General features: G+C 32.3%; 12 protein-coding genes, 1 long non-coding RNA gene and 1 pseudogene across 15 annotated transcripts; 9 read left to right on the top strand and 5 right to left on the bottom strand.

The window, feature by feature from the left end:
• Window positions 1–35286: 35286 nt before the first annotated feature.
• Window positions 35287–35730, top strand: LOC148563210 (uncharacterized). The gene has a single exon (XM_088486481.1). It carries the CDS (start codon window positions 35287–35289, stop codon window positions 35728–35730), a length of 444 nt encoding a protein of 147 aa, XP_088342607.1.
• A 3434-nt stretch (window positions 35731–39164) lies between these two features.
• Window positions 39165–40914, bottom strand: LOC148563209 (uncharacterized). Its single transcript, XM_088486115.1, has 2 exons — window positions 40589–40914; window positions 39165–40446 (listed from the first exon to the last, which is right to left on the bottom strand). Exons 1-2 carry the CDS (start codon window positions 40912–40914, stop codon window positions 39165–39167), a joined length of 1608 nt encoding a protein of 535 aa, XP_088342241.1.
• Window positions 40915–53839: 12925 nt separating this feature from the next.
• On the bottom strand, window positions 53840–56053 carry LOC107642449 (uncharacterized). Its single transcript, XM_016345807.3, has 5 exons — window positions 55653–56053; window positions 55482–55559; window positions 55325–55406; window positions 55100–55242; window positions 53840–54278 (listed from the first exon to the last, which is right to left on the bottom strand). The coding sequence occupies exons 1-5, from the start codon at window positions 55899–55901 to the stop codon at window positions 54069–54071; spliced, it is 762 nt and encodes a 253-aa protein (XP_016201293.1). The 5' UTR covers window positions 55902–56053; the 3' UTR covers window positions 53840–54068.
• A 1105-nt stretch (window positions 56054–57158) lies between these two features.
• LOC107639950 (late embryogenesis abundant protein) lies at window positions 57159–58064 on the top strand. Its single transcript, XM_016343508.3, has one exon. The coding sequence runs from the start codon at window positions 57288–57290 to the stop codon at window positions 57999–58001; it is 714 nt and encodes a 237-aa protein (XP_016198994.1). The 5' UTR covers window positions 57159–57287; the 3' UTR covers window positions 58002–58064.
• Window positions 58065–60455: 2391 nt separating this feature from the next.
• Window positions 60456–62805, top strand: LOC107641620 (coiled-coil protein). The gene is made up of 4 exons (XM_016345101.3): window positions 60456–60577; window positions 61338–61649; window positions 61823–62002; window positions 62195–62805. Exons 2-4 carry the CDS (start codon window positions 61407–61409, stop codon window positions 62732–62734), a joined length of 963 nt encoding a protein of 320 aa, XP_016200587.1. The 5' UTR covers window positions 60456–60577; window positions 61338–61406; the 3' UTR covers window positions 62735–62805.
• A 14544-nt stretch (window positions 62806–77349) lies between these two features.
• On the top strand, window positions 77350–81999 carry LOC148563208 (uncharacterized). The gene is made up of 5 exons (XM_088486113.1): window positions 77350–78210; window positions 78249–79656; window positions 79782–81004; window positions 81239–81315; window positions 81405–81999. Exons 1-5 carry the CDS (start codon window positions 77350–77352, stop codon window positions 81997–81999), a joined length of 4164 nt encoding a protein of 1387 aa, XP_088342239.1.
• Window positions 82000–104666: 22667 nt separating this feature from the next.
• Window positions 104667–111857, top strand: ROPGEF14 (RHO guanyl-nucleotide exchange factor 14). Its single transcript, XM_016345805.3, has 8 exons — window positions 104667–104894; window positions 105641–105827; window positions 109054–109440; window positions 109750–109904; window positions 109998–110072; window positions 110172–110441; window positions 110535–110882; window positions 111233–111857. The coding sequence occupies exons 2-8, from the start codon at window positions 105731–105733 to the stop codon at window positions 111611–111613; spliced, it is 1713 nt and encodes a 570-aa protein (XP_016201291.1). The 5' UTR covers window positions 104667–104894; window positions 105641–105730; the 3' UTR covers window positions 111614–111857.
• Window positions 111858–112137: 280 nt separating this feature from the next.
• On the bottom strand, window positions 112138–112839 carry LOC110262720 (putative LRR receptor-like serine/threonine-protein kinase At3g47570). The gene is made up of 2 exons (XM_021103450.2): window positions 112700–112839; window positions 112138–112608 (listed from the first exon to the last, which is right to left on the bottom strand). Exons 1-2 carry the CDS (start codon window positions 112812–112814, stop codon window positions 112292–112294), a joined length of 432 nt encoding a protein of 143 aa, XP_020959109.1. The 5' UTR covers window positions 112815–112839; the 3' UTR covers window positions 112138–112291.
• A 2548-nt stretch (window positions 112840–115387) lies between these two features.
• On the top strand, window positions 115388–118272 carry LOC107642443 (RNA-binding (RRM/RBD/RNP motifs) family protein). Of its 2 annotated transcripts, none has more exons than XM_016345803.3 (8): window positions 115388–115574; window positions 115867–116183; window positions 116294–116395; window positions 116527–116613; window positions 116848–116973; window positions 117125–117415; window positions 117553–117618; window positions 118069–118272. In XM_016345803.3, exons 2-8 carry the CDS (start codon window positions 115884–115886, stop codon window positions 118123–118125), a joined length of 1029 nt encoding a protein of 342 aa, XP_016201289.1. In that variant the 5' UTR covers window positions 115388–115574; window positions 115867–115883; the 3' UTR covers window positions 118126–118272. The 2 variants fall into 2 exon arrangements, with proteins under 2 accessions (XP_016201289.1, XP_020978472.1); XM_021122813.2 differs by having other exon boundaries at window positions 115392–115574; window positions 116848–116878; window positions 117216–117415.
• An 899-nt stretch (window positions 118273–119171) lies between these two features.
• Window positions 119172–120107, top strand: LOC148563207 (uncharacterized). Its single transcript, XR_015883443.1, has 2 exons — window positions 119172–119425; window positions 119852–120107. It is a non-coding gene; the product is annotated as an uncharacterized LOC148563207 (long non-coding RNA).
• Window positions 120108–120299: 192 nt separating this feature from the next.
• On the bottom strand, window positions 120300–125130 carry BMY2 (beta-amylase 2). Its single transcript, XM_016345802.3, has 10 exons — window positions 124580–125130; window positions 124100–124324; window positions 123815–123895; window positions 123436–123639; window positions 122796–122990; window positions 122379–122543; window positions 122000–122260; window positions 121201–121413; window positions 120780–120996; window positions 120300–120702 (listed from the first exon to the last, which is right to left on the bottom strand). The coding sequence occupies exons 1-10, from the start codon at window positions 124943–124945 to the stop codon at window positions 120680–120682; spliced, it is 1950 nt and encodes a 649-aa protein (XP_016201288.1). The 5' UTR covers window positions 124946–125130; the 3' UTR covers window positions 120300–120679.
• A 999-nt stretch (window positions 125131–126129) lies between these two features.
• On the top strand, window positions 126130–129977 carry LOC107639949 (LRR receptor-like serine/threonine-protein kinase EFR pseudogene; annotated as a pseudogene).
• Window positions 129978–130464: 487 nt separating this feature from the next.
• LOC107642444 (prohibitin-3, mitochondrial) lies at window positions 130465–132788 on the top strand. The gene is made up of 2 exons (XM_016345804.3): window positions 130465–131402; window positions 132525–132788. Exon 1 carries the CDS (start codon window positions 130559–130561, stop codon window positions 131396–131398), a length of 840 nt encoding a protein of 279 aa, XP_016201290.1. The 5' UTR covers window positions 130465–130558; the 3' UTR covers window positions 131399–131402; window positions 132525–132788.
• A 4440-nt stretch (window positions 132789–137228) lies between these two features.
• On the bottom strand, window positions 137229–142128 carry LOC107642441 (RING/U-box superfamily protein). Of its 2 annotated transcripts, none has more exons than XM_016345800.3 (6): window positions 141542–142128; window positions 139606–140607; window positions 139113–139307; window positions 138877–139028; window positions 138615–138725; window positions 137229–138204 (listed from the first exon to the last, which is right to left on the bottom strand). In XM_016345800.3, exons 1-6 carry the CDS (start codon window positions 141698–141700, stop codon window positions 138144–138146), a joined length of 1680 nt encoding a protein of 559 aa, XP_016201286.1. In that variant the 5' UTR covers window positions 141701–142128; the 3' UTR covers window positions 137229–138143. The 2 variants fall into 2 exon arrangements, with proteins under 2 accessions (XP_016201286.1, XP_016201287.1); XM_016345801.3 differs by having other exon boundaries at window positions 138877–139007.
• Between the last annotated feature and the right edge of the window lie 2051 nt (window positions 142129–144179).

The following is a 144179-nucleotide window of genomic DNA, read 5'->3' as shown; positions in this document are numbered from 1 at the left end:
GTGTCGTATAGTTACGTACTATTTTTAATCACTATAAATTAATATTTTTTTCTTTCAACACACTACTCACACTACTACTACCAACACACTGCTAACACTAACACTCTCTTTTTCTTTTTCAGTGAGATTATTTTTTCACACTCTTTTCTTTTTCTTCTGCTAACACTAACACAGAAGCAGCATCACTATCATGCATGAAAATGGGCCACAAGGCAGCTCAATTTATAGAGCTTGCTTCGTCGTTGGTTATCGGAGTGGGGTTATCCCCTGCATACAGACCGTCTGCAACACGACCTTCCATGTTGTTACAGTCTTCTTTGAAAACGTGCAAAAACCTGCAATGCTTCACAGACTTCAGGGCAACACGTCCCTGACGTGTTGGCAAGGCATTGCCACCCGTCACTGTTCGCCACATCACCACGCCCTCGCGTGTTATCAAGAAACTGCCATACCTTTAACAGATTTTGTCACCACGTCTTCTGTGTGTTGAATCTGTCACCCACATTGCGGCTAAATACTTCCCTCTTTAATATTGAACAAAAACACCAATATGTAGTTCATATGAAATATAATTTCTGTTTTTTTTTTTTCGGGTCTGGGTGAGATTTTAAATATACATTTGTTACCTTTATTAGGTTATTTTCTTGGCCTGCCAAAAAGACTAACTTGCGTGCCGAAGACCTAAGTTTTCTTGGGAAGACAAAAAATTTTGAGTGAATACCCTATCCGGCTCCTAACAATTATCTCGAAAGGACAACGAGTCTCTCAAGAAAAAAAACACCAAATTCGGCTCCTGATCTTTTTTTTGGGATCTGATTAGTCCCTGTGCCAAAAAAACAACATTGACTTTTTTTTAGCACAGGGGCCTCGTTGTCCTTTCGAGGTAATTGTCAGGGGACAGGTTAGATTTTTTTTTTGTCAAAGGTCTCGTTGTCTTTCGAGATAATTGTTAGGGGCTGTTTTGGGTTTTTCTCAAAAAATTTTTACATGTATTTCATTGTCTTGTGAGTAAAATAACTTACATACAACGACTTGAGAAGTAGGATAGTAGGATCAATAAAATAATAATACACGTATATTACTGAAAATTTGAACTTAGAAATAGATTAGAAAATATTATTTTTTTATTAAAAAAAGAAAGAAAACTAACACTACTTGATATAGTATATAAATAATTTTATTGAAAAGATAAGAAGTTAACATTTTTAATATATCTATTTATTAGAAAAGAAATTGAAAATTTCTGTTTATTGTAATTTTTTTGTTTACGATATCTTTTAGTTTGACAAGTTAATTAAAGATTAATTCGTTGCATATTTAAACTCTATTAAGAATATATATCAATAGATTTATATATGCACAAAATAAAATTTAAATTTCTGATATTTATTTAAACAAACTAATAAACTAATTATGTGATGAACTCAAATTCATTTCGTTCATTGTAACTTATTAATGAGTAAAAAAGAGCAGCGTAGTAATTGATGGCATGACCATGGCCATGGAGTCCAGAGACTGAATAGATCCCAGTGGTGATTAGTAATTAATTAGCAATATTGTTGGCAGTTGAACAAATATTTTGTGCAGTACAATAAATGTCCTAGCTTTAATTATTAACTAGTTTTAATAATTTCCAAGTGGAGCCAAATCTCACTCTTCCTTAGGAGTTCATCAAATTCATCCACGTTTGTTTTCCCAAATTCTAAAGTAAACTCACCTCAACACCCCGTCTTACATTTGAGTACTCTCTCTATCTTCATCTCTTCAATTTACTACTCTTATCTTTGCATTTATTGAGCCCTCAAAATCACAGTATCCAGCACCAGAGGTTTAGGTAACAAAATTTCATCCCTCTTTAAATTTTATTAGAGTAAGTCATGGAAAATATTCTTAAGTTATTAAATTACTGATATATATTTTTTTAATTTGTTAATAACAAAAATATTTTTAAAATATTTAATAAGCAATAATGAGTCATGTTAAAAGAACCCACCAATTTAACAAATTAAATCGAAACTGAATCAAATCATTTTAAATAAACCATTTTTTTCAAACGGATAGACATAGGAAGCATAGGAAGGGGCAACAAGATATTAAGAAATAAGTCTCTTTCTTTTATTAAGCTATTCCTTATTCATGTTGCTAGGGATGAACACATGTCGGTTTGGTTTGGATTTATGGTAAAATTATAACCGAATCGATTAGAATATAATTAGTTTGGTTTGGTTTGAATTTGTATTTTTTTGTATATGTATCCGAACCAAACCAAACCGATTAAGAACAGATTAGTTCGGTTCGGGTAATTGGGTACCCAATGACTTTGAAATTCATAAAAAAAACCAAATTTTTATCTTAAAAATTCAACAAGTACAATAAACATGTAACATCAATAGAAATAATCCAAACATGTTAAACACCAAATACATTAAAAACTAAACTCATTAAAATCCAAACATATTAATAATAAATAATCATTGTCTAATGAAAAAGCCATATATATATTTTTATTTTTTTATTTAATTAATATATGATCGGTTTGCGGGTTGGTTCGGGTTCTGCACTCCCAAAACCGATATCCGAACCAATTACTAATAGAAGCAATCGGTTTGGTTTGGATTGGACCCGATTATCTGCTGATTTTAGAACCAATTTAATTGGTTCGATTCGGATTCGGACAGGTAATCGAGTACCCCCTATCCGTGCTCACCCCTACATGTTGCTTATTTTGTTTTGTTTTCCACCCTATCTTCTAGGTCGGTATGTTAAAGAGTAATCTGCCGCTAATATAGATAATATTTTTTGGTATTTTTGTGAGTTTTTTTTTTCTTGGACTGATCGTATTATTGTGAGTATGTGGGGCTACCATTCGTACGAATTGTTTGGGGTGTGTGTTTCTTTTGGACTTAGTTCTAGCCTCCTGGGTGTGTTTGGTTATGAGTTAGTAATTAGCTATCTCTGTCCAAATGGAAAATCCATGATTAATACCTAAAAGTAAGGATTAAAGGCCCAAAATAAGATTCTAAGGCCCATCTTCCCTTCTACTCTCTCTAGTCAACCACAAACCCAATAAAAAAAAACGCAAAACCCAAGGACCAAATAAGAAAAAATATGACAAAACGGCAAAAGCCAACACTTTGCAATATCTTATCATTTTTCTTTTATTTTTTTCCAAGTAAATATTATCATCATCCTTTAATTTTAACAATTAAAATAAAGATTTAATTTGCGCGCCCCACTACCAACCAAGTACTTGAGTTTAATTGGTTGAAATTTTAAAATAGTTTTATATTGTGAATAGATAACAATAATAATTTTATGAGTACTTATCTATTTTGGTTTCCAAGAAATTTTGAACAAAACACTTTAGTCTCGAACTAAAATTAATTACTCGATTAGTTTTTAACAATTAATTCTATTAGTCACTTAGGTTCTTTACTCCGTCAACTCTAACAGAGAACAAAATGATCCATAACAATTCTAACAGGGGATAAAATGGTCCCTGGCCACCTCTGTTCGGAAACGATACCATTCTTCTCCAATTTTCATCGTATCTCGTATAACTGTAACATTCATACTCTCCTTTTTCACTTTTATAGTATTCTTCTCCATTTTCTCCTTCCTTCTCTTTAGTTCCAAGATCAAGTCATGGTGTAACTATCATGTGTGTCACACCTACCTCAACATGTCATGGATCACACATTTTATAAATTTCTGTGACTGGTATACCCACCTCTTTCGCACTTTGTCCACCAGAAGCATCCACCTCTAACCCCGACAACGTCCACCACATCCTCAAGATCAAGTTCTACAACTATTCCAATAGCACATCTTTCTACACTCTTCAGCAAGCAATATAGATTGTTGGACATTAGCACATCACGAGAAGATTCTCCTTAGACATCATATGAAAAATCTCATTTAGAAAATGGACCCCGAGTGCTTCATTCCTTCTCTCCCGGAGTCCAAGCTAGCAGACAGTTTTGACCTCGCATCCAAACTATCAGTGTAACACCCTAATATTCAAATTCTTATGCTCGAGTTATAAGTTAATAATAATAAGGTGGTACGACTCTCAAGGTGGATTTTTAATACATAATTATAAGTATAGTTGAAAGGAAGTATTTATCGAGAAGTTTGAAAAGAGTGAAGATAAAATCGCGACGTCGTAACTCTCACATATCGACAAATAGAAGATAAAGCGTGAAAATGAAAGCAACATAAAGATAAAGTCATACAGAAGAGTAAGAATAAGACAAAGTATAGATATATAACATAAGTAAATAGCCACTAGTCACGACCCGCAAAGTTTAGGCCGACTAGGGTACAGTATAAAAGTAATTGACAACAATATATCATAATCTCTCCCAAAAGATACATAAGGGTCTCTATAGGCAAGTTCCAAAAGAGATTAATACATAATATAAGTTTTTCAAAATAAAGGTGGAGAGGTTCTAAACAAAATATAAGTCAGAGAATACAAGAATCTTCGCCATCTCTCAGATGAACCACAGCTCACTGCTGATCACCTAAACTTGCATCTGAAAAACAAGAGATGCGGAATGAGAACCCCCGACCCATGAGTTCCCAGTACGGTAAAAGTACCAAATAAATATAATGCGCTAAACTCACTAAGCATCCTAAACTTTCTTTCATCAATTATTCATCCTAGGGGATACTAAGTCTAGTTAACTCTTCACCTTTTTCCAACTCTCCAAACCTCCCAACATTCAATTCAGAATAAGACCATAACCAGCTAATTCGGACTCAGTACTTCAATATCAGTTACCTCATTCTCTACCTGGAGCAAGTGAAATCACTTCACTGCGTCTACCCAGGGAGCTCAATTTATCTAATAATCATCATTACTATTCAATCATATCATCAATTCATCTCAACAAGAACGACCCTCAACATCAATCGACACCAGCATGATGGACCTCTCGGTTGTGCAAACACAAGCAATACAGACAAGTAATACGTACAAGTAGAGCAAGTAGCATATAATCAGGTAACATAGCATATATAATTTAGCAATCCAAAACAAATAGGCAAACCCAAACAAGTCAATCATATGCAAATGATGAATGCATGTCCTATGACCGATGATATCATCTGTCAGTTACATAGCCAACCCGACATGTTCTGGTAGCGAACCATTGGACAGTCCCTGCAAGCGCGCATCCCCAAACTCGAAATCATAATTATTCAAAATAAAAATATCCATAGGGGAGAGCTCATTCGGAAAGGTCTAAGTGTCTCACCACACTTACGACACAGGGTCAACAGAATCTCGGATCTCAACTTGAAGCAAGTGGAACCGACCCACTGCATCTACCCAAGGAAATCCGAAACTCAAATAATTTCACAAATCTCAAATCATGCTCGACTAGGAGCAAGTGGGGGCCAACCACTGCATCTACCACAGGAGTATCAAACCAAACCTGGAGCAAGCGGAATCACTCCACTGGAAAGATCATTAAATAAACTTTCATAAAAATCTAGTTTTGAATAATTTCCAACTCCGAAGACTAAGTTACAAACCGCCGAAGTTGGCCAAAAATCTGTTTTTAACCACCAATTATGCACTATTACTCTAATCTGATCCAAACTCTCAAATACCACCGCATATCATATACGCATATCAAATTCATCCAAATACATAATTCAAACATAATCCTAGGGGCATTTAACGTAGGAATTCTCATCACACCATACGTGTACTTAAATGAAACTTAAATCGTACCTCTTGGAAGTCAAATTTAAGCTCTCAACTTGTGAAATCTCACCAAGTCTCAGCTCCAAGCTCTACCCAACCATTCCTCAAGCAAATTCCAAGTTCCAGAAGCATACCCAATACTCTAATACACACATTACATACATACATCAACTTAGATCTCACAAAATCTCATAAATTACAAGGATTATAGGGTTCCTTACCTTAACCCACGAAATTAGTTGATGGAACTCACCAATGGCTCATACTAGAGCACCCCTAAACAACCAAAACTACAATATTTTCTCAAAACCCACAACCAAATTCGAATTTATAGAGAAAATAAAAATTGGACAGAGGATAGAAAAATACTCACAAAAAAAACTTAGATAGGATTGTAGATGATGAGAAGAGCGACGTGTGATCGCAAACGCCTCGTCAATCGGAGCACCGGAGAGAAAGTTATGGTGGTTTGAAGTTGTGTGGAGTTAGGGTTTTGCTCTCCTTTCTCTCTTCTCTCTAGAAATCCGTGGCTCACTCAAATGGGGGACTATGTTGCTGAACTTTGCTAAGTTATGAGGCTTATTTGTGTGTGGGCTTGGGCCACTTGGGCTCAGCTCAATCGATTTAGCCCGTTGGCCCAATTTTGAGTCAAAACCTTTAAGATTAGAGTTTTAAAGCGTATTTTAAATATTTCTATCTTTCTAAATTATAAATTCTAATTTCTTAACCTTAGTCACTTCTAATTAATTTCCTCAGCCGATACTGCCGGTCAAATTTTCAGTGCGTGTTTTTACGCAGAAAACTAAGTTTTCCGACTCAAAAAAATCCACTAAGTCCAAATATCATATTTAAATTATCGAATTCCGATTGCTAAATTTTCTAATCATATTCACTCATATTTAATTTATTATTTAATTAATTACGGTTTGACCGAATTTTACAATAAGTACAATGAGCAATATCACCGTCACCGCTCATATGAAAACTGAAGTGATTACTGAACATTGATTTAGAGAAGAAGATGAAGGAAGCGATTGGAGTAGTGGACAATGCGACTAAGGAGATGATAGAGCAGAGGAGGATGGAGATGGCGACGACAACGGGTCTTAACAAATCGGACTTGCTCTCTAAATTAATGGGATCCATTGAAGATGACAAGTACTTGAGAGATATAGTCATTAGTTTTCTGAGTATGAATTGGTTGAGAACAAGTTGAGGATTTTTTTTTCTTGTGGACATTGAAGTTGCAGTATGTACATGTAGCTTGAAGTTGCAGTATTAAACTGTTAGGGTTATGCGAGATATGATAGAAATTGGGGAAAAACAGTGTTGTTTTTGAACAGAGGGGTCAGGGACCATTTTGTCCCCTATTGGAATTGTCAGGAACTATTTTGTCCTCCGTTAGAGTTGACGGAGCAAAGGACATAAGTGACTAACATAGTTAATTGTTAGGACCAATTGAGTAATTAATTTTAGTTGGGGACTAAAATGTCTGGTCCAAAATTCTTTGGAGACCAAAATGGGTAAATACTCTAATTTTATCTTGGTGAATACTATGATGCTTAAAAAGTAGTGTCTATTTAAAAAAAAAAAGTTAAAAATTAATATTTAATTTAAAAATATAAAAATAAATAATTTTAAAATAAAAATTTATTACAAAAAAAAAATTAGACAAAGTTTAAGCAACAATTCATAGGTACCATAGAATTGAACTTTTTATCTTCTAATACAAATAAGTGATCAAATTGGTCTTTGAAAGAATATTCGTTCTTCAAATTAGTTCTCTAAAATTTTTTTAATCAAATTTGTCCTTCAAATACTTTAACTTAGTCATGTTAGTTCTTTCACCACTTTCTTTGCTAATAGCATCAAAGTTTGCTAATGTAACACTACAACACACACTTAATAGTCTTAGTTGACGGCTAACATGATAAGTTTGTGAAATTATATTAAATCAATCATAAATTAAAATATTCCAATACTTTAAAGTCTTCCTTTAATTAAATTTTGATTCGATTTAATTTCATAAATTTATTATATTAACAGTCAATTAAAATTCTTAAAATATGTGTTATGATGTCATTTAATGTGTCACATTAGTAAATTTTAATTCTGTCAATAAAAGAGATGATAAAAAAACCGACGTAATTAATTTAAAATCTTTAAAAAATGAATTAAATTAAAAAAATTGAGAACTAATTTAAAAAATAAATGATCTTTCAAAAACGAATTTAAAAAAAATTCGTATTAATATTATTTACCGCTAATTCCATCTAATATATATATTTGAGTCAATGAGTTATTTTGATTAACAAAAGCAGATAAGATTGTCCTTTTATTCAAAGGATAAAATCAATTCGTATTAATTGTCTTTTGACAAAATTTATTGCATTCTTTTTAATACTGAATTGAAATACATTATATATATTTTTATCATGAATTCATATTAAAATAAGAATATAATATTTTTCTGTCTCTTAAATTCTATTTTTAAAGATTTAATTTGAATTAATTTTGAAAAAAGGATTTTTTATATTTTTTAAAAATATTTTTTATTAATGAACATAAGCTATATATATATATATATATATATATATATATATATATAGATTTTTTTAAAATATTTTTTAAATATTAAAAATTCTTTTGTTTTTATTTTTTAAAAAATAAGATATTATTGATTTTTTAAAAAAATAAATAATTTACTTTTTTTGATAAAAATATTTTTAAAAAATTATTCAAACATATTTAAAACTTAATAAAAATATTTTTTTATAAAAATACCTTTTCACTCAAATAAATCAATTTAATCTAATAATAAACTATTTATCAGTTCAAATAAATATATAAATAAGTACTTATATATCTTTTAATTTATATTTTTTTGACGATACAGCACATCAGAAAAAATTTTTTAATTATTTTAAAAGATAATCACTTGAATATTGAAAAATATTTTTTACTGACTTGGATTTAGATTATATTTACGAACCTACTACTTTTTTGGGATATTTATTCTTTATGGATCAAATTTCAAGTAATAAGGCTTGTTGAATAATTGATAAACTTCAAAATATTAAGCAAAAAGGATTTATGTGTTGCCTTGTCTCAATTATATGCGTATTCTTAATCAATTTGGATTGGTTTAATAATTAATTAATTTATTAATTTATTTAAGATTTAATTATTTTGTTGGTTCTTATAGTTTCGTAAAATTTTTAATTAGATTTTTATTTTTTTTTCTTTTAATTAGATTCATGTACCAATTTTTTTTCAATTAGATCCTTTTTAACAGTAATTAGTTTAATTGTACAGAGACTCAATTAAAAAAATTGGTATAAAGATCCAAATAAAAAAAAAAGTATAAAAATTCAATTAAAAAAATTAGTACAGAAATTAAATTAAAAGAAAATATAAGAACTTAATTAAAAATTTTGTAAAATTATAAAGAATAAAAGAATAATTAAACTTTTATTTAAATAAATATTAAAATTTAAATATCATTTTAGATATGTAATAACTTATTAATAAAAAATAAATTTTTAAATAAAACTTTAAATAAATTTTTAAATAAAACTTAAATGCGTGACAGATTAATTTTTGTCCGCCGAATATAAAAAATACCGTCAGAAAAAAATGCGTGTTCCTTTAAAAACTAAGGCTCTTTTAATTAATTAAAGAAAGTCAAATTCAACACTAGAAAAAAAAAAAAGGAAAATCATAATTACAATATTATTTGCATATTGACAATTGAGTCCTACCAACTCCCTCAAAGCAATCATAATAATCAGAGTCTTGAGTTTTGTTCTTCTAAGATGGACACCGTTGAGGCCTCCCTTAAACACCTTAAAATTTCTTCTAATGACACTAAACCTCCTACAACGCCCGACGTTGCTACCACCGCCGCCGCTACGCCTACTCAACATTTTCATGGTGATGTGGCCAACCATGAAAAGTTGCCCAAAATCGCGGTGGAGTGCCCAGCTGAGTTGGACATGGACGAGGATGATGAGGGTTACAAGACACCAACGTCGGAGGAGAGCAAGATTCCGGCGACGCGACGCTGCCCTCCGCCACCCGGGCCTAGATCATCTTCTAGCAAAAAGATACGTGTGCAGAAGATTTTGGATTTAAAGTTTGATGATGAATAGTTTTAATTAATTTGGCTATGATGAATAGTTTTAATTAAGCTTTTATATTTACATAACAAGATTATTATTGTTACATTGACATGCTTTTTTTTTATTGTATTGGAAATTGGTGAATCTTATTAACAAATTTGAAATTTCATGCATTGCAATTGCTGGAGTTCAATTATCTAATATTAGTCCTAGTTTTTTTTTTTTTGGTTAAACTAAAGATAAATTATTTTCAGCGGTTATTTATTTATTTTTTAATAATAATAATAATTATTATTAATATATTTATTGATAATTAATAAATATTAGTCGTCCTATATTTGATTGTTAAAAAATTTTAGCGACAATTATATAATTATCTGTAAAGATATTTTTAATAACTATGAAAAATATATAATTATCGAAAATATATAAATTAAATAAAATATACATTGACCGTATTGATTTTTGTTGTAGCGTTTTTAGGGCTAAGACATATTGAATCTTGATTGTGGCTTTAATTCCTTTATTAACGTTTTTATCGAAGAAAATATATTTGTTAGATTTGTATATTGGTTTTCGTATATGTGGAGGGTGGATATGTTTCATGTGGTTACATTCAGGGACCATACAAAGGGAGGCGAAGAGCAGCTCAACTTCCTTAAAATTAAATATATATACGAAAATAAAAATATTATATAACATATGTATTATTTTTATTAGTGATAAATTTATATTTCAATTATTTAATTTTCTATTTTCACTTCACTAATCTAATATCGTATATTCAAGTTTTTTTATTTTTAAATTAATTTTTATATACTCATCTCTATATCTATTTAAAAAAAAATTTGTTCTTTTAATATTAACATATTTAATATTTATATTATTATATAGAATATTGATAATAATTTATATAATTATGTTTTAGTAATTATATTGTATATCTTAGATTTTTTTTCTTGTAAAAAAACATTCACTTTTTTTTTTAATTTATGTTGTTAAAAAAAAATATTTTACCTTATCTTTTTATTATAATTTATTTTAATTATTGTTTTATTTTGATATTTGTATCTATAAAAATATTATGCATTTTAAATAATTAATAGTTTATAATTTATTTTTCAGATTTTTAAAATTTTGAAAGAACTAATTTTAACTAATAAGATATAAGATAAATTCTTAACTAAAAACGCTATATGTTATTGGTATTTTATAACTTTGTAACGTATTATTGATATTGCTGTGTCTCATTTATATATGTAACTGTCATATCAAAAATAAAATTACAAAAAAATTTTATAAGATTATTTTTTTTATATATTAATAAATCCTTTGATAATTCAACTCTATAATTACATATTATGCCTAAATTATTTTTATATAATGAAAAAATATAATAAAAAAATAATTAAAAAATTCATTTAAAATTCAGCTTCTCCATATTAAAATTTATGGATCCATCCCTACTTACTTTGTCGTTTTATATTAAAAAAGGATAAATTATTAAAATAATATTTAAAAGTTTATACAGCAGACAAAAATAATCCTTAAATATATATGCGACAAATAAGTCTATGAATGATTTGAAAATTGACAAAAATAATCAACAAATATTTTATGTTTTATAAGTGACAAAAAAAGTTTGTATTTAGCAAATGACTTATGTTTTTTATCTGAATTTTTGTAGTGACATTTGAATAACTATTTAAAAGGTATTAAAAAAAATCGGAACAAAATTTGATCTCTATTTTTTATTTTATTTTTTATAAATATTTAGTCATTTACAAGAATTTTATTTTAAAAAATTACTTGATATAAAATTATCAAATTTTAAGAATGAATTTTTTTTAATAATATTTATAAAAAATCAGATCAAAATCTTATCTTTAAAATTTTGTTAAGAATGTATTTTTAATATTTAATTATATTTATAGTTTTAAATTTTTCCAAAATTTATTTATAGTTCGTATCTTTTGGATTTATTTTTGTTAGTATTACGAATTTTCAATTCCCATGTTAATAATTTACAAAAAATTATTAAATTTGTCGATTACAAAATTAGTGTAAGATCCAGAAATTTTAAAAAAATCTTATTAAGAACTAATTTTGATTTATTTATTCATTACATACCTTAACCTCAGAAATTATTTTATTAAGAATAATTAAAGCAAATTTTGATTAATTGAGTTTAAAGTAATTTAAGGTTTTATTTGATTTTATAATTATCGAATTATTTTCTATATTTAAATAATAAAGTTTAGCAAATTGATAGTTAAATGATACTTTTAAGTAATTTTAAGGGATTAAATTGGATTTCAAATTAATACGATATACTCTAATTTTATTAAAATTATCATCAAATTCCAATTTAATCCCAAATTCTCAAATCAAACTCTAACTAAACAAAATTCTAATTTTTCTACCTTAATAAGATAACGGATACCAAAATTGTTTTCTTTTATATATTTATATAAATTTTAACTAAATAAATATCTAATATAAATATTATATGCTATGTGTATTAAACAAAAAGACTACTAACCTTTAAACTGTTAAAGAGAAAATAAAGATTAATAAACTATTAAACCATGATTCACTATGCATGCTTCTTTTGAATACCAATTCTCTTCTTTGACCTCATCATTAATTTTCTTTCTTTTCCTTGCTTATTGTTACCAGCCGCCACTAACCCCTTTTTCCCAAAACTCAATTACTATCAGCTTCAGAAAAAAAAATTAATTAAAGAAAGAAAAAAAAAAGAGGAAAGAAAGGGAAGAGAGGGGAAGGGAGATGCAGGAAAGGGAGAAGGGGGAAGGAGAGGAAGGCGGCGTGGTGGGTGTATCACCGCCACCGCCGCCGCCGCTATTGGCAAGGGAGAAGGAGATCTGAGAGGAAGAGGGTGCCGGGATGAGGGAGCTGTAACAGAAAGAGAGATCCGCGAGAAGAGGAGGAAGAAGACCACACCTAACCACGTTCAGTCCGCCGACGCGCCGCCACTGCACAGCGTTGCCGCCATACCTTTGTTGCTATCGAACACCGTCAAGGACGAAGGGAGCCAGACACCGCGGGGAATAAGTTGCTCGTCGCGTCATAGTCACCGTCGCTGGGGTTGTGAATCGCCGCTGTGAACTGCGCGAGAGCCAGTGGAGGAGGGAGCCTCTGCTGCGTCACCGCCGAGCTTCCATCAGCGCCGAACCGCCATGCTGTCGCCGCTATCGTTCAGACTGTCGGAGACCGTTATCGAACTCCTCGTTGCTGGGAGTTACCGTCGGAGCGTCACCGGAGCTGCGGCTGCCCCACCGCCGCCTCTGCTGCCGAAAACCACCGCTTCTCTGAATCCTCTATTGGTAAGCTCTAACCTTGCCTCAGCTTCTTTATTCGTTAAATTCTCCATTCCCATGAGAGTTATTGCTGAGGCTGTTTGTAGGGACCGCCGTTCTTACCACCGCTGATGAAGCCCATCGGAGTTGCTCGAAGGTTATTGCCACTCTATTTGGTTCTATTGGAAGATGCACTGTTGCGGGCGTGGTTGCCAAAAACTGCCGCCAGAACCGGTGCCTTCTTGGTAAACTCTAGCCCTGTTCTGGTTTTCCTTCATTGCCGGTCAAAATCCTGGTTACTATAAGAGTTGTTGCCGAAGTTGTTTATGCCAGGGATTGTTTATCGCGAGTTGCTCTGTTGTATGTCGCCGTCGGAGCCACCATTCCACTGCTGCCGTCTTTGCTCGGAGCAGTTTGTTGTAGCAAGTATTGTTGTCGTTGCGGCTGCTCGGTTAGTCGCTCCTCTTTAGTACGGTAAGCTATTCCTTATTTCAATTTCGAACTTTGTCAGTCGTTGTTCCACTATATATTAAGATTCTGCGACGTTAATGTTTTAGGATCGAGATCCGGTTGCTGTACGTTGGTGAATTTAAGTTACTGCTGTGGGTGCGGATACCATGGAGCTGCGGTTGCGGCTGTTACCAATGTCGGGCCGAGAGGAAAAGAGTTCCGGTGACGTGTTTAGTTTATAGTCTCAGCTAATTGAGGTAGGGGTTTTTCTTAAATTCTATTTTATATTACGAAGTTGTTATAAATAGATATTGACGCAGAGAGATATACTTTTGTGATTATATTTGTCTTGTGAATGTGATGGTTTGTTAGACTGAATTATTGGTTGCTTGATTGCTTGAGTGAAGTACGGTTGTTGACAAGAAATGGGTTTGAAAAGTTATTTACTTAATTATTAAGAAAAATGGTTTTTTCTTGGTTTGGAGTTAAAGCGGTTTGGTTTTGAGTCGGTTTGATTTTATAAATGATTTAATACTTGAGCTGGTTTGATTTTAAAAGGAGTTTTATTATTGGAATTGGTCTGATTTGAGAATAATTTGATATTGGAGCTGGTTCAACTCTGGAAAATGTTTGGAATTTGAAAATGGTTGAGAAAAAGTTTGAGAAATGTTTGGGTGGGACCCGAAAAGGGTGGCAGTGTCCGAGTTTTAGAGGAGATGCTGCCGAAATTTTATAAAATTGAAAGCTTTGCCTGAAGTGATGATTTAAAAAGATTTAGTTTTTGAACGTTATATGTTTTAAGATTGATTTATTTAGAAAAGAAAGAATTATATTTTGAATTGAGATTGTTGATTAACGGAAAGAAGGATGATGAGGATTGATTTGAAATATGATTTTTGAATGAATTTGGAAATGGGATATAGATTGACGAATGATGATGATATTGAGAATGGCTTAGATGTTGATGAATGATGATGATATTGAGAATATGGCTTATGAATTTGAAATATCTGAGATACGAGGTTCCCTGGATTAAGTGCCGTGGCTTGCCACCACGTGTACCAGGTTGAAAACTCGATACTCTGTTGACCCTACGACGTAAGTGTGACCGGGCACTATATAAATTCCCGGGAATGATACCCCCATTGAGTAATATTGATTATTTGAGAAAAAGCTATGCATAGACTCTTGGGGATGCACGTCGGGGGACGGTCTAAGGACAATTCAGACTTGTCGGGTTGGCTGGATAACCGACAGATGAGCCTCATCAGCCATAGGACAGGCATGCATCATATGCATTTGTATGCTTTGCTTGGGTTTGAACTTGTTTTGGTTTGCCTAATTGCTAAATTGTTCTTAACTGCTACTTGAACTATTTGCTGTAACTGCTACCTACTTGTGCTTTCCTTGTCTGTCTTGCCTGTGTTTGTTCTGGCGTGCTACATTTGAGAATGAACTTGGATGCTGAATTAATGATTGTGTTGTTTGATTGCATGGTTGATTTCTGATTGAGATTTTCTTATAAGAAAGGAAAGATTTTGGATTTCTGAAAGATTAAACATTGTTTCTTTGAAAAGGGTTTTGAACGATTTCCTATTGGATTTAAAAGACTCATAAGGCAATGATAATCACTGAGCTTGAAAACAATTTCTTATTAAATATCTTCTTATAACAACTTTGAAACTCCGTAGTGAGACCGTGTGGTTAGGTTCTCACCCCCCTACAGCTTTACCTTTTCAGGAACCGGATGAAGAAGCATTAAGAAGTGATATACTGCGTTTGGTTTATAAGATGTTGTATTAATTAGATTATTTTCTTCCCTCGCCTTTGTTATTACGAGTTTATAAGAGGGATAGGAATTGTATGTTTTATATGTATATTATATTATGAGTTATTATGTAAGGAGTCTTGTATATGAATCTATGCCTGTTTGTATTTTTCTTAAGATAAAGTGTTTAATTTCGGTTTTTCTAAGAAATCAGCGATACAGTGTTCAGTCACAGGCTCCTATTTTAGTATTTAGTATGTAAAGTAGTCGTAATACTTCTTGCTATCAGAGTAGCGCAGCCGGAAGCGTGACTTCTGATAGTGAAGGTGTTACATTATGGTATCAGAGCGGTCTTTCCTGTAGAGCCTTGGTAATGGACTGATTATGCTTCAATTGCATACTCTGAGAGTCTGTCATGTAGTAGGTCTTGTTTGAATAACGAGAATTAGAGTTTATGCACATGACGGTCTATTGATTAATGCCATTAGTCTTGCATTGCATTATTCCTGGTATTAAGTTTGGCCGGCTTAACACTAGTGAATTATGTATATGTAAGCACTAATGGGTTATCATAGATGATATGCGAGTCATAGATAACGCGAGTCGCGGGTTTTGGGAACGTTAGAAACTAAGTTCTAGAGATTAGTTCTGTTTCGACATATAATCTTTGCTCGTGCTTGATGTTATTTTCTTTATCAATTGTATTGGAATCTCTAGTTCTTGATTTTTTTTTTGGAATGTGTTTTGGATATGTTTCTACCATGTCTTGTCGTTCATATATATATCCTTGTTTGATTATGTTCCTAATTGTTGCTCGAATCTTTAAGGAACATTTAACCTTAACACTATTCATAAATTTGGTATTTGTTGATTTGATCTCGAATTAGTTTTGCTGCAACGTATAATCCTTGATTCTTAAATCATTAGAAATCCTAAGAGTCGCAATTCGTAGTAAACTAATTATGCGATTTAGTTCTCCTGTTTCGTGTTTTGCAACTATTGTGTATCCTGCTCGGATTACAATCTTTGGTTTTGTGTTTCTTCGTAAAAATGATAAAAACTTACCTTGTTTTAATAAAATGTATCAATTCTAATAGTTTTCTTCTACAACTCTTACCTTGGAATCTCTTTTGAAAATAGTTCCATTTTGGTTCTTTTTCTGTTTGATTCTGATTGTAACCATTATTTGAATTTTGAATACGACAACCTTTGATTTTATAAGTATTTTCCTATAAAGAATAAATAATTTCCTTATATAGTTACCACATGCTTTTATCTAAAAGTACTACTTAGTCTTTATTTATCTTTACAAGAATACTTTACCTTAGATTTTTTCATTTGAACATAATTTGATTCTTTTGCAACATTATTCAAATTTTTATGCATATACATATATATTTACTTAATTATGTATCTACGAATTCTTCAAATTTTCTAAAGCAAGATTTCTATTTTCATTTCAGTTAATTTTCATTTAATAAACTTCACACAAATCATTTTAATTTGAATTTGATATAGTATAATATAATATTTACCTTTGTTTAGTTTTTTTTGAAAAATATTGTATTTATATACTTTCCTTAAAAAAAAAAAAAAAAGAGATGAACCAATTTCCTTAGGTTCAATTTGAAGTTGTTCTAAATTGTTGTACTCTCTTTCCTATTATTGCCCATGTCGAAGCTCTTTGATTCAGAATTCCTTCTTAAACTTTCGAATTAACTCCCTTTATACTACACTTCATTGCTTATATATATACTTGCCTGTTGATAATCTCACATATTCTTTCAAATCCTTGCGAAGTACCATCCTTGTTCAACTGTGAACCTGAGTATTCTCCCGATTTCTTGCAAATACCATTTATGTCTTTTGTAATCTTCTCAAGTTTAGTATTTCTTATATGTTAGTTTTTAGGGACGCGATTTGTGCGCGCAGAAAGCGAATTTGGTAAGTGTACAAGATTATAAGGAGTCGCGGAATTTCGAGATAATTCAAACATCTATACTTTGTTCAGTTCCCTCCATTGTTTATTTCATATCTTCTCTTTTTCCTAGATAAGATGATCTTCCTCTTAAGTTTATCTATTCCTTGTGGACCTTTCATTTAATTGCGTTCCTACATATTCCTTTGGATTTTGTAAATGACGTCTTTGACTCTGGTCACTTCCTTGTGAATTTTGTACTTTGATTTAGCTTGAATTCAATTATAACGAATGCACCATTCTCTTCTCATCGTCTCCATTAAAGTTCTTTAATCTCTCCATACGTTCGTCTCTTATTTGTAAACTGCTATTTGAATCTTTAAGAACATCTATCCTTGTCATTATACTTCTCTTTATGAATTTTGTACTCTTTGACAAGATATTGGAATTATTTTGGGTACGATGCTGACCCTTAAATCTTTGAAAATGTAAAGTACCCCTTTTTATTATATTGTATTAGCTTATGTGTTCTAAATTGTGCCACTCAATTTGATGTATCGTTTCTCCTTCTCTTTTCTTGAAATGTAATTTAAATTCCCTTGCTTCGCATTTGTACCTTATGCATATTTTGACTGGTTACACTTCTGACTATGTTAAACCTTTTGCAACACGGCTATTGATTTCATATTTCTCCACGAACTATGAAACCCCTGTGATTATTTGAAGTTGTTTCGCAATAATGCGTCACCATAGTCTTTAATTATTCCTTTTCTATGAAATCTCATACTTCTTCAACTCAGCTTTGATGTGTTTTAAACTAATGCGCTGATTTTCTTCTTATTGATCCTGTTGAATTTTTTTTTATCCAAAGGCTATCCTTGAAGTTGTTAATTGATTTCTTTCTGGCAAACTTCATTGCTTGAAATCTTTGTTTACCTGCAATTTCATTCATTCTTCCAAATTCTCGCGAACGCGGTCCTTGTCGCTTTTCTTTCTTTTCTATGGTCTATTATCCTTCTGAGTATACTCGAGACTAGTTTTGGTATCTTGTGCGACCGATAGACTTAGTAAACGACACATTAGTCCTTTAGGACACATTTGGTGAACGCAAAAGGGTGAAACTTGTAAGTGTACGACGTCACAAGGAGTTGTGAAACCTTGTTTTACGTGAAAGAGTTCTGTTGATGTGGGACTTATGATCAGTAGTAAGGATTGCAAAGTGTTTGACAAAATTGAAAACCTTTGGATGACTTGTTCAATGAAGTACGGTTGAGAATGGTGGAGATAAGTTATGCTGAAATTTAAATAGTTAAGACTTTGAAGTTGGTATGAGATTAGTATGCGGACGTTAAGCACATCGTTTTAACCCCAGCTTGTTTTATAACCTTTTGCCGCCTTGCTTTACCATCACATGTTTGGAACATATCACCTTGTACATCAAGCCTATCTTGTAACTTCTGTTTCGCATAACACTTATATCCTTTATACCTTTATGCCATATGAAAATCCTGATATTTGAAACTATATGTATATATATATAGAGAGAGGACTTTTGCATTTTCTTTAAAGGAGTTCAAGAGCGAAATGATATGAAATCTCTTTTATTTTGTATCAATTTTCGAGGACGAAAATTTTTTATAAGGTGGGTAGGATGTAAGATCCAGAAATTTTAAAAAAATCTTATTAAGAACTAATTTTGATTTATTTATTCATTACATACCTTAACCTCAGAAATTATTTTATTAAGAATAATTAAAGCAAATTTTGATTAATTGAGTTTAAAGTAATTTAAGGTTTTATTTGATTTTATAATTATTGAATTATTTTCTATATTTAAATAATAAAGTTTAGCAAATTGATAGTTAAATGATACTTTTAAGTAATTTTAAGGGATTAAATTGGATTTCAAATTAATACGATATACTCTAATTTTATTAAAATTATCATCAAATTCCAATTTAATCCCAAATTCTCAAATCAAACTCTAACTAAACAAAATTCTAATTTTTCTACCTTAATAAGATAACGGATACCAAAATTGTTTTCTTTTATATATTTATATAAATTTTAACTAAATAAATATCTAATATAAATATTATATGCTATGTGTATTAAACAAAAAGACTACTAACCTTTAAACTGTTAAAGAGAAAATAAAGATTAATAAACTATTAAACCATGATTCACTATGCATGCTTCTTTTGAATACCAATTCTCTTCTTTGACCTCATCATTAATTTTCTTTCTTTTCCTTGCTTATTGTTACCAGCCGCCACTAACCCCTTTTTCCCAAAACTCAATTACTATCAGCTTCAGAAAAAAAAATTAATTAAAGAAAGAAAAAAAAAAGAGGAAAGAAAGGGAAGAGAGGGGAAGGGAGATGCAGGAAAGGGAGAAGGGGGAAGGAGATCTGAGAGGAAGAGGGTGCCGGGATGAGGGAGCTGTAACAGAAAGAGAGATCCGCGAGAAGAGGAGGAAGAAGACCACACCTAACCACGTTCAGTCCGCCGACGCGCCGCCACTGCACAGCGTTGCCGCCATACCTTTGTTGCTATCGAACGCCGTCAAGGACGAAGGGAGCCAGACACCGCGGGGAAGAAGTTGCTCGTCGCGTCATAGTCACCGTTGCTGGGGTTGTGAATCGCCGCTGTGAACTGCGCGAGAGCCAGTGGAGGAGGGAGCCTCTGCTGCGTCACCGCCGAGCTTCCATCAGCGCCGAACCGCCATGCTGTCGCCGCTATCGTTCAGACTGTCGGAGACCGTTATCGAACTCCTCGTTGCTGGGAGTTACCGTCGGAGCGTCACCGGAGCTGCGGCTGCCCCACCGCCGCCTCTGCTGCCGAAAACCACCGCTTCTCTGAATCCTCTATTGGTAAGCTCTAACCTTGCCTCAGCTTCTTTATTCGTTAAATTCTCCATTCCCATGAGAGTTATTGCTGAGGCTGTTTGTAGGGACCGCCGTTCTTACCACCGCTGATGAAGCCCATCGGAGTTGCTCGAAGGTTATTGCCACTCTATTTGGTTCTATTGGAAGATGCACTGTTGCGGGCGTGGTTGCCAAAAACTGCCGCCAGAACCGGTGCCTTCTTGGTAAACTCTAGCCCTGTTCTGGTTTTCCTTCATTGCCGGTCAAAATCCTGGTTACTATAAGAGTTGTTGCCGAAGTTGTTTATGCCAGGGATTGTTTATCGCGAGTTGCTCTGTTGTATGTCGCCGTCGGAGCCACCATTCCACTGCTGCCGTCTTTGCTCGGAGCAGTTTGTTGTAGCAAGTATTGTTGTCGTTGCGGCTGCTCGGTTAGTCGCTCCTCTTTAGTACGGTAAGCTATTCCTTATTTCAATTTCGAACTTTGTCAGTCGTTGTTCCACTATATATTAAGATTCTGCGACGTTAATGTTTTAGGATCGAGATCCGGTTGCTGTACGTTGGTGAATTTAAGTTACTGCTGTGGGTGCGGATACCATGGAGCTGCGGTTGCGGCTGTTACCAATGTCGGGCCGAGAGGAAAAGAGTTCCGGTGACGTGTTTAGTTTATAGTCTCAGCTAATTGAGGTAGGGGTTTTTCTTAAATTCTATTTTATATTACGAAGTTGTTATAAATAGATATTGACGCAGAGAGATATACTTTTGTGATTATATTTGTCTTGTGAATGTGATGGTTTGTTAGACTGAATTATTGGTTGCTTGATTGCTTGAGTGAAGTACGGTTGTTGACAAGAAATGGGTTTGAAAAGTTATTTACTTAATTATTAAGAAAAATGGTTTTTTCTTGGTTTGGAGTTAAAGCGGTTTGGTTTTGAGTCGGTTTGATTTTATAAATGATTTAATACTTGAGCTGGTTTGATTTTAAAAGGAGTTTTATTATTGGAATTGGTCTGATTTGAGAATAATTTGATATTGGAGCTGGTTCAACTCTGGAAAATGTTTGGAATTTGAAAATGGTTGAGAAAAAGTTTGAGAAATGTTTGGGTGGGACCCGAAAAGGGTGGCAGTGTCCGAGTTTTAGAGGAGATGCTGCCGAAATTTTATAAAATTGAAAGCTTTGCCTGAAGTGATGATTTAAAAAGATTTAGTTTTTGAACGTTATATGTTTTAAGATTGATTTATTTAGAAAAGAAAGAATTATATTTTGAATTGAGATTGTTGATTAACGGAAAGAAGGATGATGAGGATTGATTTGAAATATGATTTTTGAATGAATTTGGAAATGGGATATAGATTGACGAATGATGATGATATTGAGAATGGCTTAGATGTTGATGAATGATGATGATATTGAGAATATGGCTTATGAATTTGAAATATCTGAGATACGAGGTTCCCTGGATTAAGTGCCGTGGCTTGCCACCACGTGTACCAGGTTGAAAACTCGATACTCTGTTGACCCTACGACGTAAGTGTGACCGGGCACTATATAAATTCCCGGGAATGATACCCCCATTGAGTAATATTGATTATTTGAGAAAAAGCTATGCATAGACTCTTGGGGATGCACGTCGGGGGACGGTCTAAGGACAATTCAGACTTGTCGGGTTGGCTGGATAACCGACAGATGAGCCTCATCAGCCATAGGACAGGCATGCATCATATGCATTTGTATGCTTTGCTTGGGTTTGAACTTGTTTTGGTTTGCCTAATTGCTAAATTGTTCTTAACTGCTACTTGAACTATTTGCTGTAACTGCTACCTACTTGTGCTTTCCTTGTCTGTCTTGCCTGTGTTTGTTCTGGCGTGCTACATTTGAGAATGAACTTGGATGCTGAATTAATGATTGTGTTGTTTGATTGCATGGTTGATTTCTGATTGAGATTTTCTTATAAGAAAGGAAAGATTTTGGATTTCTGAAAGATTAAACATTGTTTCTTTGAAAAGGGTTTTGAACGATTTCCTATTGGATTTAAAAGACTCATAAGGCAATGATAATCACTGAGCTTGAAAACAATTTCTTATTAAATATCTTCTTATAACAACTTTGAAACTCCGTAGTGAGACCGTGTGGTTAGGTTCTCACCCCCCTACAGCTTTACCTTTTCAGGAACCGGATGAAGAAGCATTAAGAAGTGATATACTGCGTTTGGTTTATAAGATGTTGTATTAATTAGATTATTTTCTTCCCTCGCCTTTGTTATTACGAGTTTATAAGAGGGATAGGAATTGTATGTTTTATATGTATATTATATTATGAGTTATTATGTAAGGAGTCTTGTATATGAATCTATGCCTGTTTGTATTTTTCTTAAGATAAAGTGTTTAATTTCGGTTTTTCTAAGAAATCAGCGATACAGTGTTCAGTCACAGGCTCCTATTTTAGTATTTAGTATGTAAAGTAGTCGTAATACTTCTTGCTATCAGAGTAGCGCAGCCGGAAGCGTGACTTCTGATAGTGAAGGTGTTACAATTAGAGCAAAGCCAAATTATGATTTATAATGTATAATAAAAATCGAGTTATAGCATAACGAATCATATATATATATTGTTGGATTCTCGTATTTGTCACTTTAATTTTATCAAATATAATTTTAAGTACATCTAATCCAACATGAAGTCATACTAAAAAAAACACTACATGTGTTTTAGTAAAATTAATTATTAATTAGAGAAAATAATATTCTTATTTTTTAGAGATATTTAAATTACTCTTTTTCTCTTTATTTATAAAATATATACTCATTTTTTCATGAAAAAATAAAAGAACTGATGTAAACTTCGCGAAATTAATAAATAATTAGTTAATAAATTAATTATTATTCAAAGAAATGAGGAGAATCAATTTTTATAATTTAGAAGAGTAGAAATATTAAAAATGCGAATTTTGACACTAATTTTAAAAATTTTGACTCAAAATCAGACCAACAAACCGAACTAATTAGACCGAATCCGAACCAGACCCAAGGCACATATATAAGGACCAATATTTAGCCATCTTAATTTCATTTATCATCTTTTAACCGTATGAGAGAACGAAGAGCGTCGAATTGGGAAGGAAAACTTTGAACCCTCGTTGAACATTTCAATTCCACGTAACTTTTAATTTGGAGCTCCAATTGACGAGCCATCAGTGGTCACGTGTTTGTCTCGGACTTCTCTACAATTCTATTCGAATGAAGCGGTAAAAAATTTTCATTTCTCACCCAGTTTTCTCCCTTCTCAATTTCGTAACTTTAGAGTTTTGGTATTGAGGAATTGAATGATTTTGATGGTTTATGTGAACTCTAGTAGCAGATAATCACTGGGTTTTGTCCAATCGATCCGTGGGTAAGGTAAGAAACTGTTGAACCCTTGTGAATTATTGAATTAGTGAACCCTATGATGATTATAGTGGTATTGTGTGAATTAGATTATGTTCTTATTGATTTAGAGTTCAATTGGGCGGTTTGGAACGAAATCCGGGTCATTAAGCTTGAGGAATTGACGTTTGGAAGATTAAAGCTTGTGAAAGGAGAGGTTTTTGAGGTGTTTGAAACTTAGGGAGAAATCGACCAAGGTATGGTTTTGGTTTCTCATAGTTAATGTTTAATATCACATGAAAATTTAGGCTAAAAGACTTTAAGATAGGAATGAGCTGAATGAATTATTGATGGATTGTGTATATGGTATGTGATGTGTGATTCAATTTTGTAAACAGTTTGCTATTAGAGTTGGTTGATTTTTGAAAAAGATTTAACATTGGAATTAGTTTAATTTTGAAATAATTTGATACTGGAAATGATTTGAATGATCGAGAGGTGTTTGGTTCGGTGGTTGGGACCCTTGAGGGGTGGTAAAAGTCTGAGTTTTAGAGGAGATGTTGCCGAAATTTTTATGAAAATTACAGGTTTCGTTTGAAGTGGTTATTTAGAAAGATTTGTGTTTAAGGATTTTATGATTTGATTTTGAGTTATTAAGAAAACGATTACGTTTTTAAGTTTGATTTATTTAGAAAAGAATGAATTAAGCTTTGAGCTTGGAGTTTGACTCCATGGATATTTTTTTTGAACTTGGAGATGCGCACAGAGGGACTGTCCAATGGTTAGCTACCAAGACATGTCAGGTTGGCTATATAACCGATAGATGAGACTCATCAGCCATAGGATAAGCATACATCACGTGCATTCGTATATTTTGCTTGGGTGTGCATTATTTTGGTTTGTTTAATTGCTTAACTCTACTTATTTGCTACTTGTTCTATTTGCTATAATTGTACTTATGTCTGTGTTTTCCTTGCTTGAATTGTATGTGTATGTTTTCTAAGAAATCCTTCTTGGCGAAGATATGAGGGGGGTTGTTTTGTCGGTGATTCGGAGGGTTGGAGGAGACAAAAAGTAAAGTGTTAGGTTAAAGTTAGATTTAGAACTTGAATACCTTAGATAACTTATTTAATTTCTGGTTTAGTTGAACCTTTAAGTTGAAATCTGAGTGTCGGAGTTCTAAGAATGCCTCTGACTTTTTCAAGACCTCTTATATTAACTATGCGGGCACCTTTACCATACTGAGAACCCCCGATTCTCATTCCATACATATTTCTGTTGTTTTTCAAATGCAGGTCGAGAGGCACCTCGCGAGCGTCTGGAGTTTCCTGTGCAAGCGAAGTTTGGTTATTTTGGGATGTTGTAATTTGTATTTACACTATGTATATATGTATATAGATTCTTCTTTGTATATATTTTATGTTTGTCTCTCCTAAATGTTGACTTGGAGAAATAGGTGTTTATTTTGTAGTTTGAGTTTTATTTTGGGTATATATATATATATATATATATATATATACTCTGACCAGCCTTAGCTTCGCAAGTCGAGTCTGGAGCTTGATATCTGTGTTTTGGAATTTTGATCTGTGTATTATATTTTTAGCCTTCTTTTGATTTTACCTATCCGCTTTACGATTATCCATGCGAGTGTGAAACGATTTTCTGTTTTCGCTTTTGCTTAGCTTCTTATTCAAAGCTCCTAAATATGAATTCTTTCAACTATATTTATATAAGTCTTTTCTTTTAGAGGTCGTAATACCTCGTCACCTCTACTTTATGACTTAAACGTAAGGTTCTGTGTGGTAGGGTGTTACAATTGGCATAAAATATAAACTCATCATATATACATATATGTTAGTGATAATTATTTATTAGTTAATTCAATAATAATAATAATAATAATAATAATAATAATAATTTATTTATTTTAAATATTTCAACTTATTAAGAAAATATTTAATTTTATTTTTTATATATTTCATGATTTATGATAAAATAGTGAAAATAAATAAACAACATTAAATAATAATAAATATATTTTATATTATTATTACTATTATTTTTAATATTTTATTATTAATAATGAAATATATAAAAAATTTTAAATTGAATATTTTTGAACAAGTCAAAATACAAATATTATGTAATAATAGTCATAATAATATAAAACATGTATTTATTGTTAATGTAATTAATTTTATTTACTTTTAATATTTTATTATTAATTATGAAATATATAAAAAAATTAATTTTAAATATTTTTACAACAAGTTAAAATATTTTATGTTAAGTGATAAAATATGAAAAATAAATAAAATTTATTAAAATAGTAATAAATATATTATTATTTTTTAATTTTTGAATTAATCAAATAATTGTAACTAATTTATATATAATTATAATAATTATTAAAAGATATTATTGTAAAATATTTTAAGTGTATATATTTTAATTTGTTTTAATTTTACAGAGAATTTATATTTTATAAATAGAAAGAAGAGAGTGACATTTAAATATTCTATATAAGAAAATAAAAGGTCAGTTTTTTTTATATTAAATATTATACTTTTATAATTCAATTCATATTTTTATAATATATAATGTCATTTGTTGTAAAATAAATAAGGTAGATGTACTAGATATAAAATAAAATATGTAAATAAATAATAATAATATTCACCACATCAATATCTCACACTAATAAAATGTATTAATATTATACACTAGCACCCACTAGAAAAGAGAAGAAAATAGACTTTATAACAATATATGAAAAAAGAGAGAGGTAGGAATATTTGTTATTGCTGTGTATAATATTAACGGAGGCTTCTCCTTTTATAGGCATAATGAAGGAAAAATTTCAACTTTCATTAATGTACATTTTTTTTGGTAAAATGAGAATTGAGTCATCCAGCCATGATATTAATAGGCATCCATATCTATTGTGTTTATCACAACTATCATTTTCATTTTAAAAGTATTTATGTTAATATACATATTCTACAAATCAGATGGACCTACCCAACGGATGTACACACCTAATTAGCACCTGGCTGCAAACTCATCTGGAATCTATTAATTAATATACGAAAAGTAATGGAGATATCTGTGAGAAGAGGGATGCACATGAAACATGCAAAATCATCCCAGGAAGACGAATATTGATATATTTTAATTTAGTTTTTGAAGACTAAGATGACTTGCTAAGATAAAATTCTTGCTGATATAAGAAAATCTTATAAATGATTAATGGTATACTTTTTTTTAAGAGTAGGTACTCAATGTTTTTTCTTTATATTTATTTTGTATTTAAATTAATGTTAATTAATTTTCAAACTTTTTTATCTCTTAAATTTTTTTAGATAAAGTAAAATCTTGAGTTAGATTAATTTTATATCATCAAATTCTATAATATTAAAGATGTAACTATTTATATGCTTTTACTAATCGTTTATATTGTTAGGGTAAATAATTTCATATAACCATATTATGTGTATATTAAAATACAACATATGCATAAAAATAAATTAAACATTATATATATTTATACATAATATATATAATAATTAATTTAATAATTGATTATTTACGTATATATAATATTTTCAAATTTCATAATATATAAAACAAAATAATAACAATAATAAAAAGTATTAAAATAACAATTAAAAGAATAAACACAAACAAAGATATCACTATTAGGTAGAGTTAATTATCAATTTAATATTTGACAGATTCAGAATATTAACAAAAAAAATCTTAAAAAATATTATCAATAATTTTTTTTTAAAATAATTTTAAAATTTTACAAATGTGTTCATCATTTTGTCAGAATCTATTTTAGATTAGCATAATACTAAAGTAGTTATTAAAATTTGATAATCCGACTAACACTTAAAATAAATTACTAATCTAGCATTTTGAATTAATTTAATTAATGTCTAATTTCGTAGTTGGACTAATAATTTATTTTTAGAATTAGTCAAATCATCTAATTTTAGTGGTTATTTTAGCATTATGTCATCATAATAAATTCTGACAGAATGATAAATATATATGTCAAATTTTAAAATTATTTAAAAAAATTTTAATTGATAATATTTTTTACAATTTTTTGTCTGTGTCTAAATTTTTTAAATATTGAATTAATAGTTAATTCCTATGGTGTATTATAACCACCTGATGATGCTATATTATCGGGACAAATTTACTAAAATCCAATGAGTAACACCGTTATCCTCAAATGAGTCACCTTTTGTTTCATGCGTACATACCAAACACCAAAATATTAAAATAGAATAGTAAAAATTTTAAGTGTATTAGAAATATCGGTGTTCTAATTATTTTAACCATTAATTTAATTAATATATTATATATATTTTTTATAATTTAAATTAATAGTTAAAATAACTTAATACACTTCAAACTCTTCTGATAGAATAATCTATTATTATCAAGCTAAGTGATTGACAATGCCTGTGGCTTTTCTCTCTATCATGTTTAATTTGAGTTGTTAATTTACTTGTCATAGATTTATCTATGTCTAGCATTTTCTTTAAAAGTAGGACTTTTTTTTTTAGATAGTGATCTATTGAGATTTATAATACAGTATTTTTCTTTTAAGAGATGTGATCGCTTGTTTTCAAATATTAGTTTTTCTTCTTTTTTAGTTTTATTCTAATTTTTTTTTAAAACTAATAATAAAAATCGATTCTAAATATTTAGGCCATAATTTGTTTTATATATTATAAATTATTTATTTAATAAACAAATCAATAAAAAATATATCTAAATAATTATATTTTTAATATAAAAAATATAGTAGTATAATTAATTACAGAATCTTTTGAAAAAAACTATCATCACACAATCTAACTATTATAACGTGAAAACTCAATTTCATAAAGTGATAAAACTCCTTTTTCAAATAGTGAATGCTATAATGTTTATGATATTGAGTTTAATTTACTGAAGAAAGTAAATAAATAATATTTAATAAATTTTAATTATTTTATTTTTATTTTATATATTTTATTTTTTATTTATAAAAATAAATTAAATAATTTAAACAACATAATAAAAGACACTATAAAATTCACCTATTTAAATATGGACTCCGATGTTTATTAGATCATAATCATTATGGCAGCAACTCCCACGCCTTAAAAAAATTAAAATATCTTCATTGACATGTTGTCATCAATGTTTCTTTTACTTCTTCTATGTAGTCAACCCTACCAGTACCAGGGCACCTATATAAATTATAAATAATATAACCTAGCTTCGACCCCAAGTCCAATAATTTAAAATTGGATATATATATATATATATATATATATATATATATAGCTTTTAATATTTTTAAAATTATTTCTAATATTTAATTTAATTTTATCTTAACATTTGAAATGAATTGAAAAGTGTTGACTAATAATCAATTCTCAAAAATTAACAAAAAGATAAAATTAAATTTATGTTTCTTATAATATTTTAAAAAAATTAAAAATTTTTAAAAATAAAAATATATTTTATCTATATCTATATATATATATATATATATATATATTATTTCATTCATTCGCGTACTGCGCCTTTAACTTCATCATCATAGATAGAAAAAGTAGCAGCGATCCAAATTATCATCATCATTCACTACTAATGAGAAATGGTTTATTCTCTTCAAAAATGTTTGGTAACAAAAAAAAATTAGCCAAAAACAACTATAACTTGTCTTATTTAGTATTCATTAATTGTTGCGACAATTAATGAATGCTAAATAAGACAAGTTTTAACTGTTTTTTTGGTCTCCCTAGCATTACCCCATTCTCTTTTAATAGATTATCCTTAAACATCTTTAACTTTAATTATTGTGACATTACTCTTCAAAAAAGGAAATATTAAACCGGTGGCTCATAGATACTATATTTAGTTGTAAATATGTAAAAATAATATATAAATTTTAATTTTTTGTATTTAGTTGCATTTCTATATTAAAAAAAAATTGAACACTAACACTAACTCTCTTATTCTCATTATATATAGTCAATTATATATAATAAATATAATAAATTAAAGAGGAATTATTATTGTCTTTTAAAACATTAATTATATGTAACTTTTTACTACATTAATATTAAAATTTAGAAGAATATATATATATATATATATATATATATATATATATATATATATATAATTCGTTTGCACCATAATAAAATTGTGAAAGAATAAAAAAAGAAAGATGAAGAATATTGTACTTTATATTTTTTATTGAAAAATTATAAAGGTAAAGTTAAATATATATAAAGCATTATCTATAAAAAATAAGAATAAGTAAAGCTAAGATAAGAACAAAAAAAAAACAATAAAAACTAAAATTATAGTATACATTTTTATCTATTCTGATGAGTTGAATTTATAGGCCGGTGTGAGATTTTTTTGTTGTTATCATGGGTTAATATAAAAGAGTGATTTAATACACTTTCGTAAATTGATGGATGGAAAATGTTAATAATTCACAGCTTGGATAAGCTTCGATAAAATGGTTGAGAAAGACGCGTGTAGCGCGGTGACGCAGAGGAAGACGCGTGTAGTACGGTGATGAGAGAGGCACGGCGGAACTAGGGTTGCCAGTGGCAGAATAGAGAAGGAGACGTTGAGCTTGAGAGAGAGAACAAACAATAATCTTCAGAAAGTGCATGGAAGTGTGTGCAACGGAGAAGATAAGGAAAGAGAAAAATGTGGCGAAATTAGGGCTGCTAGCGGCGAGCAAAAAAAAGGAGAGAGAATGAAAGAGAAAAAGAAGAAAGGGAATGACGGAAATGCCACGACGGTGTATGGTGGCCAGTAGTAAGTTGAAAGATGTTATAAATAAGGCTAAAAAAGGTAAACAATACATTGTAGTTTTAACAATAAAGATGAAGTTGAGGGTAAAAAGTAGTAGCACTTTAAGTGGTGCATGAGAGCATGTGTAGCAGCAATTTTAGGTTCATTAAACTTAAAAAGACAAGAAGAAGAAGATGGGTCAATCGGTGATGTGAGAGAACGTGAAGCAAAAGAAAAGGAGAAAATACATAAAAAAAAAAAGTACTTATTAAAAAAACAAGGTGTTCTCACTGGAATACCATGAAACAGAATACCACCATGACTCTGATATATTTTGTATTTTTTAATTAAAAAATTATAAAAATAAAACTAAATATATATATAATATTGTCTATTAAAAAAAATAAATAAAAACAATAAAAATTAAAATTATAACATAATTTATGTGTTATATATGTTTGATTAAATTTATAAATGAGTATGAAATTTTTTTATTGTTGTCATAAATTAATGTAAAAAAGTGGTTTAATACATCAAACTTTCTCTCAAATGCCATAATCTCCCCATACTCAAATCAAGAGGTTACGAATTCAAGTCTCCTATCTTTAATAAAAAAAAAAAAGTTACTCCTTATTTGTTACGGTGTGTTATTAGTTCATATAATTATTTTGTAAATAAAATTTAAGCATGACTCTTTTTATGGGTGGAGCCTCTCACAAAGAAAAGGAGGCAATGGTTTTCAAATTTTAATTTTTTTTATAAATTATATGTAAATTTTAATTTAATTTTTTTTAAAATATTTATTTTACTCACATTTTTATTATAAAATTAAATTGTGGTCCTTTCTTAAAATTTAGCCTAATTTCCTTCCTTATTTTATATTAAGAAATTAAATTTAAAATTAATTAAGAAAATATGATTATTATGGTATCACTCTATTACTATAACTAGAATTCTTATCAATATTTAGGTTAATTAATTTAATGTAATTTAAATTTTAATTCAAGATGAATTGTCTTTATTTAGATTAGCATATGATGTAATTTAAATTTTAGTTTACGTTTAATTGTCGTCAATATTTATATACGTGCTTTATTTATTTTCTTATTTTTGAATTAGTACATAGCGCGCAGTAACGAAACTAAAATTTGCTATTAGGTTATGAGCACTCCTATATTGATTAGACATGGGAGAGCATATTGCAGAAATACTTCAGCAAATGGTATAAAATATAGGGTTTGACTAATAGGAAAGTTTTTAAATTAATCAAGAACGTAACATCGTGGTATAATTCAGTAATTTTAACGTTGATTTTAATTAATATATATTGGGTATATTTAATTTTTTTAATTAATATATTTTAAAGATATATAATAAATTTATTATTAATAAAAAATTTTAAATATTTTTAATACTTTTTTTAGTTTTATATTCTTAACATATATATAAGATAGATAAATTTTAAAATATATCATGTCTTTATGTGGGGATAAATATTGAACCTAATTGAATTTTTATTTATATAGTGTATTTTATTTTAATTTTTTTAAGAAATAATAATTAAAATTAATTTACATTAAAAAAAAATTTCAATAAATGATGGCGGCTATTATTGTTACTTTGTGCACATTTTGTCTGATAGTATTGAATGTTTAATTTGTTTGTATACTACAACTATACTAATTCAGCGGTGGACCGCCACCCACTAGCTATGACATGTCACAGTATATTGTCACTACTAAGACACTAATTAAGTTGAATAATAAATAATTATTGTTAAAGGAAATTAAATAGTCATAGATATGATCAGCCCTTGATGGGGACATGTTCAACGTGGGACTTCATTTCTTTCATTTTAGATTCTCTCAAATCTCTGTTGTGTTTGTGTTACTTTTTCTTTAATTAATTAATTAATTTTCCCGCACTCACTTGTGCTACACAAGACACAAACACAATGCGTCTTATCAGTAAATAAAATACACACAGACACATATTATATATTAATAATAGTGTAACTATCTTTTGCGCCTAATTAAGTTCAGCAACCTAGTTAAGTTGAGCTATTTCCATAATTTGTGTTTAGTAGACTGAATTAATATTAAAGAGAAATTAAATAGATTAAAAATTATTTATCATAATGATAATAGTTGTATTTTGTATAAAAAGAATATAAAATTTATGCATGATTTATTTTTGGCCATAAATTTATTTAATAAATATGGTGTGCTTAGTTAACGTGTGCTAATAGAACTTGAACTATTTTAAATATCGTCAAAGAGTTTTTGAGAATTGAATTAAAAAACATGATAAAAATCATGAATAAAAAAAATGACTGATAGAATTTTTTGCAGTTATTTAAAACATTATTTGGTTATAACGTAATAGTATAATATTCCAGAATTTAAAAATAGGGGTTGAGAAAGTAAAAAATATGTCTTTTTAAATTATAGAAAGTAATGTAGTATTATTTATTTGGTTGTTAGTGACAATATCAAAATAACAATAACGAATTATATCCTATACATTTACTCTATTTGTTGTGTCGTGTTTTTTTGTTCCTTCACCTAATTGTATTGAACAACTTGTTCAAAAATATATGTTGTTTCTGTGTGAATCTGGACGCTTCGAGGTATAGCTCGTCCTGCTGGAGCTCAGACCGGCTTTCCTTAGAGCGGAAGGGTGGAACGTCGTCTTCTTGTAAGAGAGGCGGCGTTGGTCACCTGCAAAAGGACTCTCCAACACTCAAGTAAGTAAGAGTGTGAGAGTATTCAGAGTAAAGATGAAATGATTGCATACCTGTGACTAAATGAGGCACTTGTATATAATGGAGTTACTGAAGGCAGTTATCCGTATCGTTTGTTACCGGTTTGGGCGGAGTATCTGTTGGTGGCCCGATATTCGAGGTTTTAGTAGTTTTGTGGAGAGATTTGCAGGGGAGTTGTGTGCCGATCCTGGTTCCGGGATTATTGGTATAGACTGGTTTCAGGCTAACGGATCATAACCCCCAAGGTTGACCAGTTTCGGAAGTCGAGCTATAAACAGGTTAAGCTTTTATGAGTTATAGCTCGGAACCAGGATCTGACGTAGGTTGTCTGTTACTGGCAACTTTGGAGTGTGGTGGTTTTGATGTATTGATGTGCCGAGCTATAGCTCGGAATGGTTGGACCCCCAAGCTTAACTCCTTTATTGTCGAATTTGAAAAAAAGGTCAATCTTTTGAATTTTGGCGGTAATCCTTTCATGAGTGATTTTAGAAGAGAGAGAGAATGTTGGAAAAGACAGTTGCATTTAATGTGTGTTGGTAATTGGAACGGTGGTAAGATTTGGCCATTGATTTACGTTTTTGGCTTTATCATCAATGGCTGGGGTTTGCTTTTGAAGCGTAACATTTATAGGAGGTGTGGGGTAGTGGGCTGATGGGTGGTTTTTGCTGGACTCTTTGAGTATCCACTTTTGGAGTTTTTTCCTTTTCACTTGTGTTTGCGGAAGATGAGTAAGAAATGTTAGTTGCTCTTCTCTTGTTGTCTTTTTGTTTTCTGTGTCCATGTTTGTTTTCGAAATGGAGAAGGGAAAAAAGGTTGAGATAGGGACAGCTACTAGTTGTAAAAAGGAGGTTAAAATTGTTGAAGAGGTGTGGGTTTGGGATCTTACGAATCCATTTTCTTGGGTGGTAGAGTCGGTCAAGGGGTATGCTTCTGTGTTTGATGACGAGCAGAGTGTATCGCAGTTAGGGTAAGTTTCTTCGTGGGTTAGAGAGGGTAGTGATATCAAACTTAGGTTTGTGCCATGCTGTGCTAATGATTGCGTCTTTCATCGCGGGGAGGGGTTTGAGTTCCTCTTCATGTATAGTTGTGTTTTTGTTGACTTAGGTGTGAAATTTCCTTTTTCCGAGTTTGAACGTGGCATGTTGATGTAGCTTAAGTGTGCACCGTCGTAGCTACACCCTAATTCTTGGGCATTTGTTAGAGCTTTTGAGATTCTGATGGGGTTTTTAGAGATCGAAACTTCGTTGGAAGTCTTTTTTGCTTTGTTTCAGTGTAAGGGGGTTAAACGGGGTTGTTGGTTGAACCTGGCCAGTGCCCCTGGTCGTGCCATTTTTAGTTTGTATAGGTCTTCTTATAAGGGTTTTAAGTCTATGTTTTTGAAGATTGGTGTCGCTAAGGGTGAATTTCCTTGGTTCGTTGATGAATGTCTATTGGAGAGGTTTCCTTTGTTCTGGGTTCCGAGGCCTAGACAGATATTGGGTATGGATGGGATGGAATATAGGAATGAGATAATTGTGGAGTTTTTAGTTAATCATATATCCTCTTCCAGTTTGTTGTCCGTCGTTGAACTTCTTGAGTTGGAAACGGATAAAGATGCATTGGCTGGATATATAGGTAATTATTGTATGTTCCTTGTTTGCATATGATTTGTTTTGTTTTGTAATTCCTTTGTTGCTTATCTGTTTGTAGTTGAGAAAGCTCCCAAGGTGACTTCGAGTAGCTTGCGAGCTTATTTTCGGACTAAAAATGTTGATAAGCAGGGTTCTAGTAGTCATATTATGGCAGAGAAAGGTGCCGAGGTTGATCAGCCATCGCCTGCTAAGAAAATTAGCTTTAAGCGAAAAAGGGGTGAAGAAAAAAGGAGAAGCCGGTGCAATTGGTCGGGGATAAGCTCGATGGGAAAGATATTGTTATGGAAGTAGTGAAAAAGTTTACGGTAAATCAGAAGGCGGTTCATGGCTACACAGGGGACGAGGACTTGACCTCGCTGTGGAGTGAACATTTTCCATTTACTATAGTCGCTAATGAGTATTGTCAGAGTCCTGCCGACGTCAAGCTTGTTCACGGTATTGGGGATGTTGGTGTTTGTCAATATCTGCAGGTAAGTGTTGTTTTGTAGGTTTTCTTGTTTGCATTTGTGTTACTTTTGTCTTATTTGCTTTTGTTGTTTGTAGGTGATGGGAGCTCGGCTGATTTCCATCGGCCGGACTCAGGAGCTAAAACATGCTAAGGACGCTTTTGACAAAGCCACAGTTGATCAGCTGATGCAGGATAATTTGGAGAAGGGGAATAAGCTTCGTACTGCTCTGGATTTGGTGGATTCTTTGCAAGGAAAACTGACAGTCGCCGAGGATGCTGGGAAAAAGCTTGGCGAGGAGAAGACTGCTTTAGAGGCTAGGTTGATAGTTCTTGGTGTTGAGAAGAAGCATCTTGAGACTGAGAAAGAGGATCATAGGCTTGAGATGTTCGCTGTTGGTTTTGAGAGAGCAATTGAGCAAGCAAAACTTCTGGCGCCTGCTGCTGATTTGTCTGCGATGGATCCGTGTAAGGTTGTTGTTGGCGATGAGTTGGTTGATGATGATGATGCTGTTGAAGGGGAGAGTGAAAACCCAAATGTTTAGCTATAATAGATTGTTGTTTTTGCGTGTGCGTTTTGGAACTTTAGGCTTATAGCCGTTAGCTTTGTTTGATGTTTTTATTTTGAACTGCTGGCTTTAGCCAAACAAATTTGATAATGTTAAGATTTGGTTGCATGTTTGCGTTACATGTTTGATTTTTGTGGAAAATGTCTTTGAATACTTTGGATTTTGAGTTAGTATTATTTGTTGGTAGTACTCGGCCGAGTAGAATAGTGAATGTAATATAGAGAGTAGGTGATGTTTGTATTGTAAGATGATGAATGAAAAAAAGTGCGGGGTGGTGTGCCTCATTAAAATTTCTCCAGCAAAACTCTTCTTAGGGATAAAATCTGGTAGTAGGAAAAATAGTGCATCACCGTGCTCGACTTATAGACTAGCTAAAAAATACATTCTTAAAGAAGATATGTTCCAACTGTTTGGTAGGGTAGTTCCATCAAGTTTTTGTAGTTTGTAAGCTCCTTTTCCGATGACTTTATGAATTTGGAATGGGCCTTCCCAGTTGGCGCTTAGCTTGCCATGTCCTGGTGGTCGTCGTACGTCCTCTATTTTCCTGAGGATGAGGTCGCCTTCTGAGAATGTCATTAGTTTGAGTTTTTTGTTATATTTCTGAGCTATAGCTCACTTTATAGCGAGTTGTTGCAATCCTGCTTTGTATCAATTTTCCTCGATAAGGTCGAGCTTTGTTCGTCCTTTGTGATTGTTGTCATCTTCTTTGATGTTCTCGGTCCGAGGTGATTGTAGTGAGATTTCAATAGGTAGCATGGCATCACTTCCGTAAACTAGTCTAAAGGGGTTTTCCTTTGTTGATGATTGTTATGTTGTGTTATAGCTCCACAGTACCTCTGGGATAAGCTCGGTCCATTCGCCTTTGGAGTCTTCGAGTTTCTTTCTAAGGCCCTGTAAAACGATCTTATTGGCAGTTTCGGCTAAACCGTTAGTTTGTGGATGTTCTACAGACGAGAACTGTTGAACTATTTTGAAATTTTGTAAGAAGTTTGTGAATTTTTTATCTATGAATTGTCTACGTTATCGGTTATAATGGATTGAGGAATACCAAATCGGCAGAATATGTTTTTCCATACAAAAGAAATCATCTTTTCGGAAGTTATTTTTGCCAATAGTATTGTTTCTATCCACTTTGTAAAATAGTCAATAGCAACAATTAAAAATTTAACCTGGTCTGGAGCGGGTGGAAAAGATCCGAGGATGTCTATCCCCCACTTGTTGAATGGCCAGCTTACCTCGGACGAGTGTAACTGCTCGGCTGGATTATGGATGATTGGAGCGTGACGTTGGCAGTGGTCATAATGGTTAACTTTATGCATGCAGTCTTGCTGTAATGTCGGCCAATAGTAACCTGCTCGGAGAATTTTGGAGGCTAAACTTCGGCCTCCTATATGTGTTCTGCATACTCCTTCGTGGACTTCGTCCATTGCTAACTTGGCATCCTCCGTGTTTAGGTATTTAAGGAGAGGTCTTACGAAGCCTCATTTGTATAGCTCGGGATCGAGTAGTGTGTAAAAACATGCTCTTCTTTTGAATTTTCTTTTATTTTGAATGTTGTCGGGTATGTCACTTGTTTGCAAGTAACTTATGAAAGGTGTTCGCCAGTCATCTTCCTGCAAGATACTTGAAATTGTTGTTAGCATAACTCTTGGTTCATCAAGCGTTAGTTGGGATAATATAGGTGTCTTAGTTTGACTTCTTGTTATTACTAATTTTGAAAGGATATCTGCTCTATCATTTTGTTCCCGAGGTATATGGGATATATCAAAATTTTGAAAGCCGTTGACAAGGTTATTGGCAATGGTGTTGTATTTTTCTAATAATGGATCCTTTACTTTGAAATTACCTGTTACCTGTTGTACTACAAGTAAGGAATCGCATTTGACGCTTAGCTGTGTTATGCCCATTGTGTGGGCCAGTCGTAGTCCTGCTATTAGCATTTTGTATTCTGCTTGGTTATTGCTTGCATGGAAGGTAAATTGTAGAGATTGCTCTAAGGCTGTTCCTTGTTCGTCCTCAAGTAGTATTTCTGCTCCGTCGACACATAGTGTCTGTTTGTTATCTGTAGCGCCTGTTTCTTCTAAGGTGAGTTCTGCAATGAATTCGGCTAATGCTTGAGATTTGATGGCTTCTCGGGATTGGTATTGGATATCGTATTCCGACAGCTCGATCGTCCATTTAATTAATCTTCCGGCCAGCTCGGGTTTCGTCAGGATTTGCCGGAGGGGTTGCTCGGTTCTGACCACAATAGTATGGCTTTGGAAGTAATGCAGTAGGCGTCTTGCCGTTGTTACAAGGGCTAGGGCCAGTTTTTCTAGCTTCGGGTACTGGACCTCGGTGTTCTGATGGGATTTACTGACGAAGTATACTGGATGTTGTTGCTTTTCTGTTTCTGTTACCAAGACAGAACTGATAGCATGATTAGTGACAGATAAATAGAGGTAAAGTGGTTTGCCGACCTTTGGGGTTTGAAGGATTGGTGGTTCTGATAGTATGGTTTTGAGATCGGCGAAGGCTTCTTCGCACTCTTCGGTCCATTCGAACTGTTGTTGTTTTCTTAGAGTCTTGAAAATATGATGTGATCGGTGAGCTATGCGAGGTAAAAACCTGGCCAACGCTGCAAGTCGGGCAGTTAATTGTTGAACTTCTTTGACCGTCTTTGGGCTTCTCATGTTTAGGATTGCCTGACATTTTTCGGGATTGGCTTCAATACCTTGGCAAGTTAGCATGAACCCGAGGAATTTCCCGCCCTGCACTCCAAAAGCGCACTTTTCTGGATTAAGCTTCATGTTGTACATTTGAAGTTGTTGGAATATTTCCTTCAGGTCGTTAACATGATCTGTTGTATATGTTGATTTGGCCACCATGTCGTCGACATAAACCTCTGTGTTCTTTCCAATTTGGTTTGCAAAAATTTTGTCCATGAGTCTTTGGTAAGTAGCACCTGCATTTTTGAGTCCAAACGGTATAACTTTATGGCAAAAATTACCATTGTCAGTGATAAAAGTAGTTTTATCTTGGTCAGTCGAATGCATCAGTATCTGGTTATAGCCAGAATAGGCATCCATAAAACTTAAACATTGAAAACCAGAAGAACTGTCAACTAGTTTATCAATGCATGGTAGTCCACACACATCCTTCACTTACCGTTGTTCTTCTTTACCATCACTATGTTGGCTAACCAGGTGTAATATCTGAGTTCTTTGATGAAACTGGCATTGAGTAGCTTTTGGGTTTCCTTCAGGGAAGCTGCTCTCTTATCTGTGTCGAGGTGTCTTTTCTTCTGAGCTATAGGTCGGATTGATGGATTGATAGCTAGCTTGTGACAGATGACGTTGGGGTCTATCCCTAACATATTTGTTGGGGTCCATGCAAATAGGTCGGCGTTTTGCCTCAATAGCTTGGCTAGTTCATTGCATTCTCCATTTTTTAGTACGTTGCCGAGGTATGTGTGCTTTCCTTCTTCGGCCGTTAGTTGAACCTTCGTAAGGTCGCCTGTTGGCATTGGTCTTTCCTAATAGTTGGTCCATGGGTCCAAGTCGGCCAGGGGGTAAGTGACCTGAATCGTATACTGCCTGGACATACTGTTGCTCGGGTTGCCTTGGATATTCGATTTTTAGGCTGGCGTTATTGCACTGCCTGGCTTCCTTCTGGTCCCCATGCATTGTAACTACTTTGTTATCCTGTGAAAGAAACTTAACACACAAATACACAGTAGAGATAATAGCATTGAATGCATTTAAGGACGGTATGCCTAAGATTATATTGTATGGACTTTTGCAATCAACAACAAGGTATTGTATATCTATGGTTTTACTATTAGGATAATCTCCAAATTTGGTTTGTAACCAAATGTAGCCTCGGATAGAAACTCGCTCACCTGAGAAACCTACCAGTTCCCCGAGTGATGGCTGGAGAGCTTTGTCACTTAGCTTCATCTTTTGAAATGTTGAGTAAAATAGCAAATTTGCGCTGCTCCCTGGATCCATCAGGATCTTCTTTACTAGCGGCTCTTCGACCTGTGCTGTGATGACTACGGGGTCGTCCAGGTTGCAGTCGGTTGCCTTATAGTCTTTAGGGAGGAACAAGATCTCTGGTTTGTCCTTGTTGACGGGTTGGGACGAGGTTGACCCTGTCATGGTCATCATAGCTCGGTACGACCTTTTTCTTGCCGAGTTTGTGCATCCTTCACCTGTAAAACCACCGGAAATGTAATTTATTACTCTGCGAGGTGGATTGATATCACTGTCTACCTTTTTCCCTTTATCTCGGGAATTGTCAGTTATTTTAGATTGCTGGATGAGGTCTTCTGTGTTCCGCTTCCATCCGCGACTATCGATATATTTGTCCAATAGTCCTTGGCGGGCCAGCTTTTCGAGGATATCTTTTGCTATTACATTGTCATCTGTGGTATGTCCGTATTTCTGGTGGAAGGCGCAGTATTTGGATTTGTCTACATATCGCTGGTCTTGATATGTGCCAGCCCTGTTTGGAGGTTTGATGAGCTTTGAATGCAGGATGTCTTTGACAATGTCTTCCCTTTTGGTATTAAAGGGAGTGTAGCTGTCGAACTTAGGTGTCAGTCTAAATGATCTTTGATCTGTTCTACTGTTTGAATGCTTGTTTCGTCTTTCGTTCTCTCCATTCGGGGTAGGCTTTTCTGCTCTTCGCAATTTCGATCTGGGTTGTCGCCTTTTCTCAAAATTCGGCCAGAGTCATTGGTTTTGCTATGACTATGGTCTCTTGAAATTTCCCTGGGCGAAGGCCGCTCTTTAGAGCGTGAAGATGTACTTCAAGATTTAGGTTGGGAATTTCATTGGTTGCTTCTGCGAACCTGGTCATGTAGTCTTTCAGGCTTTCGTTCGGCCCTTGTTTGATGGTGCTCAGGTAATCGGAATTGTGGACATATATTTTGGATGCAGCAAAATGGTTGACGAACTGGTCGGCCAACTCATCAAAATTGGACACGGAGCCTTCAGGGAGGTTGGAGAACCAAATAAGGGTGGCTCCATCCAGGAAGGTTGGGAAAGTGCGACAAAAAATTGGATCGGATTCTTTGTTCATAAACATCAAGGTGTGGAATTTGGTGACGTGGATATTTGGGTCTCCTATTCCTTGGTAGGGTTTTAGAGTCGTTGGTAGGGTGAAGTTTTTAGGCATTTCGAAGCTCATGACTTCCTTTGTGAGGGGGTTAGTTCTTTTAGTTGTTGCTTTTGGAGGATTAGGTATAGTGTATTTAGCCTCCGACGTGTGTTCATCGTCGTTATCTTTGCTTTCAGCATTCTTGTGCTCCCCTCCTTTGCTATGGCTGTGCTACTTCTGGAGTAGGAGTTCGGCCATTCTCTGGTTCTCAGCCCTAAGGGCTTCATTGATGGCCAGAAGCTCAGCCTGGTTAGTATTCGAGGGAGCGTGACTGTGCTCGTCCGCCATATGCTGTGGCCTGCAAAAAAGAGTAGCAAATGTATAGAATAAAGAGTTGTGGGGTTAGAAAAAGTCTCTGCCCCACGGTGGGCGCCAAATATTCCTGTGTGAATCTGGACGCTCCGAGGTATAGCTCGTCCTGCTGGAGCTCAGACTGGCTTTTCTTGGAGCGGAAGGGTGGAACGTTGTCTTCTTGTAAGAGAGGCAGCGTTGGTCACCTGCAAAGGGACTCCAACGCTCAAGTAAATAAGAGTGTGAGAGTATTTAGAGTAGAGATGGAATGATTGTGTACCTGTGACTAAGTGAGTCACTTGTATATAATGGAGTTACTGAAGGCAGTTATCCGTATCGTTTGTTATCGATTTGAGCGAGATCTCTATTGGTGGCCTGATATTCGGAGTTTTAGTAGTTTCGTGGAGAGATTTACGGGGGAGTTGTGTGCAGATCCTGGTTCCGAAATTATTGGTATAGATCGGTTTCAGGCTAACGGATCATATGTAATTTTAAATAAAAAGATATTTATTCGTATGAAGATTGTTAGAATATAATCTTTATATATAAATGATAATATATATTAAATAATGAAATTATCTAACTCTTAGTTATCATCTTCACATATATAATTATATGAGAAAATTTTATTCCCCTCCTCTTTCTTGCGAGATGCTAAAATGACACTCTCCTTCCCTCTATTTTATAAATGTACATTCCCCTCCTTTCTAACTTTTAAAAAATATCCTCTTTAGTCCATTTTAAACTTTTTGTGTTAACTAATGTTAACTTTATCCATTTTTAAAAAAAAAAATATTTTTTAAAAAATACCCATTAACAAAAATTTTATTTTTTATCATTAAATTTTGTTTACCAAAATATCTTTAATAAATTATTCTTTTATTGATTAAATTATATTTAAAAAAAATTAATAATTATATTATTTTTCTAAAATACCCTTCAATAATTTTTTAATTATTAAATTATAATTTTATCAAAATTTTTATTAACAATTTTTTTATATTTTATTATTAATTTTTCGATATCTATATATATTATTTTAACATTAAGTAAAAAATTTAGTAAGATTATTTTTTAATATCAATATATATTAATTGTTATACATATTAACAGTGGTAAGATTTTTTTTATTTAATGTTAAAATAATATATATTGATATAAAAAAATTAATAATAAATATAAAAATAATTGTTAACAAAAATTTTAGTAAAATCACAATTTAATAATTAAAAATTATTAAAGGGTAGGTATCTTAGAAAAAAATAATTTAATTGTTAATTTTTTTGAAAATATTTTGATAAAAATACAATTTAATCAATAAAAAAAAATTTATTAAAGAATATTTTGGTAAGCAAAATTTAATAATAAAAAATAAAATTTTTGTTAATGAATTTTTTTAAAAAAATAATTTATTTTTTTTTAAAAAAATAGATAAAGTTAACTTTAGTTAACACAAAAAATTTAAAATGGATTAAAGAGTAAATTTTTTAAAAGTTAAAAGAGAAAAAAATATACATTTATAAAATTAAAGAAAAAGAAATGTTATTTTAATATCTCACAGAAGAAGAGGAGAGTAGAATTTTCTCTAATTATATTCAAATGAATATTCCTCTTTTGAAAATTGAGATTCTCGTATTGTGTCATCTTGGGTTTAATTTAAATGAAAAAGAATGGGCCACTAAATCAAGTGCAGCCATCAGAGGATGATGAATTCATCATACGAAAAGAAAATTAAATTTTTGCAATTTGCAGAGAATCTTTCTCACTTTTTTTTTCTTTTCTAAAAAAGACTGACCAGCTAAGCTTTCATTTTGACTAAAATGTCAGAATTCAGACCATTAAATATATCAAACAAGAGGAGTGCTAAGGATCAGCATTTTTATTAAATTTTAGCCAGTACTTAACCATTAAAAAGAAATTGAATAATTTTATATTATTAGATGCAATCTCACACCATTAAAAAATATCATTAATAGCTAATTAATGACTAAAAACTACAAAAGCTGTTGACCCCTTAGACTTTCTCATCAAACAAAGCCAAAAAATCATTTCTTTTTATTTGTGTAATAAGAATGCCATTATAAAGAAAGGATTTCTTATATGAATGGAGCGCAAAAAGTAATAAACCTTAGTTTCAGAGATTTGTTATAAATTGTTAAATATTGTTAAAAAGAGTTGGCACTATATGTTTGCCAATAAGACTTGATTAAGGTTTTGTTTGGATGTTGAAAAGAAAATAAGAGGAAAGAAAATGGAAAGAAAAGTTAAGTTATTTGTGTGTTGTTTGGATGAATAGAAAATAGATGAAAAAAAAATAGAGAGAAAATTTTTTTTTATTTGGATGAAAAGAAAAGTGAGAAGAAAGAAAATCATAATAGTATAAAATTACATTAATACCCTTATCATAAAATAAAGTATAAATATTTTTATTTATTCATATTTTATTATATTTTATAAATATTATAAAATATTATAATTTTATATATTTGATTTAAATTATTTATCTAATACATATAATATTTAAATATAAATTTTTATTATAATAATATATTAAAACTAAATTTATATTAATATTTGTTAATAATAATATAACTAAGGGTAGTATTGAAAATACAAAAATATAGCACTTTTTTTCTTGTTTTTTTTGCTTGTGATGGAAAGAAATTTTTTTTAGTGGGACTCATACAAAAATTTTCTTTTCTTCCTATTTTTTTTCATAACCAAACAAAAAAAAATATCATTTTTTATTCATTTTCTTTCCATCCATTTTCTTTCCACCTATTTTTTATCAAACCAAACAATGTGTAAATGATTAGATCGAAGATGTTACTAATAAATTGGTTAGTACTTAATTAGTAGTCATTATTTGTTGGTAAGGAAGGGCATTAGAAAAGGAGAAGAAAAAGAAAAAAAATAATTAAAGAATTCTTGTACTTAACTATAATACCATGGAACTTTAAAAATATTTTCTAATTGCCTATACAGGGTCATATAATAAACAATCATGTTACCTATATATTCTAAAAATCAGAATTAATTAATGATTATATATATCATTTAATAATTTTGGTAGGTAATTATTTATTGTTTAGTAAACTTTATGGATTAATATGTATAAATACGTGTAAATATTTTGTGATTGATTTTGTGTGCGCATGTAATATTTTAATATAATTGATATTATTTGATATTAATTATATAATATAAATATTTTTTCTTTATATTCGTCTAACATTCGAACTAATAATATTAGTCAATTTTTATTTCTTACTAAAAATATTATTTTTTTAAGATATATATATATATATTATGAATTGATTTTAATTGTATATATTTTTTCTATTTTTTTATATTTATTTATCAGTGTCACATTTTGGTTTATCTTTATGGAAATTAGAATAGAAGTCACAAACTGCTCCATTGTAGTTTACCGTGATAGAGGTGTACATACTTACAAAATTTAAATGCATGTTTGTGCTTGATTATTTTTTATTGATGACGGCTAATTTTTTAGTCCTGATGATTAAATATTAAGTGATTAATATTTTTCTTTTTTTTGCATCATACATTTGAATTGATACTAATCAAATTTCCACCTTTTCATATTAAGAGTATTGCACCTGTGGTATTCTTTTTATGACTTTATCATTGTCATGGATTTATTTAAATATTTTTTAATAAATTTTTTTATTGCTTCTTTAATAAGTACTCATAGTGGACTTAATAATTATTGACCAAACCCTATAATAATAACAAATAAAAAAATAAATAAAATTAAGAAACTATTATATTGCACTTGGACGGAATAATAATCTAAAGCCTTGTTGTAAAGCAAAGTTGAGGAAACCTAGGTTTATAAGCATAATAAATTAGAAAAGCTTTTAAGTACCAGGTATTTTAATATTTTAATAGTTAATTTTAATTAATATATATTATATATATATTTTATAATTAAATTAATAGTTAAAATTATTAAAATATCGATATTTTTAGGATACTTAAATTTTTTTTTAATAAATTAAAGATACTAGCAACTGGTTACTTAATTATTTCCTTTATTTTAATACAGTGTTATATTATAAAAAAAATTAAGTATATAAAAAATATCGGTATTTCAAATATTTTAACCGTTAATTTCAATTAATATATATTATATATATTTTTTATAATTTAGATTTATTTTCGATACACTTAAAACTCTTCCTATATTATATATACATACACTTAGTAATTATTTTATATTTTCACACCACTTCTATGGTAGTGGAGAGCATAACATCAGAGACACCTCAGGTAGGAGGAAACCAATGCTGACACTTAGAATAATATAAACATAAATAATGTGCATATAAAATAATGATGTTGTGAAGATAGCATCGTACCCTAATTTACTTAAAGTGTACTCTAAATATATTGATTCAAAAAATAAAAATAAAAATAAAGCTTTCTTATTCTTCTAATATATTCAATGCATAAAAACTTACAAAATTTAAACTTACAAAATTTATATTTTCAAGTCAAATAATTTATTTTAATTTTAATATCATTAAAAATATCCTTAATTAAAATACTTGATAACAATGATATATATAAAATAAATGGCCAAAGGATAATATAGACATAATATAAAGTATATATATAATTAATAAAATCACAAAATTCTGGTCAACGAAGTATAATTTAAATAATTAACATAATTTTTTTATATTCACTTAAAAATTATAAGTTCGAATTTAAAAAAAAAAATCACAGAATTCTGAATGTGCAGCATGGGATTGGGCATGCAAAGAAAATAGAAAAAGGTGTCCTTCTCAAATCCCAATCATGGCAAGCCCCTCCTTACCTAGGACTATATCTGTATATTAACCTATAGTACCCATGCATATATAGCAGACAAATTAAAGTTAGCTATGACAATTATTATTAAATGTTACACGAGAAAAAGGATTGCTATTGTGTTTCTTAATATACCCCAGCGGTGTTCTTTTAATATTTTGGATTAACAATATAAATATGGAAAAAAATAAATTTAATTATACAATAATGGTCGTATAAAAAAAAATTATTCACTTATTAGCATTATTGATTTTTATCTTTAATGTTTGTTAAAAATCTAAGCTGACAAATAAAGACGTTCTTAATATATATAAATTCAATTAAAAAACTATTTTTTCAGTCAATATTGATTAACTTTTTAATTTATCTTAAATTTTAAATTTACCAAAAATTTAAAAAAATATATATATAATAAAAAATTGATTAATATTATAAAGTGATTCAAATATGTGAGCGAAAGAAAACATAAAACTTGGTGAATAAATTCTACTGACCCACACAAGCTAAGAACTCATCATTTGTTTATGATGGAATTAGTTGGAAGATTAATGTATGTTTGGGGATTGATATTCTTCTCTAAATTGGGTGATTGTATTTCCAACCTGAACCATAAATGAAGTGAATCGAACAATATTGCTGGAGAAATGGAGAATCAATCGTCAATGCGCAACAACTCTTCAAATTTTAATTTCGTTTCACACTCATTTCTTGAAGAATGTTAACCCAATTAACAATGCAAGGTGGAGGGAGAAGATCCATATTCACTAACAAACAAAAAATTTTCTTAGTGGAAGAACCATTTTGTTTATAAACTTTAGTTTTCAATTTAGACCCTATATATTACATAAATTAAGTTGCTTTAAACTATATATCTTGTACTTTATCTTAAAATTAATATGCTTCTAAAACATGTGTAAAATTAAGATTATGCTTCTTAATCTTGATATTCTTGTAAGCATAATTGAATGATCCACTCTGAATTTTAGATGTTACTGTATATTATTGGATTTTAGATTTTGAAGATTAGTGTAATAGAATAATAGTATAAAATTTTTGTAATTCAAGATTTTGAGGGTTAAGACATAATTACTAAATATTATTATAAGAAAAAGATTCATAATTGATAATTGTATTATTCATCTCAAAATAAATCATAATTAATGGATAATATTATCTAATAAAATAATAAATTATTTTAAAATATAGACGATTCATAGAAAAATAATGATAATATATTATTTAAAGTTCAATTTTGAATTGATATGTAGTTTTATTTATTCTGGAAAATATAAGGTCTTATTCAATGTAGTTTGAATAATGAAAGAATTGAATTAATTATCCCTTATGAAGATGAAATAAAAGAAAGAGTTTTATGAAACTTTTTGAAAAATTGAAAGAATATTTGATTTGCAAGATATGATAAGTATGGTTTGGAGACTAAGCATATGATTTTTTTTATTGTAAATAGAATATTAGAAAGTACTAAGGGTATTTTCTACTCTCGTAATTATAAATCCTAATATTTTCTTATTTCTTTATAACTTGTTAAGTTTTTATAGGTTGTTAAGATAGGTGGATCTTTTTAATTATTCTCTTGAATTTTTGTTTTTCTTTTATTTTTTAATTTAACAGATTATGTAATCATTTAAGAATTGATTTATATTTCTAACTAATGAATGTGAGTTTATGTGTAGAAATAAGTTAAACAAATATTTGTTATAAGTCAAAATTCAGTCTAGGGTTGTCAAACAGGCTAATCCGATCTATTTAAGTTCGACTTGTTAAGTCTGTAGGTTAAATGGGTTGGCCCGTTTAAACTCGTTTTATTTGTAGGCTCGAATCATTTATGATCAGCCTGATGGGTTAAATGGGCTAGTCTATTTATCATTTTATTTTATTTTTTGAAAAATATTTTGACAAAAAATACCACTTATAAATCAAAAATCTTTAAAAATAATATCTTTTTAGTTGATGGGTCTGATTTTCGGACCGGATCGAAAAAAATATCGACTAAAAGTACTGCTTTTTTTTTTTAAAAATACAAAAAAAAAAACGGGTCACCCATTTAACCCGTCATTTTTTTTCCGGGTTAATCGGGCTCAGTCCCTTTAACCCAAAATTTAAACAGACTTAATTTTAGAAGCAAAACTCACTCATTTAAATGGGTAAACGGACTGTTCCAATGGATTTAACCCATTTTGACTACTCTAATACAGCCTGTCAAAAAAATGTTTGCTTATGTACGTAGTTTTGTATGAATGGTAGTTCTTTATCACTAATTAATATCCTTAATTTAAATTGAAATTAAGTCATCGTTAATTTAATTAGAAGGATTGTTGCACACTTGGCCATCAAGTTAAAACTGTAGTTAAGAGTAATTGGGTCATAATTGTATTACATTAGAAAAAATAAGGGTGAATAATAATTATTTAAAAGTTTAAGACATTAGGTGAAATTAAATCTTAACACCTACTCATGATCCATTATTTTTTATGTTTATAACTATCAAGTGTCACATTCAAGAAATTATATTAGACAAAAACGTATGTTCTCTAGCATAATATTCATACATATATCTTTTCAATGTACACATTGTTGTTAATCTGTTCTCATATTATATTAATTAATATTCTAACTCCTAGACCATAGATCCGATCAACCATAACATCTATACGTAGTGTGACATTCACATTATTATGTAATGTATTATTTCTTAGGTTATATCTTGATTGGGACTTGGGAGAGAAGAATTGAATTTGCCTTCAAGTTAAAATACATTATCATTCTAATAATAACCAACCGCTTTTGGATTTTTACTCTAGAAAACTATTTAATAATTTAACAAAACACAAAGTAGCAGCTGTTAAAGCCAATTTCTCTTAGTGTTGTCTAATCATGATCAAAATGCCCCTTTAATTTTTGTATTTAAAACAAAGAAAAACACATTAGTGAGTATCCTAATGAATGGTTGTGAGGACAAATAAAGTTGTCATGAAATAGTGCTGGAATTGCTCATTAGCTTCAAATGGAAAATATTCCATTCCTTAATTCATTCTATTCAAGGGAATGTCATTAACATTATTAAAGAGACATAACCATGTGCATTAACTCTTATTTAATTTACATGTTGAAGGGTAACGCACGTGGGACCTTAGCATGTAACCATGTTAAATACCTTCTTGTTAGTACACAAACATCACTTACACTTGAAGCTCTCTCTTGAAGTAGCAAGAAAGATTACACAAATTAATTAACTTTAATTAATTACCTTCTTCTTGTTCTTCTTCAAATTAGTAGGGAGCTTCATGGGGAAGAAAACTATCAAGTTAAGCTTTGTTCTCTTCCTTATTATTGTTGTCCAACACAATTTCTTAGGTTTTGTGGTTGGGTCAAGGGTTTTAATAACAAAGAGTCGAGAAGAACCTCCTCCTTCTCCTCCTCGTCTTCTTTATTCGTCTTTATTGTATACAATAAACGATGCAAAAGATGGTGAAGGTGATGCTTTTCGTCCAACGACTCCTGGCCATAGTCCTGGCGTAGGACATCAAACGCCACCGAATAGTCCTTGACCTAATTCAAGATTATTAATTATTTTGGCCTTCAAGATGCTAGGTAGCAGATGTATTTTGATTTGGGTTTGTATGATTATTTTGTGATAGATTATTTTGATGTTATCTATACTCATTGTTTTGGGATATCATAGTAGACACACAATGAATCAAAACAAGAAATTACAAGGTGATGGGTCTTTCTTGTTTTACCTTTTTTAAGACTCATGATTTTATTATTTTTTTTCCCCTTATTATTGTGTGTCTAAAATAAATCTCTAAATGAGTAACTTCATTTCCTTTTCTTTTTATCCTTTTTGTCATCTACTACTAGTGATGATGAAAAAGGGCTATGGATGGTTCAAATTTTTGTTATTTAATAGCTTGGGAGTGTTTTGGGAATGGTAATGGAACATATTATTATTATTATTATTATTATTATTATTATTATTATTATTATTATTATTATTGGTGTTTGATTTATATGTCATATATTGAGACACCTTATATGATTTGTAATAATATAAGTATTTGGGAGCTATATCTATAAAATCAGTTTTTCTTATATATTGTTCTCTCTATCAAGCACCCTTATATATTTTCCCATTCTTTTAATTGATGAAATTCTCTGTTGAATTTGGAAAACTGGGGCATTGATCCAACGTAATCCTTTCAGGAGTATTAGTGATCATATTATGGGAAGATTTTCAAGTTTACTGTCGTACTGGTGTATAGTAATTTTTAATCGTTGATCTTAATTATATATATTATATATTTTTTTTATAATTAAAATCAACGGTTAAAAATTACTGAAACACCGATATGACAGCACACTTAAAAATTTTTCCATATATATTATATGGTGTATCGTTTACAGAATTATATATATTTTAATCATAAAATAATTGTTCCGAAAAAAAAAAACCCACAAAATTGACCATTTTAAAAATGAGAATAATTATTACTGTTTAATAGCATAAAAATGAATGGTGGTATGGCGGCCGGCCGTCGGACGAAGGTCCGGTGATGGGCTGACCGCCCTCCGCCCCTCTTCTGGTGGTGGTTTAAACAACCTTCTTAATATTAATTAGTACTAATTTGATTAGATTTTAAATTTTTGTTTAGTCATTTAGATTGTTTTTCACAAATTTGGTCTTTGAAGAGTTTTAGAGAAGAAGGAAAGATTTTAGAAGGTTAAACTCATTTACAAATTTTATTATTTGGTGGATGAAGAATTTTGGAGGTTTTTATTAGCATTTTAGATCCTTCCAAAACTCTCATTTTTTAGTTGTCTCTAACTATGTGTTTTTATTTGATTTTGTTTAAATTTATTATTTTTTCTCAACTAATTGCATTAGAAAAAATTAAAATTAATATATTATTATAATAATAGATAAAATTATAAAAATATATAATAAAATTTTCAAATTATTCTTCTTTATCTATTTTAATTTACTCGTGAATAAGAGTTTAAAAATCTTAAACTCTCTCTTTTATTTACATTCATGATTATTCATCCCCTCTAAAGCCTTCTCCTTGTCAATGTAAGTTAATTTAGTTATTTTATATTAGAAATATTCCTTTTTCGCAAGAACTTAACTTTTTGTGGAAGACTGTGTGATATTATAAATAAAAGTAAATAAAAGTGAAGCAAATTTTATTTTTGGGAATGTAACTTTCCATGAATATAATTTTAGACTGCAAATTAAATAAGGAAATCTTACATTTCCAAATTTATATTTTAAAAATGTAAAAATATCTTGCAAATAACACATTTTTTTATTAGAAGTTTGTTTGGTTTATATTTTTATATTTAGAGGCTTCTATGTTCTAACTTTAAGATTTCATAAGAAAAAATAAAAAATGAAATTTGATTGTTTTATTTTTATTTGAAAATTATAAAAAAAAAATGCAGGCAACAACAAATTAAACTTCTACTTTAATTCTAGTAAAAAATAATATTGAATAAGAAAGTTATGCTCCCTAGCTAACTATATGTTATTGATGTAAAAAAATCTAGTCAGAAGCTTAATTATAATCGATATTTTAAAAGAAGAAATCAATTTTGTTGGTTAGTCTAGTAATTAATTTACTAATTTATTTAAATAAGTGTTATAAGTTTAAATTCTGTTGTATATATGTTATAATTTATTGGCCAATAAAAAAAATTTAAATAAAATTTTAATTTGTAATGAATTAATTTTTGATCTATCAAAATAAAAAATACCGTAAAAAAAATATTTTAAAAGAAGAAAAAATTGTTTCAAATAAATGATATTATTCCGTGTATATATATAAATAATGTAGTTGGGGACTCCAAATAAATTTTATTCTATTGAAAGAAGAAAAATTTTTTGCTTGTTTTTCTTTTTGGTTCCATATTCTAATGAAAATTGAAAGAAGTTTATTTGATCTACATTTTTTCTTCTTAAAAATATTATTCATCATATATAAATACTTTTATTAGTTTCATACAATATTTTTATTATAAAAAAATTGGGTGTTCAAAAGAATATTTTTTTTATATATAAAATTACAAAAAGAAAAGGCAGGCAGCACAAAAATCCTGAGCTTGGTTCGGTCAACACGCCAAATCTTCCATAACAAAAAAAAAATATGCCGCAGGTATCTGATTTCTTTTAACATTTGTCCTTTTTTCAATCATCATATGGTATGTACTAAATAGGACTTTGGTGCCGCAATTGATCTTAATTTAAAAAACTAAGTGAACGAACATTAGTAATTAATCAAAGCTTTCTCATCATATCTGGATAGACATATTCTTAGTACAAAAGATAAACGCGCATAACATTATTTATTTATTTGGAACCACTGCTTTAATTAATTAATTTATTTATTATATAGCTGTAATTATCAACAAGATGTAGTGGACCCACTTTGAGTCTGTTAATTTTTTTCCATTACTTTTATGAGATTAGCTTAGTCCAAATTAAAAATGATCTTGACAATCACAATCCCTACTTTTCCTAAGTCATATATATTCATCATTTAATCCAAAGTGGCAGCCTAGATAACTAAAAAAATAGGAAGATCTATTTTTTATATGCATAACCCACCAAAGATTATTACACGCGTCAATAATCAATGCATAAATAAATATAATTTTTATATAAATAATTATATATTAACATATCAGAAAAATAGCTTATTAAATCCATTAAAATGTTATTTAAAATTATATGAACTTAACTAGATAACTATATAAGTATTTTTATATTGTCATATATAAAAAATAGAATTATATATATATATATGTTTGTGTTTTTTTTTTTCATATGATATTTAATGATGGTGTAATTGATTATTGATGCATATGATATCATCAAGATATTATGGATGGGATAAAGTACGATAAACAATAAAAATGAACTAATTAATAAATATTTGATTTTGGACGGTAATTTTTTAATTTCTGGATGTATGGACTTTTTTGTTGATCGATTATTAAGTAATTTCTGTTGTCTCCAACTCTCCATATCAAAACTTTGGATATAGTATTTTAAAATATTTAATTTACTCGCTCATACTAAGGTACAAATTTAACACTCTCGAAATCGCGTTAATTTCGAATATATAATGAATATTTTTGTAACCTCTCATCTAAGGATTTGCAAATGAACTAGCATCCAGTAACGTACTGAATATTCTTGGTTTACTTACTGGTAATTTTCTATATATTTTTTAAGTAAATGTTAAATTTGGCCATTAAATTTTACACGAGTTTAATTGTTTTCTTAAATCTTAAGTTCTTAACTGAATCAAATTGGTTTGTTAACTAAATTAAATAATATTGTAACATTAGTCTCTAATCCGATGAAAATCTTGCTCTAAATAGGTGATTAAGAAAGAAAATGCTCAGTCCATATATGGCCTGAATGCCGAAAATTTTCAGCAAAGTGAAAGATTGAAGAGCATTTTCAAAGGCTCTAAACAAAATAATTATGTGAAAATTTAATTACCTTTTTATTTTTTTAAATCTGTTACCTTCACTTTTCAATACATCATTAAAATAATATATTATGCGCACTAGGAGATTCAAAATACCAAAGACATCAACAATATTATGTTATGTATATACAAAAAAGTATATACTGTAATACAAAATACATATTAAAAATATATAAAACAACACATATTTTTAATGTACACATAATATTTTAATATTTTTTATAACCGGAATGGTGGAAAGAAATATAAGATAGTATATTAAAACACAAGAACGGGTGAAAAAACAAAGAAACCAAAAATAGTGGAAATGCATACATATATTAAACATCACTTATGCGTACAGTTGTACTAATATATAGTTGTAGACTTGTAGTTATATTATATATATACATAATATCAGTGAAGACAAGGGCACCTAACTTTGTTACTTATGAGTATAGTGTAGACATACATGTATACATGTATGACTTTGTATATCCTTTATTTTTGTCCCAAGTGTGGAAGCTGAAAAGTTGTATCTACTGAGAATCACTTAGCTTCATTCAGCTTAGACAGCAAGAAGAGGCAACTAGAAGAAAGAAAAACAGAAGCACAGAAGCATAGCAAATCCAGAGGAGTTTGTATAACAGCTTTTTTACTTTTGTCAAAGAGACCAATCAGAAGAAGCATCACTATGACATGCCCAACCTTGGTTTTCAGTTCATTCACTGTTGATATCTCCAACCATTTTGGTCTCTCCTGATTAAAAAACAACATATAGTGTAACTAACTTGGAAGAGACAGAACTTGTTAAGAAAAAGGGAAAAGTTGTACTAGGTAAATAACATATCTTTTTGTCTTTAGACAATAATAACCAAGTCTTATTCCATTAGATGATAGAGTCGACCAATAAGAGAACACAGTAAGAAGTTAACATTTGCAACACTATACTCTTCATAAAGTATGAGAGTATGCTGAGTTTTGAAAAACCGGTGATTATATTGCGTTAGTGCTAATTAATTTTTTCAATTGTTACGGATTAGCTCCCTAGTTGATTGAGGACTGTCATGAAACCACTTATCCCAAAAGCTTAAACTGATAGAAAAAGACAACATGAATATGGTTATATCTCTAACAAGGATACTAGACGGGCCATGAACACCCCTCCTAAGGAAGGGCATGTTGGCCTACAGAGCGCATTCTAAATCGTATTCTCACTGAATCAGCATTCAATCTGGGGAGATCCCAATCGAATCATCCCAGGATCTCTTACTTGAACACTATAAATAAAGGATTGTAACATTCGCTCAATATGCTATTCAACTCTAATCTTTATATTTTTAGACTATTTCTGATTTGAGCATCAGAGTGTACCTCCAGCACCCACCGGTTCATTGATCACAGTCGATCGAAAATCCAACATACTCCTCCCAACTTGGGATCCAGGTTTAGTTCATGCTTAACATTGGTTATCCATAAAATCAAAGAAAAGTAATCTATATCCAGTAGCAAATCTCGCCTACAATTTAGAAGATGTAGAAGCTAAGCAGTTGATGAGAATGTGAGAATAAAGCAAGCACCTTAAGAACGAATAAGCCAAAGAGATTTGATCTGTGAGAAGGATCTTGATCAGGCAGAGAGCTTGCACTACCAAGATTACTGACAAAGAGCTCATAGAGGCCCATTCCAAACACCAGCATCACTGTTCCTAAAAGATACACATCTACATCATCATCAACAACCCAAGTTAGAAACAGAGATACAAATCAAATGACATGGTGTTTAAAGAAGAGTGAGTGAGTTACCAATAGCCTCTATGAGCATTTGGATAATTTTACTGCGGTCTATAAGGTATGAGGAAAACGACTCTGCAACAATTGTGGAACCCTACATGGTGATGAAGAACTAATTAAGTGAATCAAATATGTGGAAATAATGAATCAAATGCACACACACATATACCTTGATGAAACATAAGAAAGATCCAATTAAAGAACCAAAGACTCCAAAAATAGCCAAGAAGCGGCATCTATATATAATCTGCAAGTTCAAAGTTTCATCGCTGATAAATTAGAAAGCAATTATGCTAAGTCAAATAAAGATCATGAACCCTAACTTTGTTGATTATATTACCTTCTCAACGCGGGCCTCTAGATCTTCTTGCTCTTGTTGTTGTTGTACCTGGTTGTTATTGACATCAACACGTGGCGAGGGTCCCGTGTTGGTGTGAGTGGGAGTGAATCTGAGGCGTTGATGAGGATGAGTTTGGTGGCATCGAAAGACAGAGAGGGTTAGGGTTGTGGTGGTGCCACTAGAGGTGGAATTGAAAGGAAAAGTAGTTAGTGGTGCTCTTCGCAGCAATGCGTGACACTGGAGTTTCATTTTCAGCGGCTAATTTCAATTCAATCGAAGAAGAAATCTTTGAAGAAAAGAAGGGAGACAAGTGCGGTGAATGTGTGACACATTGACGGAGGCTAAGACCTCCATCTGGATTCTCCAACGCAAACTTCATTCTTCTCTTTCCTCTCCTTTCTATCGTTATCGTAAAATATCTTTCCTTTTTCTTTTCCACTTTTTCCCCCGAAAATTATTTTTACATTTTAGACCATTCATATTGTTTAATTATTTTGGAAAAATCAATAATTTTTAATTTATTGTTTTTTAAAAAGTTGTGGAAATTAATTTATTTTTGTTTTTTACATTTGTCTTAAATTTAAGTTAATATTAAACAATTCTCCATCTTTAATATTCCGCTTTAGTCTATTAAGGCAATTATTAACCAAACAATTGTCTTAAATTTCCCATTGTGGTCGTTTGGGCCTCCAGGCCCTTTTTTTCTCTCAAATTTATTTTGCCCTTGTAACATCTAGCCAAAAGTTTAAATGGGCCAAATTGTCGGCCCAAAAGAAGGAAACAATTTTCTTCACAGAAAAACAAAAATGAAACATGTGACATGACATAACTGACGAGGTTACCTTGATTATAATTAATTGAGTGAATACCATATCCGCCCCTTACAATTATTTCGAAAGGACAACGAGGTCTCAAAGAAAAAAAAAAAACACTTAATTCGGTCCCTAATCTTTTTTTTTTGACTGATTAGTCCCTGTGCCAAAAAAAAATAACATTGACTTTTTTTTGGCACAGGAATCTCGTTGTCCTTTTGAGGTGATTTTTTTTTTTTTATCAAGAATCTCATTGTGAAGTAATTGTAAGAGGGTTTTGGATTTTTTTTTAATTAATTTAAAATGGTAAACTCACTAAATGTAACTACTACTAAGTAGAAACAAAGATTCCATAGATTATAATAAAGGAAAAATAGTGAGCAGTGAAAATGTATGAATCATATCCAACAAAGAACAACCCATTCCGGATTAAAGCTTTCAACGTTGAAAGCTGGGAAGGGGCAACAACAGAGTTGGTATTTGGCAATACAAGTTTAGCATTTCCTTTTCCTTTTTCCCATCCCATGATTATAAAAAAATATATATAAATCAAACCAAAAGATACCTAGTTGGAGATATGCGTATACTACAAACGTAGCTACAACAAAATCAGCACACAAACCAAATGCTTTAAAGCCAGGAAAAGAAGATACCAAAACCTTCCCACCAATTAGAGTTAAGGAACCCAATTTTTTCAACACTATTTCCTTACCTCTTCTTCTAACCTTTGCCATTGCCATTGCCAAATCCCATAACTCTCTATCTCCATAGACCCCACATGGCTTGATCTTGATTCTTGATTCTTTTGTCCTTACCATTCCCCATGCAGCCCGCCCCCGAATCAGGGTCGTACAACCACAGCCACAGCCACAACCACAACCAGAATCGCCACCATCGCGACTTTGAAAGTCGTGATGGGGCCACACGGTACCATAACAGAAGGCTTCGTGTCGGCCGACAAGACCACACGAACCCTTTAATATGGCTACTAGCCATCATATGCACAATCATAGCCCTAGCTGTGATTGTTGCCGGCATAGTAGTGTTTGCAGGGTACATACTAATCCGACCAAGGGTACCCACAATAAGCGTCACAAATGCTCACCTAGACATTTTCCGAAACGACTACACCGGAATCCTCGAAACCCAACTCCGGATCCAAGTGATGGCGCAGAACGAAAACATGAAAGCTCATGCATCATTTTCCGACATAAGGTTCAACATTAGCTTCCAAGGTCAACCCGTAGCAATGATGGTTGCTGACCCATTTGATGTACCCAAAAACAACACACAGTTTCTTAACTACTTTGTCCAATCGTCGGCGATACCGTTGACGCCGGAACAAATGCAGGCGGTTACTGATTCTTGGAAGCTCAACTTGGCGACCTTTGATTTCAAGGGTAATGCTAGGACTCAATGGAGGATAGGACCTTTGATTGGTTCTGTTAAGTTTTGGTGCTACCTTGATTGTAAACTCAAGTTTCATCCCTTGAATGGGAGTTACATTCACAATGCCTGCACCTCCAAATCAAAATAATCATCATCATCTTTAATTGTTATTAGTTTTTTTTTCTTTTTTAAACACAAGAATTTGAACCGGATAATTTAAAGTCAAGCGAGTATATATATATATATATATATATCTTTCACTGTGTGCGGTTCAATATTCAACTTGATCAACTTTGATATGTTTATTCACCGATTTACATAGATTTTCATTGAGATCTTTTTAGATTCTCTATGCCTTTAGCAGGTGATATTTAAATCCTGCTAGCTGAATAGACCTGTATAATCTATGTATTATGAAGAAGCTCTTTTTAAGAAGCTTGTGCCTTTAATGATAAATATAGCAAAAAGGGAAATATTCTTCATTATTATGTGTGCAAAATAAGCTGAGTTTGTCAACTCGTAATTCATCGATTTTTTTTTTTTTTTTGGCAGGAGGAGGGTTTATTTTAGATTTAACTATATTACGTATATATAAAATATCATCCATCAAATTGTGACCTATATAGAATATAAATTAAAATATAAAATATAAATTTAATTTTGATACATGATCAGTATAAAATTATTTTACACGTGCATCTAATTATATAATACTACATTAACAAAAATAACTATTTTTTATATTAATTGTGGGATAATTCCAAAAACGTTTGTGATAGCAAAATATTTTACACTATCAATGCATCAAAATTAAATTCTATAAAATATATATTAAAAATAAATTAAATATATATACATACGAATAGATAATAACTGAACTAATGATTTATTTTTTGTGTGCACTATAATTCCTTGCTATTCCATTTGGTAATTTTATATATTGGCAACTACTCAAATAAATATGACAAAAATATTTTTTTTATAAAAATATTTTATTTAAAAATATAACTTATTTATTTAGTCACATTTTAAATAAAGATAACACTTTTATAAATATCAAAATTTAACCATATAATTGACTATTAAGAGTCAAAAAAAATATTTTCACATGGAGACAATTATAAAATCTTCGTTGTAGTATCCATCTTATATATTTATGAAAAAATGTTTTTTTTTTTTTTTGGGTTTACTGTTGCTCTGTTTTTTAGTTTGTTCCATTTTGTAAATTATTTATATTAAACATCTGATTAAAAAAAAAAGTCATAACAAAAGGGCCATGCTCAATCCTCAAACTATCAATCAACAAATTCCAATAGCTAGACCCCCAAAAAAGAAAAGGACCAAAACTTCAAAGCCAGATAGGTTCCTGGGTTTCTTCTTTTGTTCTTAAAAATTAAGACCAAAAACAAAAGCCCTGTCCTAGAAAAAAAAATTTTTCCTGAAATTTGTTTAAAGAAAAAAGAAGAATGAAAAGAAAACCTTATCCTTAATTTCAGTTTCCTGATTCTACGGAAGAAGGCAGGAGGATATTGATTAAAAAGAAAAAAAAAAAAAATTGGAAAGACCCCTAACGGGGACACTGATTACATCCCCAACGGGACACGTAACTCTTATCAAATCTCAACTTTGACCTACCCTTCTTCCTTTGATTTCAACGTGTCACATTTTTTTCTTCTCCTCTCAGAAACATTTCTTATATTTTACGAAATATTTAAATAAAATATTCTTTTTTATTTATAAAACATATATTTTTAAATTAACTATTTATAATTTTATTTGAACAAAATATATTTTAATAATATATATAAATTAGTGATAATCATTATATTGATTAAAATAATAATAAAAGTAATAATAATAATAATATAAAATATATTTATTAAAATGAAATAAATTATATTTATTTTTAATATTTTATAATTAATAATGAAATATATAAAAAATATAAAATATTTTATATTATTTGATAAAATATTAAAAATAAAATTATTCGAATAATTAAAAATTATCACTAATATTTATAATATTCTAATAATTATTAAAGAGTATTTTAATCCAATAGATTAAAGTTTTTTTTTAATCTTATAGAAAAGAGAGCTAGTATATCTTATAAAGAGAAAGAAAAAAAAAATATTTAAATATGGAGTAATATTCGGTAGACAAAGAAAAAACAGTCATAACTTGTCTTATTTAGTATTAATTAATTATTGCAATAATTAATAAATATTAAATAAAACAAATTATGACTGTTTTTACTTGATTTTCTTTAGTTACCAAACATTTTCGTTAAATATGTGACAAACCAAAAAAATGTTTATCTTTTTGTTCTAATAATCTCCATACATATAAATTTGTTTCTATTTATAGCAGGTATATAGATAAATTCTCAGCTATTAGAAAATAGATTTATACAAATTCATTGTTTTTATCGATTGATATTCTTTCCTCCTTAATAAGTGAAAGCGTAAAGTTTAAACTATAAGCATAAGATAAGAGATGTATTTATCCACATAATGTACGTGGCAGTTCGAAAACGCTAACAGTGCCACGTATGCAGCATGCACTCCTTTTAAAAATGAAAACTCTTACTTAGGAATTGGTTTAGTCCACACTCCACAGTTTGAGTTTGATTTGATTTGATTTGCTATTTGGAGATTGAAAGTGAAGGGGCCCTTCCTCTCTTGTCTGTTTTTCTCATTCCATTTGCATGCTTATGTTTCTTTTGTAAGTCTCACTTTTACTCTCATTCTTACTCTTACTCTTACTATTAATCTCTCAACCCTCCTCCCCTCTTTTTATTCTTCTACTAAATTATTCTAATTATATCTTTTTTTAATTATGTTTTCGTATAATCAAGTTTGAATATTCTATATTATTCTTTCACCTTCTCTGATTCTAATTCTATCACTCCTTGTTTGGTTCAATAAAAATAGCTGCGAGGGTAATTAATTAAAGTAATTTCGTTGGTGAAGAGTAAAATTGAATAAATAATAAAAAAATTTATTGAATAGGTGCATTATACATGGTAATTTTGTTTGAACTTTTTTTATTCTAGAAAAAATAAATTTTACTTTTCCCCAAAACTTTCCTCTTCACCCATTAATTAATTACTGTTTCCTTCAATCTTAGATATGCAAAATAATATTTGAGAAATAATAAAAAATCAGCAATAAAATTTAAAATTATCTTATTTAGTATTTATTAATTATTAATTATGGTTAGAATAATTATATATTTTTAGATATAATAAATATATAATTGCAAATTGTAATACACACTGGATAGTGGATATGGAACTGGGTTAATTGTTTTATTCTATCATGAATAAATAAGTAAATAAATAAAGAAATACACCAATTGTGCTGAACTATCAAACTAAAAGATTTTAAGGGGCAGATATGTATTTACACAAACTGGCAATAATGGTACGTAAATTGTTGATTCAATTCATACACTAATAGCTCTGTGCTTATCGATTTTGCAGAGGATGATGGATGTGATAAAGTGTGTAAGTGTTAATAAGTATTGAAGATCACACATTATTTTGTGATCAATGGGATTGGTTTCTGAGATAGTGGCTAACATACTAGTGTTGGTAACATGGCCTTTCTCTCTATTCAAATTGGCGTGCTTGTTTGGTACAAGAATTACATTACTTTTCATATATAATTGGACGGAGTTCATAAGGAATATAATTGTCTTCAACCTAAATATAGCATTGGGAATTATATCATGGACATTTGGCCTTGTCTTACTACCTGCCAGAATCCTCAACACCTTTCATAGGGAGAGACAGGTTAGTTTAGTTTAGTATCTAATTCATCATCCCTTTCTCATTGTTAATATTGCAAGTGTGAGGAGTAGTGTATGAAATTAGTCTCACATAGAAGAAAACAAAAAAAAAAAGAGAAATTTATAAGATGAGATTCATTAATCTGTTTTCCACGGTTTGTAATCTTCTCTATGCAGTTGGAACGCAAACTGCAACAGATGCAGATCGATATAGCGAATCTACTTCTGGACTATAAGGAACTTGAAGAACATCTCCAGATAGCTGTCAAAGAACGCAGAATAATGGAGTTACTAGTATCCGAGCTTGAAGAGGAGCACGATATGGCCGTTGCAAAGATTGAAAAATTAGAGAGAAAGGTATTAAATATTAATAACAGAGTACTTGATCAGAATAATGTATTCGTTAGAGATATAACCATTCCATGTACGGTTGCTCTCTCAGGTTAGTTTAAACTTTTGGGAGGAGTGGTTTTATGACAGTATTGAACAATTTGCATCAACAAGGACAATGTCATTCATATCTAACTACTCCTTATGTATTGTTAATAGTTGCTAGATCAAATCAACGAAAATCGCCGGCTCAAAGAAGTTAAAGGCAAGGCATACTGGTCGTCAAAGGACGCCGGCGACTACGACGACGACGGTAGACATATCTTCCCCCTCCAAGATCTTGTAATTACAAAAGATATTTGGGAACATGACAACAAAATAAGTTCTAGCAATTTGCTTAAACTCCTTAAACCAGGGGGAACGCCACAAGTGCCGGATTACCGGCGTGACGTGGCAATTTCGCAGTCAGTATTCAGTGCTATCTTGTCAGTAGTCGTCGGCGTGACAGCGTGGCAAGCGGAAGATCCTTGCATGCCTCTTGTGGTGGCTCTGTTTGCCGTGGTAGGCATGTCATTGAAGAGTGTGGTGCAATTCTTTGCCAACATAGAAAACAAGCCGGCATCGGATGCCGTTGCTCTCTTAAGCTTCAATTGGTTCATTCTTGGCACTCTAACCTACCCTACCCTTCCAAGAATTGCTCCACTTCTAGGAAGGTTTATAGAAATAACCATCACCCGGTTTGCTCTTCTTTCCTTTTAGCTTCACATATTCACTTTATTTCTTTTGATTTTTGTTCTATGATCATATATATATATATATATTATGTTTTCTCATATAGTTATTGCTACCACCACCCCACATGAAAGGTGAATGCTACATGGGTTTTTTCTTCCCCACTTTTACAGCAAGAACCTTACTTAGTTAATTGAATATGTCAACTTTGGTTAATGTTTATTCAATTTTATGGTATGATGATATGCATCAATTTTATTATGGTTTAATTCCCAGGATAAGGCTCTAGAAACCAACGAGCTATAATTCAAATTGTATAGTCTCCTCGTCATTACCTATAAATCTAGGGTTAAGACTTCTATTCGATTTTAAAAATAAAATATTAAAATTTTATTATATAAAAATAAAAGCAATTTTAAGTTGATAAAATAAATAATAAATAAATGAATATTATTTTATATTTATAAAATATTTATTAAATAATAATAATATATAATATATAAAATTTAAATCAATAATAAAATAATATATTATATTTTACAATTTGATTTGGATTAAATATGATCTAATTCATACGGTTTGTCAAAAATAAAATTCGATCTAATTTAAGTTATAGTGTGATTTTGATTAGTTTTTTGTTAGAATTAATTTGGATGAGCAGTTTTATTTGAATTAGTTTGAATTTAAACAACTCTTAGGTAGCGTTTGTTTTGAGATACTGAGACAGAGACTGAGAGACTGAAACTCAGTATCGTGTTTGTTTGTTTAGAGACTGGTACTAAAATTTCTGTCTCTGCCTCTAAAATTTCAGTATTTCAGTATCTCCAAAAAGTAGGGACACAGGGGACTGAAATTTTTAGAGATAAAGACTGAAACTTTAATAACATTTTATACCTAAAATACTTTCATTTTAATTAATTAATTCCAATTTTACCCTTTGTGCAAATTAAATTAGAGTTTCATTCTAGTTTCAATTCTGTCTCCTATTTTGCACCAAACAGAATACTGAGATTTATTTCAATCCGTGTCTCTTAGTCTCTGTCTCTCAGTCTCAGTCTTTCCGTCTCTGTCTCTCTACCAAACGTTACCTTATGGATGGGCTGTTTTCGTTTCAATAAAATGTCAACATCCCAAGAGTTGGAATTTGCTTTGTACTTCCCAAAGAGTTCATTAAGTTGAAGGCTCTATCCAAACTGTTTTTGTGCAAGATAGGGTTTATAATTTGAAGCCACCAATGTCAATTGTTTATCAATTGAGAAAATTGGGTCCATCCGATATCCCATGTATATTTGAAAATTGATTGAAATATTTATGGACATTCCAATAAGGTAATGACATATTGACACCCGTTAGGTCCTTGATTTTGACTATTCGGTATCGGTTTATGTTTGGGTCCCATGATATTGTTCTATTATGTATGAAAATAATGTAGTGGTTATTACAACTTTTAGAAGGGGGACATTATGGTAGGACTCAAATAAAGCAGCATGAGAATGTGATATGAGATCAATCTAAAATATTGATCATCCACCCCACTCTGCCACTCCTGTCACAATCTTTTCAATATATATAAATAAAAGTTTATTAAATTGGTTAATAATTTATTTTTTAATAAATTAGAATAAAATTGATTTATTATAGCAACAATAATAAATTTAATTGTCTGCATTATAATTATTAGACTCGATTTGATCCTATCGAATTATACTATTTAAACCGAATATCTTTAAATTTTTCGATAAAAAAACAAATATATTCCTAATTTTTTGTTTTGTAGATATTTAAATTTTTAAAAATTTAAAAATACAATTAAATTTCTAAAAAAATAGATTTATTATTATTATAAAAAAATCGGTTTTATTCTAATTTGTTAAGAAATTAAAAAATAACCGGTTCATTAATACGTCTAATAATAATGTAACACGTAAGTGTCTTTATGGGAGCATCTCCCTATAAATAAAAGTTTAGAGGTTGTTTTTATCTGTTAAATTTATTTTTTACTAATGTTAACTAATTAAATATTGATTTTTTATATATATTTTTTAAATTGATAAATGTATCTAAATTTTATTATTTTTACCCTTTTTTATTATTGTTTAATTTTTCTTTCAAAAATTGATAAATTGTTATACCCTATATTATTGATACTTATTTTATTATTCTATATATATTCCATAATAAAGGGTAGAACTAGTGTTGGATTAAAATGGAAGATTATGCACACCTCACTTTTATTCATTCAAATGGTATATTTCTTTTCAATGGTGGTGGGGGGACCAATATCTTTTGTGATGATCTATATCTTTTAACAAATGACCTATTTCGGATGAAGATGACATAAATTGGTGTTATAGCTTTTTCCTAAGCATATGCCCTATACTCCAATTGAAGCATGTGCACTCTTTTGGGACACTCATCCATGATTGTGATGAAGGGAATAATTTGTATTTAGTCAAATAACATTATTGAGGTCTAACAATAATATGACCTATTAGAATAACAAGAATGAAGGTGAGGCTTTTCTGACTTCTAGTTATGAGACCTACTATAGCATATGTTCTATTTCTTTATATGCTTCTATAACCTTCTATTCTAAAAGCATTGTCTAGTGGGGATTATTATTATGGAGCTTCAACATGTGGCCTCCAATTGTTTTTACCATGATATAATTTCATCCAACAATAAATCAGTAGAAAAGAAAAACTTTGTGTGTTTTCATTCTATTTTGTACACCGACTTCAAATTTATTTAAGCTGATATATAAAGTAAAAAAATAATACAAATTTAAATAGAATGAATACTCTATCTCTAATTGTGGATTAAGGTACGGGTCAGAACAAATTAGTGTAGGGTTTTTATTAACAACATTTTTTTTTTTAAGTTAGGAATAAAATTCAAATTCACAATTTTTAGTTGAGTATGGAGAGATTATGCTATTTGAATTATAATTTATTGGCTAATAATTGTTTAGCCTGCACTGGAATTTACACTTATATATATATACTATTTAATGAGTATTAAATTTGGTTTATTTTAAAGTTAATTTTTCTTTTACTAATTTAAAGTTAATCTGAAATAACAAAATAAATAAGTAATGCTAATATGGGATATACTAAGAAGTTCATTAAAAATGATTAAAGGCATTAAAGAATAAAAATTTATAAATATAATTAAAGAAATAATAAAAATATTAAATATATATTAAAATTAGTTATTTTGTATTTGTATATATATAAATATATGTCTATATTTATATATAAATATATGAATAATTGAATTTATTTAATATTTAATTTTTATTTTAATATATATTTTATATTAATAATTGATTTTAGTGCAAGTTATATATGCGAATTAGAATTTGGTTAACTAAAAAATTTAAATAAAAAGAACCTTAAATTAGGTATATCTCATTCTTATATCAAGTCGCTAGCTTTTCTTTGCTCCTAATAATTGTAGTTATTGCTCCACGTGAACCTCGTTAAATTTTAGATAGACTTACGTAATTTGATTTAATCATATGAGAGCTACGATTGACTACATTCAAATTGCAACTAATAAGTGAGATATGCATCGTGGAAGATCGATTGATATCCACAAGTGTGACAATATAATTAATTATATGACCATATCCATGGCTTTTATTTTGTGTGATATGGACATGACGTGATGCATGTTTGCATACAGATTGTGAAAGTATTTCTTCCAACAAAATGAAAACATAAATGTACCATGCAAATATACACTACCACATGTTGTGACATTACTCATCACCACGTGCTTTATATACACGAATTAAGTAATAATAATAATTAAAATTGAAATTAAATATTCTAACTCAATTGGTTGATTGAAATGAGCTCTGGTAAAGAGATTGAAATAAGTTTTAGTATAGAAATGAAACTCTAATTTAATTTGCATAAAGAATAAAGTTAGAATTAATTAATTAAAATTGAGTATTTTAAGTATAAAATGTTATTAAAGTTTAAATTTTCGTCTCCAAAAATTTCAATAACTTGTGTTTTATCTTTTGGAGGTAATACTAAAATTTTAGAAATAAAAACTGAAATTTTAATACCAATATTTGAATTAATAAATATGAAAAGTCTTTCAATCTCTATTCCGGTACCTCAAAACAAATGCTACCTTAAGCGATCTAAGAAGGGAAAGCTAACATGGATTATTGATTTATTGGTAATTAAGGAAAAAATTTGAGTGCCCAACTTTTTCCAAGAGAATATTTATTTGTGACAAGCTCAAGTAAATGATGTCAAATGTTTGATTTCGTCTGGTGAACTAAAAGTTTATGATCTAATATAATTTTTGAAGGGTTAGTGCTTAAAAAAATTCTTAAAAAATTTGTATCAATTAATTTAATTAGTCTTTGAAAAAAATAGCATCTAACTCACTACTGATTATATTTTTGAGGGATCAAACTGATGAAGCGTTAAATCTTTTAAAAATCAAAATAACTCATACATGATGTTTTAAGGACTATTTTGATCATTAATTTAATTATATAAATGAATTTTAAAGTAGGAGAAAAATTATTACTTTATAATCTAGTTGTAGCGTTATTGCCATGCCACTACATACTAGCTAATTAGCATAAGATATATTCTTCATCTTCTCTGTAATCTCGGATTGTTGTGTGGCACTAGCAATATTCAGTGGTTTAAAAATTCAATCAATATTTAATTAAAATTGAATTAAATATAATAAAATAATATATCTATATAATGTATATTTTTTTATAAAAAAATTAATTTTTTAACTGATTTTCCAATAAAATTCTAACAATTTCAACAAGTTTCACTGATTTTTAATCAATTCATTTTTTAAAGACGTATCAATACAATTTTATTACTGCTAAAAGATGTTTATATTTTAAGTAGATCAGAGTGTATATATATATATATGGTAGATTAATTAATTTAGTATGATAATATCGATAATAGTACTAATAAATGGATCATAACTCATAAGCCTGCGTATTTGACCGTGAAGACATGAATGATTATGTTGATAAAGTTGTGGACAGAAGCTACTGTAACATTTGTTATGTGTTCCTAATAATATGCTTCAGAAAAGGCTCACCAGACATAAACTAAGGAAAAATACTATGTCAATCATAGTTTGGTGCAGACGTTACATAATTTCAGGATTGTGCTTAAGGTCTTTCAATTTGGTCGTAGAAATTAGAATATTAATTCTAGTAAATATTTAGGTACAATTGTCGATAATTAATAATTGTTAGATTATTATTTAGTCAAATTTATTAAATCATCTAATAGTTATCGACTATTAATTTTGCATAAAAATAACTGCACCTAAGTTTTCACCATCAATACATCTTTTTTAGTGACTAATAATAACAATAAAAGTATTCTAATCTGTTTATTATACGTTCAATTTAAGGGTTTTTATTTTCTTTATACACAAAGAAGTTTATGTTTAAGTGGATTTGATAATTATCATTCTACTTATTAAAGTCAGGATATATTTTCAGATTTAACGAGTATTTATAAAAACATTTATAGATTGTCTATTAAACTCAGGAAAAAATAAATAAATTTATGTCTTTTATGTCTTTTTTTTATCTTTAAATTTTTATTGATATACACTTTGTTTTATCAATCTAAAACGTTTTATAATCGATCATCCTTATTGACAATAACAACAATAAAATCTGATCTCACTAAATAAAATTAATTATGACATCAACAAATTACCAAAAAATTAGTAAGAGAGATTGTGCTTAACTAAATTTTAGTTTCCAAAGTTTCCACTTTTATGTTTGAACATATGTGGAAAAAAGAGGGGATGCATGTATCTGAAATTGGGAATAATGAAGGCAAATAAGAAAAGAAAAGAAGAATACATACCTTGGGAATCTTATTGAATTGTTATATGTGTTATTTCGTCACCTTCAACTACAGGTACAGAAAAGCTAGACATAATTATTCTCCTCACTTTCCGACTTTGGCATAAACAACACAATTTTCGGAAACATAAATTAGTAGTTGATTAAAAGAATATCCCTCTCCACGCCTTTAGCATAAAGTGAATTCAAATCTCTGTCTTTTGCTTAATATGCCCAATTTGTCAAAAGTTTATCACACATTATAAATTATTACAAAAAGTTACTTTCTACCTGGTGAAGCTACTAGCTATATACTAGCTACTTCCTGTGGCATAATAAAAGAGACAAGTTTCAGCGGCCAATATTTTAATTCCAAAAAAAAAATATTAGAGGTTATCATAATTTATTTTTAATTATTAATATTTAAAAATATGTGATAAAATATTTTATTAGATTGTTAAATTAAAAATTAGACTAAAAAATAAATTAATAATTAAATAATAATAAAAAAATTTTAATAATTTTTTAATATTTTTCCTTATTTTAATAATTCTAACCAACATTTAATTAGCATTAGAACTTTTATATTTTGTTGTATTTAGACTTTTTTTAGATTTATATACAAAAATATTTAGTGCTAACTAATTGATAATCGAAATGATAAAATGTACTGATCTAGTAGTACTATTGATAATAAAATTTATGAACATGTTATGATTTAACATTAGAGGAAATTAAAAAGCAAAAGGGATAATTTCGTTATTTATCATATGTGTTTTTCTATTGACCCGAGAGGGAAAGCCTCTCTCTCTCTTTCTCTCTCTCATAAAGGGATTGAATCTGTACTCGCTTTTAAATTTAAATGACTTAACCATTTTTACATATTAAAACTTAATTGTTATTTAGTCTGTAATATTTATTATGCAAGAGACAATTTTATTCTATCTCATAACGATAGAAATAAAATTAAGTGAAGAAGAAAGAATAGCACAGTTATGTATTATAGTTCACTCACCTTTAATTTTATATTGTGACTTATATCCAGTCTCTACCATAATTATAGTAAAATTTTTACTATTTTTTATCAAATATACAAACACCAATTTCTAAGGATTCTACCTAATCCTATTAAGGAACAACCAAATTTTTAACCAAATTTAATTTGATTAGGTTCACTTTTTAGATTCTCAACACTAATTACTCAACCAACTAAATGAAAAAATTCTCTCAAGATTCAAGAAAACAAAACCAAAAAAAAATTGACATAATTTTAGTTTTTTTCCAAGCTAACTCTCTTGTCTTTTCTCTTTATGACTTTTACTAATTCCTCACAAATATGTCTTTTTTTATTGAAATAAAATATAAAATGATATATCTGAAGAACAGAATATTTTAATGAGTAACCATGAAGAAGAAGAAGGATAGCTGAAATAATATGAAAACACAAAGGGTGCTCTCACTCCTTATTTCAATTTCTGGCCTTTGCCTTATTTTATATGTGAACAAAGCTTCCAAAACTTGAGTATGGTGTGACCGGTCTATTTCTATAGGTGAATAATAGTTTTGTTTGTGAAAATTGTTGTTCATCGTGATGGTTTGAATTGAATGTAATATAAAAGTTCTGCATTAAAGAAAATATTTTTTTGTATTTGTAGCAAATTTGGGTATAACACGAAGATATTTGGGTGTAACATATTTGAGTGTATTATTTAAAAATTTTCGGTGTATGTGTGCTAATAAGTTATGCATAATTCAAAACTTTTTTTCTCCCTCCTCCTCATCTTCTACTGCTTCTTCTTCTTCTTTTTCATCATCGTCATTATCATTTTTTTTCTTATTCATCTTTTTTTTTCTTGTTTATCTTCTCAAGTTTCTTCTTGTTTTACTCTTTTAATAAGAATAAAAACAAAAAAATCCAACAAAGAAAAAAAAGAAACACATAATGGTACAAAATTACTTGGAAGATGGTGAACTTACATTCATTCAACTAAAAGAAAGAAAGAAATAAGAGAAAAAAGCATCATCAGAAAAAATATTTTTTTGTATTTGCAGCAAATTTGGGTGTAACACAAAGATATTTGAGTGTATTATTTGAAAATTTTCGGTGTATGTGTGCTGATAAGTTCTGCATAATTCAAAACTCTTCATTTTTCTCCTCCTCAACTTCTGTTGCTTCTTCGTCTTTTTTCATCATCATTACCATCTTTTTTTCTTATTTATTTATTTATTTATTTTTTTGTTTTACATTCTCAAGTTTTTCTTATTTTAATCTCTTAATAAGAATAAAAATAAAAAATAAAATAAAGAAGAAAAAAAAACACATAATGCTGCAAATTTACTTGGAAGATGATGAACTTATATTCATTCAACTAAAAGAAAGAAAGAAATAAGAAAAAGAAGAAGAAGAGAAAAAATACAGCATTAGAGGAAACATTTATCTGTATTTGCAACAAATTTGGGTGTAACACGAAGATATTTGGGTGTGACACGAAGATATTTGAGTGTATTGTTTAAGAATTTTCGGTGTATGTGTGCTGATAAGTTCTGTATAATTCAAAAATCTTCCTCTTCCTCCTCTTCATCTTCAGCTGCTTCTTCTTCTTCATCTTCTTATTTTACATTCTCATAATTTTTTTTGGGAGAAAAATTAAACAAAAAAGAAAAAATACATAATGCAAGAAAAAAAAAGAGGAGAAACGCAAAAAAAAAAAAAGAAGAAAGATGAGGAGGAAGAAAAACGCGAGATAAAAAAAAAAACAAAGTAATTTTTATGCATGTGTTGTGTAAATGAATTTTGTTGGATTAAAATTAATTTGTATGATTTATATGGCAAAAAAACTTGTATGTATTAAACTATTAATGTATAGCAGTGTTCTACATTTAACTATATATTGAATGATTATCTGGAATCAAAAGAAGAATAATTAACACAAATATTTCCACTAAATCTTGGATATTCTTGTGACCGTCACTACATTAACTAATTGGTCTTCTGTCTCCAATCATTATGACCTTATCCTTATATATACATTAGTGTCCAATAAAAGAAAACAGTATCTATATGCATTGAAGTTTCTATTTCTCTAATTATTTCTAGATATGTAAACTGGTAAATATGGATAACTTTCCATTAGAATTTTAAGATTTACCATATCCCCTCCTTTATGATTGGCACCAAACAAAAGGATCATCATCATGAGATAAAGACTGTGAAAGATAACTCTGTATAAATCAACCAACCTTCTCCTTCTTACCTAAAGTGTACTTTACATTGAATTCTATTATAAATATATGGATAAATATTTAATTAATCTTAATAGTATTTAATATATGAATAGCATTTTTCAAATAATTATATATAAAAAAATAATTATACTACTATGTATATATTAAAATTAGTTATTAATATATAATATATATTAAAATATATATTAAAAATAACTTAAATAATATATATTTATATATAAGTACATAATAATTGATTTTTATCATTAATTTTAATATACAAATAATATTTTTATAAAAATAAATGAATCAATCAAAAGATAGTAAATTTTGTAGGTGAACCTAATTTATTTGGTGAATTCTACTAAATCTTCTCTAAAATAACATGTAAGTTATCCTTCATGATGTGTCACAATTTAATTAGTCATTATCTTAACCGTAGTTGGATTATTTTGTAATTTATTATTTGAAATGGTTAATAATATAATTTCTTAAAATATCAAAATTCGACTCCCGTTAATTGAAGCACCTTTCCACTCCTCCATTCTTTCTTCATCATGTAGCTTGGGTCCTTCCAAACATCACCGTCGCCGTCGTGACAAGAAGCACTGACCTCGTCGTCGTCTACTACCCTCTTACGTAATCTCTATTTCTTGGGTGCATCATCTCTTAACGACGTTGTTGAATTCCCGTCATCCGTAACTTTGCCGTCTTTCCCAATATAGTCAGCGCCGAGTCATCGCTATCTCCTATCCTCTCACTCGATCTCTCTTTCTGCCGTGGATCACTCCTTACCAACATAATTAAAAGTTACAAATTCTGTATTTTTCTTGGTAGGGCATGTATTTTACTATAAAATTGAAGTAGTTAACGGCGGGGTTACCCCTATTGTGGTGACGAATCTTGTATGTGTTCCTAAGAAAAAGGAATTTGTCCAATTTTCGGGGTCTCGAAAGGGGGCGTGGAAACACATAAGAACTCTTGAATGAAAATAAAAAAATAGATGTAACTCCAGTTACTCCGGAAATGGTAATCGTTAGTTTGGTTATTAAATTTTTTATTAAAAAATATTTTATTTAATTACATGATAGAACATATATTCATATGTAAAATATAATATGATAAAATAAATCTATTCAGAGTACTTGAAAGTATAATTAAAATAAGGAGCATACAAATATAATAATAAAATTTGTACTCTAAACAAGTAAACATATCTTTTATCATACATAAATTATTTAAATAAATAAATAAATTATTAAAATTAATAACACAAATTTTTTTTTTGGTGACTAAATAACACAAGTTTAAAATGATAAAATCCAACTCTCTTACCGTATTTTTTTATAGTATTTTTATTTTTTTAATTTTTAATTTATTAGTACTTTATTATTTAATTAATAATTAAACAAATTATTTTTATGAGAAATTATTTTTTGTATTATCTTAAAGAAGAGACTAATATAACAGTTTAAAAAATAGTGTAAAAATGATATTTTAAATAAAAAATATTTAATATTAAAATTTTTAAATACAAAAAATAAATTGTATAAATATTTAAGAGATAAATATGAAATACATGCCTAAAATAAATAAAATAGACAAAATGAGAGTATTCTTGAGAAATAAAAATGAGAAAGACGGCAAAGTTACGGACGAGGAGAATTCAACATGTAAACCCCGGTTAAATTAGTAGATAATTAGTCAATAAATTAGTTTTTAATAAGAAAAATTAGAAATGTGAATATTATATCAAATTAGGATAGAGCTCATCGAAACAAGAATTTTGACACTAATTTTGAAGAAATCGGTCCAAAATTAAACCGAACGGGCTGAGCTGGTTGAACTGAGCCTAAATCGGACCCATAGACCCAACCGACCCAGCATTTAATTTAAGTAAGCTGAGCCCTTCTCCTCCCCAATTCATTAGAAGATACGCCGAATGACCGTAAACAGGGGAGGAAAGGAAGGAAAAATTCCCGAACCATTACGGTGAAATTCCGACTCCCGTAACTTTTCCGTCCGAATTCCGATCGCCGTATCGTTTGCGGTCACACGTTCACCGCGTTGAGTTCTACATTTCTATCGAAACAATTTTACTGGTAACTTGTTTAATCACTCTCAGCCTCCTTTTTTCCCAATTTTCGAATTTTGAATGAGAATGTTGAATTTCTTTGATTTCTGATGTTTTAGGATCCAATTAGCTTGAGAAAAACGTTCACTCTTGCTTATGTGAAGCTTGGATAAGGTGAGGATATGATAATTCTATTTTAATTTCATTGAATTTGAGTTTTGAGTATTAAATTTGATATATGTGTGTTATAAATGTGTATTAGGTTGTGAATAAATAATTGGAGCTTGAAATTGTGAATATTGGAACTTGGAGGAAGTTGAGCTTAGAGTTTGTTGAATTTTGAGGGGCTGTCTTAATTTTGAATAAATTGCTTTGGTCGTTACGTGGAAATCGGCCAAGGTATGGTTTAGGTTTCTTGCATTTAATATATAATGTTCTGTGAAAACTTAGGCTAGATAACTATAGGATAAGTTGGATTGCATGTGTATATTTAATACTTAGTATCCTGTTGATGAATATGGTTAGTTTGGTGCTTGTTGATTAACTGGTGATTTGGTAAATTATTGATTTGAGGTATAACTATTGTGGAGGTTGTTGTGATAATGAGGTATTTTGTGTTAAAAGCCTAGGATTTCAGAACTATGATCCTTAGTTGAATTTTAGTTGTTGGATTTGAATATTGTATGAGTATAATTGTTGATTTGAGGTAGATTTATTGTGGTGACTGTTATGATGATGAGGAAGGGTATGTTGAATTGAAAAGAATGCAAGTTTGGACCCGAAAAGGGTGGCAAAATCCGAGTTTTAGAGGAGATGTTGCCAAAATTTTATAAAAATTAGAAATTTTGTTTATATAATTATTTAAAAAGATTTATATTCAAATGTTATATGGTTTGATTTAGAGTTTTTAAGAAAATGAACATGTTTTAAGTTTGATTCATTTAGAAAAGAATGAATTATGTTTTGAATTGGAACTATTGATGGACGGAATGGGAGGTGTGATAATGAAGGATAAGGATTGAATATGATTGATATATAATGATGAATGAGATGCGATTGAGAATGATGTGGATGTTGATGAATTATAATTGAATTATTTATATGGCTTATGAATTTGAATGATCTAAGATACGAGATTCCCTGAATAAAGTGCCGTGGCTTGCCACCACGTATACCAGGTTAAAAACTCGATACTCTATTGACCCTACGACGTAAGTGTGACCGGTCACTATATAAATTCCTGGGAATGTTACCCCCATTGAGCAATATCGATTATTTTAGAAAAAACTATGCATAGACTCTTGGGGATGCACGTCGAGGGGCAGTCTAAGTTCAATTCAAACTTGTCGGGTTGGCTGGATAACCGACAGATGAGCCTTATCAGCCATAAGACAGGCATGCATCATATGCATATTACTTGAATTACTTGCTTGTGCTTTAATTGGGTGTGTCTAAATGTACTTGCCATGTTAAATGTGTATTTGTTACCTGCAGTATTTGTAACCTTCTTGTGTTTGTCTTTATCTGTTTAAATATCTGTGAAATACATGATGGAATTAGAGGTATGGAGGAATGGAAATATGAGACTTAGATGTGAGATTAAGCTAGTTAGGTTTAGGTACTCTTAGAAAACCACCTTTTATGGCTCCTGTTTAATACTTTAAGCTCTATAATCTGAGTGTCGGCGTTCTAGGATTGCCTCTGGCATTCCCAAGACCTTATATATTATGTGTGTGGCACCTTTACCATACTGAGAACCTCCGGTTCTCATTCCATACTATGTTGTTATTTTTTAGATGTAGGTCGAGAGGCATCTCGTTAGGCGTCTGGGCTCTTGAAGCAGAGTGGTTACTAGGTAGTTTTGCTGTACAGTGATGTATATATATGTACTTAATTTTCTTTTTGCATAACTTGTTCTTTTTGACCCTCTTAGAAGTTTATGGAGAGGCAGGACTATGTATATGAATTTTTGGGTTTTGGATATGTATGTATATATGTATAAATATTCTCCGGCCAGTCTTGACTTTGCGGACTGAGTTAGGAGCTTGTTATTTTGTATCTTTGGCACTATATTCCTACTTTTGTTATCTTATGTTTAATAGCTATGATTTTCTTAGCATGCAAGTTAACTCGTACCTTGAGCGTTGCGCTTTTATTTCACGATTTTTATTTCCTCTATTCTTCAAGCCTCCTAGCATATTATAATTCTTCTGCTATTATGTATACTCATGTTATTTTAGAGGTCGTAATACCACACCACATCTGTTTTACGACTTAAGCGTAAAGCTTAATGTGGTAGGGTGTTACACAACACGTCGTTAAGGATGATGCACTCAAGAAAGAGAGATTGTGTGAGAGGGTAGTAGATGAGGCCGACGTCGGCGCTTCTTGTCACGACGGCGACAACGGTGTTTTGAATGACCCAAGCTACATGATGAAGAAAGAATGGAGGATTGGAAAGGTGCTTCAATTAACGGGAGTGTGGTTTTGATATTTTAAAAAATTATATTATTACACATCTCAAATAATAAATTACAAAATAACTCAACTATGGTTAAGATAATGACCAATTAAATTGTGACACATCATAAAGGATAACTTACATATTATTTTAGAGGGGATTGGATAGAATTTACCAATTTATTTTGTTTAACCTGTTGGTGTTCCATGTAATATAAATTAGGTTCCGTTTGATTGATGTATAGAATAAGACACAAACATTAAAGATATATACATAAAATATTTGTGTCTATGTATTGTATTTGGCAAAAATAATGAATAAGACACACAAATATTTAAAATGATTAAATTATCCTTCATTCAACTACAAATTTTACTATCACTACTGCATAATCCATCACCTTAAACATTACATGTCATCACCATTTGATATGGTCATAATAAATGAGCTATAACTCGGCATACTCCGTTATGAATTTACTATTTATGAGCTATAACTCGGCATAATCCATTACGAACCTATCATTCACGAGCTATAACTCGGCATTTGCCCGTTATGGACTCACCATTCATGAGCTATAAACTCGGCATAGTCCGTTATAAGCTCATCTCTTCATGAGTCGTAAGACAGTCAAATATAACCGACAATGCAACGTTATAAAAGTAGAAATACGTTATCCCCATTTTTGATGAACGACTTAAAATGACAAAAGCGTAACGGACCGATGGCCGACCATATATAAAGCAAGGTAAAATGTTCTTTTGAAGTAGATTCCGAATAAAATAATATACTGACTTAAGCTTCGGAGTGCCTTTGCAAGTACACTCCCCTCCTCTTCATTGCTCATACTCTCACATCACCATACAAAGAAAAAGCTCGGACTCAAGAGTTGGACATCCAGCCTCTGAGGATATAACTCGGTTAACACCTTGATTTCGCAAGCAAAATCAATTGGTGCCCACCGTGGGGCCGAAGATATAAAATTTTCTCTTTTGGTCCCATTTTTTCTGTTTATATCCATGGCTGACGCACCACCTCCTTCATTATCCGAACTCATGCGGATGGTAGCCGAGCTACAGCAAGCCAATCAGCGGATAGCTGATGAAAACCAAATAATGGCCGCCCAAATCGCCGAACTGAACCATGTTCGGACGGAACACAACGACGCTCACCACCAGCAACCAGAGGATGATGAGCATCACTCACCCTCTCATGTCTCGGAGACTATCCGAGCTGATGTAATTCACCCCGAAGATGAAAAAGAAGGAACTGATGATCTTGTGGGACCCTTCACCAAGGAGGTGATGAACTTCAAGTTGCCGAAGAGATTCACTCTACCACTAACCCTCACACCTTATGATGGCCTCGGAGACCCGAAGAAATTTCTCAAGAAGTTCCGATCAATAATGATCGTTAACGGTGCATCCGACACTGTTTTATGCCGTTGCTTTCCAAATTATTTAGACGGCCCTGCACTTGATTGGTTGTGTGCTTTGCCTGCAGGTTCTGTTTTGCGATTTCAACAACTAGCCAAGCTGTTCGAAGAGCACTTCGCCGGATCCGCAATATATTTGCATGACTCTGACTATCTGAACACTATTAAGCAGGGGCAGAACGAAAGCCTGAAAGACTATATGACTCGCTTCACCAAAATAGCCATCAGCATACCTGATCTCCACCCAGAAGTCCATTTGCACGCACTCAAAAGCGGCCTCAGACCTGGAAAGTTCCAAGAAACCATTGCGATAGCAAAGCCAAAAACCCTTGCTGAATTCCGGGAAAATGCAAAAGGACAAATCGATATCGAGGAGCTCAAACAAGCTCGGAAGTCTGATAGAACAACCTACAGAGATGACGATAAAACTCCAACTAGAAGAAAAGTTTTAAACTAACCCCTCTTTTTGACTCTTATACACAGTTTAACACTAAGCGAGAGGACATCATCAAAGAGATTCTACATTCAAAACTCATCAAACCACCAAGAAAGGCCAGAACATATCAAGACACTAAGAACGCAGATAAATCAAAATACTGTGCCTTCCACCAAAAGCACGGCCACACCACTGATGACTGTGTAATAGCAAAAGACCTCTTGGAACGCTTAGCTCGGCAAGGCCATCTCGATGAGTATATCGGAGGTCACATCCAAAAACGTCCCATATCTTCCAGGACCGAAGACTCATCTGAACAACAATACCGAGAAAAAGAGAAGGTGCCAACGAACAATTACGAAAAACCACGAGGAATCATTAACTATATTTCAGGAGGATACGCGAGTGGAGGCTCCTCAAACTCGGCGAGAAAGAGGTCATTCCGATCAATATGCTCGTTAGATGGCCCACAAAGTGACACACAAAATCCAACACAACTCCCGCAGCTCACATTCACACAAGCAGATTACATCTCTAGTATACAGAACTTGGATGACCCCGTTATTATAACTCTTCAGTTGGGAGACCTACTGGTCAAAAAAGTACTGCTAGATCCCGGAAGTAGTGCCGACGTCTTGTTCTACTCAACATTTCAAAAAATGAAGCTCAGTAACAACATCCTCCAGTCAACAGGGGGAGATCTGGTCGGCTTCTCCGGCGAACGAGTCCCAATAATAGGGTCAGTGTGGTTACAAACCACACTGGGTGAGCATCCTCTTTCAAAAACTTGTGATATACAATTTTTAGTAGTAGATTGCTTCAGTCCATACAACATTATCCTTGGTCGCCCTTTCTTAAACAGGTTTGGCGCCATTGTTTCTACAGTTCACCTGTGTGTTAAGTTCCCTTTGCAGGACGATCATGTCGTCACAATCCATGGAGATCATAAGGAAGCTCGGCAGTGTTACAACATCGGCATGAAATTCCAAAATAATTCAAAACAGGAAGTTAACAGTGTCGACCTCACACACAATAGCTCGGCAATAGCCGACTTAGACCCAAGAGCCGATTTCCAAGAAAGGCCAACTCCCTCCGACGACTTACAAAAGGTTTATTTCAACAACGACCCTAACAAATTCACTTTTGTAGGTAGGTCAATAAGCAAGGAAGAATTAAAAGCCATCACCACCTTCCTACAAGATCAAGCCGACCTTTTTGCTTGGAAACCTTCAGATATGCCCGGCATAGACCCGCAAATCATCAGCCATAAGCTGGCTATAAACTCGTCTACGAAGCCAGTGCAACAAAAGAAACAAAAACTCGGCGACAAAAAGCAAAAGGCGTCTTTGGAGGAGACACAAAAACTAATAAGCGCCGAATTCATCGAAGAGATCAGATTTACCACTTGGCTCGCCAACGTGGTTATGGTAAGAAACAAAACGGTAAGCGGCGCATGTGCGTCAATTTTACTGATTTAAACAAAGCATGTCCAAAAGACTCGTATCCTCTACCATCCATAGACTCTTTGGTAGATAACGCTTCCGATTATGCTACCTTAAGTTTCATAGATGCATATTCAGGGTACAACCAAATACTTATGCACCCCTCCGATCAATGTAAAACAGCTTTTATTACTGACTTCGGAAACTACTGTTATAAGGTTATGCCTTTTAGATTAAAGAATGCAGGGGCGACTTACCAACGCCTTATGGATAAAGTTTTCGCCAAACAAATCGGCAGAAACATCGAGGTTTATGTAGATGATATGGTCGCCAAAACAAAAGTCGGCAACAATCATCTTGACGACCTAACAGAAATATTCGCCCAGATACGCCATTACAACATGCGCCTGAACCCAGAAAAATGCGCTTTTTGTGTGCAAGGTGGTAAGTTCTTGGGATTTTTGTTAACAAACAGAGGCATCGAGGCAAACCCTGACAAATGCCGAGCAGTTTTGGAAATGACAAGTCCTAAGACTGTCAAAGAAGTCCAGTGCCTCACAGGAAGGCTTGCTGCTTTATCAAGATTTGTACCTTGTTTAGCTTTGAAGTCTAATCCCTTTTTCCAAACAATTAAAAAGAAAAACAAATTTCAATGGACCGACGATTGCGAGAGAGCTTTTAACACACTAAAAGCAAATCTCTTGCAATCGCCGATTCTACAAAAACCCCTCCAAGGGGAACATTTATTTCTATACCTTTCAGTAACTAATTGGGCGATAAGCTCGGCTCTTGTCACAGAAAGAAACAAAATTCAGCAACCGGTCTACTTCGTCAGCAAAACACTCCACAATGCCGAGCTTAATTATCCGAGAATAGAGAAGCTAGCCTTAGCATTAGTCTTCTCAGCACGAAGACTCCGACCTTATTTTCAAAGTCATGTCATCAATGTCAAGACAGACCACCCACTACGACAAGTACTACATAAGCCGGACATTGCAGGAAGACTCATAAAGTGGTCGATCGAACTGTCCGAGTTCGACATCAGATATCAATCCAGAGGGGCAATAAAATCACAGTTCTTAGCTGACTTTATTGCAGAACTTACGATACCATCGGAGGAGGACCACACAAAACAATGGACTCTGTACATAGATGGCTCATCCAACAAAGAAGGATGTGGAGCTGGAATACGACTCGAAGCCGAAGATGGTACTGTACTCGAGCACTCCTTACACCTATCTTTTAAGGCCAGCAACAACCAATCCGAGTATGAAGCCCTGGTCGCAGGACTTCAGCTTTGTTTAGAACTTCAAATATACACAATCAAAGTATATTGTGACTCCTTGTTGGTTGTTCAACAGGTAAACGACCAGTTTCAAGTAAGAGACCCCCTTCTATCCAAATATTTATTATTAGTCAAAAATTTAATTTCACAATTTAAAGACTTTGAAATACAACACATTCTAAGAGAACAAAACCAAAGAGCTGATATTTTATCTAAGCTCGGCAGTACTCAATCCGAGGTATCTACATTGCATCAATTTACTATAAACTCTCCTAGCATTGACCTAACAAAAGTGCTAAATGTTACTCAGGAAAGTGATTGGCGAACAGATTTCATAACCTATCTACAAACATCGCACATTACAGAGACCGTCGAAAATGTCAAAAGGTTCCGAAGACAAGCCACCTTCTTTACATTACTTAAGGAGCCATATACAGACGAGGATATACTCGTCCTTTACTCAAATGTCTAAGCAGATCCGAAGCAGAAATAGCATTGTCAGAAGCACATGAGGGGATCTGCGGAACACATACAGGAGCTCGGAGCCTTTCATCCGAAATCCTCCGCGCTGGTTTCTTCTGGCCATCACTGAAACAAGACAGTGAAAACAAGGTCAGGGCCTGTATAAATTGTCAGAAGCACGCCCCTACCATCCACATTCCAGCTGAGGATATGCATCATAGCGACGTCACATGGCCTTTCCACCAATGGGGACTAGACATCCTCGGCCCGTTCCCTACGGCGCCGGGCCAGGTAAAATTTCTAATAGTCGCCATTGACTACTTTTCAAAATGGATCGAAGCTCAACCATTAGCTAAAATAACATCACAACAAATGATATCCTTTGTTTGGAAGAATATTATTTGCCGTTTTGGCATTCCTCACCATATCATAACTGACAATGGTCGCCAGTTTGCCGATCAAAAGTTCCAATCTTTTTTACAGAATCTCAAAGTCAAGCAGCATTTCGCTTTTGTTGAACATCCTCAGACGAACGGACTAGCAGAAGCGGCGAACAAAGTGATCTTGCACGCACTTAAGAAGAAGCTGGATGACGCAAAAGGGCTATGAGCCGACCTCATACCTGAAGTCCTATGGGGTTACAACACAACACCCCAATCATCAACAAAAGAGACACCATTCCGACTTGTCTACGGCTCTGAAGCAATGATACCACTAGAAATCTCCCAAAGCTCAATTAAGACACAGCTCGTCGACCACAATGAAGCCCGGCGCACCGAATTAGATATCATTGAAGAAGTCCGAGATATAGCAACACTGAGGCAATGCGCCGCACAGCAAACAATAGCTCGGCACTATAATAAATCGGTAAAAAGCCGAACATTCAACAAGGGAGATTTGGTCGTTCGAAAGACAGAACTCGCCCGACGACCACCATCCCATGGCAAGCTCGCCGCAAACTGGGAGGGCCCATATCGAGTCACACAAGTCCTCGGCAATGGAGCATATAAACTCAAAACTTTAACTGGTACAGTCCTACCCAACACTTGGAATGTAGCCTCCTTAAAGAAATTCTATAGTTAAAATTTAGGGACCGGCTAGTACTCTTTCCTACTACCAAGATTTTATTCCCAATGGGTTTTGCTTGGAGAGGTTTTAACGAGGCTTGCCTACCTGAACCTTTGTATCCAAAGGATTACCAATACTAGTATATGATTTACTTCATTTCCCTTAATAACAGTTTTCTCAATACATTACTCCAATGTTTGCTTTTGCAATAACAATCACACATACAGTTTCATCTATCATTTCAAACAAAATAACAAATATCCTCCACTAATTTCAATCCGAGAATAAATCGGCAATCAGGAATATTCTTAACAGAAAATTCCCTTCAATTACGCAACGGCCTATGAAACATTTAAAATCCAAATCGGCCACAAATTAACAACTCAAACAAACTCTATTAAAAAGCTACAAAATAGCTATCAAATTGTTCACCAACTACCAAATAGCATTCACCCATCAGTTTTTCAAAAAGCAGTCAAGCATAAACCAAACTACACATAAAAACCAAAATTACAATAAACACATTAAACATTCTCTACCTCATCCTCGGCAACGCCATCATCTTCAACCATTTTGCCATCTCGGACAATCTTCCCAGAAAGATCAGCATCAGGCAACAGAAACTTCGCTTGCAAAGACGCCCTCTCAAAACTTTCAACAAACGAATCTAAGATCTCATCACTTTTCTTATTTTCCATTTCCTTAAGCTTTGCAGTCACCTCAATCATCCGAGCTTCCATGCTCGCCAGGTTTGCTTCCTTCTTCTTCAAATCTTCCACATCATTGGCATAGTTCTCTTTTGTCTCCTTCAATTGCTTTTCAGTTTCAGCCAACTTGTTCTGAAGATCTGAAATAGAACCCTTAGACTTACTCAACTCCTCTTTCAACAACAAAACCTCTTTGTTCTCCACCAACACCTTTTTGTGCTTCAACTCCTGACTACGACCTAAACTAGCTAACCTCAAACCAACCACCTACAAAAACATATATATATATATATATATATATATATATATATATATATATATATATATATATATATATATCAAAATCTCCAACAAAGATAAACAAATCATAACACAATAAGAAACGACCTCACCTGCATATACTGACTAACAGCCACCTCCCCAACCTCATTAGCTAATGATACGTCAGCTTCAGACTGACAATGCTCATCGGCAACAACCATGTAAGGATACTCTTTCCCCCACACAGTCAATCCCTCACTATGCTCGGTCATCTCATGCAGCTTTTTCTGATTCCCAACAAAAGCTTGAATCTCCTCCAGAGAAACCTTTTGTTCTCGGTCGCTAGTATCCTCGGACAAATCAACCACACTCGATTTCCTTTTCTTAGCAATCACCTTCCTCCGCCCCTGACGAGGTTGATTAACCTCCCCAGCTCCACCACCTTTTTCATGATTGGAAGATGACACCTCCTTCTCCAGGTTCTTACTCTTAAAACGTGACCTCAGTGAAGCAGCTGACACCCCAGGATATTTTCCACCTATAGATCCAAACAAACAAAACAGCAACTCAATAAAGCTCAAAAGTACACAAAATAACTCATTCACACATAAACACAACTCACCCATATAATCTACCACAGCATCCCTATTCTCCTCCCACTTCAACAGTTCAAACATCGAGATCAAATCTTTCCGATCAATCTGTTCCACCAAAAACTCTATAATACACACATTCCTCGGGGTTATGACCTCGGCCCCGAGTATATTCTGAGGTTCCGAGCACCACCCAAGTGGAAACCTCTCAGCCAAAAACTCATCTATATAAAATAGAAACTCTTTTTCAATATTCCTCACCTTAACATACATCTCTTTAAAGTCCTTGAAGGAAGACTTATACAATTTAAAGATACCAAAACCAGGTGTACTGTTTAAATTAACCCAACCCCCCTTTCAAACTCCTTTGGCTTGAAATAAAGAGAAAAACAAATCCACGGAAGGATCTTCCTCAAGAAATTCCATCAATATTTCGAAACAACGCAAAAACACCCAACCATTAGGGTGCAATTGTGAAGGAGCACAATTTAGCTGCTTCAAAACTTGACATTCAAACTCTGTAAATGGCAGCCTCACCCTCAGTTCTTCCAACACACAACTATGCATATAAAAAATACTCAAACCCCTGCCCCCTATGGTAAACCCTATCCTCACTGCTACATGGCAGCAACTCGACGTGAACCCCAGACCTAGGCCTAATGATTCTGCCAACATCAATCTCCCTTACAGCCGCATCATCCCGAAACATAGATACACGACCCTTAACATCCTCATTAACCCAGTCATAGGACCAGTCAATCCCCCCTTTCTTCTCTTTTTCAAACCCCATTACCCAACCCAGAAGCAAAAAACAAAGAAGGAAGAAGAAGATGATAAGTTACAAAAGAAAAAGAAATATCATGCATACCTCTTTTACTCATTCTCTTTTCAAAGGAGAAACACCAAAGGTCAAGGATAAGCAACTAAGCTTCCAAACCACTAACTTAACCACATTGAAAAAGTAACTGTTTCATCAATCATATCAAAGGACGCAGTTGCTTTGGAAAGATAAGAAAATTTAATGATAATTACTCTCTCTCTCCTCACTAAAACAAAGCCCCACTATCCACGTCACGCATAGAGAAGTTTTAAATGAACTATGTTGAACTGGGGGCTCACTCAGTAAACTCTCCCACCGAGTTATAACTCCTCGATAAGCTCAACCTGCTTCATTAAAAACTCTCTAGGCTAAACTTGGGGGCTGTGATATGGTCATAATAAATGAGCTATAACTCGGCATACTCCGTTATGAATTTACTATTTATGAGCTATAACTCGCATAATCCATTACGAATCTATCATTCACGAGCTATAACTCGGCATTTGCCCGTTATGGACTCACCATTTATGAGCTATAAACTCGGCATAGTCCGTTATAAGCTCATCTCTTCATGAGTCGTAAGACAGTCAAATATAACCGACAATGCAACGTTATGAAAGTAGAAATACGTTATCCCCATTTTTGATGAACGACTTAAAATGAAAAAAGCGTATCGGACCGATGGCCAACCATATATAAAGCAAGATAAAATGTTCTTTTGAAGTAGATTCCGAATAAAATAATATACTGACTTAAGTTTCGGAGTGCCTTTGCAGGTACACTCCCCTCCTCTTCATTGCTCATACTCTCACATCACCATACAAAGGAAAAGCTCGGACTCAAGAGTTGGACATCCAGCCTCTGAGGATATAACTCGGTTAACACCTTGATTTCGCAAGCAAGATCACCATTGAATTTTTATTTCTTTTAATATTTTTTATTTCTTCCAATATTATTTCAATTATCATTCAAATATTAAATATACAATTTTTTTTTAAAATAGAAAATCAATACCCAAAATTTATCAAAGATTAATAAAAAATTTAAACAAATAAAAAAATAAATGTATAAATTTTTTTGAAGAAAAAAAAGGACAAATTTAATTGTAGAAAGTAAAAGAGGAAGAGAAAAAAAAAAATTTAAAAAGATAAGAGAACAAATTTTAAAAATTTAAAAATTGAATAAGAATAAAAGAATAAAAAATTAGTATTTTACAAGTTATGTTTCGATGTCTTATCAAATTAAAAGTATATAAATTTAATGTTTTTGTATCTTCCATATTTTTTAAAAATTTGTGTCTCACTAAATTAAACAACAGATATATATTATAATGAGACATAAATATCAACTAAACACTACCTTAAAGTTCGGCGACAATTATATTTATCTTTTTTATCCTCACACATCACATACAAATGCACCTTTAAAGTTTTTTTTTTTTTCTCACAGAAAATGAACCTTTGAAGTTGTGAAGAGGTTAATTAAACAATTTCGCCCTTTTCACACACACACACACGGTGTTACCGTGTTTCCCTATCACATGTATAAACTGTATAAGCAAGTCACCTCTTCATTCCAGGGAAAATGGGACCAATGTATTCATGACTAAAAATTCTCACCTAACACTTACTGACTTTTAAATGTCACACTTTGGAAAAAAAAAAGTCATTTTTATACAGGAGAAGAGCCATTTTTAAATAACAATAATTGTTTGTTTTCTTAACAATATTCATATTAGAATACAACGTAATTATTAATTTTTCTCTGCATGTCATTTATTTACGAAAAGAGGCTAAAAGATTTAGTTATGGAATGCAAAATAGTGAAATGTAAGGATGGCAAAACGAATCGCAGGTCAATTTGCCAAAAAAAAAAAATTTAAAAATCGAATCGGTCGTCAAATCGCTTTAACTATTAGTTTATTTGTTTATATGTTTAATCAGTTTGATCGTGGTTGAATCGAAAAAATTATTTTATAATAAAATAATAAATAAAATATAAATAAATATATTAAAATATAATTATAATCTAATATAAACCTTAAATTATTATCCAAATTAAAAGTACTACATAAACTAAAATGTTATGATCTCATTCAAATATAAATTCAAAAGTCAAATAACAAAAAAAATCAATTAAACATGAGATGCCAACATCCAACTGATCCAAGTTTGTCATCAATCATCAAAATCCGCCAAATTCTCAACAAACAACATCCAAAATTACAATAACAATACAATCCAATCCAATTACAGTATCACAACAACCCACTCCAACCCAATAATCTCAAGTTCTCAACAAACAACATCCAAAATTATTCACAAGTATTCAACAAACAACTAAATTCAGTAGTTCACACTTCACAGCTTAACTAACAAATTACCAATAATTATTCACAATTATTCAGCAAAGTTCACAGTTCTGAATCAGTAACTTCAGTTGAATCAGTTTACACTTCACAGTTCACAGAAAAAAATAATTATTCAATCATTATATCACTATATCAGTTCACAATTGAATGACTTGAATCAGAGTTCACAGAACTTCACTATATCAGTAAATCACATATCACTATATCAGAGTTCACAAAACTTCACAGAATCAAACAATTATTCAATCATAGTTAATAAAAAAAATTACCTAGAGAGCATGCAAGAGATAGTGGTTGCGGCAGGGGGCAGAGACACCGAGAGACAAAGACAGAGACACCGAGTGACCAAGGGAGACAGAGACACCGAGGGAGATAGATCGAGCATGCAAGAGTGGTGGAGCAGACGATGGCTTCGAAGGTTGCGATGGCTGCTGCATGATGGAGGCTGCGCAATGGAGGGGAAATGAGCGAGCAGATGGTGGCTATTTGAAGGAATGACGGCGGCGACACGAGGTTGTGGCTGGACAGAGGTGAGGGACGACCAGGAGAGACGAGCCCTCCCTGGACTGAGCGTGTGTGAGAGGCTCTCTGGAGTTAGGGCTTGCTGAGTGCCTCAGTAAGTGAAACGGCGACGTTTGGTTGCTTTTTCAAAAAACCAGTCGGATCACGATTTGGTTCGACCGACCGGTTCACCGGTTTGATAACGGTTTCTAAAATCTGCGGTTTTACACACATCAAGATACACATAGAACCTCTCAAATTGAGGAGGACCCTCTGGCATCAGGATGACACCAACTCGAACTGTAGACCCCGAATTACTTGTGAGTAATTCTTTAGCATAGTCCCAGACTAACCTATACTGAGCAATTTCATCACCCTCTACCACTTTTCTAGCAGCTTTCAATATCATAGTAATGTAGGTGCTAACAAACCACTCAAAAACCTCAGGATGTCTCATAGTAGGATGCTTCCTAAGCTTTGGTACAAGTTTACACAGTGTCCACTATTGGGTAGCTGCCCTATTTTTTCGCCTTCTAGGACAGATATGGTTATCAACTAGAATTTTAATATGCCAAGACCCGTCTTGTTTACTACATGCACAATATACTACCCAAGGACAACCCTCTGCCTTACAAACAGCCCTAACCTGAACCTTATCATTCTTTGTAAACGATATGTTTCTACCCCACTGGATTGTGTAGTCTCTAGCTGCTTGTAGTCTCTAGTTACTTGCATGAACGATTCTTTGATTTGAAAATCATACTAACCTCAAATTTGAGGTCTCCAAACTTTGCTTTGTTATTGTACCAAAGATAGACAGTTGGTGATTCTTCGTCAGATTCCAACTCCTGGCCCGAGTCCTCTGAGTGCCATGAGTTGACATCCGAATCACTATCATCAACATCATTATCTTCTAGGTCTGCCAAATTAGAAACTCGTGTAATTAGTCACTTTACCTAATTTAATTACCATAACATGTCAATTGAGTTAGTCAACTACTTGAATCACAACTTTCGTTATCATTAGAAGCCTCATAGCTATAATCGTTAGTCTCTATTTCTTTATCTGGTAATCTAGTCTTAGCAGGCTTGTACTTCTCTTTAACCTCACTTTTTTGTTCACTTTTGTAGAGTTCACACCATCATCACTGTCACTGCTGTATTCATTATCTCCTAGCACCTTTGGAGGCTTATAAAGGTTGTCCTCAACATTCTCATAGGAGTCATGAGAGTCACTCACTTCTTCAACCTCTAATGTTTTCACATGCCTTGCAGATCTTGTGGTGATAGTAACATTGGTCTTTGCTTTGGTCTGAGGTGGAGTAGATGTAGGCTTGGTAGGTTGAGTATAAGATTTTTTGGGCTATGATAGAGTTTTAATAGGGTGAAGTGAGTTTCAATAGGGTGAAGTGATTTTCTGGTGGGCTGAGACAATGGTCTACTGGGCTTAGATGATGGTCCAATGGGCTTAGTGGGTACCTTAGTTGGCTGACTTGGTAGCTTAATGGGCTGGGTAGATAATTTAGTGGACTGACTTGGTAGCTTAGTGGGATGGGTAGGCAATTTAGTGGATTGAGTAGGCAATTTTGAGGGCTGAGAGAGTAATCTGGTAGCCTCAGATGAGGCCTTCGAGGATTGAAAGCATGCTTTTGGATGAGAAGATAGCTTAGTGGGTTGAGAGTGTTATTTCTTAGTTTGGGATGGCTTCTGTTTTTCCACATCTTCTTCCTTCTCGTCAACAACAAACGGCTCTGAAACACCATGCTCGAAATACAGGTTGATCAAATTGAAGTTCCTCTACAATCCTTGACTATTGTAATCAAATCATCGTCTGTGGCCAGCCTCTTCAACCCGGATTCAAGAGGAACTTCAGGAGATTTTCACAAACATTCTCTAGCCTCATCATAACCCAGTTCCTTAAAGTAACCCTTCACAAAAAACACATCAAGTGTGTCACTGTCAACTCCCATTAACACCTCTGTGTTATCGGGCTCATAGTACAGATTTTCACCCTCATCCTTCTTAAACTTCTCACCATGGTGAAATACAAATGTCATAGGAGGACCCTCCATCTATAAAAACAAAAATTAAATAACGTTAATCAACAATAAAATATACAACAACCTCATAGTAACAACTGCATGTAAACACACAACAAACAACATACTCATAATTATCACAAAACCTCGACTAAGACCAAATACCAAAAGAACCCACAGCATAATAACCATGAAACTTGTCACAGCAACCTCATACAGAACATGTTCTTCCTAATATCATACATTCGCTAGCAACGTCAACTCCAAACCCTAGTCTAACTGAATGGTTCTTCCAACTACGTCAACATAAAACGACACACACCAACACTGCAAAATCAACAAAAACTGACAAAAAAAAATTAAATCTTTATCTATGGTAGTTACTGTTCCTTCCTCCAATCGCGTAAGTTCACCACGAGCTCCTCCACTTTCCACTCTAGTAGTGCGAACTCCTCCACAAATGTCGATGCGCACAGAGGTCATCAAGTAAATGGGAAGGTTCAGATCATAGGCAAATGTCTTAGGGCAAAGAGTCACAGAGTAGAGAGGAGACGAGGGATTTTGGAGTGAAAGTTGAAGAGGGTTGTTATGAGAGAAGGTGATGGGGAGAAACGTTTGAAAATCTCACTCTGGACCACAAACAACGTCGTTCGATGGTTTTGGGAGTGGGAGATTGAAGCTACATCGTTTTGGTGTGCCACGCGGTAACTTAACATTCCAACTCAGCAAACGTTAACCACCTCATCAACTGGGATAACGGAAGGACGAATACCATCAATGCCAGTATCTTTCGGATATGCTTTTGATTAATTTTATCTTTTAGGGACCAAAATAGCAATTGAGATATTTTTCAGAGATGATTTTAACTATTAACTCATATTTTTGTTCTTTATGAACATCATAGCAAAACTTTAATTGTGGAACGTGCTTAATATTAATTTAAAAATGATAAACTTTGTATATGGTGGCTTTAGTCTATGAGATGCATATAAATAAAAAAAGTTTCGCAAAATCGAGGACAGAGTAAAAAATCTTCAAGAGAAACTGCGAAAGCTTGTTGAAGCTAAAAAATCTGCTACTTCTACTTCTACCAAAATTGTTAAAAAAAATTTTACATCTTCTAAAAAGCCATTCTATATTCACAATGAGGATTGATTCTTCTATTAAAAGAATATATATAAGTGAATAATTTAAAACATGAATCAAAATGTGTTATATCACCAAAATTTTAAACTTGTTTTTTCTATTCAAACATTTATGTTGACAATTTGATTCTTGAGGCCTGCTACACATACAAGTCTTTTTGGTTTACAAGTCTTACAAGTCCAATAAAACACACGCATTACACTTAATTAACCCATTACACACTTTCACATTCAAGAGTAAATAAAACGCACGTTATTCAACAACTTCCTATTTCCAAAGCGCGCTACTCACCATGCATTATGAATGACTCTTCTTCTTCCTCCATGAAAACAATTTTCTTGCCAAATTTGAAGATAATGAGACTTCAGAAATACACCCAAATGATTACAGAAATACACCCCAATGATTACAGAAATACACCCAAAAGATTACAGAAATACACCCAAACGGTTACAGGAATTCACCCAAGCGATTATAGAAATACACCCAAAGGATTACAAAAATACACCCAAAAGATTTAAGAAATACACCCAAAATTTGTTGAAGTACACCTTATGCATATTTCAGAACTCTTTCTCTTTCTCCTCCTCATATTCTGCTGCTGCTTCTTCTTCAAAAATGATTTCAGAGCTTGATGTCAAAAAACAATGGAAATCGAGAATAACGAAGAAAGAAAACAGAGAGAAAAGCACGTAAATGAAGAAGAAGAACAGAAAGAGGAAGAAGAACATGCATCAAGAAGAAGAAAAAGGAGAAAGAGAAGGCAAGAAACGAAAGAAAAGAAGAAGAGGAAGAGGAAGAAGAACGTGCAAGAAGAAGAAGAACGAGAAAGAGAAAGCAAGAAACGAAAGAAAAGAAGAAGAAGAAGAAGAGGAAGATGAAGAGGAAGAAGAACGTGCAGCAAGAAGAAGAAGGAGAAAGAGAAGGCAAGAAACGAAAGAAAAGAATAAGAAGAAGAGGAAGAGGAAGAAGAAGAAGAACGCAGATCTTGCATCGCGTTTTTTTGGGTTTATTTGTTAATTAACTTGTAAAGCATACAAGCCCTAATGACTTGTATGCAGAGTTTTTCTGTTGATTCTTATTATATATTATTTATATCTCGTAATTAGTTTTTTTTCTTCTTATAATTAAAATTCTTAATTAATTACATTCTCATTTTTTTAATTTTATTTTATGATTTATTTTTCTTAATAGATATATAGAAAAAAATAATTCAAATACTCTTATGAGAGTGCACCTCATCATCAATTTTTCCCTCAATTTTACATATTCAAATATCTATACTCATAATTAATTTATTCTAATTATATTTAGAGTATATTCTCTAGTTCTCTGATTGATTCTTTTTATAAATAAAATATCTAATTTATTACATTTCAAATTTTAAATTGATTACTATGAAATAATCGATTAAAAAATTCGTATCAAATACTATATGTCTTCAATTTTTTTGCTAAACTCTACCTCTTCAAATGTATATACCTATTATTGATTTTTATTATATATTGTTTACATCTTTAGTTTCTTCTTTGTTAAAAAAAAAAGGCAAATTAATTAAATTACGATTTTTTAATTATATATTGTGATGATTGATTATTCTTTTAAATAGATCTATAGAGATAACTAATCTAAATATTTGTACCAAAAATATGTCACATATTATTAAGTTTCTTTCTCACTTTTACCTATTAAATTCTCTATATCTAATATTAATACCCATTATATTTTAGTTATTTTCGTAATTGATTCTTTTTTATAAATAAAATATCTAATTCATTATATTTTCAATTTATATCATGCGATTGATTTTTTTTAATGGAATAATATATTAAATCTCATTATAGATGATTGATTCTCTTATGATTAATGTTATTATATTTAAATTACATTACATAATTATTTTTATTTAAATATTAATAAATTTACTTATTTAATATGTGATTTTTTTCTAAAAATAACATCTATATAAGAATTATTAGAATGATTGTTTAATGAAAATATAAGAAAAAATTATAATAATTACTGATTTAAGCATTAAACATATATATAAAAAACTTATGTATTATATATTTGTGCAAAAATAATTTAATCATTCTTGAGAATAGTCATTTAATTATTAAATCATGTGTTAATATAAAAAATATATTAATTAGGTTGATTAAAAAGTTATTGACAATTAATAATATTTTAATCGTTAAATATTAATGTGCATATAATTAAATAAAATATATTTTTAAAAATAATTAAAAAGAAGTATGTATATTAAAACCGAAATGCGTCATATAAGCATGTTTGTCGTCAAAATACTATGCTTATAAGATAAAATATGATTGTTTAATGTAACTATTAATTTGAGTTTCAAATGCTAATGGAATCCAATTATACTGTTTTGTACTAACTCTTCTTTTTTTTATTGGTTTGATCAGTGGTTTTGAATTTTGATACTTAGGTAAAGGGTAACTATTAAGAAAAAACCTTACGGCTTGTTGTGTTGCGTTATGAGTAAACAGTGAAACAGAGAGAGCGTTCCAATTGCCACGTGTCAAAATCAAGGTCGTCCGTTATCTTTATAAATAACCCCTCGTAAACCCAATCTACACCCGTTCGCTTCATACTGTGTTAGTGTGGTGTGAGTTTGGTTCCAATTTTTCACTTTAGATTCGAGATTTATCTCTCTGGAAGAGAGAAGAGAGAGAAATAAAGAGAAGCTGCGGCTTCTGTGTGTTGTGGTTTAGGGAAGGAGCTGCGGCTGCCGTAACGGCGGCGACTACGGTGATTCTTCTTTTCTTTCTCTCACTGCGCGGTCTCTAATTCGCTTGGTGCAGGTCGGGAACCGATCTTCCCGCGCGTAATGGATGCCGTTGGCGGCGGCGAATTTGGATCCCGCCTTGCATCAACTGAATCGGAGGCCACGGTGAAGATTCCGGTCGTTTTCCGGCGAGTTTCACTCAGATCTTTGCATCCTGCTTCAGTGCTTCCGCGACTAGTAATTTTATGGCTTTTCCGAATTACCGTTAATCAGATCCGAATTTTTTACTCACAGATTTTGGTTGTTTGATTTACTATTTGTGGAGAGCTGTCAATTAATGATGTAGATCCTGATGTTTGTTGTCTGAATCTAACGAAAAGATTTGAAGTTAGGTTTTCCGTATACGGATTCAATTTTCGTTTGACTTTTTAACTTTTTCTTAAAATTTCTTGATATTGAACGGTAAATTGTGTGTGAATGTCAACGATTTGTTATTGTCTACTTTTCAGATTAAGGGAAGGAGGAAGAGAAAAAGTACTTAGTTTGTTTGAGGTTTTATGAAGTTATGCTTTGGTAGTTGAATGCATTCCATGGCAGCACTGTTTAGTGAGACGAATTCTTTTGCGTTGCTTTTGCTGAACCTTGTTTGTGGTTGTTTGAAATTGCTTTGGGAGCACTGTTTATGAAGCATTTGTAGCTAAGTTGTGTGTCTTATTGATTATTTAACTGTCAAACACTGGTTGATTGGCTTCTGAAACTAGAAAGGGAAAAAAAAGGTTGGGGAGGTCATAGACCTCGCCGCATCAGAACCAATTGAAAGTGATTGTTTTGGTTTGTTTTAAGGTTCATTTAAAAGTTTGATCCATAAAGCAACGGGACTTTAATATAAAAGTTTGCTTAAGCACTTGTTCTTGGAAATACACATTCGTTTTTCCATTCTTGCGATGCTAATTGACAATTAACTGTATTTTTCCGTGCGCTGTTATCATGCCATTTTTGTTATTCGGTTATATTCTGATATCCCGTGATGTAGTGGTTGAGCTAAAAAGCAGCTAACAATTCTTGTAAAGTTATTATTATTATTATTATTATTATTATTATTATTATTATTATTATAGTAAAGATTTGAATAATCTGATTCTCGGTTTTTGAAATTGGTCAAAATTGACCGTAATAGGTGCTTTGAGGTATCTTGTGTTTGCAATAGGTGCTTTGAGTTATCCGTCCTCCCAAGTGTAAGTTTAAAACTGTTACTTATTTCTATGATGGTGGCCAAGCGTTTGATGGATACCTGCAAAGCTATCAATTAGAATGGTACCTAGTAAGTGTTCAGTTGCTGTTGTATCTTATTTATTCAAATATGTACCTACACTGGCTTATCTGCTTCTATTTTTTAGCAATTAATTTACTTTCATGTTAAATTTTTGGTAAAAAAAACTTGTTTGTTGCAAACTTCTGTAATGGTATTGCTGTGTATCTAGAACTAAGCAGTAATTGTGGATACTAAATGTCTAAATTACAAGAATTATGAGCTTGTGGCATATGATGGTTTGCTGATTCACATTCGAGCACAATATATTTTATGCATAAACTCTGCAGTAGTGTTGTCAGATATTAGTATTACATATTGTGGAAACGACAAATTACCTTTTGTACTTCCACATGGCAATGTGGATTTTCTTCTTTTTGTTAATGCATACATTGTTAAACCCCTGTATGATTTATCTTATACCAAAGAAACTTATTTATAGTGATTCATTTTCTCCAAAATGATGAGCTGGAAGTTATTAACATCTACTATCTACTATATGCTTAAAAAGGATACTACAGAGTTGGTGTCCTATTCTTTTCTTCAAAATATCCTTCATATATTAGAATACCATTAATTAAGAGACCAAAGTACTTGTCATGTTGACCAATGCGTCATCTGTTAAAATTACACACATTGAGTTTGAAAAAGGGTGGATTAACACGTTAGTGCCTATTTAATCCACTAATATTTACTATAAGAATAATGTTCTTCTAATTTTAGTATATTTACTTATTGTAAAGCTTACTGAAAGTTTGTGTATAAAGTTCAATTATCTGCATGCTAGTCAAATGTGTGTACGTAATTCAAGAAAAAATGTGCTTCATCTATATTTTGAACCGGAAGCAAGTGATTTATGGCTAATTTGAGATATTATCAATATGTAGACTCCATATTGGCTGAGGACTCGACTGGCTAAAGAATAATGTAATAAAGTAGTTTGATCTAGGCATTAAGCATGAAGTAAGGAATGTGTTCATTTCTGCTCCACAAAATATATTTTTATTGCATCTAGAAGTTCCTATGTTTTAACTTGGCACTAGACTATTCTTGCTGCAAATGGAGTTAACCTCTTTCGATACTCAAGCAAAATGAGCAGTATACTATGTTACCAGTTAATCCCATCTTTACTTATCCTTGGCCATTGTCAAGTGTCAACCCTCATAAACTACATTAACATATATTTGGTGGTGTGTGACTATTCTATTTGGATTTCATATTCTATCAAAGGATGGTGAAGTGTGTTCTTTTATGGGACAAAATCAATATACAAAATATCTTTCACTCTTTCGCATTGTTCATGAAATCTTTATCTCATACACACTGTGGTTCTCTGTTATAATCGCAAGACTGCAAACTGCGTTCATCCTGTCTTGTAGTCAGATGTATATTAGCTATTGGGCTTTAGTGCGGACATGGTTGTAGATGGTGAACAACTGGTGCAGGAAAAACAATACACTCTGCTTGTGCTTGGCTTTGAAGGATATCTGGTCAAATTTTAGGTTGAATTCTTCAGGTTGTTGATGGGGAATGCTTATGAATTGTTCAAAAGTTTTGTTTTGCTGCAATTTTTGTAATTTTAGTCCTTTGTAAATGTGGTTTGGCGTTGGTGAAGACATCTATATGTATATACATATATTAATCAAACCACCACTATCATGTGTTTTTGGTTTATTTCATTGTATTCCAAGTGCTTTTCATTTTGTTCAGTGTTAGATATATCCTTTATATTTTTGTAGCTGTGTTGAGAAAGGGTTGGACCATTATAGCCATTGACTTGATTATTATTCTATTAGTCTATTAGTAGCGGAACGAATTTTTTTCCCCTGATGCTGGAATAGCTCGAGTCGTGTTACTGCTGGTAACTGCAGCGGATAGGATGATTTCCTTCCCTATTTTGGCATCTTGTTCTTAATTGAGTTCTAATTCCAACTTAGTTCGGCGATTTGTCCGTGCGATGCTAAATGCTTTTTAGTGCTTTTACTATTTAGGAAGGTGTTTATTCCAATTAATTTGACTAATAAAACGTGGATTTGTCCATTAACATGTATTTCGTAATTTGAATAAGTAGATACGAATTCTTTTATGGATTTGGATGATGATGACATAGTGCATGAAATTCGGAGTAGTCTGTGGAATGCCCGGAAATTTTACTGCATTTATGGCATGCATATTTTTAAATCTTGCTTGTATAGATTCTTTCAGAAATTAAAGTGGCAGTTGGTTCATCAATGGCTTTGTTCTATTTCTTCATGGTTGGTTTGTGTATTGGAAAAATGCTAGGTGGCTAAGTTTTTGTAATCAAGTCTAATTTAATCTTTTCTTTTCTTTTTATGTTTTTTTCCTCCTTTTTTTTGAAACTAAAATTTCTGATTATTATTCTTTAAATTATTGAACTAATTTGATTAACTTATTTTTTGGTCTACCAATTTAGTTAAGCTTAATTATTAAAATAATTTGGCTATTTAATCGTATACACATTGTTTGATTAGTTTTTCTTTTATTTTTTGGTCCATAATCCATATCATTGATTAGTTTCGATTCTTCATTTTCTTGGTTCTTTAGAATGAGTTTCGTATTTCTTTGACAATTTTTGGTGGGAAAATATGTGGCTTTTTCTTTTGGGTCGTGGGATTAAAAAGAGCTAATTTTGTTTTTGGTCCTGCGAAAAAGCGTTAATTAAGTGATCCATACCAAGCTGCCGGGCTACTCTTTTTTTGGTTTGCATCAGGTATCCATCAGTTTGAAAGTACAATGACTAATTTCTTAAGTACTGCAGAGACACAAAGTGAGCGATCTTCTTAAGCAAGCAAATTAAATTTCCATTCTCCAGTGAGTATTGAATCTAAGAGAAATGGCTAAAGGATATAGACCTTTATCCATCTGCAACAACTTGCATTAGTAGCTGCCGGGTTACTCTACTAGGGCTTTCTCATGTTTGGGCTATTCTACTAGGGCTGTAGGGCACGTTACATATTTGCTTATGCAGTGGGGAAGCCAGTCAGAAAAAAAAAAAAAAAAAAGAATTAGGTGAGGAAGCATATCACACAATGCACATCTTCAGACATTAATCAAATGACTTTGCTTTGAATCATCCATCACTGATGCGGCGAACAACTGAGTTTCACATTGCAATATCGATCTTAAAAAAACTTGGAAACAACATGGCATGCGTTTCATCAGATCTTTGTAAGAAGCTGGCCTAAAGTTGCGTTTGGTTCATTTTTTTCTGTGACGAAAATTAAGTTTTTTTTTTTAATTGAAAATTAATTTTTCACATATAAATTCTTTCTAAAAGAAATTAGTTTTCATTACGTATAAAGGTGATGTGTACGTATGGTGCATGTGTTATCCCCAAACACAGACGCTATAAGTTAATTGCATGGCCCCCTAATGGTGGGGTTGACCATATGCATATATATGGATGTTCTTAAGCCAAGAGTCTTAAATTTGTTTCTTTGCGAGCAGATACAGATTTTGATAGTGATTAGTGAGTGAGTGATGAGTGATAGGCATAGTAGGAATAGGAGTATAGGAAAAGCCTCATTTGGTGCTTGTTTCGAAAGGGGACAAAGTAGATAGAGCCGCTCCAAATATTCTTAACAGCCTATCAACGCATTATTGAGATTAATGAGTTAGTGAGTGATGAATCATTGCCCTCTCTTTTCTCTATTTCTTCTGCTTGGTGGTCCTTACTCTCTTAAATGCCACTAAGTACTTCATTGTCTACCTACAATTGCTAATCACCCTAAGTTTTTCCCCTATATATAATATGGCTAAATGCTATTATGTATAGATTAATAACTTCAATATCATGAAAGATAGTTGATCTAGTTAATAACGAACAATATACGAGGGATGTGAATTTTGGTTCTCAAAATTCTCTCAATGATAATATGTATGTTTGGGTTTGTGTTTCTCTGAATAACCATAATAAATTATGTACCGTAAAAGATTTATATTATTGAAGGGTAAAATTAAAACTTATTTTTATGTATTGTTTTTGTCTCTAACATTTTCGTCCTATTTAAGTCCCTAACGTTTTAAAATCGTCTCAATTTTATTTCGTCTTCAATTCCGTTAACAGATTCCTAACGGCATAACAACATTAAGTCAATATTAAAACGTTAGAGACTTAAATATGACGATTCAAATGTTAGGGACAACTTTGAGACTTACCCTAAACATTGGGACAAAAACAATATTTTACTATTTTTTTTTATAATTTGTTTTATTATGATTAATTTGGTCAAAATTTTTAATATTTTAATAAAAATGACGATTTTAAAACTTAATTTTAAATTTTATAGATAATTTTATATGCAAAAAAAAACTTTTGACCTATACCTTAGGATTAAAATCGTACAAAACTCTTTTAATTTCTCACTTCTGAAGCATATATATATATATATATATATAACCAATTTAGAAAAACATAATTTGATTTTCTTTTAAAATAGATTAGCCATGAATGTCTGTACTAAGTATTTTGAAATCAAAATACTTTAGTCCAGACTTTCATGTAGTCCCAATAATTAAAATCTATTGGGTCATAGTTTTGAGAAAACTTTTGGATTTTGTTTAGATTGTTCCCAAATTGATTTGGGATCAAGACTTTGAGGATTTAGATTGTTGAATGGGTTATGAGATTAGGATTGGTTTTATCCTTATAGTGTTTAATAGATACTAAGTCATTTTATCCCAATAGTTCAAGAATGCATGTTGTACATTTTGATTGGAAATTAGTAACTAGTCATTGATATTGATATATATTGATAATGATATATAAAATAGATAAAGTAGTCGAAGGAAAGAGAGAAATAGAGAAAGGAAGATAGAGGATGAGAGGACTCTTTAATTTTGGAGGGAAAGATTTAATTTCAATTGTAATGAGAGAGTGACATGTGATACATTTTGGTTGTAAAATTAGTAAGGAGAATTGGGAGTGGATCCTCTCCAGTAAAAAAAACTGGATAGTGTCAATTGTAATCTCTCATCCTTCATTACTCTCTCTTATATTTAATTTTGGTCCCACTTATAAAGTTAATGGTGAGAGATCACACTGTATTTTCTCAAGTGTTGAAAAAATTGTAGAGGATCCATTTCTAGGAGAATTCCTTAATTTTGGAGGAAAATATTTAATTTTAATTACAATGAGAAAATGACATGTGGCACATTTTAATTGTAAAATTAGATATATATAATAGAATATAATAGATTTTAATATAGAGTTGTTTTCAAGTTGACTCGGTTAAGCTTGATATAAAAGAGTTTTTTTTATTTATGTAGTATTTTTTTTTTTGAAATTGAAACTGAAACTAGAAAATTGAGGTTCAGAATCATATTTTGTGACTAGAGATTTAAACTAAAATTTCAATTTTGAAATACAAAAATTTTAGTACCTTTAATACTTTCAAAAAGTAAAAATACAAAGAACTAAAATTTTTAATAAAAAATGGAGGAAAAAACTTTTAATAATATTTTTTTAATAATTAAGAATATTTTAATAAATATATTTATTTTATCGTTATATATATCTTAAACTAAATAAGATACTAAGATATAATTTAATCTTATATACTTTACACTAAACATAATATAAAAATCTAATTTAATTTTAGTGTTCTCATTTCTGTTTCTCTTTCAAGTGCAGCCTTACATAATAAAAGTCATGAAGTGTAGCTTGCAACTTTTCAAGAATTTGAATAGTTAGTTTTATCCCAATTTTTTTTTTTAAGAGTGTTAAGCTTTGAGCTACATGATTTTTTGTTAGGCTTGGAGGTGTGCTAAAGAAAGAATTTAGATAAATTATTGTTGAAATAAACTCAATACAAGTCTAATAAGTTACTAGTAACTATTTTCTTATAACAACAATATTAGGAATCAAGAGGGTATCAGTAAAATATCAGTCAAATGTCTCTGAGTGAATCCAAAACTTGATGATATTTATGTTAAGTATTAGGATGTTTTTTCTACTAAATATCAGAATGTTTCTTTTTCATACTAAATGGATGTTCTTTTATATATTTTATAAATTTTTTTATATACTAAAAATCGAAATTGTTGAAAGTTCCGTGATCCCCGCCCCTATTTCTCCAACGTATCATTTAAAATTTTAATTTGGGATGAGAAGTAATTAATATCAAATATTATAAATTAAAAACAAATAAAATTAATTAAATATAATTATAAATTAGTTAAGTTGTTTATTTTTTGGCTAATCACCTCTTAGTTCGATATACTTTTCCTTCTTATAAATATGCAAAATAGTAGAGTAATTTTTCTGAAATTCTGTTTTTGTTGTATCATCTTTGAGTTATCTTTATTATCTTCTTATGCGTCTCTCCAATAATAATAAATACAATGACCGATAGGTACGTCAAAATGGGTGATTTATTCCGGTATGTTTTGTTAGTGACTGAAGATCCTCACGATATGCATCTTTGGTTAAAGAGCGGTTGTGATACTTCTTTTTAATATTTGTATTTTTTTTCATTGACTTAAAAAATGAACAATTTTATATCAATTATATTTTTGTATGCAAGACTACTGCAATAGTTTTTTCTTTTTTTACTATGAATAGTACATCAATTCATCATACCTTATATATACTACATTTCAATATTTATTATTAAGGTTTGAACCCTCTTAATTTTATTGTTTAACTTCTTATCTAATTATACTTTGAGTTTATTTAATTTGTGCTTTAAGAATATATGTTAAGATTATAAATTAAAATTTTTTATTAAAAATATAAAAAATTTAAATTTTTAAAGTATTTATTTTATATTTATTAAAAAAGTTATTTAGAATTTTTTACTAATAATAATTTTATTATGTATTATAAAAACATATGGTAGCAAAATTTTTTTTTATGTTACTCTCTTTCGAAAAAAAGTTTTAGCTTCCGACTCTGGTTAATTACTTTTGAGTGTCTTTTAAGCTTTGTAATTAAAGTTTGGCAATTACAGTATTTTCAACAATACCACAATTTTTTTGAACCTTTTTTTTTATATTGTATTACTAAGTGTGAAATTCTCTGTATGATGAACCAAACTATGTATTAAATACTGCTATGGTTATTTATAAAACGTCAATTTTTATAACTAAAATAATATTTTTTATCAAAATATTGATGACGTTTTGTGTTTTAATAATTAAAATAATATTTTTTATTACAAAACATCATTGAGGTTTTGTGCTATTATCACAATTATGTAAAATACTAAAATAATCAAATACTTTTGTATTTCACATTAAAATTAATCATATATAAAAATTTTAGCCCAATTTTTCTCCCATCTTGTTCTTCTTTTTAAAATTTCTTATTATGTACTATGTAATTTTTTCAATTTCTCACATTACAGTGGTATACATAGTTCTCAATTTCTCACTTCTGGAGCATATATATAGATCCTACTAATTTGTTTTCTCAAAAAATATTATTAAGTGTAATATTTTATAATATAATATTTTTTATCATACATATGTTTTCTTTATTCTACACAAAAAATATATAATGAAAAATTATAGTTGATGACAATAGCAAAAGATTTATTCCCCAATCCCCAGGGTATATGCCATTGCTGGTTGATGTGAATACAAGACAAATAAGGACAAATTAAGAGACAGTGGCCCTTAGTATCGGCACGTTTATTGGCCCTCAAATTAGGGGAATTTCGCTAAAAAATAAATTATATTATATGTACATTAAAATCAGTCACTAAAATTGGTCATCAATATAAAATATATATTAAAATATAAATATATATTAAAAATAAATTAAATTACATATTATTTATACATAAATATATTAGTAACTGATTTTAATGATTAATTTTAATGTACAAATAGTATTTATTTAAAAAAATAATATATGCATGCAGCCAGATACATCACTCGCATATGCATGCTTAATTGTGTTATGGGTCACAGGTTTTGACAAATTATTTTTCTATCATATATATAATAAACCATGTGTTAAGTTTGAATTCCGAACGTTCTTCTTTTAAATCCTACTCATTCGTTAGAATTGTCTACCTAAAAATTATTTATTTATTAATGTCTTGTATTTCATAACGTTTAGGTTGGTTTCTTGCATGTGAATCTAGCTTGTTTATTTATTAATTGTTGAGTTAATTCCTAAGTCAATTATCAGTCATGTGACCAACTCCAAAGAATTTGATAATAATCAGATGGAAAACCCTTAAGACATTAATTGGATATATGTTTGTATCTAATTTATACTATTCTAGTTAATTATTTTAACTCACTTCATATACAATTTGAAATTTGAAATTTGAAATTATATCCATTAAATGTTTTGCCCCATTCTCTCTGAGTGAAACTCAATGTTTAGTTGTTGGTATCACTTGAATACTTGATTCACTTCATTTGTTAAGTTAAAGTATACTTTTTTTCTAATATTTCTGAAAAATTTTAAAAATATTTTTAATATTTAATTTGTTTTAATTATATTTCTAACATTATAAATATATTTTAACTATGCCATCGAGTGTTAATATCATTAATAGAAATATTGACATATTTACTAACAGGAAAAAACTATTAGAAGATGTGTCATTTAGCGTAGAATCACAACATTATATATTGTCTCACTTAAAAATAAGAGTATAATTAAACTATTAAAGATAAAATTAAAATAAATATAAAAAATTAAAATAAAATGTAAAAACTAATGAGAAAAATAGTATTTACAATTTCGTAATTTTTTTAAAATAAATTTATATTAGTAACACCATTAAAATATATTATTTCTATTGAGATTCAATTTAATTATATAATAATGTTTTTTATTAAAAAAATTAAAATAAGTATCACATATACTTATTAGTAAATTATATAAAATTAAATTTTAAAGCGTATCATGTTTTTTATATAAAGATAACCTAGATACAATTTTTTATATAATTTATGAACAAATATGTAACTATAGTAAATAACTAAGTACTACATATTATTCAGAAATATGTTTATAAAAATGGACTCTCTTAAACAAATGTAGCTCCAAATGTTATTCAAAGGAAAAAAAAAATCATCATCAATTTCAAATTTATTCTTTTATTCTATACACAATTCGCTAGTTTGATAAATAATTTAGTTTCTTATTAAATTATAAAATTACTATGAAGATGTCCCATTAAATCTTTATGAAAGACAATTTTTTATTTGACAATAAATATTCAATATTTGACAAATTCAATAAAACATCAAATAAAATTAACAAACAATTTTTTTTGAAAAATTATTATATTCTTTTAATTTTTAAATAAAGACAAATTTATATTTTTTATATTTTATTTTTTTTTAAAGATAAGATATATATGTAAATTTTACTCATTTAAAAATTAAAAATATGACTAAAAAAATAAATTACTAAATCATTACTCTATTTTTCTGAAAGAATATCAGCTACACTATACAAATGAAATTTAAAATCGAACTTAGTAATGATTAATGAATTAATGAATGCATAGAGATAGATAGAGTGATATATAGGTTAGTAATAATTTATTGAATTTGAAATGCAAGACCATGATTATGATATTTTACTTTGAACCAAATGAAATGACAGAGCGCTATCCCCTGGGCCCCACCCTACCATCGTCCCCTCTGAACTAATCCCTCACGCAATCTACACCGTTGACTCACTTGGACCCACTACTTTCAACGGTCAAGATTCACTTACTGCTGAGGAGCCTTCTTCACTCTTCACTCTCCTCTTCTTTTTCTTTCTCCCTCTCTCTCTCTCTCCCTTCTTCAACGACTCTCTCTCTCTCTCTCTCTCTCTCTCTCTCTCATTTTTCGTGCTATTAAAATCAACACGCACCATTTTTTTTTCAATTCCAACCAGCTTTGTTCTACCATTGTTTACTCGCCTTCTACAATCAACAATGCTATGTTAGGTTTCATTCTCTCAGGTTTGTTCATTTCTTTTGCCTCTTTCTAATTTTACACTGTTTTAGGTTCAGTTATTGTTAGCTTTCTCAGGCGTCGCTAGGAATTTTTTGTTTCAGCTGAAAAGAGAAGGAAAAAAAATGCCACTTTTTCTTCTGTTATCTTTGTTAAGGGACCCGAAAAAGGGTGGAATTTGTGTGACTCATGGTTTAGACTCCATTGATTTGCTTTATGACGGTTTGATTTTTAGTTTTGAACTTTTGACCAACTCTGCTTCAAAAAGGTTACTAATGTTAGTAACCTTTTGCTCCAACAACACTTTTATTTTATTTTTTCTTTCTATGTTTCCTTTCTTTACAACCAAAGTGTAATCACTAATTAGTAACTACAACTAAATAATTAAATTTCAGTTTAATCTAATAATCATCCCATAATGTATCATAATTATACATCATAACTTGGCTAATATAACGTGATTGAGTATGCATTATTGGATTCATGAGTAAAATTTGTGATCATGTAGTGGAATTTGATTTTATTTGATTTATTTTGAAACCCGGGTGCTGTGGGAATTATTTCAAGCGTGACTTTGTCTGTGAAATTTAATGCTGAGGGAATACTATGACATGGTGGCCCATGATGCCAATGCCATTGTGCTTGTACCCTAACTGATTAATACTCAATTAACTTCCATATTATGAACAATATTATATTTAATTTGATGAAAAATTGTTTGAGAATTGAGGGTGAGTAATGGTATTTGGTACAGTGTTGGGTGAAGGGGTCAGAGGAAGAGTTATTGAAGCTAGACTGAGTCAGTGACCTTGTCTTGCTTATTATACAAAGACCGTGGGATAAGATGGGCAACAAGGAAAGAGGGATCTTCACCATGAGAAACAAACTTGCTTGCTGCTCTAGACAATGGAAAATTAGCATTGATTTTGATGACCAACAAAGTAAGTCCATACTCTCTTGCATACTCTAATAAGTAATAACTCACTTGTTTATTTATTCATTTTTGTTTTGTTTTTTGTTTTTTAGGTAATTATAATATAACACATTATAATACTTCGATTGAATAAATGACCATTTGTATCCATAAAAGATAAAAACACTGACATATGTACCCACACTAGATCGAAACTAAACTTGTACCCATGTAAGATGCCTTCCGTGTGACAAAAATACCCTGTTTCAATCTAGTGTGGATACATATGTCAGCATTTTCATCTTTCATGGGTACAAATGGTCATTTATTCCACTTCGATTAATTAGTACATGAGTTTCTTATTGTAGTCTTTAATATTAAAGACATGTAAAGAGAGTTGTGGGGTCCACTACCTGCCGATACCTCTGTCTCACAATGCCTCTCCCATGTTACATTATAAGAGACTTAAAATAATTTCATGACTAAGCTAGGTTTCTAAAATGGAAGTAAGAAATTATTACGTCTCTGCTGTGTTATATATTTCTCTGAATCTTCCCTAAAATAAAAGCAAACCAACCCATTGATCAGATTTAAATGTTTTTCAAGGTTCAAGCACGCAATGTATGTTTATCCATTTATGTTTATTCTCTCTCATCAACAATAGTTAGAAAGCAATATTTGAATTTGAAATCAATATCTACAATTTCATGCGGCCAGTAAGTCATTTATTCATGATACTATATTACTATATTCCTATAGGTTTAGTGTTCACTTGATTGCAGGGCTTGTTAAGTTTTAATTAATCATACTTGTCACAGCCTCGTATATAACAAATTTTACTCCTTCTCTGTCTGCTGTAAGTTGTAAAACAACCTTTTGAATAAATTGAGATCATAATATATATTTTGTAAATTAATTAAGCGAATGAATCTAATCTTCAACCGTGAACATAATAGTTAATTAGTTGTACACTTGCACTCTGAGTAGGTAAATTTGACTTTGAGGACACTTCCGCATTTTCTAATTGTATAGCTTGACCAGTTATTACCTTACAGTTCTTTCAATTATTACAAGCTAACGAGTTTAACTGTATATCTTCACCTACTCCATTCAATATAATTTTTCTTGATCCTGAAATTTCAGCCAAGTGTAGAACTAAAAATACATTTTTTTTTTGTTTGAAAAAAGGGAAGGGGACCAATTTATATTTGATCTTCCCACAACGGCGTGGTTTCTCTATCAAAATTTCCCTGAGGCAAATGGTGGCACCCCACAATTTCAAACCGTTTGCTTCGATCCATTATTTCAGATTGTGACATGGCTCCTCTTATTGTTTGAGATAAGAACAATCACAAGAGTCATGCTGTCATGTTGAAAATAGAACAACGAAAACGAAACTGCTATAGTAGATTAGTAGTGCAGATGCGTTTGTTTACACGAATTTGGATCATCAAAGGGGATAAAGTGATGGGTTAATCGCTTGTAACTTTCATAAAATGTGTTCTCATTATCTTAATTTAAAAATATTTAACTCTTCACTTTATTATTTTAGTAATTTTCTCATTTTAAAGGATCTTGATCCAAATGAAAGGTAGCATTTTTGTGTTTCTAATTAAGTTGGGTACTGTATTTATTTTTTTATTGTTTGTGTCCCTAAAGTAATGAAAATATTGATTGTGAAAAGTCTAATGACCGACATGTAGGTGTGGCATGGGGCCCAGGATAGTGTTGTTAATTAGACGCAACTACTATCTACTTTTCTTTCTTTCTTTCTTTCTTTCTCTGCCTTTGATTCTGACAAACTGAAGTAAGTAAATGAGGTTCGGAGTGGGGACGCACCACTCATTGCCCTACTATTCTTCTCTCTTGTTCTTTCCCTTGGTCTTTCTACTATGGATTTTAGGGGATTCTTTCTTTCTTTCTTTTCATCTGTTTGGCTTCAACTGCATGAGCTTTTGTTGTTTCTATCCTGTCATTATTGTCACCCGAAACTTCTCACTTCCATTTGGAATCTTTGTCCTACATGCATAAATCCCGGGTTATGCATGTTGCTGAACACTTTCATCTGCTCCTAACTAGAGACAAATGAAACCAAATATTGGGTATTATCTTAAGTGTACTTAATTTTAATTTACCCTATGTTATAAATCGTGAAGTGTCTCTAATTTTTCATAATGATTAAAAAACAAAAACACAAATGCCATGGAAACAATCTATTTAGATAACTATACATCTACACTAACAAGTACACTAAAAAATAATAGAGATATGTATTTTATGGAACTTATATCAAGTTCTTAATTAGTATAGTAGTCAAAATCCGTTGTTTATGTATCATTTTTGTTTCAAAAAATTTCCTAACTTTCTAATAAATCTTCCAAAAACAAACTACCTATCTTATATCCCTCTCCATTCTCTCTTTGTACTCTCAACTCTAGTGTTCTATGTCCAAAATGATTATTATTTTTGTTGAAGACGTAAAGAGTCGTTGATAAATAGTTGCATGTGACTACGTGCTTGGTGCTTATGATGTAAAACATGCAAGGTTCTGAACAGATTTGACAGATGGGGAAGTGATGGCTATGCCCTTATCTGTTTGTCTCATGTGCGAATACTTTGATGTGTAAATTTATATTTATTTTTTATAACTTTGATGTGTAAATACCGTTGCATTATTGCTTGCGACAATATAGTGGTTGGAAAAATATATGGATTTAGGCTAGCCCATAATATATAATCTAGTCAATCTTGATATAGGTTGCCTTATAAAATTTACATGAACTCGGAGGTTAACAATAATCGTGTGTCAGAGAAGTGAGGGAATCTGAATTATTCATTCTCCATGATAGAATTAACTCTATCCACCACTTGTCAAGGCCCTTTTTGTCTTCTATTGGGTGATCTATACTTTATTAATACTATTTCTTAGATGTATCGTGCTACTAGCTAATGAAATTATAAATAATTCAGATTTCTATTTCTAATGTACCAATTAATTATATTCATGTAATGTAGTTATTCTAATACCAGAGTCCTAATTGTTTAAAAAAATGCTATGTAACGTTTGGCTTTATGCCTGCATTGCATGCATACTTGTCTAGCAGCAGAGAATATATTCCTGTATTATTTCAACATTGACAGCAAGGCCTCTTTTATGTTTTAAATCCTTTAACTACATTGTTAATTTTCAATCCTAAGTATAACAACTGCTTGGAATCATAGTTTTTAATGAATTTAGAACGGAATCTTTTCAGGGATAATGACGTATAATGGACTTGAGAGTTGCATTCTAAATAATCAGTCATATGAAGATGAAAGCAGAACAAGCAGAGGAGATGGATGCATAACTGATTCATTTGAGGATGATGATTCCACTACTTGCTCGTCCAGCAAAGATGCTTTTGGATCATTCTCTTCGAAATGCTTAACAATGAAAAGGGATGAGCAAGAAGTATGGGAACTCCCGGAAAGTCCTCAGCACTTTTATGCCAAAGAGAAACCTTCTTATGCTATCCAATATTCGGATGTGGAAGCCATGAAGGAAAAATTTTCAAAGCTGTTGTTAGGTGAAGATGTCACAGGGGGAACCAAGGGACTCAACACGGCTTTGGCGCTGTCGAATGCCATCACAAACCTAGCAGGTCTGCCCCAAGTTCATATGAATAATTAATAATCACATCACAATTCTGCTTGAGTTAGGTAGAACCACTTGCCAGCAAAACTCTTCATTCCGGGTTTTAACACAGCCGCAGACAGAAGGATTGGCTAGTTAATGCTTCTTATGTCAATTGTCAAAAATACAAAAATAAAATAAAATTATCATAAACCATATATTGAATTTAAACCACAGAATTTAACTTAAGTACATGGCTGTTGCTCATTCATTAATAATTTCTATTCTGGTTTCCTTTTTAAGCCAATCTAGGTGCTTATTTAATGAACCTATGCAGTGACAATTTTTGGTGAGCTTTGGAAATTGGAACCTCTATCTGAAGAAAGGAAGAGCAAATGGAGAAGAGAAATGGACTGGTTACTGTCTCCTACCAACTACATGGTTGAGCTAGTACCTGCGAAGCAAAGTGGTGCCAATGGAGGGATGTTTGAGGTATAATATATTTAAGCATGATGGCAAATATTGTAATTTTTCTTTTCGTATATAGTGTTATATTGAATTTAGTGAGTGATCTCTTTTATTCAGATTATGACCCCGAAAGCACGCGCAGACATCCACATGAACCTTCCAGCACTTCAGAAGTTGGACTCCATGCTTATTGTATGTCATCTCTTTATTGTCATCCATTGACCTTGGACTTAAAATTTCAAATGACTTACCAAGACTACTATTTGTGTTTTGGTGTTTTCCAATGTACAGGAGGCACTAGATTCGATGGTAGATACTGAATTCTGGTATGCAGAGGGAGGAAGCAGGGCCGAAGGGAGGAGCACGAGTTCACAGCAAAGCAAAAGATGGTGGCTTCCGTCACCCCAAGTTCCAAGAACCGGCCTTTCGGACACTGCAAGGAAGAGGCTGCTTCATCAGGGAAGGGTGCTACGTCAAGTGTTCAAGGCTGCCAAATCTATCAATGAAAATGTGCTGCATGAGATGCCTGTGCCAGATATTATTAAGGATGCACTTGCAAAGGTGAAAATCTAGTGATACATTTTCAAGAAATTTCAATGCTGTTAAAGTACGTTGCCTTGTAACTAAATCTGCTTGATGTCTTCTTTGTCACAGTCTGGAAAGGCAAACCTTGGACAGGAACTGTACAAGGTTTTGACAGCTGAATCAAGCTCTCCAGAAGATATGCTTAAATCCCTGAATCTAAAATCTGAGCATTACGCCCTTGACACCATTAACAAATTGGAAGCTGCTATGTTCTCATGGAAACAGAGAATTGCAGAACAGCTTAATGGCAAATCCCCAGTTAGAACTTCATGGTCTTTTGGGAAAGACTCTATGTCAGAGGTTGATAAAATGGAGTTATTATTAGAACGGGCAGAAACACTTTTGCAGCTGATTAAACTCAGATATCCAAACCTTCCTCAAACATTTCTTGATGCTACTAAAGTTCAATATGGCAAGGTGAGTTTTGTACTATTAGTAGTGTAGAAATCAAGCTGCAATCCTTTTGTTTTTGGTTTTATCTGCTTCACTCACAGCCCTGCCTATGTGTTTGTTCCAAAAACTTTGAACAAGTCAATGCCATATACAGTTTCAAGCCAAAAAAATAAAAAAAGAGAGAATACAATTGAAAAGAAAAGTAAAAGCATCCAATTTATTGAGGGCCGGAAGTTTATCCTATTACCCTTATTGTGATGTAAAAATGAAAATACAAAATAAGAACAAAAAGACAGGATTTTCTGTGAAGTTTCTTGAAAAAGAAAAGCAAAAAAACAAGAACTAACTTTTGTCTGTGTCTACTACTTATGTAGGACATTGGGCAGTCCATTTTGGAGGCTTATTCCAGAGTTCTTGGAAACTTAGCCTTCAGCATCCTCTCTAGAATTGGAGATATACTGCAAGAAGATTCTCTAAGCAATCCTAACTCACCAACGACCTCAATCTGCTCCCCAGCATTGACGAACCTCTCCGAAGCGTGGGTGGTTGGTTCACATATCAGGCACTCCTTACTTGATAAGATGAACAAATTGGATCATCAGTACTGCGAATCGAGTTGTGGCAGTACTTCTGATATAGAATTCTCATCAATTGATGCCAAGTCCAGCTCAGTATCGGCTACTCCTAGCCGGAGCCGAGTTTGGTGCATTGGCAGGGAAGCTTGTGCAAGTATTTCTGCTCAAAATTCCCCATAGCAGTGGCTTTCCATAGCCATCCTTTGTAAATCTTACTATATATAAACTTGGTAAAAATAGAAGCAAACTAGTAGGTTTGCCTTCTCGTAAATTTTGGATGGTTTTATAGTTAACTTTGCACAATCCTAGTCGTAGGTTGTTTTTGTATATTGTTGAGTTTCATGTGTATGACTTGACAATTGAATATTTATGTATCATACCCAAGTTTCAGAATTCACAAATTAGTAAGTGATTTGAGCTTCAATATTTGTTAACATTTGACAAGTTCAAATTTCAACAACCTGAAATTCAAGAGGAATCTGGGTATGTTTGTTCAAATGTCAATATTTGTTAATATTTGTTCAAATTAGTTCACTTGCTATAGTTATGGTTTCAGTATAAGCATAACAAAGCAAAAGGTAAAATGTAATAATTATCACATAACTTCAGAGAGAAAAAATGTAGTTTACTCTTATAGAATGAAAATTACACATAGAATTATTGAAAAAAAGTAAATCTAAAATGAAAAAGCTTAAGACGAGCAGAAAGAAAGACAATCAAAAGTAGCAATAGAAAGATAAAATCACTCAAGTAGAAATAATAGTTTGAGTTGGTTCCTCAGCCTCCATTAAGCTATCAGAAGCAATGGTAGTTTTTATCAGATTCAGTTCCTTTATGACATGAACCATACTCATCCTTCTATTTGGTGAATCCACTGAAACAAGCAAGTCCAACCCTAAAGAGTGAAAGCAAACAATTCTCTGCATTAGCATGCATAAGGCCTATTAGGTCCTCATCAATTCTTTTTGCAGCTTGTTTTGATTCCTCATGTAATATAGTTAGATCCAAAATGTTCAAAATGTCATGTGGAAGTGACATTTCGACATAACTACGAAGATCGTAACCATCTTTGAACATTTCATCTGTTGGTCTTTTTCCGGTTAACATTTCTAAAATTAGAAATCCAAAAGTATACATATCACCTTCAATTGACACCTTAGAACCCATTCCATACTCTGAAATGCAAAGTTAAAGTTATTATCTTGAAGCTGTATATATAAAACATGAAGGTTCAGGTTACTATAAGGTTTCAAAATTGTGTGATACCTGGAGGAGCATAACCAATAGTTCCCTTTGGTCCAATTATACTACTTTCAATATGAGACACTCCAATGGTTGAAAGCAACCTTGCTAAGCCGAAATCACTGACATGAGCTACCATGGAATTGTCAAGAACATTGCTTGGCTTTAAATCACAATGAAGGGCACTACTACTACTGTTTGGGACAAAACATGGTAATTGGTAAGCTTATAAAAGTAGTGACAAGCATAGTTATCAGAATCGAACTGGTAATTGACCCGGTCATACGACTGGGTTACTGGATTATTGGTTCAACCGGTAGGTCACTGATTTATCCGGTTGACTTGGTCATAATTAAATAAAAATATAAAATTATAAAAATAAAATTAGAATTAAAAGTTAAATGCATATTTTCAAAAATATATTAATAATAATTAAATATCAATTTTTAGATATAATTTATAATGCAAAAAGAAATAATAAATTAGTTACTAGTACAAAATATTTTTTCAATTTAAATAAATAAAAAAAAGATAACACAATTAATATTAATATATCAATATATTTGTATATTATGTGTTGTTACTTGTTTGATATCCATGTGAATTCATACTTAAAAGAATAAAAAAAAATCATTCAATGTTTTGTTATATATATAATTTTTGTCATATATACTAACAAGAAATAAGTTTGGCATAGTGGCAAGGGGGAGGATATCTACTCACGCAGTCCGTGGGTTTTCGAAACCCACGTTGATCATTTTTGAGGTACCGTATTAGTGGGAGGCTACGATGGTTCGGCGGTCCGCGGGTGCACCGTAGACTCACGGCGGGTCTAGTTCGATCTGACGCACGAACCGGTCGATTTTCAACGAATTTGATCACAGTTGACTGATTCAAACGTTTGTTCGGTCCAATTTATCAATCGAACCGGCCAGATCATCGGTTTTCCGATCGAACCGGCCGGTCCGGTCCAGTTCTGCTAACTATGGTGACAAGAAACAGGTGTAGGTGTATATACCAAAATATGGGTAAAACAAAAGAGAAAGACTGCCTCATATGCATGGTTGAGGAACAAGAAGCCTTTTTTTAGTGGGTTTTCTTTTGTTTGTATATATGAAGCCACAAGAACCTAAGCACATGTTTCTTCCTTAATTCTATTACTACTAGGACTTAAATACTAGAGTCTCAAGGTAATGAACACACATATTACACCTCAAAATATTGTTGCTATAATCAAGAGTCAAGTAGATTATTAATCTCGCCCATGTGTGACTATGGAAAGAGAAGAGACAAGACCATGCTACTAGGGGTGGAAAAAGGCCAGGCAGCCTGCCAGGGGCCTGCAGCCTGGCCTATTATAAAATAGGCACAGGCCCAGACTCTTTTAAAAGCCTTAATACGTTAATAGGCCAGACCCAGGCTCGCTAATTAGCCTTATTGGCCTGTCAGGCCTGCCTGGGTCTGTTAAAATATAATTAAATATATAAATAATTATTTATTATAACAAAATTATGAGATATTTTAAATCTATTATATTTTATTATAAATATTTTTGTATATTTTAAATACATTAAAAGTTTAAAATTTTTTATAAATATTAAATATATGACATATTACATATAAATATTTTTATTAAAAAATAATTTTTTAAATAATATTTTTATTTTTGTAAAAAAAAAAAATATCAGGCCTTTTAACAGGCTTCAGGCCAGGCCAGGCTGAATAACAGGCCAGGCCTAATACCTTATAAAGAGCCTATAACAGGCTGCAGGCCAGGCTCAGGCCAATTAACTGTATGACAGGCCAGACCTGTTAAAAGCAAAGCCTGGCCTGGCCTGACCTGTTTCCACCCGTACATGCTACATAATGAAGATTTTTCAAATATCCATAACAATTTCATGAAAAAAAATCGAATTAAAAATATAGATGAATTGTATTTGAAGTTTGGGCCAATTACTATTTACCAAGGTTCTAAGAAGACTAAAATTTTTGACATTTTAGTGCTTCGATCTAGTGATCGGTTAATTCTTGATTTGTTGGAAAAAAAAATCACAAAAAAATAGAACTTAGAATTATTTACATTTTGCTATATACAAGTATTCGAATTTAATTATCAAAAGAATTAATTATTTTATTAAAAATATATAAAATAATACAATTAATACACTATATTTAGGGTTAACTAAATATATTTTTTTAGGTTATCTTTCAACTCGACAAGTCAATAATTAATCCGTCACATATTTGAATTTCATATAAAAATGTATCACTGTATGTAAAGGTAGAAACTCAGGTACAGTTAGTTAACTTCATGTAAAATTTATAAATGAGAATCGTTAGATGATAATTTAATCAAAACTGTTAAATTATTTAATAATTCTTAACTATCAATTTTATATAAAATTAACTGTATCTAAATTTTTGTTATATACAAAAAATAAGATTCAAACTCTTGGTATTTATTTAAGCAAATAATAAGGTAAGCACAAAATTAATCCAAGTTGGTTAAGTAAAGTACTAAACATTACCTATATAGTACATGTATTTTGATGTGGAATTGTGGAAATGTATTAAGTTCTAGCTTGGGCCCGGGCCATATCAAATGGCCCATCAAATTAATCGTAGAAAAGTTCAGACCAAATAGAATTGAAGAAAAACTTGGGAAAAATCTAAATCATCACAAAAATATATATATATTAAATCCTAAACCCTAAATCCTAAATCCTGTTCTCCTCCATTATGATTCTGGGTTCGTTGAATGCGGCTTCAAGCTTTTCGCTCTTTGCCCTCCATCAAACTACTGCTCCCTCTTTGCCCTCAGCGTCTTCCAAAACTAGCTGAAGACATTCCCCAAATCGGTCAAAATTGAAAAGTTCATTCCAATTCTCAATATTCAAAGGCATGTTCTTATAATTTGCATTTGCATTCTACCTGCTTTATCATAAACCCTAATGTTTTAATTATCCTCATTCCTGGTGATTCATATTCCCTCTTTGTTTTCCTCCTTCACCAAAATCACTGAACTCGAGACATTTTCGTTCTCCATTGTAAAAGATACAAAGTTGAAACCAAAAGAAGAAGAAGTAACAATTGATAACAATATGATGATTAAAATAAACCTGTTTTAGTGGCCAAATTTTGAATCTTTTTATTGTATTATATGAATCCTAATGTGGTTTTATTTTGTGCAGCTTTGTTGTTTTCATTGATGGGTTTGCCGAGGTTTGGGCGTCCCAAGAATGGTGTTGAACTGAGTCCAAACCTGTATGTGGCAAATTGTGGACCTGCTGTGGGGATCTCCCATGATGACATTGCATCTGTTTTCTGCAAATTTGGGGAGCTCAACGGGGTTTATGCAGCTGATGAGAGTGGCACACGTGTCATTGTGTCTTTCTCTGAAGAGGGTTCTGCACAATCTGCATTCAAGGCATTAGATGGAACCCCATGTCCTGAACTCGGAGGAAGGTCCTTGCATATTCGTTATTCAGTGATTCAGCCAACTCCAAAGGTCTAGATTCTAAGCTTTTCCTTTGAAAATGGTTCTTGTGCTGCATTCATTATAGCATGAATTATTTTGAGTTTTTAGAGTAGTATTCATGAGTTCACATGTTTGTTTAGGATGAAGTGAGTGACATGGTTCCGGTATCTATTAATGCATCGGAATTGAGTATTCCGGGACTTTACCTAGTGCACAACTTCATTAGTGCTAAAGAAGAAGAGGTTAGCATTCTTTTACTACCATGTGAATAGTGTTGAGTAGCATATTTGTATTTCTCTTGTATTCCTGCCTCTCTTGTAATTTATTGAAAATTGGAACACATTTATAAAGTTGGGTATTTCCATCTTCTTAGGAATTACTCCAAGCTGTTGACAGTCGGCCTTGGAACAGTCTTTCCAAAAGAAGGGTTCAACACTATGGTTATGAATTTCGTTACGATGTGAGTTTTGAGGATCGTTTGTTTCTTCTCATTACATTTTTGGTTACTTTCTGTCAGACCAAAATGCTTGGGGCATCCAATCATTTTCTGGTCAGCTAAATAATTCTTTTGAAGAATTGATGATTACATTCCATCCTAACTTGAAATGTTTGTTATTCTTAACAATAGGTTGCTGAATGACTTGAGAATATTGATTAATCTTGATTCTCCTTTCTAATAGAGTTTGCTGTACAGATTAGGAATGTTAATACGAGACATTGCTTAGGTGAGCTTCCATCTTTTGTTTCTCCAATACTTGAAAGAATCTCATCATGTCCAACTTTCAAGAGTGCCGAACATATTGTTTTGGACCAACTTACTGTAAGTTACTACTATGCTCGTAAATCTTAGATGCTATTCTTTATATTCCTTCCTGAGGAAAGAACAATTAGTTATTATATTTATATCGTACTACTTGAACACTATTTTATGTTTGCTGTTCTAAGTTTGAACGTTGGCAAATATGGCACAGGTAAATGAGTATCCTCCTGGGGTGGGCTTGTCCCCCCATATAGATACCCATTCAGCATTCGAAGATTTAATTTTCAGCCTTTCATTATCAGGGCCTTGTATAATGGAGTTCAGAAAATATGAAAATGGTGATTGGCATACTAAAGTTGCCTCAAGTGCTGTTTCAGAAGGAGGAAGTCCGGAAGACGATTCAAATTTTTTAAGGAAGGCTATCTATCTACCCCCTCGATCTTTGCTACTCTTGTCTGGAGAAGCACGTTATGCATGGAACCATTATATTCCACACCACAAGGTCTAATGTTCTGTAAATGATTACACTTTTCTATTATTAGCACATAATATGAATACTAGATTCCCTTGCTTAAACCACATTGAGGGTGTATGTTGATGATATAATTTTAAACCTAAATGCATATTCTTCTCCCACAGATTGACAGAGTGAACAGCAGAGTCATCAGAAGGGCATCAAGAAGGGTCTCTTTCACATTTCGAAAGGTATGTGGACTATTGATGTTTCTCTGCATAGAAACACCACATTTATCCCTTTAGTATATTTTACTTGTAGCGACTTAGTATCTAAATACTCAAGGCAAGCCTAAGAAATTAAAAGAATGCTTGCTATTAAAAGAATATTTGTCGTTTGTGGTTATGGCTTTGTGTGTACATTCCATTCTTTATTTTATATTCTGTTCTAATTAGTTGACATAGACAATCTTTCCTGTAGAATATTTCTTTAAAACCAATTATTAGCAGCTTTAAAAACACATGCGTCAAACTGTACAATTTGCATGGCCATTGTTCACCATAACCCTCGTATAATCTTAGGAGATTTGTTGGTGCCTGCAACTTCTCGTTTGCTATATAGTTAGTAACTAATTGATTGTTCCATGGTTTTTCTTTCCTGGATAAACTTGTCCTCTAAAAAACAACTCTTTTTTGGACCAGGTTAGAACAGGTGCATGCGAATGTGAATTCCCTCAGTACTGTGACTCCCAACGATAATGTTTATTAAACTACTTTTCTACCTTAGCCCATGACAACATTCTAGAAGATTCATCCTGTTGTTCAATCTCCTCAATTCTTTCACCAATTAATCTTGTTTTATCATTGATATAGGAGCCATCTTTTTTTTTTTTGTGCACTTTGATCCATAACTTTCCTCTACCGACTCTTCTTTTTTATTCTTCGGACTCTTCTTTCATCCGCCGTGCAAAGCTTTTCGAACCACTAGTGTGGGTATATAGTTGCTTTGATCGATTAATCACGTTTTTTCCTGCACTTCTGCTTTGTCTCAACTTCGGCGCGACAGTTAATGAACCATCTCCAATGCTCTCGATCAATTCCCGGCGGACGTTTCTCAATGTTGACTCGTAAAAAGCATTGTTCAACCTCAGCCTTGCTTCCTTCCAAGACTTCTCCATACTTTTCAAAATATTTTTCTTGATAGTTCTTTTATCTATATCAAAGTAGAAAATTTGCTTGATGCATTCGTTATAAACTTTGTCTTTAGTGGTAATTTACGCCAACTTTTCTCACAGATAGGAAATTTTCCATAGTCAGGTCCCAGCAGACCAAACACGCCACTCAACAGTCCAGCTTCGTCTCCAATTGCTGGACTGTTGAGTGGCGTGCTTGGTTTGGTGGGATTGACTATGGAAAATTTCCTATCTGTAAGAGAAGTTGGCGTAAGATTACCACTAAAGACAATGTTTATAATGAATGCATCAAACAAATTTTCCACTTTGATGAGGATAGTGAATGAACTATCAAGAAAAATATTTTGAAAAGTATGGGGAAGTCTTGGAAGGAAGCAAGGCTGAGGTTGTACATGCTTTTTACAAGCCAACATTTACGACTGAAGAAACATTGAGAAACGTCCGCCGGGAATTGATCGAGAGCATTGGAGATGGTTTCTTAACTGTCGCGCCGATGCTAAGACAAAGGGGAAGTGTAGGAAAAACGCGATTAATCGATCAAAGCAACTATATACCCACACTGGTGGTTCGAAAAGCTTTGCACGGAGGATGGAAGAAGAGCCGGAAGGATAAGGGAGAAGAGTCGGTAGAGGAGAGTTATGGATTAAAGTGCACAAAAAAAAAGATGGCTCTTATATCAATGATGAAACAAGATTAATTGATGAAAGAATTGAGGAGATTGAGCAACAGGATGAGTCTTCTAGAGTGTTGTCATGGGCTAAGGTGGAAGAGTAGTTTAATAATGTTTTACCAAGGGAAGGAGAAAACTTACAACATAACGCATCAAATATCTATGACACTGAGAGTTGCAAGGCGTGTAAACCGAGGTATGTTTTGTATTTAGTTGTTTTTTCTTGATGTTTTATGTATACAAGGCATTGATTAAGAATCATGAAAAGGACGTGTATGAGCTTCAGGGTGGTTTTTTAATCCTTTATAGTCAACTAAATAAGCCACGGTTCTCCACAACCACACCTTGGTCAACACCAGGCTCTGTCGTGTTAATGGCTAGCCATACACTCTTTTCTCTTCCGTCTTGCCTCCATTTTCCAACTTCCAAGGCCCTACACTTCTGTGAGATTGGTGCCGAATGTTAACCCCAGATTTCAAGTGGTTATGGGGCTAGCATTCCATGTCATTTATACCAGCTCAAATAATTGGTATAGGTGCACCAGAGATTTATATTAGAATCTGTGAATATGACCTGATGCACATTGAATATTAAGTAGGATTTCTTTTGTGATCTTATGCAGGTGTTCATTCTGCTGATGAAATGTGGTTTCACTCGAACGGACTGATATTACATAATAATACGATGGGGTTATTCTGGAAGACCATGATTCTTTATTTTTAGCAAAGTTTATTTTTCATATCTTTCTCCGCTCCAAAATATTGTACCAAAATACATTTGGGTTGTGGATAATACTCTCTTACTGATTTCACAAGTTGCACTGGCAATTTAGAAAAGCAATTTATGAACGTGAATTTTAAACCTCATTGGAATTCAAATAGTGGCCATCTCTTTCCATACATGTTTTAAGAATGAACCAAAACTCACTACCACAGATTTTTATGCCTATAATGCGAATATTATTGAGCTAATTTGGATTGGTTGAATAGTTAGTTCACTTGTCAACTTGAGCAAATGTCTAGGAGTTTTCAATTTCACCTTGTGTTATTGTGTATGCAACAACCCATCAGCTAGCAACAAATTCTTAACCATTTCATGCATTTTCAATGACAAGTTCCATCTAAAGTGAGAACAAAACTTTTCACTAATTTTTTATACAGTTACGATCTCTAATAATTCTTCCCCCTTATCCTAAAATCTTAGATCCTCCCTAGCCTTAACAAGCTTGCAATGCGGTATGACCGTATGAGGCTACCCGAGGACTAGAAGTCTATATCTTGGGGACTCGAGGCCTATAAAATATAAACATATTAAGTATTTATATTTAGGTATGAATAATACTATGATAGATTACACTTGGCACAACATGACTATCTACTTTGAAGAATGCCCCTTTCACCCTTTGCAACCTCCAAAGGCTTACATCTCTTGAAAGTAAAATTTGCAGCAATTATATGGCTCCTGTCATCTCACCTGCAAGTGTAGATAGCTAAAATAAACATTAGATGAAAAAAAAATTACTTGATTACAATGTCAATGAAAATCCTTACCGTGCATGGATTTAACGAAGAAATCCAATTCCGACAAGCAAACATTTCCTTGAAGCATAGATGGTTGTTGGACAACAAAGAACGAGAAATGCCGGCGATCTGGATCATTGCTGGGCTTGGCCATCTCAACTAATCTCTTGTAACCTTCTCTATCATAGCAAAGAGGAGCATTCTCTCCAGCAGCAACCAAACCTCGATCCCAAGCTGAGTTTAGTACCTGTAGAGCATGAAACAACTGATTTTATTGACAGCGGATCAAAGAAAAGTTGGAAACATCGACAGGTGCATGTGAAACCAAATAAGTTATGCTATGCACACTATCAAATAACATCACTCCTATCTTCACGCAAGCCACCTGAAAGCCAGATAATGGCGGAAGAGCATAGCAGAAGAAATCAATGAGGCAATGAGCTAAAATTACCTGCCAACTTAAACCCTCTGGATCAATTAATGATTCATTAGCTTCCTGGTTGGAAAGATGAAATCCTACACAGACAAATTTCATGGTGACAGAATGTTTTCTCAAGATCTCAAACACAGGAGAGTATCCATCCTGATTCGTGGGGTTGTGATATCCGGTTGTCAACTCTGCTGCATGACTAGGAGTCTTATACCACCAGTATACAGCAGGAACCTGCACACTATCTAATTTTTAGGATACGCAATGACCATATATACATACCTACAGAATCAAGAACTAAATCCTTTTGCACTAGATATTGGGGTTTGATTTCTGATTTTTTCACATCTCAAGAAGGAAACAGTTTACAGAAGCATTTACTATTTAACAGAACGGCATTGGAAAAAAATATATTCCCCCAAGAAAATTAAAGTAATCAATCATTGGCCAGAACTTTAAAAGGAAAATATTGAATTTAGTTAAATTCAAACTGAAAGATCCAATTGAACAAAATGAATTTACCAATTCTTGGTGACTCCAAAAGTGAGAACCATCAACATTATTAGTCAATAGGCGTCAGTTTCGTATCCCAGAAAAATGGGATGAAAAACTCATGGCCAAGCTTTATGCAAAAGATCCATCCCTGAATTTTCACTCCGTTTTAAGGGGATAACAAACCGAGTCTAAGCAATAAGTACCATCAACCAACTATTCAAGCAATCAATGCAAGAAGAAAACTAACACCATCCAAATCTAGGACTAGCAGAAGATGGAACTATGATGGAAAGAGCCTGGTATTTGTCTATATGAGAACCAATACCTTGACAACTAATTTTGTATCCTCAAAAGCAAGGCTTGCAAGGGACAGAACATTATCTGCATGGTCTATTAATGTCTGGGAATACCAATGTAAGAAGAAGCGTCCATAATAGTTGTCATAATCACCTCGTTCACAAAAGAATCCAGTTTCATGTGGCATAGAGTTGTAGTGTCCAGCATTATCAGGTCCTCTAGCCCAGAAAGAATGACCACGTAATTTGGCTGCCATGCGCAGACTATGTTGCAGGTATTTATCATAGCACTGTTCATACAAGATGAAAAGGAAAACAGGACTTCATTGTTAGCAAACGAAATATATGAGATCACCTGCAGTGCCTACAATGCAGAAGAATGCAAATATTTTAAAATGAAGCCAATACCTGAAACTCGCCTATTCCAGGATACCTCCATCCCATCCTTTCTGAAAAAGAAGGGTATTTCAGCTCCCCAGATGCACCAAGTCCAATTTCTACTGCAGAAATCAGACCTTCTGCAAACAGGTCATCAAACTCTGTCCTGAAGCTTCTCATCATATCAAAATAGACCTGAATATATTAGATATGGTTAATAAGTAATAACCAAAACAGATAGGAGCATTATTTTTTCTTGAAGAAAATACGAAGGATATAATCTATAGAAGGTACAGCCACCAATAACCATGTATATGCATATAAAGGACTTAACTACAATCAAAACTAATATGCAAATGCAATGAACTGGAATTTGATGATATGAAGTGAACACTTTTTCTTTTTCCTTTTTTTGCCCCCTCAAATCAGGGAGAGTTGTTTTCATACCTCAATTCCAGTTCTTCCTTTCAGAACACGCTCTTTGTCAATTCCCCAGGAAAGGCATTCAGTATTCCTCCGCCCTTCACGATCTGTAAAGAATATATCCGGGTTATCTTTTCCCATATCCAAAACCCATTGTGGCAGGGCAATCAATGCATCACTAGAACCATTCCCTCCACATTCATGAAATGCCATAACAACCTTCAGAATTTAAAACAAGAACCAAATTAGATACTTCAATAATGCTAGATATGCTTCCAATTCCCATGAAAAGAATAAATGTCCACAAGAAATTAATAAACCGAAACCATCCATTAGTTACTATGTCTAAATAATAGTAGAAGACATGAAGAGTCGCTTGAAAGTTTATAAACTGAAAATAGATTTGTCATGATCTGACAACATTTCCATTAAACGTCCTCTTGTCCCTTTATATATATAGTTTCAAGCATTCAGGTCGCTAGACTTCATTAAAAGTCCAAACCATACAAGCCATCCTTGTGTTAGAAAATAAACGATTTGGTGTTGTTACCAAAATCTCAGACATCCACACTCATAATATAACATATTCATGCGTTTGGTAAATTTACTTATTCAAAGGATGTGAACACATGTATTAAATGATAAAACCAAATTTAATATATACCTGTAACTTCAGCTTAAATTCTCTAATAATGCTAAAAAGATCCCTATAGCCAGACCACACATATTTCTGCGGATTCCAGCCTTCAACAATACCCCACCAACAATCCACAATGACGCCATCCATATTTAAAGACTTAAGATGAATTAGCTCTTGTCTAATGCCTTCAGGATCAATCAACTGGCAAAATTTGTTAATAATACCAGCCTGCAAGAAATGACGAAGTTTATAACGGAAATCTTATGATTAGATATGAGGTAGACACAATGACAAAGGACATGCAAAATTAAAACCTGTTGATGTGTAATTTGTTGCATAGGACAAACTACACAGGTTGGATGCTAGTCCAAGATGCAGCAAGCACCAAATAGAAGACACTTACTGGTAGCTTTGAGTAAACCGGAACATATGGTGTGCAGGTAAAGTCATTCTCGTGCACACCAGAATGAATATCATGTATGAGCTGCATCAATAAATTACACAATCAGAAGGTCCTGAACTACATATGCTCAAATATAATGCTCCACTTGGTGAGCATTGATAGAAAAGTTAAAAGCCTAAATATAAAGCATGCATCAAATTTTGTTATAGAACAATCTAGATTCCAAGGAACCGGCATTTACTCAGTATCTGCATATAAACATTTCAACTATTCAAAACAAGTCACCTGATCGGCCTCCAAACAGTGGACTACATTTACAGGGCTTGCACTTGTGTATTTCTCATTCTTCGAGTCCCTTTCTGCAATTACCACAGAATCTATCGACGCAGGCGACAAGCATTCATCAATTCTAAGTGCCGGTGGCTGATTCCCTAGTGTCTCTTTAACAGAGCAAGGTCTCAAGGAACCACCAGAGAGTTGACTTTCAACTGACCTAGCTGCAAAAGATCCCTGCACATAATCATGGCTCCATGAGGTTAAACCATTAAAGGTTACAAATAATTTAGTTAGCATTCTCACTCGTAGACTTTAAGTATCAAGCAACTAAATTCAAAACACATTGTAGAATTGCTTGCAAACAAAGTTCAAAACCTTCTAATTTCTAAAACAAATCTGCAATGTTGAAACTTATCATGACAATCAAACATAACCATAACCAAATTTGAGCTGAACCACGAAAATTTTCAGAGAATGGAGAAAGCTAACCACGTGAGAAGGTGGAGGACATTGCCGGTAGGTGGTGCCATCAGCTTCAACAACCCAACCGGCGTCACGCGCGAGTGCAGCGAGTACGTCGTTCATGTCAGCACGCGCCGGGAGAGGGAAGTTCCCGTACTGCCGGAGACCGGCAAGCATACGGCTAGTGATGGCACGGCGGTGACGCTCGCGGAGCTTAGTGCGCTCCTTCTCCTTCTCCCTCTCTTTCTTCCCCTTTCCGGCAGGATTGGCGGCGGCTGCAGCGAAGCCGCGGGGACGGCGGGGCTGAGGGTTAGAAGTAAGAAGGTATTCGGAGCTGTGGTCGCTTTGAGGGTCGAGATCTTGTGCGGAAGCATCGTCGTTGATGGTCTTCATCTTCACATAATCATACTCCCTTTTCTACTCTTCACTCTCCTTTCATACTCTCTAATACGTCACAATTCAATTCACACTTCCCATTTTCCCAATACTCTCTCCACCAATAACATTGTTACGGGATTCCAAATTCCAATATACATATATGATATAACCACCACTGTATTTATAATAATTAAATAATTAAATTAATGAAAGAAATTAATTTTAATTTTAATTTTATTATTCATAAAACTGATGATTTAATTTGAGAATCTGCTTCCATTGTTTATGACTTATGCGAACCGGTGATTGAACAGGTTCCACCAATTATACGCTCTTGCTTTAATCTTTGGTCAACGCTTCGAGACCAATCCCCTTGTGTTTTTTGGGGGCCGTATATAATTGGGCCAGAAAAATGACCGGGTCCATGAAGAGTCAATGTATTCCAAAAACACAGAGACCCATGACCAAAAAAAAACAAGGAGATCTGGAACCAAGATGAGTTTCTCTTCTACTCATGACTTTTTTTCACCAATTTGGCGAAGGTGTTCTCTAAGGTGTCAAAGCTGCCGAAAGTGCCGAAAGAGATGTGCCAAATCCTGCAAGTTAACAATTGAATAGAGAATGTGAAGATGATTAATAATTTCTAATCATAATTAACAGTTTTTAAAATATTATTATGTATGCGTCAAAAATCAACAAATTAGTCAATACATATATGTGTATGTGTTAGTTAACTCATATTTTATATTGGGAAAGTATGAGGAGCCAATGGAATATTTATATAATGTATACAATGGAGATTTAGGGAGTATTAAAAATATAATTATTAGTGTTACCTTTTCCCATCAGCTGAACCTTTTGGGATGAGTGGTATCATGACATGGTATTAGAGTGCTAGATCCGAAAGGTCAAGAATTTGATCATTGGTGAACCCCAAAAACAATTTAATATTTTGGAAAGATGTTTATTATCGCTAGTACTCGGATGGTTATTTTAGATAGTAGAAGAATGTTCATTTTATAACTCAATAACCCATTACACATTGTACAAATAATCCATAATCCATTCTCTCCCGCCGGATCCATTTATATTTTAATAGTCATCTGTTGCCTCAAGTAGTATTTAAGTAGTCGCACCATTATGCATGGGACAATAGAAACACCTCTAACCAAGTAGCCTCTCTTATTATTATTCCTCAAATGAAGCCTGTCTCTCTTGTCTTCTCCACATTATTTTGGTACGAATACATTATTCACTTCTTTCTTATTACCACTCTGAACTCATCACTACTGTGGTTTATCTCAAACATTAGTAGTAGTAGTAGTAGTAGTACTAGTGCCCACGCATTGTTGCTAGGAAATGAGAGTGATCATCTGGCTTTGCTCAAGTTCAAGGATTCAATATCCAATGACCCTTTTGGAGTCTTGGATTCTTGGAATACCACAAACCACTTTTGCAAGTGGCAAGGAATCACATGCAATAATAGTCCCAAGCAACAAAGAGTTATTGAATTGAAATTACCAGGATATTATCTGCATGGATCTCTGTCTCCTCAACTCAGTAATCTCTCTTTTCTGAGGCACATAGACCTCGAAAACAACAGCTTCTATGGAGATATCCCCCAAGAGCTTGGTCTCTTGTCACACCTGCAGGTACTTTATCTTAATAACAATTCTCTGACTGGTGAAATTCCTATAAACTTGACCAGTTGTTATGAACTCACAAACTTTGACTTCTCATGGAACAATTTGATTGGTAACATACCAATTGAAATCGGATCTCTTTCCAAGCTCAAAGAATTTTTCATTGAGAGTAATAATTTAAGTGGAAGAATCCCACCATCCATAGGTAATCTTACATCCCTCACTTCCCTAGTGTTGATTTCTAATAACTTGGAGGGGAATATTCCACAACAATTATGTGCCTTGCAAAACTTGACATATTTATTAGTCGATTTGAACGAATTTTCCAGTACACTTCCGTCTTGTCTTTACAATATATCATCTCTTAGTGTGTTATCAGTTTCAAACAATAATATTAGTGGCTCTTTGCCGGCCAACATTTTCCATAACCTCCCAAATCTTCAATTTTTCCAAATTGGAACTAACAATTTCTCTGGAACAATTCCACTTTCTGTCACAAATGCATCTTTACTACAAGTACTTGATTTGGATCGAAACCATTTTGTGGGACAAGTTCCAAGCCTAGGGAAGCTAACAAAACTTCGATTTCTATCTGTATCTGAGAACAATCTAGGTGGATTTCCAACTAAGGATTTGAAGTTCTTGAAGCCATTGGCCAACTGTAGTAACTTGTACGTGCTTGGCATATCTGTCAATAACTTTGGAGGCCAGTTGCCAAATTACATTGGTAATTTGTCTACACACTTGAGCAATCTCTTTCTTGGTTATAACCAAATATATGGAAAAATTCCTGCAGAGTTAGGAAATTTGGGGTACTTAACTCTCTTGAGCATGCAAGGCTGCCGTTTTGATGGGAATATTCCAGCTACTTTTGGACAGTTTCAAAAGATGGAATTAATAGAGTTGGGTGGAAACAAGTTTTCAGGAGAGATGCCAGCCTTTATAGGCAACCTCAGCAAGTTATTTCTCTTGGATTTGTCAGACAATATGTTTGAAGGAAGCATTCCTTCAAGTATAGGAAACTGCCAGAGCTTACAACACCTTAATTTTTCCAAGAACAATCTCAGCGGAACCATACCATCTGAGATTTTCAGCATTTCTTCCTTAACAATCTTATTAGACTTGTCACAAAACTCATTCAGTGGCAATCTATCTGATGAAGTGGGAAAGCTACAAAATCTCAATTTCCTGAAACTCTCTGAGAATAATCTAGTTGGCAACATTCCTGCCAGCATTGCAGTGTGTCTAAGTTTGGAGTTCCTTTATCTGCAAGGGAATTCATTCTCCGGAACCATACCATCCTCTTTGGTTTCGCTTAAAGGTCTCCGAAAATTAGACATATCACGAAACCATTTGTCCGGGTCGATTCCTGAAGGCTTGCAGAACATTTCACTTGAGTATCTCAATATCTCTTTCAACATGTTGGTTGGCAAAGTACCAACAGAAGGTGTTTTCAGAAATGTGAGTGAGTTTGCAATGATTGGAAACAATAAGCTTTGTGGGGGTGTTTCAGAGCTTCATTTGCCACCATGCCCTTCTGAAGCTAAGAAACCAAAGAGACACCAGAATTTCAAGTTGTTTGTAGTGATAGTTTGTGTGTGTGCTTTTTTCTTCTTCTTATCTCTTTTCCTAACCATTTGCTGGATGAGGAAGAGAAGCAAGAAAATGTCTTCTGATGATTCACCAACAATTGAACTGCTGTCTAAGGTTTCCTATCAAAGCCTACACAATGGAACAAATGGATTCTCAGAAGAAAATTTGATAGGGTCTGGAAGTTTTGGCTCTGTGTATAAGGGAACTCTTGAGTTAGAAGAAAGTGTTGATGTTGTTGCCATTAAGGTCCTAAAGCTTCAAACCAAAGGTGCTGAGAAGAGTTTTGTTGCTGAATGTAATGCACTCAAGAGTGTGAGGCATCGCAATCTGGTGAAGATTTTAACATGTTGCTCAGGTACAGATTATAAAGGGCAAGAATTCAAGGCTCTAGTTTTTGAGTTCATGACAAATGGAAGCCTAGAAAGTTGGTTACATCCATCAACAGGAATTTCAAATCAAAGTGCTGCTAGATCACTGAACCTTGAGCAAAGGTTTAACATCATCAATGATGTTGCCTCCGCATTTCATTATCTTCACTATGAATGCAATCGAGCTATTATTCATCGTGATTTAAAGCCAAGCAATGTTCTTCTCGACGATTTGATGGTAGCTCATGTGGGTGATTTTGGATTAGCAAGACTACTTGAGAAGAATATTGGAGAGTCTTCTATGCAAACTAGCTCAACTGGACTTAAAGGAACTTTTGGTTATGCTCCTCCAGGTAAAGCCTCATCCTTAAATATATTTTACTTTGAATTTTTTATATTTTATAGAATTTAATTTTGAAGTATTGTCTTAGTTTTACGTGTACCTCTAATTACAAAATATTTTACATTGTCAGTGCATTAAAATTAAGCTCATATTTTTTTATCAATAGTTTAAATTTAACAGAATAACATACTAACTAACAAGCACTGCACTCCTTACTTTTTTCCGAAAGCAAAGTCTTGTTTACACTTTCTAAATTTACTTTGGTTACATTATTTCAGAGTATGGAATGGGTTATCAAGGGTCCATGGAAGGAGATATGTATAGCTTTGGGATTCTGATATTAGAAATGTTGACTGGAAAGAGGCCCACGGATGAAATGTTCATGGACGGTCACAATCTCCATAAATATGTTGAAGTTTCAATTTCAAGTAACATTTTCAAGATTGTGGACCCTTGTATCCTTTCCATGGGAGAACAACTACAGCCTGGGGTTGAAAATTGTTTAATTTCACTGTTTAAAGTTGGACTGGCCTGTTCAATGGAATCACCAAATGAAAGAATGGCTATGGTTGATTTAATGAGAGAGCTTAATCGAATCAAAAGTTGTTTTCCTTCTACTCAACTCATGGAAGCAGATCAGAACATTCATAAACTCGTAAGTGCATTGTTTTGTATTCTTTCCCCTTAGGAAATTTAATCTGACCCATTTTTTAAAATACTACTATTTTTTTTATTATTAAACATGTCTAATAATAATAGATAAAACTAATTAAGATGAAAAAGAATTTTTCTATTAACCAATACATCTTCATTCAAGGCTTCAACCCTTCAAGTGCTAAATGTAGAAATAATAAATAATATTTTAGAAATGAAAAATACAACGTGAGCCTTGAGGTTAGTTGGCTGTTTGTGAAATTTGGAAATTCTTAAGGAGCTAATGTGTGCTTTGTGTTTTTTCCTAGGTCTGATGGGGAACAAAAAAATATCCAGTGACCAAAGTTGACTTACCAATGTTGACGGCGCTTTGTATTATTGCCGAATGCAGAGTAAAGGCAGAGGTTACAACTACCGATAAAGGATTTGGCAAACTCTTTTCTTGCACTGAACTTGAGTATTATTTTTATTTTATTTGAACTTTGAGTATGTACTGTGTAATGTAAGTGTACTAATAAGATTGCCCGTTTAGACAATAAAATTTATGTATGCATGCTTGGTTTGTATATTATTATTTCGTAGCACATTGATGATGCAAATTTATTGTCTCATGGTATTATATCATTTGTTAAAAAAAAACTACGCATTCCTAATCCAAAACAAAAGAAATCTCCTCACTCTAATTTATCGTCATTCCTTTTTTTTTCCCCTGGGTTATTGGGTGGGGTTGGACATGCTCGAGCTGACTCCCTCGTTATATGTTAAGGTTAATCCGTTACAAATTGAAATTCTATTTAAAAATTTATTACTAATAAATTGTTTTATGATTTGATGCGAGATACGAAGCTGACAGTTATTTTTATGGTCACATATAATTGGGCCGTAAAATAATTGGGCCCATAAAAATAGAGACCTGTAACAAAAACGCCTACGCAGCTTCAAATAAAAACCAACAAATCAGAAAAACCCTCACTCTACCTTCTCTTCAACCCTAAAACCCTAAACCCGTCGATTCCCCGGAAAAAAAATGGGCAGCAGACAGGCAGCAGTGTCGTTCCTCAGCAACATAGGCCGCGCCGCCTTCGGTCTAGGTACGGCGGCGGCGGTGTTGAATACATCCCTGTACACGGTGGACGGTGGCCAGCGCGCGGTGCTGTTTGACAGGTTCCGCGGCATCCTGGACGAGACGGTAGGTGAAGGCACCCATTTCTTGATCCCATGGGTTCAGAAACCATACATCTTCGACATCCGCACCCGGCCACACACGTTTTCGTCGATCTCCGGCACGAAGGACCTCCAGATGGTGAACCTCACCCTCCGTGTTCTCTCCCGTCCGGACACCGACCGTCTTCCCACGATCGTCCAGAACCTCGGTCTCGAGTACGACGAGAAGGTGCTCCCTTCCATCGGCAACGAGGTCCTCAAGGCCGTGGTGGCTCAGTTCAACGCCGATCAGCTCCTCACGGAGCGGCCGCATGTCTCCGCCCTCGTCCGCGAGAGCCTCATCCGGCGAGCCAAGGACTTCAACATCGTCCTTGATGACGTCGCCATCACGCATCTGTCGTACGGAAATGAATTCTCGCGTGCCGTGGAGCAGAAGCAGGTGGCGCAGCAGGAGGCGGAGCGGTCAAAGTTTGTGGTGATGAAGGCTGAGCAAGAGCGGCGGGCTGCCATCATCCGTGCGGAGGGAGAGAGCGAGGCCGCGAAGCTGATCTCGGAGGCTACTGCGGCGACCGGAATGGGGCTGATTGAGCTGAGGAGGATTGAGGCCTCCAGGGAAGTGGCCTCCACCCTTGCCAAGTCTCCCAATGTTGCTTATCTCCCTGGTGGCAAGAACTTGCTCATGGCTCTTAATCCTTCTCGTTGATATGGTCGGTTTTCTTTCTTGCTTTTCTTAGTGCCTTGAATTTCGTTCTTGTTCCACATTATTCATTACTGTTTCAAACAGATCTGCATATTAGACCTCTTTTGGCTCCTAAGGGATAGTAGATTATTAGAGGCTTAGAGCTAATAATCGAATTGGTTAGTTCCCGGCTTTCTCTTAATACCATTATCTGTCAAATGATGGAGGGACTAATTTGAGTTGCAGGGAGTATCTTAATCAATTTATAAAGTGAGGACTAATTAATCATAGCATGAGGAATCAATTTGATCTCTAGTTTATTAACTTACTGTTGAGACTAAATTGTGAATGTGTTGAGATGCTAATTGTCATTGCTATTTGATTTAGGTTTTGCATTAACGATACTTGATTCTGGGGGGTTGGGGGGTTCTTAATCCTTTTTTGGAGACTTGTGCTAGATGCTTTACTGCAAATTCTTATCCAGTTATGTATTACAGTTTACACACAGTAGACAATACTAGTAAAGTTAGGAAAGGAAACAACTACAAGCCTATCACATAAAACTTATGAATGTGCAATTAACGTTTTGGGGTATTGTTTTCGTGTTTTTCAATTGAATATAACGTCAAAACTTACAAGGTTTGCTAACTCCGAATTTGAGTTACGCTGTGTATATTTAACTTTCCTACATGATCATTTGCTTTATTATTACGTTGTCTTGGGTATCAATGTTACATTTGAAATTTCTAAAGTTACTACTGTATCTCGGATGATATTTGGTGTATATAATCTATCAATTTCTATCTCTTCACATCCCATGCCAGTGTAACTTGTAAACCCCATATGCTGCCAATAGCTCTCCCTCTTTATGTTTGAATGTGTTACCATTTTCTTCTGATATTGTACTGAAACCAGTTCTCCTTTATTGACTTATGGGTATTAATATTATTGATGTCACAATTCAAAGGAAATGGAATTTAGTTATTAAGCCTTTTTATATATTCTTTACCGTTTGAATTTGAGAACTCCGGTTTGACTTTTACTTTTGATACGATCAGTTATTAAATGATTTTTAATTGTCATCATTCACGACCCAAGTATATTGATTTTTTAGTTGTTAATATCTCTTACATTTTCTTCCTTGTTTCAGGGTGTGATGATATGGTGTAATGGCATCCATGGAGTGGAGTAGACTTTGAAGAAGTCTTTCTTTTTCTTTCTTTTGTGAACTCCATCTCATCTAAACATAATTTCATAGTAATAATTCTTTGAAACGAAAAAGAAAAATGTTAGAAAGACTTCGGACCTTCATGAGTGATGATAATTGTGTCCTTCTAGTGGTAGAATATTTTCTATTAATGTACCTTTTCTATTTTTAAAAAAGCACTACAATCAACCAGTAAATTTGTTCAGATCGAATTGATTTCTTATTTGGCGTCCTTCATTCTGATTTGTGATTATTTACTTTGGTGCATCTACATCTATCTTTTGAATTTTTTGAGCAACTTAAAAATGGATACATCTATCCTTTGAATTTTGTGAGCAATTTAAAAATTGATACTTGAGAGGATATTTTATAGGATTTTGTGATTCGAATTGTTGCGGTGAAAATAAGAAAAAAAAATGTTATAAAAAGATAATTTTATTTTTATGTTATAAAATATATTGAAAAAAATGAAAAGATAATATTAGAAGTAGGAAGAAAAAAAAAATTGTGGGTTTTATTGATTTTTTTCATCTCTTTTTCTTTTTTTTTTAATTTTTTTTTCAACCAAATAATAAAAAATATTTTTTTTTATTTATTTATTTTTCAAACAAACATAACATTACCATTTAAAGATGTAATATAATGCAATAAGACGTAAACAGCACTTTTTACATCAATTTTTTTCATCACTTTTGGTTAAGATTCAGGGTTTTGGGTTTATATATGAGTAAGTGAATTAAATCCAAAAACTACCAAAGTAAAAGTCAGAGTTGAGTTCCAGAAATTATTTTTGATATGAAATATTCTTTGGTGAGGGATAGTGTTGCTCGTTTCCGAGGAGCCTGCAGGGCGTGTGTTGGAGGGACAGTCCCCCACTCCGGTATTCAGTCTCTTGTTGAAGTTCTATAAAGAGTGGAATGTATCATGTGTAGTGTGTGTTATACAATACAAAGTGTATGTTATATGGTGCAAAATTTGTGTTATATTCAGAAAGAAGAAGAAAATAAGTTGAAGAAGAGGGGAAGCTAACGGTGTGTTGTAATGTTAAGAGTGTGTGTTATAATAAGAGTTAGGATATAGGTGTGTTTTAAAAAAAAATTATATAAAAAAATTATTAGTTTGTGGTGATTAAAAATGGTAACGACATCCTAAGATTAATTATGTAAGTTGATAAATTTTATTATTTTATGTATTTAAATTATTTTTTTATTTTTGTTGTTGTTAGTATTATATAAAAATATAATATTATTATTTTAGTCTTAGTATTTTTTGTATTTTATTAATATTTTTTAATAATAAAAAAATTGTCCAACATAATTATAGTTTATTTTATATAAAGCGAATATTATTTATATTTTTTATTTTCGAATATAAATATTATTTACATTTATTTATTTTCGAATATAAATAATAATGATATTTATTTGTCTTTAAAAATAAATATTATTTATATTTATTTATTTGCAAAAGTAAATATTATTTAAATTTTTTATTTTCGAATATAAATATTATTAAATATTTTATTTGTTTTTAAAATATTATTTATATTTATTTATTTATAATATTTAAATAAGTAAATGTTTTTTATTTATGTAATTTATTATTATAAATATTTATTTCTAATCATTTTTATTTATTTAAACTAATATTTAGTGAATAAATATATTGTTGAACCAGCCAAACAGAAAATTTGATACACTAGATCCGCTGCAGACGTGAAATCCAATGGTCGAAAACTGCTTATGCTCAACGGGATTCTACCACGTCTCTAGAATTGGGTTCATAAAAGGATTTTATCCCTTATTAGCTGCTTTGGTGAGGTGGAGGCCAGAAACCCATACCTTTGTATTGCCGGTGGGTGAGGTTACTGTGACACTGGAAGATGTCGCTCAAACATTTGGCCTACTCATTGATGGAGAGCCTGTGAGCGGCTGGACAGATAGTAGTGGCGACTTCCTACAGAGTCAAAGCATCGCGATATTCGGTCGCGAACCGGTTGTCAGTAGTTCTTCGAAATCTTTTACAAAGATGGGTTGGGTTCGGGGTATCAGAGACGCAGAGCCATTGGACACCGAGAAGTCTATTAAGAGATATGTCATATGCCAGATTTTCTATTTGTTGGGTTCGACCCAATTCACGGATAAGTCGACCGCATATGCTCACGCAAAGTATCTACCGTTGCTTCGCGATTTCGAGTGGATCCATACTTATAGTTGGGGGTCAGCTTGTCTCGCGCATCTTTACAGGGCACTATGCCATGCATCACGGTATGATACTAAGGAAATGGATGGCTCTTCTAATCTGTTGTTTGTTTAGGTATAGGAGCGACTGCCGTGTATTGTGCCTGTACCTAAATAGTCCCTTCCACCGGTTGAGATACCAATTGCCATGAAGTAACAGTTCTTATTTTAGTTCTGCATTATATTGACAATGCATATTTGATTGATGGTAACCTTTTTAAATTTTTTCAATGAATTTCAGGTGGAGTCAGTCCTATCGGAGCTCAGCGTGGTTATCGAAGACCATAGCGATATTTAGGCAGGAAATAGACTACATGGATGAGGTAAATATTTAGGGTTCGTATGATTCCCGTATCCAAACATTAATATTAGAGTTCTAATTTTCTAATAATACGTGGCAGTTTGTGTGGCGGCCGTACGAAGGGTTGATCATACCCGACGAGTTACATGGACACTTTGAGGTGTGTGACATCGTTGTTCTGTTAGTGTCGTTCGAGTGTGTTGAATGGCACCATGCGAACCAAGTGATGCGTCAATTTGGGTATGCACAACCCCCTCCGCCAGTAGCAAGAGACGTTCCATCGAGAGAATATTGCATCACTCTTCGCGGAATACAGCTTTATGACTGGACAGTTTTACATGGGGGATGGATTGAGGAATGGGGCAACCGTCGGAACACTCAGTTGCAGTATCTGCACCCCCTTCCGACTTAGGACTTTACACTGTCGGCAGAGTACCGAGATTGGTACGTGGGTTCGTACGGACATCTGCTGAGATTGTCGGAGTACGTTCCTCATCATCTATATCAGCCACCAGCCCCATAGTCACCAGCACGACAGCCACCAGCACCTCAGGGCATGATGGGCAAGGGACTGAACTGGTTGGTTCAAAAGAACTGAGCTTGAGTTTATGTTGTTTAGGTTTAATTTTAAGAATTAAGTTAACATAATTTGTAGTTAATCTTATGTAGTCGCACCCACGCACATACATCTTACATTTTGCATAGAACGTCTATGATTCGGACTCGTAAACATTGTAGTCGACTCCTCTAGAGATAGTGTAACTTCTAATTGCTACGACGACAGACTTTTTAGAACTATACTTCATTCCGATCCTGAACTCTCCATCCTCAGGGCTAGCAACACCTACAGAAACCAGATATCATAATTCATTGATCCATCCAAAATATAAAAACACAGAAAACGTATTATTCACTCATCACGTACCTATGTTTGCATATTCCGGAAATTCTAGTGCATTCATAGCGTCAAGATCCAAGTTACGCATAAAAGGGGAGGACGTTCATTGGTTGACTAACTGCGGGATGAACCACTACATTCTCCGCTTCTTTCTCAACTCCCACATCACCATCCTCGTCTTCGTCGCCGGCTTCATAAGTGGCTTTGAAGTCCTCTTCGCTGTCACTATTCATTCCTTCGTACACTGCAGCTCTATCATCCTCTATATCTAAATCATTTTGAATCCCATCTACCTCTACGTTTTCAAACTCAACATACAGCTCAATCTGTGGCTGTCACATCTGAGTCTGCCGATAAATTTGGAACATATTCTGCATACTCGCTTCGTCAATGATCGGCATAATTTCAAACTGTATTATACCACCAAAAACTATAACCGGATTCCAGTACAAAATACTGCTCATTCTCGTCAATATACCGTTCTCCATACTTTGACAGAAATCCTTCTGAAGCTCCATCAACGTCATGGTGCATGGAACCACAAACAAAAATAGATTCTAACACACAAACCTCACTCCTTCATGAGTATTCTGTATAATCTCATTGTTGCGATACACTACCAAGTTTGCGGTACCATCCATTACACTAGCAACACACTTAAAGAACACTCTTCCTCGCAATGAAAATGGTGCCAAGGTTTACCATATATATATATGGGAGCATTCAGCACGCCCCTCCCCCTTTTTGATTCATCAGTCAATGACAGCTTGTCACGTATAACATCCCCCTTGTGCTGACTCAGCACCCCCTCCGGCCCTCCCCCCATGTCCATAACCAAATTCTTTAGCCGTTGAGTTGCAATGGGATAAACTCATAAAGTGAAAATTATGGAACGGTCGGTGAAATTGGATGGCTTTTCACATCTTGAAAACTTAATCCCCCATAACTTCCAAATACTTGAAACCTTACTCCTACAAGCATGTACTTCTGGATCTTATTAATAGGAATTTGACTAAAGTCTTAGAAAATGGGGTAGATGTCTTCCAGCAAAGACTTTCTCCATTCTCAAAACTGAACAATGCACCCCAAAAAAAAAAAATGCTCAAAGAAAATTGATATATCGGGGAAAAGAAAAAACTCAAAAGGAAAACAGACCATAGATCCATAAAAAGGAACTCTAGTTTCTAATAAGTTCCTTAAAACAACTGTTGAAAACAAAATTAAATTAATTATATCTTAAAATAGGTGATTCCCAACATTCGTTTTGTCTATAAAGTTGGGTAAGAGACAATCAGAAAAAATTACTCGTACATGTCTGAATATTTTCCTCATTGGACTTTGAAAACTACATATATATTCTCACTCTCTCTAACACACACACACATACACCTATTAATACATGTTTCTTTTCCTCTTTTTCTCCTTTCATCTTTCCCTCTGAAAAGTGAAAAGGATACCTCACGCATGCACAAATTTTTATTGTTTTCATGCACTTGCTTGGCTTTACTGGTCAAAGACGCCGTTGCTACTATGCAATTTCATCAATGATGAAAAGTGCTCATTTGAATGCTACTCTTTCCCTTTTTTTCATCCTCATTTTGCTGAATTTTGCATATCTAACAACAACAAAAGTGAGCCAAAGTAAAGGTATGTCTCACAGACAAGACTCCTCAAACTCAGCATAATCATCATCTTCAATATGATACAAAAAAAAATGGATGCTACACCATGAGGACCTTTTCTGAAACATGTCCACAAATACCCCATCTCTTCTTTTTTGATTAATCACCTAACCAATATAGGATGGAGCGTCACTGTAGTTTAAAACGGAGCGACACTCCATCCTATGTCGGATAATGAGTCCCGAGTAAGAAGGCGAAAAGTGAGTCGCACAATCATTTCTCGGCAAGGAGTGGCAGGCAGTAGTTCAGTCTATTTCTACCATGGGTTTGGATTGATGTTTATTCAGAAATTGGAGTAAATAATCATTGAAAAACAGTGGCTCAGTGACAATACTTTGATGAAAAGAGGACTGAACTTTCTTTTTGGTCACATAAGGGTATGTGCAATAATTTACTACTCCCATGAGCTCTGAGTGATACTGATTAACAAATTTGCTATTTTTAGTTCTCCATTGGCAGTGTATCTGATACACAAATGTCCCCTCTACATAGTGGGCATACCCTGTTGCATAATGAAAAGAAAAAAAGGAAAAAAAGAAAAGAAAAGAAAAGTTAGAGACACATATTTCCAAGCATCTCTAGCACAAGTAGAGATTTTTATTCATATGAACTGGTAAGATTGTTATTTTATAGAAATTAGTAAGTTTTAATCACAGAGGAAATCCATAACAAGTTTGTCAGAATGCAAATAAACATTTTTATATCAATCACCCATATCCAATTTTTACCAAGTGTTTACTACACAAATTAAGCAATAGAGTTTACCATCAAAGTCCCCCTGAAAAACAAATACAAAACTCACTCGTCTATTTTGTACCACGAATTACATTAAATGTAATAAATAGGCAATTTTCTGAAATTTCAAAGTTGTTAATCATATTATTAACCAGAAGACTATCCCTTTTCACATACCTGTGAATCTCCTTCAACCACTTGTCTATACAAGTTTTATGGAATTCATGGTGACAAGGAAGTACTCGCATGCTGTCTCCATCCTCATACTCCACAAGGCATATATAGCATCTATGAAGGGATAAGCAAGGGGAGAAGAGAAACCATTAGAATAATCCAATAGAATCATGAGATTCATATATGTAAATCATACACAAATCATGAAAATCAAAGCTAAATGTGACCAAAACGATTAATACAACATACAAAAGGAAATACTTACTGCACAGCATCTTCTTGATGTTTGTGGCACTTTGTGTATAATTTCACAGGCAAAGATTCCACGACTTCATTAGGTGCAGGAACAGATCCAATAGAAGACACAGAAGGGCGGGAAGATAGAACAACCGATTGCTGGTGAATTTCATCCAGAACCTAATTAAAATGTGTACAAATATTCAACTTTTATAATTTATAATAAATAGCCACTAGAATAACTAACACCGCGCTAAAAATTACCTCAAATAAGGCTTCAGCTAGCATCACAATTCTTGATATGCTAGCTCTAGCATTGGTATCATCAGTTGAATTCGTATCACGGCTACCGTTTCGGCATGTACAACGACCATTTCTGTGCTGACCAGACAAGACGCATGATCTGTCATGTCCAGACAGATTTTCAAACCGGCTTCCCAACCGCTGAAGAGCACGAACCTAACAATTGTAAATATTGATCATTAACAATGAGAAAGATCAGGGTGTTGAGGAAGAGCTCATTAAAAAGATATTTACATTGAAGCAATCCAAGTCTTAGTGGTCCTTTTTCTTTCCCCTCAGAGTTTTGTAATAAAATTATCATGATAATAATATAATATCAACGTCATTACCGGGTTACAAGCATAACATTGGCTGTGTACACATCCACAATGTTAAGTATATGTTTTTAGCTTGGCAGTATTAATATGTAATCAAACCATCAGATGTTATATGAAATTCAGAAAACTCCACATACCTGGGACCGTATTCTTCTTCTCCGTTCAAGGAAATTAGACCTGTGTTCCAGCAGATCTTGATACCTTGTTTCTCTAGATCGTGAAGTCTCAACATCAAAGTCATGAACACTAAATGAGGAGCTAGAAATTGTAGTTGGAGAATTCACAGCATTTTGACTAGTCCGTGGCACTCTCGTATCTCTCCCCCCCACTTCTCTTCCTCTGTCCCAACTAGCATCTCTTGCTTCCCTCTCCTGTTGCAGAGGGCCAAACGTGAACTCAGATAATGTTGATCGTCGGAGTACTCTATCTCTAAGTCTTCCAACACTTAAAGTTCGGCTGAAGCGTACATTTCGATCGACAGGTTCTCGAGCCCCATTTCGTCTATCAGTATGTCTTGTCTCAACATTTTCTGCCTCTGTATGAATTCTTGGAGAAAACAAGTTCATATCCACCACTTCTCTTGTACCTTCCCCATCTCTAATCACGTCCGCGACAGGAGAAATTGTGGGACTTCTTGCTAAGCTGCCAAAGGAATCCAATGCTGGTGCATTAGATCTAAAATCGGTAGAAGCACCTCCATGATACTGAATAGGCACTCGATCATCAAAAGATGCATTAAGCAATTCTCTACGTTGTTGAGTTTCATTTCTATTAATCAAGCTTCCAGGGTGGCTTGGATGAGGATTAAGCTCATCTTCACTGTTAAATATGGTGAGACTTCCAGAAGAAACAGGACAAGGCCTTGATGAACCAAGACTGGTGGTTCTGCTAAGTCTGAAGCTTATGTTACCAGGAATGAAGCTAAAGCGAGAAAGGAATCTACTTGAAGGATTCAAAGACTGAGTTGAAGAAGCATGATTAGAGCTGCTACCGGTTCTGGATGCTGTGTGATCCCACTCGTCAAGGTCGATGTTAGGAGGCATTTCATCATCATACTTGGCTTTTCTAAAGGATTTTGATTTCACTTCATCCGCAACTATTTCAACTCCACTTCCATTTACTTTGTTCTGATCACAAACCTGAAGCATGAGTTGTAAAATGCAAACAACAGTTAGTACCACAGGACTCTCACCAATCAACCAATCCTATAACTGATACAAAATGGTTATACCGGAAACAACAAAGTCTGTGAAATTTGTTCCATTTAATACCAAATCATTAAGGTTTTTAATTTTAAGCCTAATAGGATATTGAAGCTGGCAACAGAACACACAGGGAAATCAATGTATTATACTTGCTCCCTTGTATAAAAAATGTTGCTTTTTTTTTTTCTTTCTTTCTTTAAATTCACCAATTATGTATCATCTGATTGACTTGTTACATGACTTTCAGCTGTACTAATTAAAAGGCAATAAATACCCACAAAAACTGTTAGTGTCATTGATGAGCTCAAACAACAAGGAAAATTTAGGTAGGCACAATCTACACTCTACACATACCACTTTTTATCATAATGGATAAACAGTGCAATAAATTCATACTAGTAAGCAACCAAGTATAGTGGGAAGAAGTATTAAAATTGACTTTTCTTTGTTTCAAATCAAATAAGAGCATGGAGCACCATTTTATATTTTGACTAAAAAAAACTCTAATTTTTATGAGCAATGAACAAGTCACCATTTCCTCATGCATGTAGTGTACTTGACTCAAATAAATTAAATTATCCGAATGAAAAATCTTGAAAATGACCATACGTTGCAACCTGATGAATTCAGTGATTAGAACTAAGAGAAAAGAAGACTAAAAAGATAATCCTTAACCATTGTGATCCCAGAAACAACCTCTATTTTAATTAACAAAACTAAAACTCAAACTTATCACAAAACTAAGAGAAAAGAAAACTAACAAGATAAAAACGCATTAGAAAAAGAATTGAAAAAAGTGAAAACAGAAGAAAATGAAGAAAAAGAGCAATGGCATTGTGAAAATTGCAGAGTAACAGAGATAGCTTACCTGGTCTTCATGATCACTGTCATGAGATCCAGAAGTTGTTCCCAAACAATAAGATGGGAAGCCTCTATGCCTCTTAGATCGACCTTTCCTGAAACTACCCGAAGAAGAAGACGATGAACTGCAAGCAGAAGAATTGGCTTTACTGCCACTAGACCCCATCTATCTTCTTCCAAACAATGCCTCCAAAAAAAAAATGCTTTTTCAATTACCCAATGAACCAAATAACAAAACCCAGAACTCAAAATCTGTTATTTTTTTGAGATCCAAATTGGTTTCAGATCTACACAGATTGCAAGCTAAACCTGCATTTTGGTTAGAGTGTTGTGTTTTTGTTGCATTGCAGAGTAGTGTGAACAATAATAGTTTCTTAGAATTGAAGAGTGAGTTAGTGAGTGAGTGAAGGAAGATGAGAAAGAGAGAGAAGGGAATGGGTTTCGATTTAGGTGGCGATGAAGTGAGTTAGCTGTGCCAATGAGACAAAGCATCTTGCAGAGAAAACGGGGAAGGAAGCCATTTTTTTTAAGAAAATATTTTTTTTTTCTTTTGTGCGTGGAACGCTGAGAATCATAACAGATACAATTGTTTCTGTTTTTGAAATTGGGAACATTTTTTATTTATAAGAGTTTAACAGTCTAAAATATTTTGTATAGTCACATCTAATTTTGTAGATAATTAATTTTATAATTGATATAAAAATATATAAAATTATTTTATATATATATATTTTTTTACTAAAGATAGAAGACTAGAACCTGCAATTTTTTAATTGAGCTATTACTCATTGGCTAAAATTATTTTATATTAATAATATATCAAAATACAATTTTATTTATAATATTAATATTATTCTAAAAGTATATGATTTTTTTATAAAATAACGACTTGTTTGGATGAGTTTCTAAAAAAATATTTTTTTTAGTTATTTTTTTTAAAAGGTCTTATGCAAAAATAAAAGTAATTTTATGTTTGGATATCTCATGTAAAAAGATTTTTTTAGTTATCAATTATGTTTGTGTATAACAATATAAAAGTACTTTTTTGTTTATTTATTATATAAAAAATATCTTTTTTTAAGAAAAAATATCTTTTAAAAAAGATGTAAATTATACCTTCTCAAAAAAAAAATTTTATTTTTTTAATACTTTTACTTTTATTATTAGAAATTTGTCAAACATATTAAAAAATAAAAAAAATAATTAAAAAATTTTTTATTACAATAATAACGCCCGAACAATCAATAAATCGAGTATAAAAAAAATGTTTGCTAGTAAATATGACAAAGTTTAATCTTTTTAAAACTGTTTAGTGGGCATATTAGTTATTAGCGTGCCACGTTTTTGGGATTCAAAATTTGGGTTTGGTCGTACGGTCAAATCACATTCAATTTGTCATGGAGATGGGGGCAGGTGGAGCTGGACCCTGTCTTCTCTGTTTTTTATGAACAGTTGAACTGAAGGATTTGTGTTATATACATCACTTTCTTTCACAGTTTTTATTTTACCTTTTTTTACTTACTTCTTTTGGTAAAAAGGACACAAAAGGTTATGTGGAAGTTGGATTTGTGTTAGGACGTATTATTTGCTCAAGACTCAAGAGAAAGTAAAACACAACATAATTAATAACGAAAATATTTAGTAATTAAAGAAAATCAGTCAAAAATAGCCATAATTTATTTTATTAGTATTCATTATTTGTTGTAATAATTAATTAATACTAAATAAGATAAGTTCTGACAGTTTTTTTGTCTACCTAACATTACTCAATTAATAATAACAATGATAACATCATAAACAAAGAAGAAAAACTATAGAGTTTAAAATTGTTTTGGCATATTTTTTTTGTAAAAAAAAATATTATTCTTCCCAAGATTATATTATGGTTTGTTTTGAGAATATTTGGGATTTTGAAGGCAACTAATAATTTATAATCTATGATGGATGGACAATGATATGGACACGAGATACGATACGATACAGGATATTCGAATACAAAAATTTTAAAATCTTATAAGACATGGGAACACGGCATATATATAAAATATAAAATAATTTTTTAACTGTTTTTAATGTCTTTTTTTAACTATATACAAGTATTTAAAATATTTTTTATTTTAATAAATAATAATATATATTATTTCTAAACTCATTTCAAGAATACTTGTTAAGAATAAGGTTAGACACGCTGACACATAATGGTATTTAGGTGTGTCCAAGTACACGGTAGACACGCGTGTCGGACAAGTATCGATAAGTGTCATATCCAAAGTGTGTCCGACATACGGACACGACAACTCAACGAAATATCTGTGTTTCATAGTTCATAATTGAATAAGGAAAAGTGCCAAATTAATGTTGTATTAAATTCAGTCTATCCATACCATTATCATACACCTTTATTTATATATATATTCTGTCTACATCATTTTTCAGTCCGACAAATTAATGATTAATTTATTGTAAATCTAAATTTTATTTAAAGATTGTCGTTGACAAATAAATTACTATAGGTATAAAGCAAAATTTAAACTTCTCATACTTAAATAAATAAGTAAACTGAGCACTCAAATAATCCAAATTAATTACTATAGATCTTATTAAAACTTATTTGTAAGCTACTAATTTAGTATTGTTAATCCTTT

Source organism: Arachis ipaensis, chromosome B5, assembly GCF_059453495.1.
Source record: "Arachis ipaensis isolate K30076 ecotype BB chromosome B5, ASM5945349v1, whole genome shotgun sequence".
NCBI lineage: Eukaryota > Viridiplantae > Streptophyta > Magnoliopsida > Fabales > Fabaceae > Arachis > Arachis ipaensis.
This window is presented reverse-complemented; position numbering and strand designations above follow the sequence as displayed.

What these genes read in the sequence shown, in the direction of transcription:
- LOC148563210 (XM_088486481.1), top strand. Translation starts at nt 35,287, where the DNA reads ATGGGAGCTCGGCTGATTTCCATCGGCCGGACTCAGGAGCTAAAACAT.
- LOC148563209 (XM_088486115.1), bottom strand. Translation starts at nt 40,914, where the DNA reads ATGCCTAAAAACTTCACCCTACCAACGACTCTAAAACCCTACCAAGGA. An exon ending in CTGAAAGACTACATGACCAG is followed by an intron (nt 40,447 to 40,588) that starts GTTCGCAGAAGC and finishes TTTTGAGAAAAG; the next exon opens with GCGACAACCCAGATCGAAAT.
- LOC107642449 (XM_016345807.3), bottom strand. Translation starts at nt 55,901, where the DNA reads ATGAAACTCCAGTGTCACGCATTGCTGCGAAGAGCACCACTAACTACT. An exon ending in TAGAGGCCCGCGTTGAGAAG is followed by an intron (nt 55,560 to 55,652) that starts GTAATATAATCA and finishes TTGAACTTGCAG; the next exon opens with ATTATATATAGATGCCGCTT. An exon ending in CTTTCTTATGTTTCATCAAG is followed by an intron (nt 55,407 to 55,481) that starts GTATATGTGTGT and finishes ATCACCATGTAG; the next exon opens with GGTTCCACAATTGTTGCAGA.
- LOC107639950 (XM_016343508.3), top strand. Translation starts at nt 57,288, where the DNA reads ATGCAGCCCGCCCCCGAATCAGGGTCGTACAACCACAGCCACAGCCAC.
- LOC107641620 (XM_016345101.3), top strand. Translation starts at nt 61,407, where the DNA reads ATGGGATTGGTTTCTGAGATAGTGGCTAACATACTAGTGTTGGTAACA. An exon ending in CCTTTCATAGGGAGAGACAG is followed by an intron (nt 61,650 to 61,822) that starts GTTAGTTTAGTT and finishes TTCTCTATGCAG; the next exon opens with TTGGAACGCAAACTGCAACA. An exon ending in TTGAAAAATTAGAGAGAAAG is followed by an intron (nt 62,003 to 62,194) that starts GTATTAAATATT and finishes TATTGTTAATAG; the next exon opens with TTGCTAGATCAAATCAACGA.
- LOC148563208 (XM_088486113.1), top strand. Translation starts at nt 77,350, where the DNA reads ATGGCTGACGCACCACCTCCTTCATTATCCGAACTCATGCGGATGGTA. An exon ending in AAACTCCAACTAGAAGAAAA is followed by an intron (nt 78,211 to 78,248) that starts GTTTTAAACTAA and finishes TCTTATACACAG; the next exon opens with TTTAACACTAAGCGAGAGGA. An exon ending in CCTTGTTGGTTGTTCAACAG is followed by an intron (nt 81,005 to 81,238) that starts GTAAACGACCAG and finishes AATGTTACTCAG; the next exon opens with GAAAGTGATTGGCGAACAGA.
- ROPGEF14 (XM_016345805.3), top strand. Translation starts at nt 105,731, where the DNA reads ATGGGCAACAAGGAAAGAGGGATCTTCACCATGAGAAACAAACTTGCT. An exon ending in CCAATGGAGGGATGTTTGAG is followed by an intron (nt 109,905 to 109,997) that starts GTATAATATATT and finishes TCTTTTATTCAG; the next exon opens with ATTATGACCCCGAAAGCACG. An exon ending in TTAAGGATGCACTTGCAAAG is followed by an intron (nt 110,442 to 110,534) that starts GTGAAAATCTAG and finishes TCTTTGTCACAG; the next exon opens with TCTGGAAAGGCAAACCTTGG.
- LOC110262720 (XM_021103450.2), bottom strand. Translation starts at nt 112,814, where the DNA reads ATGGTAGCTCATGTCAGTGATTTCGGCTTAGCAAGGTTGCTTTCAACC. An exon ending in TATTGGTTATGCTCCTCCAG is followed by an intron (nt 112,609 to 112,699) that starts GTATCACACAAT and finishes TTTGCATTTCAG; the next exon opens with AGTATGGAATGGGTTCTAAG.
- LOC107642443 (XM_016345803.3), top strand. Translation starts at nt 115,884, where the DNA reads ATGGGTTTGCCGAGGTTTGGGCGTCCCAAGAATGGTGTTGAACTGAGT. An exon ending in TGATTCAGCCAACTCCAAAG is followed by an intron (nt 116,184 to 116,293) that starts GTCTAGATTCTA and finishes ATGTTTGTTTAG; the next exon opens with GATGAAGTGAGTGACATGGT. An exon ending in TTGTTTTGGACCAACTTACT is followed by an intron (nt 116,974 to 117,124) that starts GTAAGTTACTAC and finishes AATATGGCACAG; the next exon opens with GTAAATGAGTATCCTCCTGG.
- BMY2 (XM_016345802.3), bottom strand. Translation starts at nt 124,945, where the DNA reads ATGAAGACCATCAACGACGATGCTTCCGCACAAGATCTCGACCCTCAA. An exon ending in AATTTAAGCTGAAGTTACAG is followed by an intron (nt 122,991 to 123,435) that starts GTATATATTAAA and finishes TAAATTCTGAAG; the next exon opens with GTTGTTATGGCATTTCATGA. An exon ending in CAGAGGGTTTAAGTTGGCAG is followed by an intron (nt 120,997 to 121,200) that starts GTAATTTTAGCT and finishes CATGCTCTACAG; the next exon opens with GTACTAAACTCAGCTTGGGA.
- LOC107642444 (XM_016345804.3), top strand. Translation starts at nt 130,559, where the DNA reads ATGGGCAGCAGACAGGCAGCAGTGTCGTTCCTCAGCAACATAGGCCGC.
- LOC107642441 (XM_016345800.3), bottom strand. Translation starts at nt 141,700, where the DNA reads ATGGGGTCTAGTGGCAGTAAAGCCAATTCTTCTGCTTGCAGTTCATCG. An exon ending in TAGCTGAAGCCTTATTTGAG is followed by an intron (nt 139,029 to 139,112) that starts GTAATTTTTAGC and finishes CATTTTAATTAG; the next exon opens with GTTCTGGATGAAATTCACCA. An exon ending in CATCAAGAAGATGCTGTGCA is followed by an intron (nt 138,726 to 138,876) that starts GTAAGTATTTCC and finishes ATCCCTTCATAG; the next exon opens with ATGCTATATATGCCTTGTGG.